The sequence below is a fragment of the Vigna umbellata genome, chromosome 5 (assembly GCF_029865625.1).
Source record: "Vigna umbellata cultivar VRB3 chromosome 5, Vumbellata_1.0, whole genome shotgun sequence".
NCBI lineage: Eukaryota > Viridiplantae > Streptophyta > Magnoliopsida > Fabales > Fabaceae > Vigna > Vigna umbellata.
Genome location: NC_142169.1, coordinates 34,348,767 through 34,461,390, shown reverse-complemented (window position 1 = coordinate 34,461,390; position 112,624 = coordinate 34,348,767). Strand labels below are relative to the sequence as shown.

The 112,624-nt window shown below is 30.6% G+C and overlaps 11 protein-coding genes across 13 annotated transcripts; 6 read left to right on the top strand and 5 right to left on the bottom strand.

The window, feature by feature from the left end:
• Positions 1-8,300: 8,300 nt before the first annotated feature.
• On the top strand, positions 8,301-10,991 carry LOC124840882 (uncharacterized). Its single transcript, XM_047317022.2, has 4 exons — positions 8,301-8,839; positions 9,004-9,278; positions 10,438-10,614; positions 10,725-10,991. The coding sequence occupies exons 1-3, from the start codon at positions 8,563-8,565 to the stop codon at positions 10,501-10,503; spliced, it is 618 nt and encodes a 205-aa protein (XP_047172978.2). The 5' UTR covers positions 8,301-8,562; the 3' UTR covers positions 10,504-10,614; positions 10,725-10,991.
• Positions 10,992-13,626: 2,635 nt separating this feature from the next.
• On the top strand, positions 13,627-19,043 carry MOS7 (nuclear pore complex protein-like protein). The gene is made up of 9 exons (XM_047317033.2): positions 13,627-14,026; positions 14,123-14,274; positions 14,723-14,845; positions 15,480-15,624; positions 15,743-15,804; positions 16,162-16,378; positions 16,507-17,415; positions 17,680-17,929; positions 18,404-19,043. The coding sequence occupies exons 1-9, from the start codon at positions 13,772-13,774 to the stop codon at positions 18,682-18,684; spliced, it is 2,394 nt and encodes a 797-aa protein (XP_047172989.1). The 5' UTR covers positions 13,627-13,771; the 3' UTR covers positions 18,685-19,043.
• Positions 19,044-21,545: 2,502 nt separating this feature from the next.
• On the bottom strand, positions 21,546-27,357 carry LOC124840912 (3beta,22alpha-dihydroxysteroid 3-dehydrogenase-like). The gene is made up of 8 exons (XM_047317054.2): positions 26,598-27,357; positions 25,178-25,327; positions 24,838-25,086; positions 22,595-22,681; positions 22,369-22,447; positions 22,162-22,268; positions 21,944-22,077; positions 21,546-21,852 (listed from the first exon to the last, which is right to left on the bottom strand). The coding sequence occupies exons 1-8, from the start codon at positions 27,108-27,110 to the stop codon at positions 21,750-21,752; spliced, it is 1,422 nt and encodes a 473-aa protein (XP_047173010.1). The 5' UTR covers positions 27,111-27,357; the 3' UTR covers positions 21,546-21,749.
• Positions 27,358-42,768: 15,411 nt separating this feature from the next.
• On the top strand, positions 42,769-44,488 carry LHCB4.3 (light harvesting complex photosystem II). Its single transcript, XM_047317064.2, has 2 exons — positions 42,769-43,364; positions 43,988-44,488. Exons 1-2 carry the CDS (start codon positions 42,849-42,851, stop codon positions 44,306-44,308), a joined length of 837 nt encoding a protein of 278 aa, XP_047173020.1. The 5' UTR covers positions 42,769-42,848; the 3' UTR covers positions 44,309-44,488.
• A 2,413-nt stretch (positions 44,489-46,901) lies between these two features.
• On the top strand, positions 46,902-49,992 carry LOC124840947 (Yippee family putative zinc-binding protein). 2 transcript variants are annotated; one of them, XM_088116606.1, is made up of 6 exons: positions 46,902-47,050; positions 47,129-47,228; positions 48,688-48,731; positions 49,037-49,145; positions 49,231-49,286; positions 49,368-49,638. In XM_088116606.1, the coding sequence occupies exons 2-6, from the start codon at positions 47,133-47,135 to the stop codon at positions 49,450-49,452; spliced, it is 390 nt and encodes a 129-aa protein (XP_087972732.1). In that variant the 5' UTR covers positions 46,902-47,050; positions 47,129-47,132; the 3' UTR covers positions 49,453-49,638. The 2 variants fall into 2 exon arrangements, with proteins under 2 accessions (XP_087972732.1, XP_087972733.1); XM_088116607.1 differs by lacking the exon at positions 46,902-47,050 and adding an exon at positions 49,662-49,992 and having other exon boundaries at positions 47,057-47,228; positions 49,368-49,472.
• A 2,381-nt stretch (positions 49,993-52,373) lies between these two features.
• Positions 52,374-57,197, bottom strand: LOC124840932 (arginine-tRNA protein transferase 1). The gene is made up of 6 exons (XM_047317075.2): positions 56,881-57,197; positions 56,137-56,175; positions 55,429-55,579; positions 53,861-54,979; positions 53,225-53,540; positions 52,374-52,729 (listed from the first exon to the last, which is right to left on the bottom strand). Exons 1-6 carry the CDS (start codon positions 56,990-56,992, stop codon positions 52,613-52,615), a joined length of 1,854 nt encoding a protein of 617 aa, XP_047173031.1. The 5' UTR covers positions 56,993-57,197; the 3' UTR covers positions 52,374-52,612.
• Positions 57,198-60,424: 3,227 nt separating this feature from the next.
• On the top strand, positions 60,425-67,721 carry LOC124840937 (flocculation FLO11-like protein). The gene is made up of 5 exons (XM_047317080.2): positions 60,425-61,122; positions 61,310-61,427; positions 65,110-65,224; positions 65,833-66,930; positions 67,119-67,721. Exons 1-5 carry the CDS (start codon positions 60,924-60,926, stop codon positions 67,374-67,376), a joined length of 1,788 nt encoding a protein of 595 aa, XP_047173036.1. The 5' UTR covers positions 60,425-60,923; the 3' UTR covers positions 67,377-67,721.
• A 1,482-nt stretch (positions 67,722-69,203) lies between these two features.
• On the bottom strand, positions 69,204-75,525 carry LOC124840793 (anthranilate synthase alpha subunit 1, chloroplastic-like). The gene is made up of 11 exons (XM_088091504.1): positions 75,318-75,525; positions 74,887-75,053; positions 74,627-74,816; positions 71,533-71,684; positions 71,218-71,333; positions 70,900-71,146; positions 70,761-70,817; positions 70,487-70,639; positions 69,913-69,993; positions 69,738-69,824; positions 69,204-69,663 (listed from the first exon to the last, which is right to left on the bottom strand). Exons 1-11 carry the CDS (start codon positions 75,496-75,498, stop codon positions 69,337-69,339), a joined length of 1,758 nt encoding a protein of 585 aa, XP_087947630.1. The 5' UTR covers positions 75,499-75,525; the 3' UTR covers positions 69,204-69,336.
• A 900-nt stretch (positions 75,526-76,425) lies between these two features.
• On the bottom strand, positions 76,426-80,735 carry LOC124840956 (anthranilate synthase alpha subunit 1, chloroplastic-like). Of its 2 annotated transcripts, none has more exons than XM_047317114.2 (9): positions 80,485-80,735; positions 79,517-79,701; positions 79,238-79,427; positions 78,301-78,452; positions 77,848-77,963; positions 77,520-77,766; positions 77,372-77,428; positions 77,096-77,248; positions 76,426-77,014 (listed from the first exon to the last, which is right to left on the bottom strand). In XM_047317114.2, the coding sequence occupies exons 1-9, from the start codon at positions 80,663-80,665 to the stop codon at positions 76,520-76,522; spliced, it is 1,776 nt and encodes a 591-aa protein (XP_047173070.1). In that variant the 5' UTR covers positions 80,666-80,735; the 3' UTR covers positions 76,426-76,519. The 2 variants fall into 2 exon arrangements, with proteins under 2 accessions (XP_047173070.1, XP_087970954.1); XM_088114828.1 differs by lacking the exon at positions 80,485-80,735 and adding an exon at positions 79,879-79,960.
• An 8,722-nt stretch (positions 80,736-89,457) lies between these two features.
• LOC148198178 (auxin transporter-like protein 1) lies at positions 89,458-93,442 on the bottom strand. Its single transcript, XM_088116356.1, has 9 exons — positions 92,642-93,442; positions 92,366-92,547; positions 91,907-92,092; positions 91,665-91,777; positions 91,286-91,469; positions 91,085-91,182; positions 90,272-90,479; positions 89,879-90,136; positions 89,458-89,792 (listed from the first exon to the last, which is right to left on the bottom strand). Exons 2-9 carry the CDS (start codon positions 92,534-92,536, stop codon positions 89,577-89,579), a joined length of 1,434 nt encoding a protein of 477 aa, XP_087972482.1. The 5' UTR covers positions 92,537-92,547; positions 92,642-93,442; the 3' UTR covers positions 89,458-89,576.
• A 9,816-nt stretch (positions 93,443-103,258) lies between these two features.
• LOC124829700 (Ribosomal protein L10 family protein) lies at positions 103,259-105,539 on the top strand. The gene is made up of 5 exons (XM_047303268.2): positions 103,259-103,686; positions 103,796-103,864; positions 104,518-104,616; positions 104,720-105,112; positions 105,271-105,539. Exons 1-5 carry the CDS (start codon positions 103,429-103,431, stop codon positions 105,409-105,411), a joined length of 960 nt encoding a protein of 319 aa, XP_047159224.1. The 5' UTR covers positions 103,259-103,428; the 3' UTR covers positions 105,412-105,539.
• The last annotated feature ends 7,085 nt before the right edge of the window (positions 105,540-112,624 follow it).

Here is a 112,624-nt window from a genome sequence, read left to right as displayed (position 1 = left end):
GTAAGATTCTTACCAGGTTAATTCTATGGTTATACTTTGATTTTTAGGAGTGTACTCTAAATGTTGTGTGAAAGCTTTTTTAGTTTTGGAAGTTATGTTTTCTTCAAGAATAAGTTACTTTAAGCAATGGAATGAATGCTGATAACAATCTTAGTCTAAACTGATGATTACGCTAATGATAAAAATTATATACCAATTAAATTGAACGTATTGTTCTCATTGATATTGTTTAAGATATCTTGAAATAAAAAATTAATATGTCTATGTAAATAATTGTGATAGGTTAATTTAGATAATGTATCACGGTGATTAAAACTAAGATAATAAGTTGAGATTGATGATTGTTTTAAAAGCTATGGTAGTATGTTTTCAAGGACTGTGTTTTATTGTGATATCTGTATATATTTGGGTTGGTTGTTTGAGTGACATTTAACTTGTAATATTAAATACATGAACATGACACTTTTGTTTAATTGTGTCATTGGTCACTGAATGATAATATATTTTTGAATGCTTAATACACATAAGACTTGCATTATTGGAAGATTTTTGGAAATAGTAGCGATTTAAAAAGCATTGCAACACAAAGGAGATATTTTATTCTCCAAACTTATCTTAAATGCAAAAATGACTAAGTCTTATGTCGTATCCCACACGTCCCTTTCTTCAAAAGAAACTCGTTTATTTTTAGCTTAATTTGTTGTAATTATTCAGATCCCTAACTTCTCCGTGTGATGTACGTGTTACGTGCATGATCTTCCTTGCAAAACACGATTTAAAAGGGCCACGCACACATGTTTCAATTTTGAGGAAGCAAATGTATACATTGTATTTTTGTTTATGAATCTTCGTTTGGGTTTGTGACAACACTGTCATTTGTTTTTTCTATTGGCTAAGCAATATTGTATTCGGAACGAGTGGATGTTTTTCTCCGATGAAAGATTTCCGTTAGCCCCAAAAACATATGAAAATCGTCCTTTTCAATTGCTTATGGAGTGGAACTATATATCGCTATGATCTCGATTTTTCTTCTTGCTGGCTTCCCTAGCTCAAGAACACGTAGTGTGGGGACATGCTGAAAAAGATTTTCAGGAAGAAAAAAAGAAAAAGAAAGGTGGTTTTTCTATATATAAAAAAAAAGTTAATGAACTTTAGAAAAACTAACAAAACCACGTGTCATTTCAGGCATAAAGTATATACAATCTTACGACTTTTTATGAGTAATTAATTAAAAATAAAAAATAAAATTATCCAATTAAAATATGATATCAAAATGCGTATTTCCTTTTATATATAATGATATAAATAGAAAAGTTTATAAAGTTAAACTGCTACTCCTCTTATTTTAATTTCCTCGATTTAAAAAATATGTTAGTTTAAATAAGGCTTATAGAAAGTCCTTCCTTCCTTCTATTTTTCTTGATATAGAAATTCCTTCCTTCTAATTTTCTTGATATTCTTACTCTAGTTATATACTCTTGTAATTTTTTCTGCGGAACTTTAAATTTTGTATCAAACAAGTGTTTTAGCAATTTGAGCCGAATTCTTCATGACTAACTCAATGTTTGGTAGAGTAAAGAAAATTAATGGATAGTTGAAATTGAATTTTTTTATTCCATTAGAAATATTCTTTTAAAAACAATAAAATAAATTCGTATGATCAATACAAGAAAATTCTTCATATATTCATACTAAAATAAATTATATATTACTTAAGTGACTTGTGAGTCCTTATTGAAAACAAAAACTATTTACCTGAGTAAGCATAAAAATAGTATATTCATATTAAAAATTAAAATAAATTAGTGGAAACACATTGTCCATTTTTTTAAACTATAAAATAATTTCTATTAAAAATTATTATAATAAAGTAATAATTTATATAATTTTTTATTATTAAGTAGCTTTATTATAAATAGTTATTTAAATAAAAAAGTATTAAAAAGATAAAATAGTAAATAATTATTGTTGTTGTTTGTTATCACTACTTTATTGTTTCATTGACTCTCTCCTTCTTCTCATCCTTCCTTTTATTTTTTTCTTTTTCTCACGCGACAAATATATAAATATAAGTAATTTATTTTAAGAGTGGTTTTAATTGTGGGTTAAACAATTAAAATATTTTTTCTGCAATCAATATATTTAAATATTGATGGTGTGAAAATATTTGATTTTGTCTGAAAATATTATGGAATGAACCTGTTTACGAGAATGATTTAAAATTGATTTAATATTTTTTAAAAGTAATTACATGCATATAAATATTAAAAAAATTAAAAATATGGTAACACAAATTTATAATATGTTTATTTATTTACTATTTATCTTTTTTAAAATCCAAATCTACAATTACTTTTTGAATGAAATACAAATTTACAACTTTTATAAATATTTAAGTTTTCTATGATTTAAGTCTCATTTATACAATCGAAATAAAATATTTAAAATTATCACTTTATTACATTAATTTTTATATGTTATTTCTTACTATTAAATCATTCACTAAAAAAAATTTAAATTATTTATTATAGTTAATATACGATGACTCTTTTCACACAAAATTATTTACTTATTTAATCTATTTCAAGCTTAACACATTATAATCATTATAAAAAATATATTTAATAATGATTTAAATTAATATATACACGAGATTTTGATAATTTATTATTATTTACTACTTTAATTATTATTATTTAAAACATAACATATAAAATTAATCAATTCTGTAAAACTTACTTTCATTATTAAACATTAAATATAATTAAAAAAATAGCCATGCATTATTTATGCTAAAAGAAGGTCATCGTAAAGACACTGAGGAATTGGATTTTATGATATCTTCAAGCTAATGTTTCAATTCAATCTGATCCCCACACTTTAACGTACGTCATCGACTCTCACTAAAGTTTTGTGTTTTGTGTTTTGTCATTTATGTTTTTCAACATAAAGCTCACAATATGTTATGTGCATTTGGTCATGAGAGTTGTAACAAAGTACAAAACACCAAAGTTGGTAACACAGAGTTTGGATAAGATCAAAGGAGGGAGAATCTGTTTGGTCAACCATGGATTCAATAACTTTTTATACAAAAAAAAAAAGTTATGTTTTCTGAGCAAGCTAAAAGATGTTTTAAAGGATTTTTTTTTTTGTTTTAATGACTTGTCACGTTATTATTATATTTTATTAATATGATGATATATATATATATATATATATATATATATATATATATATATATATATATATATATATATATATATATATTGACTACGGAAAGTTATAATAAAGGAAAATGAAAAATCTCTTAGAAACCTCTAAAAAGTAAGTTAGACATAACGCCCACACGTAGATCACGGTTATTCAAAACTTTCCACACAAGCTATGACTTTTCCTATTTTTCAAGCTGAAAACGTTTTGCATCCAGAAATTGCTTCTAGAAATTCTTACTTTTGACATTATCACTGTTAATATGATGTCGCCAATTTGAATTTAAACTGATGTGTTTTCTCAGTTTTAGTGAAAGTCAAACAATATTAAATCAACTTTCTAGTTGAACATTTATGTCAAAACTAAATCAAAGAATGAAGTTATGGTGAGAGGCGACATTGACAGTAAATTATATAAACGTTATATTGTTTACACGATATATTTTAATAAAAAATATATTATTTATCTCGTATCAGATAAATTAATAATTTTATTTCATCCAATCTGTAGTATAATTTCTTACTCGAAAATTCTACGATATAGTTTTTCATTGCAGAATTATCATCTTTATATATAGTCCAAAAACAATTATGTTTAAAACAGAAACTCAATGACTTCAACGAGTATTTATTTTATTTGTGACAACGCTTGCGTACGTGTATCTTTTAATTCAAAACTTAATGAATGTTACATCAAACTTAAAACTTTTGGACATACAGGTTTGCTTAAGATTTTGAATTTTGATATTAAAAATTTGTGTGTTTTTAAAAATAATGTTCTGAAAAAAATGGTTAATAAACTAAATTAATGAATTTAAAAAATATAAAAAATAACACTTAAGAAAAAATTACAATCAAGGAGATTTATCCAATGATTTAAGTCTCATGGCTCACATAGACAACCGAAGTTGTACACACCTAAGAGTAAAACAATCTTTGGAACGGTGATTTTGAAATTCATGACAAAGTTATTTAAGTCACATGAATAAGGTTACCTTTGACTGAGATGATTTTGAAACAGTGAGTGGGTCACCATTTGTCACATTATTAGTGTGTCCCACGTGTCCAATTTCAGAATTAAAGAAAACATTTTGCAAAATCTAAAAAAAAAGAAGAAGATATTTCTTAATTAGAAAATGAAAATATGAAATGTGCCCCTGTTTTTTAAGACCAAAAGCATAATTTTGTTATATAGTATATTTGTAACATTTAGAAAAAAGTTACAACGTTGTCTATTCTAGAGATTAAAAAACATTTTATAAAATTAAGGAATAAGTGTAACATTATCCCCGAAATGGAGAATTAATAATATATTAAATTCTTATCAATTTTTTAAAAGTTATATCAAATATATGTGACTAATCTTTATTATATCAAATGTATAATTTCATACACTAAAAAAAACATTTCCTAGAATTAGTAAAGTAACTTTTAAAAAAATTAAACTATAACAAATAATCTCCTAATTTAAAAGACAGAAAACATATTTAAAAATAGTTTTATTACATAACATATTTTTAAATACTTGTTCACGATAGCTAACATTTAAAAAAAAAAGTTAAATTACTTATATTAAGTAAACAAATGGATATAATACTAGTATTAAAAAAACATTTTTTTAAAATATAATTGAAATGACGGCTTAATGAACAAAATTTCTCTACTATTACCAGGAATAAAATGAACGTAAGTGTTATTTGAATATGTTTGTTTGTGATAAAAAAGAATTCTTACATTTAATTAGGTAGGATTATGTATAACATTTAGCTTTCTAAATTGAATATATATTTATTTTGGACCTTAAATATATTTTATTTATTAGTTAATTTAGAAAACTTATATTAATTTTTTTAAAATTTCTTGATTTATCATAGAACACATATTTAATTATTTTAATTTTTATATACAATTTATTTAATTATTAGTTGCTACTTTTGTTTAATATTTATATAATTAAAAAATAATATTTTATCTACTTGGACTTTTATTTTTATATAAAAGAATTGTGTAACTAATATTTGAAAAAGTAAAAAAAAAATGATTAAGAAAACGAGAATAAAACAAAAATTTCATATCCATTTAATATAAAAATATTTTTTTTACATAAAACATAATTAATAAACCATAACAATTATCCTCCTAACAAATACTATCGTAATAAAGTATTTAAAATTTTGTATTAAGTATTTGTTTGATTGAAGATAGTGTAACAATGTATCTAGAAGCATATGGAGGCTTTTGCGTGTCTTCGCGCGACTGCTGCACTCCCTCCTTTTTCATATTTGGCGCGCTTGACTAACTGCTCTCTACAGTTACTCTCTAACATTAATTTACTAACTACCTTCAACTCATTATTTCAATTACACTAAATTATTATGATTATTATTATTATTTTAACCATGGTAGAATTTTAAACATATAATACACAGCTTTTCTGTTCAAATTAAGGGACAAAACTGACTAATTTCTTATTTTAATAAATTGATATCCTCAATAGGTTAAATATTATTAATTAGTTATATTAAAATGTTGTTTCTTTAATTGGTATTCAATGATCCTTTCAAGATTTTGTCGTAAAATAAAAAATCTTATAAATCATTCTTTACTTCAATTATTGAAAGATATAAAACGTCAGTTTGAACGTATAATTTAAGATAGAGCTGGTCAGCAAGTTTAGGCCAAAATTGCTTTTGTCTAGCTCCTGTTAGTTATATACCTTTCACATGTAAGCAGTTTTCTTTATTGTCAAAATTAGACTACACCTATTTTTTTATTCGAGGGAGATAAAACATAGCATAGGGCGGAGGAAAACAAACAAAATTAAAGTAAGAATGAATTTATTAGTTAGATTAATTCGACCAGACGCTGAATATGAGAACAATTGACTTAATTTTTTAAATTGGTTTCTTAAAAATCAGCGTAAAATTATTTAAACAAAATTTAAATTGGGCAAATCACACATATCCAGTGAAATTGATTGTTAGTTATACTAATGATATTTAGTTTTTTAATTTTTTTTCATGGAATTTAAGTTTAGAAAGCATGTGTTATAGGTTTCATATACTTTATTCAAAATAACATTTTTAACAAATTATTCTTTTCAAAAAATAATTTCGTGTCAAGTTTCTAGTCAGAGATCATATTATGAAAGCGATAGGAATCTTTCTCGAGTTAAAAATATTAAATATCATATTATTTAATAAAAATATTTATACAAAATATTTTAATAACAAAAAATGCTACACCTTGATTTTTGTTTTAGAAAATATATAACTTTTAAATAATACTTTTTACCAATCAAACATATTTTAGTCACTTTTAAAATCTGCGATTCCCAGAGATCATAATAATCCCGTCTGAAAAAAAAACTTCCATAACCATATCCCTTAATTTAAAAAAAGAAGAAAACATTCAATTCAATTTATTAAATTAAAAATCGAAACTACAAATTTTTATGTGATTACAATGATTTAAAACAAATTATATTAAAATTATTTTATTATTATTAGTAGTAGTATCTGACTCCATTATAAATTCAAATAATGGATTGATGATTGAGCCCTTGTAACTCTTTGAAACCTAACTCTTTTCATTTGGTCCAGGCTGACATAAGACATAGAAGAAGCTAAAAAAATACATAATGTATTACCAAATTAAACTTTTTAAAATAAAAAAAGTGCGTCTATATAAAATTCGTCATAACAATTTTACTTATCTATTTTAGAAGGAATGTTTTAATAGAATACAATTGAGATATTTAAAAAAAAATCTGAATTATAATATATACCATAACGTAGGTAGATACACATTAATAAAACTGCGTTTTATCCGTCACTGTATATATTAGTGATGGTTTTCGGTTGGTCAAACAGATTCAAAATCTAAATTCATAACTGTAACAAAAAGAAAACATATATAAAAAAAGTGCACAAAGAGAATCCAATGCCAACAAATAACATGCTAAAATAATTGAGGGATGGCTCGAACAGCTGCATGAACAACACCACATAACAGACATTATCAGCAGTCTTAGAGTTTGTAATTGTTTAGGTTTTCTACTTTGAGTATGTTGATGTATATAGAGAACAAAACAAAATTCATTGTATGCATGTTTTTTAAAATAAAAATGTGTATGACTCGAAAAGACAAAATGCAGCATGTGATCACATGCTTACAATCTTTCGGTTCCACCATACCCGCTTGATTACCAGACCTATATTGTAATCACAAACTTTCTGACCACCAAATCAAAAACAAATTTGATGTCTTTCCATCTCACCTCTTCTATGTTTGGTTATAAATGGAGTACAACAAAAATACTCAAATATTAAGAAAGGATACAGGACTAAAATATTAAATGCTTATTATTTGTTTGAACACAAAATGACTTTTCTTCTTTCTGTTCAATTATTACAAACAATATTATAATGTTATCTTTTAAATAATTAATAATATCGTGGTAAGCAAAAGCAACCTATTAAAAATTTAATTTTCTTTCCATTTTCAAAAAAAGTAGAGAGAAATTTATATTTTTTCCTTTTTCTTTCAAAAAGATATTAAATAAAAAAACATTTTTTACATACTCATATTTTCGAGAAACAAAAGTTTCTCTTTTACTGAACTTTCATATATATTGGAAATAGTTCGGCGTCACATTGAACAACATTTGTATATGTAGATTTTGTGACATAATTTTTTTCTATCAGATATAGATACAGATTTTATTTTAATTTATTGTGTTTCTTTTCTTACCATTTAAAATGGAATAGGTTTATACTTCACCCTTCACACTCTCCCATTAGGGAGATTTTAATATGGAAAATATCAGAAAAATCTTTTTCAGAAGGATAAAGATTCATGCTTCATCCCAATTCCCAGCACAGACGTATGCATATGGGGTGACGTGGTACACCACCATCAACAAGCACCATACAGCAACAATCATGGGACACGTGTCAGAGACTTAGAAGTGAAATTGGTAGCTGGTGCATACACAGGGAATAACCCACACCAAATAAAAAAATAAAAAAAATAAAATAAAAAATAAAAAGAGAGATATAAAGTGGATTGTGGTTTAAGCTTTTAGGTATTGCCGTTGGTTTAGAGAGAGAAAGAGTATCACAAGGGTCCCTCTATATGTGCGTGTAAAGTCCCAACTAAGCATTTGTCATCACTCAAAGAGTGGACAAGTCCGGTCAAATTTGTTGCACCTTGGCCTGCACCTTCCTTCAACCTCCTCTTCCTCTAATTCTTCACCCTCTTAATTAAACCCTTCTCCCTCGTTCCCCTTGTCGTCACAACACAACAACATCACATACTCTTTCCTTTCTGCAACACAATCATAGGATCCACCATGGCTTTTTCCTCAAAAGAAGAGAAATCCAAGAGAATACTGAGGGGCTTCAAGACTCTCTTCTTCTTGATCACTATGGTTATATCGCTTCTTCTTTTCTCTGCCCCGGTTCTTCTTGTTATCGCCGATGCGCTTCTTCCTTCCGCTCTTCTCTCCACCATTTCCTCCTCTTCTCTCTCCTTGGAAAATCTCGCTTCCCATTTCCACGACTACGATTTCCGATACTCCCTCATTGATATACCCCTCATCTCCATAATACGATCCTTCATCATCTTCTGTAAGTACACACACTCCTATTCACACCACAAAAACTATAATTAGCCACCACTGATTGAAATCAATTTTTCTTTTGATTTTAATCAAGGTGAAGTTTTGTACTGATTTTCGAGGACCCTTTTGAAGGTTGTTTACTGGGTTGTTAACTTTTTTTAATTTTTGTAGGTGTTTATAGCTTGTGTGACGGACCCAGGCTTTCGCACGGACCTTATTTGGGGATTACGACCATGTGTTCTGTATTGTCTCTGATGTTTGTGTCGTTGAAGGCTGTTTACATCTTCAGTGTTCGGGGGATTGATCGAAGTGGGTATGTTGGAGGGACCGAAATAGCTCTGTTCGTATGCTCTTGTGCGTTGGCCGTGGGGCATGTTGTCGTGGCCTACAGAACAAGTTGCAGGGAAAGAAGAAAGCTTTTGGTCTACAAAATTGACATTGAAGCTGTAAGTGTCTCCTCCCCTTGCACACGCCATTTTCCTTTCCAGCAAAGCTAAATTAAACTTCAAAATTTAAATTATTGCGTGTGTTAGTGGAACAAGATAGTTTTGCATAACAGCGTACTTTTGGAAATTCGTATCTTTTTCTAGTAAAGTTTAAGCCAATTTCTCTTTTCTTAATCGTTTTCGGTGACGCGGGGTTTACACGGAGGGAAACTAATGGAATTTTTGTGGTAGGAAGGACCCACTAAGTAGCGTTTTTTATGATCAAGGAAACTTCAATAAGGCATTATTATTGACCTCAGTACAGTATAAAACTTTGTCTAGTAATTCTCTACCTACAATTATGGTGTTTTATTAGTGCATTAATTGATGGTTTAGGATAATCTTTTGTTCTACCACTTTTCTTGCACAGAAAACTGTTGTAGGGTTGGTTTTGAATGCACAAGAGCAAAATTCAAATTAAGTCGTACATTTTATTTTATTTTCAGCTTTGGCAACACAGCTCGTTGACTTTTCTAAACAGCCAAATTGAGCTGGTTGGAAATTGGCCACAAAGTGCGGTCATATGGGGATGTTGGACTCCTCAATAAATCGTCTATGTCAAATTATTCTTAAAAATTCTTGGATCCTAAAATTTGTTTATTAAAAACATTTTCTTTCTTATCTTTGATCGAAACAGGACTTGGTCTCCTACATATAAATCCTCTTTTGAAGTCTCTTCATCCTTGTGTTTGAACAATAGCCGCCCTTAATGGATGATAAAAGTCCATAATATAATATAATATATAGTTTACAAATATCTAGATATGCATTTGATCATGTGCGTATGCAGAGAGTTATGCTTAACCGTTAACTTATTTTGATGTTAAATACCACTATTATTTTTTTTCTTACCTAAGATCACAGCCTTCAATATTGCCATCCCTGTTGGCACCCTGCAAGTTGAGGGTTCCCACTAACAACTGTTATAGAAAAGGTTTCTCTCACCTAGTTAGTTACCCGACATAAACAAGTTATTCCCACGTGCTTACCTCATGCCATATATAATAATAATATATAATATTATTATTCCTATATTCTCATATTTTTTACATGTTTATCTGAATAAACAGATTCAAATTGATCAAGACATTAACCATGTGCTCTTTTGATGCCTACGCAGATTTCAGCTTGCAAAAATGGGTATCCCAGGTACCTCAAGATTCCTCAGGAAGAACGAATCAAATAAACTCACTGTGCCGCTCCAACATTAAAGTAAATATATCATCTATGGATTGTCGACTAACAACTTCAGCTATTCATATTACATATGTTTTTGCGTGCGTCAAGGCTCGCTACGGTAATTATCTTTAATCACGAAATACTTAACTTTTTTTGGTAAAATTAAACAGTGATTAGTGAAATTAAAAAAAATCTAAGTGTTTTCTTTTTATTTCTGTTATTTTTCAGGTTTATCCAAAGGATGCCGGCGACCTCGACACCTAACTTTCTAACCTCGGATACTGTCAGTTTACCTCTACCAGGATACATAAAATTGTTGAATGGTGTTTAGGTAATAATTATAATGAATATATGCAATAGAGCTTCGTATTTGGCGATTTACATGTATATGTATTTTGTTTTGGTATTTATGTTCTTCCTTTGCAATTATTTCGTGTATATCTTACTGTACATATATAAACAACTGAATGCATCGTCAGTGCTGGATTCTGATTACGATATGACCTTCATTTCAAATTGTTGCACTAATTCGGTCTTCTGATTTAGCTTTCAATAGGTTTACATTTTGTTTTTTAAATTGACGTTTTCTTTCGCTCATACCTTTCAAATTATTATTTTTTTAAATAGTTAAAACAATAATCATGTAACGATCATAAATAAATATTAAAAGGTTTGGCAATATAAATCATTAATTTTTCATCTGTATGTAACGTTTTTAGTACAAAGTAAATTATTGAGGAATTTGCATTGAATAAACGCTGTCAAACCAAACTAGCTTAGTGATCATAACGAGTTATTCTTTGATTTTATATTACTTTTAGTTTAAATTTTAAATAAGTTTTTTAATCAGTAATATATTTTTCAACTACATTAAGTTAAATACATTGATCTTGGAAACATATTTTTATTTTGTTAATTTATTGGCTTAAACCTTGCCAAAAATCATTGACTATGTCTTTGTTGCACCTAACTTGTTATTTGGTTCTCAATAATAAGAAAACTGGTCATTTACCTTCTTTTTAGAAACTATTGTATTAGATTAAAAGAGAAAAAGTTATTATTATTGATAACAAGACTAAATTGATCTAATAATTGGTTTAGTTAATAGTTAAGCGTTGGAGCTAAGTTACTACATATAGGGGTGGGCAAACTGCACTATTTGCACTGCACTATAAATCTATTACAATTAACTATAAAATAGTTTAAAAAAACTGAACTAAACTATTTTTTAGTTCAGTTAACTACAAAACAATTCAGTTAACTACAATGCACCTTTTTCTAATAAATAAATGTGGTTTTGCACTAGTACAACTGTCAATGGCTAATCATCGATAGAGTTAAAAGAATTAGTTCAATTTTTGATTTTTTTTTAATAATTACAAACAAATAAATTAATATTCAATAACATCACAACATTTAAAAAAATTAAATTATAAATCTATATAATTAGAATTAGTAAATAATTATAATAAAAAATTTAAAAAAATTAATGAAATATTATTGGTACTATTTTATCATATTATTAAAATTAAATTAATAACTATAATTATTTATCATTACTATTTATTATTAATTTAAAAATATAAAATGTCTAAAATTTGATTCTCATATTAAATATAGTTTAATTTAATAATATAAATTTGTTTATATATTATTTTATATAGATTAAAAACTTAATCTCTAAAAAATATTTCTGTTTATCTCTGTTTTGCATTATTTGAAATATTTTTATTTTGACAATTATCTAGTTTAATATAAAAACTCTCATCTTTCTTCTCTTCTCACCTTTTTTTGAATTCTCATATATATATATATATATATATATATATATATATATATATAATATTATATTTTATAATTATTTACATAAGTACTTTTATCTTTTTATTTTTACAATTATAGTTAATTTTATTAAGTTATAAAAATAATTACCAGTTTTTGAAATATAATTACAATATAATAAAATTTAGTTTTTTTTAAAATATATAATTATTTTAGTATTAATTTAATAATATCATTTTATTTTAATAATTATTATAATAATAGTTAACTTTTTAAGAGACTTGAAAAAGAACATTTATTTATTTATCTATATATATATATATATATATAAAAGTGACGTAAAAAAAATTGTCTCATAGAAAACAAAATTAATAAAATCTAAATTATATATATATATATATATATATATATATATATATATATATATACCTGTGCCTTTATTTCTTATGTTTGTGTTGCTGGAAATAGAAGAAGAGCAAAATAATTAAACAAGCAAAAGTAAAATAAAGTACATAGTTTGAAGGAGTTAACTAAACTGTTAATAAAAGAAGTTCAGATTTTTTGAACTGAGCTACAAATAAGTATAATTCAGTTTTTATAAAAAGTAGTTTAGTTTTTATAGTGCAAAATAGTATAGATAATCCATAATTTAGTATAATTTAGTTAATCATGTCCAGCCCTAACTACTTGTTTGTATTAAGCCTCGAACTGGTAATCAAATAATATATGGATTTGATTTAAAAACAAACCAAAATCTCGAGTGATAGTCTTTGTGGAAACAAATTTTTTTTTCTACTTTTCTTTCACTCGAGCAATAACTCAGTTCTTAAGAAAAATGTGTACAACAGTAACACTAACATTGCATATATCAATTTAAAAGAATTCAAATATCATTCTAACTATTACCTTACCTTATTTTGATCATTCAAATACAACAATTATGTGTTATGAATTTAAGCGTAAATTGAAAGTATCGCATTTGATGAGTTAACTAAATGAAAACAATATATACAAAGAGTGCTTCTTCCTGCACCTCTTCATTTCTTTTATGTCCTTTCATATTTAATGTGATAGTTAAAATTTTTAACTTTTTCTAACTTTCAACCACTTCATTAATCATTTTCACCACTGTATGAATGTACTCCTAGAGTAAGAGAGTTAAAAGTTAAGGTTTTAAGAAAAAGTTAAAAAAGTAAAGAGTAAAAGTAAATAAGAATATTTTTGGAATTAAAAAATATTAAGGAGGTGGAGAGAGTGTATGGTGGTGAAGGGAGTAAAGGGCTGATGTGGTCTTTTGGGGCTCGTCAATCCACAATCAACTCAGATAGGAGGACAAACAAAAAATGTTTCAAATTTTTCAAAAGCAAAGAGCGGGTACGACGTCGTTCTTACGCATCGAGGAACCACCCTGCCGGAAAGAAAAGCAGCAAGGGTTCGAACTGTGAAAGTAAAACTCTAAGGAGGAAAGAAGGAAGCACAAGACAGCAACAACGATGAGAATCGCGTTGGAGCCGAGCCCAAGCCGCTCCCAAACTCCCAAAGACGAAGTGGAGTGGGTCCCACTTGCCAAGCACCCTCTCTTCACCGCACACGGCGGCGCCACCGTTGGTGGTTACCGGAATCTCCTGGCCTGGGACGGAGCATCGCGCCTCTACTTCTGGGACACGAACAGCCGCATTCTTCACCGCCTATCTCTCCGACTTGGCGACCCCGATCCCTCTTCCGTCCTCGCCTCTTCTCCCTCGAAGGTATCTCTCTCTCTCTCTCTCTCTCTCTCTCTCTCTCTCTCTGTGCATTTAGAACGGAATCCAATGTATGGTAATTCGTTATGGAATTTGAAACAGGTGTTGCAAGCAGACGCCGAGCTCGATTTCGACGTCCACAAAATCTCCGTCAACAGGAACGGAACAGCGATACTTCTTTTCGGTTCCGAAACGCTCTCTGTTATGTATCTTTACGGACGCGCATCTAAGAAGGACGTGAACTTGATTTGCAGGTACAATTGCAAGTTGAATTTACTACTATAATATGCTTTTTCTCTGCTACCGGATAATCTCAGTTTTTTCTTAAATATTTATTGTTTTCGATTTATGTTTATCGGATTTTGTAATTTATTCTTGAGTTGCATTGCATAGGAAGAAGGTTATGGTTATAAGTTATAGGAAAATTGATCGAGGGACACGTATGTGCTGCTTGAGCTAGATACCCAGGGAGGGATAGAGATAGGCGGGAAAGAAAGGTAGATATGATACGATATGATGAAAAGGGAGATAGAGAGAAGGGAAGAGCGTCAATTAGATATATAAACTATTCAGGTTTCTCAACGTATCAATACTCTAAACTATAATGAGTGTGTGCAATTTTTTTTATGTTGCTGGAGTTGTGAGCTTTTCCTTACCATCGTAGAGTTTTTAACCCTTTTTTTTCTGGATATCTTGTTGAAGGACTATTACTGTTGGTTCTCAGACATATTCCACTGGTGGCAATGATATTCGGGTGTTACAAGCATTATGGCACCCTTACAGTGATACTCATTTGGGGATTCTTTCTTCTGACTCAGTTTTCAGGTAAGCTATTTTTATAACGAGGTAGAATATTGAATATTATTTACTATGGTGTGACATATAAAGCATGGATTTTGGATATTCAATGGGTCATCTTGGTTTATGCTAGACTGGAAAGATATTGCTGTTGGAATGGCTTCAAATGCAATGCTGAACTTTAGAAAATGAAAGGCTACAATTTTACAAGGGAATAAATATATCAGCTTGGTATTGTAATAGGTTAAAAAAATTTCATGGTAAATTGCGTAGTCTTTCTAATCCTATTGTCTACATTAGTATGAGAGTATAACAAGTCTAGCGGATATAGGCTCCCATCCCATTTGTCATAAGAAAATGAAAATTTTCATCCAGCTATTGGTTTTTAAGTCTTTGCTAATTTTGTTCATCCTCATATCTAATAGTTAAATTTTATCATTAGTTTTAAATTTCATTTTCTTGGAATTTGATTGGATTAGTTTCACGTGCACAATACGGTCCGTAGTCATAAAAATATAATAGGTGTGTACTTGTTTTAACATCAAAATTTCGTACTGATGCCTTTTGTTTTATTTTGTGTATGTCTGTTCTTTCTTGGTTGGATAAGACGTTATTTAACTGAGTTATGTGGTCGTGTTTCCCTCTAATTGCAAATTTGTAGACTTTTCAACCTTGCTGTGGATCCTTTGCAACCAGAGCAAGAATATTATTTACAGCCTGTCGAGCCTGGTAGATTTAGAAATGCCTCATCAGTTTGCCCAGTTGATTTTTTTTTTGGGGGTGACCATTTATGGGACAGGTTCAGTGTAAGTTCTGATATTATTTTTATTTAACTACTAAGTATTGTTTTTTTGGTCCATTTTACATTATCTACTGACGTTACATATTAGTTTTAAACATTTTATTTATTGTGCTACTCAACAGGTATTTGTTTTGTTCAGTAATGGGGCTATCTATGTACTTTGCCCAGTTGTGCCATTTGGAAGGTATTTTACTGCTCTTATTTTATCTCTCTGTCTTGTACTACAGAAATATCATCAGTACTTGCTGCATTATGGTTACGTTTGAAAAAAGCATATATAGCGACATAAGCATTTGTATGGATATCTGGGAGAGAATATGAAAATAATTAACCTTATTTCCTCTTCAACTATGGAATCAACTTGTATAAGAACTTATTCAATAATTGCCTACTTCAACGGTTTACCCAAATGAAACCTTAATGTCTTTTGGCCATTTTTTAATGGTTGTTGTTTCATGATAGATGAAGTTATTTATAGAAAATACTTGTAACCTACTCAGATATTTTCTAATCCGTGACTGTTTTCTCTGCTTCTCCACAGTCTCTTCAAATGTGAGTCTTTGGTAGAAATATACAATGATGCTCACACATTTGGAATAATATCAGCCAACCCTGTTGCTGCGAGTAATTCAAAGTTGGCAATTTCCTGGTTAGAAGCATCATTTCCTGAGTTACAGAACCAAGATACTGAAGGAGACAGCCTGTCCTTGCTAAGAGCTCATGCTTATTCTTTGTTTGATGCTTCTCTTGTCTTGCAGGTATACATATACTATGAACTAGACTTTTGTCGGCTGTGTTATCAATAGATGGGAAAGTGCCTGTCAGATTGTTCCATCAGTGGCAGTGTTACATAATATGATTGTATGTTATTTTTTTGAATTTGTAGGGACCTCTGCAAAGAGTAGGTCAGGATGGAAATGGAGATTCAGTAGGTTGTAGTACAGAATGTGAAGGTCGTGCAGTTAGTTTTCTCTACAATTTAGTCAGCAAAGACTCAATTTTGGTTACTGCCTGGAGTGGTGGGCAATTGCAAATAGATGCTCTTGCCGATGAGATCCAACCTGTCTGGTGTGTTGGTAGTCCGCCTCGTCTCCGTGTTGATTCCCATGACCAAATTCTTGGCCTTGCTATGATTTGTGAGTCAATTACCTGCAGCAGTTTGGGGAAGGTTGATCATAATGCCTGGTTGGGTAATCCACCCCCTTTGCTGAGACTGGCTATTGTTGATTTGGCTCTACCACGAAGAGCAGAAAGTGGTTATAATATTTCTTTGTTCATTGATATGCTTATGCCAGAAAGAATATTTTCCCTTCATGATGGAGGGATTGACTCGATAGTTTTACATTTTCTTCCTTTTACAAGTCAGTCGAATGGCAAGGATGATACAATGAAGACACCGTCTGTGCACCCTGTGTTAAATACTTGCCAGAGTGGATACACCTCAGAACCCTCATTTTGTGGCTTTGTGTCTTTATCGGATTCATTTGGATATTCATGGATTGTAGCTATTACACTTTCTCTTGAGTGTGTTGTGCTTGAGATGAAAAGTTGGAATCTCTTGCTTCCTGTAAGCATTGATATGGAGAAGAAACCCATTTCATCAGAGGGGGAATCAAAGGAGAGGGATATACCAACAATAATTAGCAAAGAACTACTTAGTGGACCGAAGGAGGTACTTGTTCCCCATGCCTCTCCAAGTTTGCGTTCTGTTGCAGCTGATTCAATTGAAGGTCGATCAACATTACATCAGTATTTCAAGCTGTTTCATGAAACTTATGTGGAGTATGGACATAAGGTAGGACTACCATAGTGTTCCAGGCTTTTCTTCTTGATTCTGATTCATCCAAGATACTACTACTTGAGCAATATATTTTCACTAGAAGATCGCTTTAGGAAAAAATAGACATTGCATGTTAATGTGTCAACCGAAGTAGTTCAATATAATTTAATTCATTAGTTTTGTATTCTATATCCTATGTACTCTATAGGGGATTTCTAAAATCAGCTATAATTTTTATAATAACTGTTGGATCTCTTCCATTGCATTTTGTCATAATAGGTGTACCTGGAGCTCAAGCATCACGCACCTCAGTTGAATAAAATCATTAATGACCAACATTCTCGCTTAGGCGAAGCACAGCAGAAACTTTTGAACGTTGAGAAGAAAGAGGCTATATTACAGAAAAGGTTAGGTCGTGCTATTCAAATGCACAATTCTTTGGAAGAGCGCTTGCAACAATTAAGGAACTTACCTTGTGCTCACAAAAAACCGCTGTCCAGAGCAGAGCGGCAGTTTAAATCGGAGCTTGGTAATGGATGTTTGATCCCTTGTCTTCAGTACTTACTGTTCATAAAATTTTGAATACATTTTCCAACAGATTCATACATAAATCCTGATCGGATAAAATTAATACTTATAGGAGAAAAAAATGAAGTTTTTCTAATAGATTAAAATCAGCTTATATATTGTAATTTCTAAAAAGGTTAGATGAAAGTTATGATACAAATTAATTGCATAAGTTGATAGTTTATAGATGTTTTATTCATTTTACTTTCTAATTTTATTTTTTTTACAAGTTTTTATGGAGAAGTATATACATAAACTTAATGGTTTGCAATAATAGTATGCTTTTACAAGAGCTCTTTCTGAATCTAGACATGTTTACTTTCTATCTCTTTTCCTTTGCCTGATGCATCATTCCCTATTCTGCATCATCTATTGTCATTTCTTTCTGTCTACTGAGAATTTTTTTCAAAAGCACTAAATCATCCTTGTTTTCCAGACCGCTTTAAGGAAGTTGAGTTGGATGCTTTGCATTCTTCTGTTGATGCGGTAAGTGCAAGGCTGAGAAGGCACTTGCAAGCTTCGAAAGCTAATCAGCAACAGAAAACAGCTGGGAAGAAAATTAATGCTGTAGACAGTCAGATATCCATGCTCAAATCGTCTCTTGAAAAACTCTCACTGGTAAATACTGAGAATTCAAAGAAAGTTAAACTTGTGGAGTCTACATTGAAAAACAAAGAAAGAAGTAGCGGCAGAGAATCAAGCCTGCCTTTGCCCTAAAACCGTCCTGTGGTATCTGCTTTCTTATCCGGACCGGTGAGGTTTCTATTATGATCCTGTTGCTGCACTCCACTAGTTTAGTCACCTCCAATTGTCTCCAAAATTTGGGAGTGAAGTTGACATATTTACATTAGAAAATACCTTCATGTCAACATCAATAGGAAAAAGAAGGTAGCAAAATCTGTCGTATACTTGTACCGAGCTCCCTTTTCATTGTCAGTGTTTGCAGAGAAGAAATGCTAGGAATCCATGGTATTTCCATTCTGATTACAATGGAACATACAAGAGACTGGCTTTTCAATTGCCTTCATGGAAATTAGAGTTATTCAAAAAATCATTTATTTGAATTTGTTCTGTTGTATGAGCTGTACGGGTCCTTAACATCCCTTGGTGAACAATCTCCGGCTATATATGAATGTAAAAATAAAATAAAAATAGCAATGAGTAAAATGGATGAATTAAACATAACTAAACTGAATTACGTAATTCGGACATATTGAATTTAACTGAATTATATAAATTGGTTGAACAATCTAAATTGTCGAAATACTTCAAACATAAATCTTATTTTGGAACCCCTTTTTTTTATATATATTTTTGAATTACACAAAGTACAAATAAGTTTAAACAGTTTAATTTAGAGAAAAATCAATTCTAAAATCTAAACAGGAGTAGTTTGGTTCAGACATTTTGAACCTGTTCAATTTTTTTAACGCAGATTAGTTTTGTTTTACAGAGTTTGGTTTAGTTTTATTCTTCTAGACAGTCTTTGTTTAGTTCTATTATTTTACAGTCTAATTGTAATTGAAATTGTTGACGAATATACCCGTTCTATTTATTTATGCGCCAACTGAAACATCTGTTAGCATGCTTTTAGAAGTTAAGTAATATCTTGAAAAATAAAACAACAAAAGCTTTTAGAAAATAATTTCCTGAAGAGAGATGCTGAAACAAACTCGAACAGTAAAACACACAGGCAATTCTAAGCAACAACAGATAGCGCCTGTACAGTCCTTTTGAATAAATAACGCAGAGTAGTTTTCAATGTTCAGCATAGATTAAATTATAAATGTTCCAACGTCGAGTGTAAAAGATAGGTCTGTTAGAATAAATTACTATATTCGAAAAAGAGACACTTCAAAAGATAAGATGTATATAAATTACTTTTAATCTCGATACTTATATTATGTGAGATTAATAGATACATAGGAATTAGGTTTCTAAATGAACAACGGTGACTCTTACTGCGACAATTAGAAACTTTGTTTTTATATATTTTTCAAACAATGAACAATGATGTTTTTATATCTTTTTAAACCGATTTTTGACTAAATAATTGGTGCATGAGCTAATTGTTAAAATTTACCTTTCTGAAACTTATATATAAAATTAGATTTCACTTTAAAAAATATGTTTTTCTTCTCAGAGAAGTATTTTTGTTTATTTTCTTTGGATTGGTCATGAAAGACGTCCAGGTCCAATACATTTCAATTAACAGGCCTACACCACCACATCCTTTTCACTCCAGGGTGTTGCTCCCTCCACCACCACAGCCTTCTCCCTTCACCTCCCCTTTACTATTTTGCCCCTCAGTAAAATTTTATTTTTAGAATTATTGTTTTTTAATTTTACTCATTTATAACATATTTCACTGATAACCTACGTAGTTCCTTGTATGAGTAAAATATTTTTCTGCAAAGCTCAGTGATCGTGAAAAAAATTATCAAGCAATCTTCCTCTTGCTTTCGGTGCAGTACGTGGTGCAGTGTGTTTGTGGTGTAATGTGCTTGTCGTGGTTCCTCTCCAGGTACGTAATCATAATCCTTCCAATAATCCTAAACCCTAAACCCTAAACCCTAAACCCTTCCAATAATCCTTCCAATAATCTTTCCAATAATCCTTTAACCCTAAAACGTAAAATGAAAACGAAGCTTAAACGGATGACATCCTTCAACGGATGTCATCCGCTTTGTTTTAATTTTATGTTTTTGTTATTATTTTATTAGATATTTTAATATTTTGATTTATTATTTTTGAATATCTTTTTAATATATTTTAATAATGTATATTTATATTAGTTTATGTTTAAATATTAAAATATTAAAATAATAAAATAATAAAAATAAAAAATTTTAACTTTAAGGATATAATTGGAATTAAAGATAATTGAGGAGGTGGAGGGAGAAGGCTGTGGAGGTGGAGGGAGCAACACCCTTCACTCCATGACTGCACCACACTCTTACCCCCACGTTTCATTTTGTGGAAACCTCAACGGAAATAGAAATATATATAAACATCCGCTGGAAAGGCTCAACGAAACTCTCATTTCTGTTGAGGCCTCCGCTAGTTTAATTTTATTTGAGGGATATTTGTGGAATATAATGGTATAAGAAGAAACATTTGGTGGCGTAGGGAGAAAACTCTAAGCATTGGAATTCATAAAACATAGGGGCCCATCACAGTTTATTTTTTATTTTATTTGTTGATTTTGTCCATGCAATAAATTAGCACGATAAGGCCCTTTTTTCTCTGTTTGGCCCAGTATGATCATTGTGCTTGAAAGCAATTGAAAGAATGAAAACTGTATCTAAATTTCAACTACAATTTTTTTTTATCTGTATAGTTTAAATAAACATTTTTTATTTTTAGTGTATTCTCAAAATAATCATTCAAAATTTTTACAAAAAAAAAACATTTATTATTTATCTTAACACGGAAAAAAAGTTCATGATATATATTATAAATCAAATATAGTTCCCTGTTTTACGAGCTCTCATACACATATTACATATTGATTAGTGATATTCGTAATATTTTTCTTTTTAATTTAATGCCTTAGGTATCGATAAAACCATTGCAGGTTATAATTAAAGCAAGTCGAAACTGTGCCAAATTTATTGCAAACTTTTTCGAAAAAGAACTAACTAAAATCATATATGAATTGCTAAACTGAAAAATAATTTAATTATTTATTCATATATGATGAAGATGAACTTATTAAATTGATCTACGCTGAGCTTCCTCTGTGTCTTCTCTACCTCTTACTGTCTTAATTTCTCATGTTGCTATACATGGTTTGCACTTCTACGCGTGACAATAATAGGGTACCTCTTCTGCGTCCTAGTTGTTGGGAAAAACACCAACTTATCTTCCTCAGCAGGAACCCAACTGCCATGAATTCAAAGCACGAAATTAGAAATAGATAAAAAAATTAAACTCTTAACACGTGCAGCATAATTAACATGCATAATGTTCGTACCTGAAGCGGGTGACAAAGCGGTGAAGGAAGACAGAAAGTACAACTCTGGCTAGCTCATAACCAGGGCACAACCGTGGCCCTCCACCAAAAGGTGTATAAACATTTGCAGGGTTTGCTGCTTCCGATGAGTTACTCTGATAAATTTTGATCACTGGTAAGTGACAAGAACAAAAATTTATTTGAGACCGAACTCAGATTAGTGATAAGGACTGAAGTACCTGCCATCTCCAGGGGTTGAAGGTTCGTGCATCTTTGTAATATTCAGGATTCAGATGTACAGCACGAAATGATGCAAAGACCTTCCATCCCTTAGGAATAGTATAACCTATTACAAGTACGGCATTCAAATTTTGTTGCAGTAGGTAAATTGCAATGTGCATTTTCTCATAGGCTAAATTCGACAACCTTTTTGTTGTGGGTTATACCTTTTATGTTGATGTCTGTAGTTGCTCTTCTAAATATCCCACCAATTATGTTTGCCACCCTCAAGGTCTCATTCACAACCTGTATTGCACAAATGATTAAAAAACAAGGAAAGGACATGATTTAAAACACCGACAAAATCAACAGTAGCTGTTGTTCGACATCCTTATACTGTTAATTTCTTTTTACATTCAGCATTGAGGTAATATGTATATACTGTATACTTACATGTTGGGTAAAAACCATTGACTTGTAATCTGTCCATTCCAGTGGAGCCCCGGGGTCACTCCTTGCTCTGATTTGGTCATGCTCTTCCTGTAAATAACACAATCAAAGTTTAAAAAAACAGTCCAGTGTCAAAGACAGAGACGGTTTTATTGTTAATTGTGTGTTATTAATTAACGGCCACATTAAAAATCTCGGTTATATGTTGTTTATAGAACATGCTGATACCAGATTAAATCCAAATGGATTTACTGCTATTGCAAATAGTTGAAAGAGTCAAGGTTATAGTCATCCTCCACGTGGGGTTTGAGACTAAGATGACACTGTCACCTTTCACTTAACTACGAACGTGTGATCATAAATATGCGTTGAAATTAGAGCCACACGAATTCCCAGACATGAGCATGGGACCGAGAGGTCCAAGGAGATAAGTCCACGGCAAAACAAGTTCTGCAAACACAAAAAGTACTTTCTGCAGAGTGCAGCAGATGATTCAGAAGCAGAAGCAGACGCACGGTGGCAAGGGCCTTTCCGTCTTTCCGCACCACACACGGCCGTGATCAGGTCAAAAAGACCAATACCAAGCGTGAGGTTTGAATGTAATAATTTTGCCTCTTGGTTCCACCATTGTCTCCTGTGACTTTTTTTTCTTGTCTACTTTTCTACTACGTTTTCACACCATCATTTATTTCCCCTGTTGAACCAAATCCTGGCTATAAAGATTTTTCTTTTCTAATAAAAGATTATCTCTCCACGTATATAAGAATCAAAGTGTTTGTAATATATTTAGAAGATCCAATTATTTGAAAGCACTTGTGTTGGGATTTTGTTGCGATGTCAAGTATAGTGTGATATGGATCATGACACAAAATGACAAAGGACTTGGACACGGGCGGTGAGTAAGAATCATTGATGGTGAAATGAAAATATGGAGTCAATGGTGAAATGACCTTGGATAGATCACCATCTCAATCTCACCACCAAAACCTCCCCATATTCACCGTCTCTTTCCTGTCTATGGTGAAAATTTGAAAGACCCAGGCTTTAACTACAGGGTTTCAATTCAGTATTTATGTTTTACGTGCACAAAACAACAAAAACCAGACATATAATCTTTTTCCTGTGTCTGCCAGTGTCCTAGGGAAAACAAAAAAGAAATCCTACATTAATTACAACTTCATAGACATACTTTTCCAAATTTGGATTATAGAACTGACCATTTCTTTTATAAACAACTTCACAAAATTTGGTTTTCCTAATGATTGTCATAATATAGTCAGAAATCACGATAAAGAATTTACTTCTTTATTTTGCATCTTTTATATTTGTAAGATTAGTTTGTAGAATAAAATGTTTATATACCATTTCTTAATTATCTTTCCTCTTTCCATCTAATACCATAAATGTACATTCAAAATATTTAAAATTAGAAGACACATAATAGTATAATATATATATTTTTAAAAATTCAACAGATAAAAAATAATTCCTTCCCATAATTATGACCGATGGAATGCAAGAGAGAGTAATAAAAATAAAACCATGATATTTAACAATAGAGAGTAATAACATACGATCATTTGAATATAAAAGAAAAAAACTCTCAGTTACTACTTCTATTCTAAAATTATTCTAAAATAACTGCAATTTTAGAAATAAAATAACTTTTCAAAATAATTGAGTCTTCCAATAAAGCATGTATTTTCCTTCTTAATACGTTCTCAAATCAGTTATTTCTTTTATTCATAAAAAGATAGAATTATTCCAAAAAATAAAAATAGCAGTAGTATATTTATGTAGGGGTAGAATAATCTTGAGGAGGTAGTAACCTTGTCTCAGCCATTTTAATTTTTAAGCAAAATACCTTTCCATAATTAATGTTTATAATGGGCGTTTATTAGAAGGAAAAGTCAATCGCGGTGGAGGTGGAGACAGAGTATGAAGGATCAGATAACGAAAACGAGGTTCCAACGGAAGCACACCACACACGGTGGAGTGGCGGTGGTCATGGACATAGACAGGGTGGTGGGGTTGCTTGCAGCCACAACCATTCGGTCAAGAAAACCCAAATCAAATCATCTCATCAAAATTCCAGAATTATAATAAAAACAAAATTGCTTAAAAATTAAGATATTTGTGGAATCATGTTTTACGTAAACAAAACATATAAAGACAGTAACGAATATTCTGATGATCATATAAATAAGGTAATAGTAGTATGGTGAGTGCTTAGGTTTGTCACGTACCTTGAGCTGTGCCAAAGCCAGAGGAGTCTCAGTGAGGAACTTGACTGCAAGAGTCATTATGGTAGAGGTGGTCTCGTAACCGGCGACGAGCAAAGCCAAAAGGAAATCCACTATTTGCTCGTCGGAAAAGTGGTCACCGGAGGCCAACAGTGCCCCTAGCATGTCACTCTTTTTCCCTTTCCCTTCGTTATACTCTTCTCGCCTCTGCCTCACTACCAACGTCAGAGCCTCTGCCACCTTTGTTCTTGCCTGCAAACTCAATTCATATTCACTAATCACATACTAAAAAGATTTAACATTGTGATTAACCCATGAAACGTTTTGAAAAGGATAAGGAAACCTTGATGGCTCTCCGGTATGTGGTGGAGAAGAGAGGTAAAGGGAGAGTGAAGAAGCCTTCAATGACAAGAACATACTCTTTCCTTAAACTTTCAGTCCATTGATCAGGGTCAAAGCTCATCAATTGCTTCACTGTTAGCTCAAACGTTATCTGGAAAAGTAGCCTTGTCAAAACAATTATCCATAATCATCATTTGCACAAACATTGTTACCAATTTGGGGAATTAAAAAACACGAGTAGTTGAAAAGGAATTACTAAAAGGCAACAACCCCTTCCCTTTCCACATGTCTTCTATCATTCATACAAACATCTCCATACATGTGCATGCTCACCCTACATGATGATGACCCAACGTTTAATATGCAGAGTGTGATTATTATCCTTTGTAGCCCAAGGAAACCTTTTTCGTTTAAATTAACGTCTGATACAAAGGCTCATGTGCAAGAAAATTGGACACATTGTACCCAACCATGGAATCTGAGTCACCACACCCATTTCCATCACGCACATCACTGTCACATGCTAACACACCCATATTACTTTTTTAATTAGAACCAACTTTCTCCAATTAAACCAAAATTAAATAAAACAAAACAAAAAGAAGAAGAAAAAGAAAAATACTCAATCAGAGACACGAGAGAGAAAGCTTTAAAACTTTCCAGTGCTGGTTAGACACATACACGAAAGTTGCAAATTAGCTTTCAACTAAAACAAGTAAACAAACAAAACTAGATTTAGATAATAAAATCAGAGGAATTGAGGTGCAATAAGGAGGATCTGGTCCACCACTTTTATCTCACTCACAGTCCCCATAAGGTACATTATGTGGTGAGTCAACCAGCCAAACTCGCCCGAGCCATCGCTGTGTTGACTCAGCAACACACATGTAATGTTTTTCCCTGGTAATGATTTGGGAAAGTTAAAACACTATTAATAACACCTTTTCTAATCAGAATTCAAAATTTCAAGTTCGTAATCCACAAAGTCATGAAAAAAACGTTACACAAACATAATATTCTTGAAATATCGGCGACTACTGCTACTGTTGTGATCATATCTTTTCTGCAAAACCAATAAATACAAAGAAACCGCGACCACAACCATATTTAAAACCTTGGACAAATCCATACTGTAGACTAAACGCAACATAACCGTGACCACGACAGAAATTTAAAACCTCGGTAATTCGTATATGAAAAAATTTAATTCAAAAATCGAAATAAAGCTTCCATTCTCACAAGGAAACCACAAAACACTAACACAGCTTAAGTGACGAACAACGTCAACAACTTAAAAAGGTGCAAACAAATACATAAGTTAAGTGACAAAAAAACTTGTACAAAACATAAAATATACATGTTGGTTTATGTAAAAAACTTAAATCATTTTATATTTTCATGTTCTGCTATAAGTATTTAACCTTTTTTGCCTGGTCCATGAGAGTAACACGATCGGACCAGGTATCGAGGTTGAGGCCGATGAGGCGGTCGATGTCGTGGAGAAGGTGATCCTTGAGGATGGAGGAGTTGGCGAAGCTCATGGTGAGCGAGTGCATTCTCTTGTGCAGAGCGCCTTTCATCAAGAGAAGAGAGTGTTTTCCGAGCAGGTTCGATATGGAACCGGGGTAACTGCAATCCAACAGCTTCCCTTCGTTCTGCAGAATGAACCGGTTCAGCTCCGGGTCCGCCGAGAACACCGTCGCCTCGCCGAATACGTGCGTCATGAAGATCGACCCGTAGCGCCTCACGCGCTCGTCCATGAACGGCTCCGGATTGGCACTCTTGTACGCAGATATCAGCTGCAGCGTCTCGCCGATGAACGGCAGGCCGTAGCTCCCAGGCGGCAGCCGAAGCTTCCGCCGGCTCAACGCGCGATGGAGGAAGATCGCGGCGGAGGCGGCGAACAATAGGAGGAGTGTTGGCAGAGAAACCATTGCTGCAACAGAAGAAGTAGAGAAAAGAAGAAGTGTTGTGGATATAAACCCAACCAAACCGTTTTGAATGGTTGGAGAGAGAGAGAGAGAGAGAGAGAGAGAGAGAGAGAGAGAGAGAGAGAGAGAGAGAGAGAGAGAGGTATTAATAGAAGAGCGGAGGAGCCCACGAGGGGGTGGGGGTACCTCTGTGTGTGAGTGCCCAGTGCTCAGAGTCTAGAAGATGAAGAAGAAAAGGATCTGTTCTGGCCAAACAAATTATCTCACATCACCTTTTTTTTTTCTTTTCAATTTTTACACTCGTTTTATTTTATGTTATAATTTGTAATTAAAAGCATTTATTATAATTAATTAATTGTTGAATTCACTCACAGCATTCATTTTTTTTTTCGAATCAGAGTGGATTGTATGAAATTAATGTGGGATTCATTATAGGATAAGACTCGGTAAAGAATTAAAAAGCTTTTTTTCTTTTTACCTTTTTTTTTCACTTTTTCATTGTAAAAAAAAAAGAAGCCATTGAAGAGTGGATGAGGTGAAAATAGCAGCGTGTATTGACTAGTTGTACCAATGTCTTAAGTTGAATATCCATATTGCCTGTGTACTTGTATAGTTCCTATGGTTGCTGTAGAAATATCTCTCAGTCGAAGTACACAAGTCTTAAATGGGATTAAATTCATAATTCCTATTTATTTAATTATACGTAATATTAAAAGTAATAAATACGCATGAAAAAAAGAACGTACTTTTAATATTTGTAGAATTAAACAATTAGTCAAACATCTTCATCAATAATAATAATAAGTAAGACGAGGTGACACAATAATAATTATAGAAAAAATTATTATATCGATTATTGAAATATGGTCACAATAAATAGTTAATTTGATACTCGACACATAGTATGTTTTTTATGGTTAACGGTTTTTTTTTTTGGCATTTCTATTCGGGTTCTCTTGGCTCATTTACATTATATTTCCTATTTCCATCTTCAAAAAAATGGTATTGAACAAATAATTACAATTAACACTAATAATAATTATAAATATTTGTTCTAAAGAGAAAATTGATAAAATAATATATAATTATCATGTTTTTTTATACGAATTAATTTTTAAATTATTTTAATTAATATTTGTACTGCATATATCTAACTCTCCCTTAATCATGACAATATACAAACTGTTTATGGATTGAATCAATATGTACCTGGCCTATATCTATTCTATCTAAACAATATCATATTAACTATCTAATAGTCATAATAACCCACGAGTTAAAGTCAAAATATCAATAATCATTTATAAAAATTCAATATTAATATGTTATTAGGTCACATGGTTCATATTCTGGGTCCATAAATATTAGTATAAATAAAACTTTATGAAATATGTTAAATATTGTATTTGTTATCCTACTAAGACACTTACCTAAATAGAAAAAAATAAATACTCTTAATAAAAACAAATACTCTTGCTCAGATTTTTACAAAATATATTTATTATGTATAAATGATATTAATTATAAATATTAATTAATAAACTTTAAAAGATAAATTAAGTAAGCATGATAATTTCAATATGAAACATTGTAATGTTTTTCTTTTACAAATATTTTTTAAAAATCTTTAATTTAATCACCACAATTTACGGGGAGAAGATTAATGAAAAAAATTGTATTCTTAGTAAGTTAAGTATAAAGGATAAATTTTAAGTGGTCCATAAAATTTAGCTTTGTAAAAAGATTTTACAGTTTTATGGAGAAGTCACTTTCCAGTTAGAGTAGTTAATATTTTATGTATAGAAAATGCTATAGCGTCTATTCAATTATATTTAAACACTTGTTAAAATATTATTTTTTTTAATTATTAATTATTTAATATTAATCTAGATATTGATCAAATTTGTCTATTCATTTATATTTAAACACTTGTTAAAATATTATTTTTTCTAATTATTGATTATTTAATATTAATCAAGATATTGATCAGTTTTGTTTTCATGCAATTTCAAATAATGATGACATGTTATTTTGTTTTCAAGTGTGAAAGATTGTAAGCCATTGGTCAACTTTAAGTTTATTTTTTATTTATGCAAGTATATTTTATCCAGGTATTTGAGAAACCTTAAATATTTTTAAAAATATTATTTAAAATGAGTTTTCACATATAATTAAATGTACCATGTTATAGTTAATTATTTTGAGCAACAATTAATTATATAAATTTTTGTTGATTTTGGTTGAATTGCATGTTTAGCATGTAATTAATTATAATAATAAATAGTTAATTGAATTATATTTTATTAAATTTGTATATTTAATTAAAAACTAAAACAACTGATTAAAACTAAATATACTTAATTAAATTAATGTACACAACTTTTTTTCAGCATAGTTGATAACATATGTTTATAATTCTATTATACTGTTAATGTATTTTTATATTTTATTTTCAGTTTTCAACCATTTTTTTAATATTAAAATTGAATTTAATTGTTTGTTTTAATTTTACATTTTGAACTTATTTGTTATTTGTTCACTGCTTTGGCTATAATTTTTTTTTATAAATGTTACTTTTAGCTTATTATAATTATATTGGATTTTATATTTTCATGATTTTAAAATTGAAAATATGGTTAACTGGATTTAGAGTTCTATACTATTTTATATGATTTTTTAAAAATGATTGTAGATATGCTAAAATTCCCAGATGGAGCCTTTGTTTATATTAGCTTGACTTTTTGTAATTTGGTTCATTAAGCTATTTAGAGAGGTTAGTTTATAAATTCAGACACCCTTTAATAAACTAAAAAGTATTATTACCTAAAATAATATTTATTTTTAATGAAAAAAGTATAATTAAAATGTGAAATAGAATTTAAATACTGTCTAACTTAATAAATGACTACTTATATTTTGTCTCTGAATTTATTTATTATTTAATGCTATTTTTACAAATATGTTTACTTTAAGTTCCAGAGTATGACATAAATGTTATTTAAATTGATAAACATAAATCATTTATTAAATTTTATAGTTTTATTTTTTATTTATTGATATTTTTTTTTACTCTTTTATCTTAATTTTTTTAATCAAAATCATATAAGTTGAGTTTTATATTGCTCAAAGTTTATTTTTTTCTCTAGTTTTGATTTTTTTTTTTTGGATTGAAAATCGTGTTTGAATTTAAAAATTAAATTAGAAATTGATTAAAACTTAATCTAATAATTAAATATGTAATTGGATAAATGATATTTTAAATTAATTTATATAATCATTTTAGTTGATTAATTAAATTGGTTTATTATTCATATTTAGGTATGATTCTTTCGATAATTGTGATGAGTGAAGCTCTTCCGATTTTTTATTATGTGTATCAAAATTTTTATACTTTTAAACCTCTAAATTTCATTTTTGAATAAAAATCTAAATGACAAAATATATTTAACCTTTAAAAAAATATTACAATTAAACCAAAACATATTTGAACTTTAAAAAATAATTACAGTTTACGTTTGTTGCACGAATGTTATAAATGGCGAAAATGTTAATTTACGTTTTTTTATCGATTAGTTTATATATAGAGATAACAATACCACATAGTAAATTTGTTTCTTGATATAACGTCTGAACTTCAACAAACATAAAAAAAGTCAAAAGTAACATATCCAATTGTTTTTTTTAACGAACATTATTTTAACAGTGTAAGAAATATTGTATACATTGAATTATTGTATTTGTCATTCATATTTATAAACTTATATTCAAAATAGTAAAACAACGTTAGATTATAGTTATTGACGGTAAATATAAATCTAAAAAATTAAAGTAGTCTAAAAAAATGTGTTAATTTTTCCTGTCATTTTTCTTATTTTGTGGGTATCGCGTTTCTTGTTGAGTTCCAATTTACTATAATTTGTATTCTGTAATTCTTAATCAAGTATTGCAATTGAGATTTTGTTAATCAAATACAAAACTTTAAATATCACTTTTGTAGAGATAATATGCAACGAAATTTTCTTTATATTTAGATACGTATTTTATAACCATTTAAATTTTAAACTTAATTAGAAACTTCATCCCATGAATTTTCAAAAAAATATTATAACTATAGTAATCAAAATATAACAGTTAAACAGAAAAAGAGGAAAAACACTTGAAGATGGCATGTATGACGTTTTTACATTAAAGTCGGACGCTTTTACTTCCTAGATGTTCTTATGCTTCGATTTTCAATTTATTTTATCCTTTAACTTATCTGATATAAAAGGTAATTGATTGTCTAAATTGTTCATGTTATTTGTAAAAAATATTCAGATATTTAAGTTAATAGTTATTTAAAACATGTTATATTTAATACAATAATGATAGAACTCAATTACTTTATTAGACCTTCTATTTATACTAATTATTATAATGAGTTCTGACTTAACATTGACTTAATTATAATCCAAATATATTTTATTATTATTATTTAGTTCATTTGAGGTTTTTTTTGCTAAATTACATTTAGACTTATTAATTACATTGCATAGTCCAACTTATCCTACTTATCCTATCGATCAAATGTCTTTATTTGGCTGATTAAACCACCTGAATAGTTTTAGGTTGATTATCTTTTCATGTTTGATTGAAAGGTTTCTATAAACTATCAAATTATGAAAAAAAAATCATATTTGAAAATAAAAAATTTGATTTAATGTAAAAAAATTGATGGAATAAATTTTGTTGATTTAAGAAATTAATCTTTTTTTTATTTTGTTTATTTTTATTTTTTATTGGTATTATTATTATTATTTTTTAGATAAATAATGTTTTTATTTAATAAATTAAAAAATAGAAATAGTTAGTTCTTATTTATAAAAATATTATGTAATAAACTTGTCTAGATTTAATAGATACAAGACTCAACAAAGTTAGAAAAACACATCTTTAAAACATATGAAACTAATTTTAAGAGAGATAGAACATAAATTCTTTCTGGAGGTTTGAGGCAATATTCATTATTCTTTTTTAATGTCGAAAATGTATATGAGTACTGACTCACTTATTTAAAAGATTAGATGTAATGTATCTTAATTTTTAATTTCTATTATTTCATGTATTTATTTTCCACTCCTTTTGGTCTTAATTTTATTTTTAAATGTATGATTATTGTCTGTATATTTGATATGTTTATTAATTGAAAAATAATTTAAAAATTTGATCGGATACGACATTTAATAAATTTCACGTGTTAACTGTAAATGTGAAACAACCAAGTATTATAATGTTAAACTTAATACAGACTATAATAAAAATTCTGACCACATTAGAAGTTGTTAGATATTGAATGTAACACGTTTAACTATGGAGTTCTTATGGGTTAAATTACCGAAAAGCAAATGTATTTTTGTTATATGAGTAGCCAAATCAATCCCTTTAAGCTATCCTTCAACTGTATAGTCTCATATCTATACGGTCTCGAGATCCCTCTCATTCCGGTGTATGTTCGACTCGTCCATGTGACCCTTCCACTGGAAGCCTGCCAGAAGCCTCTCCTTGTCTGTGCCCCTCGCACTTCATGTCTCTTGCACCGACGATCACTCCCCGCCCTCGTCAGTGTCCGGGTGTCACATTTAATCCTTAAGAAAGAATTAAAATAATATCTTTTGATATTTTTAGATAAAATCGGATCATGAAACTTATTTTTGGCAAAATATTTACTATATATTTAATTAACTCAATTTAATTACTTTTTTACAATTTTAAAATTATTTTATAACTTAAAAATCAATATTTTTTATTATTTCAAATTTTTCTTAACCTTAATTAATTAAATAAATATAATTTTTATGAATAACATGAGTTTATGTAAGAAACAATATTCAGACTTATTACTTGCACTATTTATTTCATTTACGTTTTTTTTTGTAAAAGACAGTTTAACATGTTCTCAAAATATTTAAAAAGTAAAAAAGAAAAAGTTTATTGGGGATAATGGTTTTTTCGAAGGAGCAAATGGGTTGGTGTCCCTTTAGAAGGGTCCATGCATTTGTTTTCTTTTATTATATAGGGAACATGTGGTTCAACACATCACCTCGTATCATTGCCAAAATGCACATCATTATACTCTTGTTTATCCTACTAATTAATTAATCATAATAATAATCTTCGATCTATAAAGTATTCCACCGGAACAACCAAAAGGACACGTCTACCTGATTTTCAACTCACTTCTTACAACTATATGCTTCATCGTATGCATTAATTTATATTTCAAAACATGATTTTTATTTTTTATTTTTCTTAAAACTTTATTGATTTTATAAGAAGAAAAAAAGGTGATACCCTACGTATTGTGATTTTATGAAAAAAGATTATTAAATTGCATGGTGGAATGTAGTAGTAGGTATGTTAGTGGTTTAGAGACAGATTAAGATCCAAATTTGCGGGATTTGGATGAAATCTCACTTTCTTAATTAGTTTCTTAGTTTAAACATGTGAAATAAAATCACAATTCGCAAAGTATCAATAAGGTATTATAATATCTGTATCAGTTTTTATATTTATGCGGATAATAAATTTATTTTTATCTACTAATATTTATATATTTGTATCGGTTATTTACATTATACTTAAGGCGAACAAATCAGTAATACTTTACATATTTCAACAAAATTTGTAAAACTAATACTTGACATGACATAATAATTAAAACAATTTCAATGAAATGGAATGGTAATGAAACTTAAAGTTAACTTTTTGCTAGCATATTGAACATTTTCTAGCGTTGTTCTTTTTATAATTTTTTTTTCTCTTCCTCTATGCCTATATATATGGAGAGAATACAATTAATATGAAAACAAAAGAGATATACGAAAATTACATAATAATTATTTTACTAATAATCTAATTCACCAAGTTAGTAAATTTAATTGTTAAGGGTATTTTAACGAGTTTATCTAAGGACGTGTTTTTGTGGTTTAATAAAAGTGTGAGAAATAAATATAAAAAATGATAATTAAAACTTATTCTATATCTAAGCTTTAATTTAATTAGTTATTTATTTAAGGCATGTATTGATGCACGTGGGTAAATGTAAATTTAAAAGTTTCAAGTTATGGGTGAGAATAGTAATTGTTGGTGATGTATGCAGTAAAATTATATAAGCTTTGACTTTTGGACTGGAAATAAGGAGAGTGAACTTTGTGAAAGAAGGGTACAAATAGAAGTAAGAAGACTTTATTGCTCTCTTATTAACTATTGCAGACTTTGCTTTCTTCTCAAATATTCCTTTTTCTCTTTTTGATTTCAGAGCCAGATTCTTTTATTCCTCTGTTACCCTTTGTCTTTTTTTAGATTACAGAGGGAGTAAAAAATAAAATAAAGGAAAAGAAAGACAGTAGAAAATGTAGTTATTTAAATTAAAAGACAAATAATAAAAGAATAAGGAAAAATTAATGAAAAGTTTGTACTTATTTTAGTTTTTTGATTTATTTTAGAAAATAAAATCTAACTTATTTTGTTTATTATCATTATATATATCATTCATTTAAATATTTGTTACTAAAATGGTTTATTTTAGCTAAATGTCTTAGATATTATCATATAAGTTATTATGTGAGTGTTACATCATTATTTCTAAATAGTATAACATGAAATGTTTCTAATGAAGTGATAGATCATACCATCACAACTATCATTATTATTAAATTGACATTAAAATGCGTATACGTTTAATATTTAGATAGTAAAATTTATTTATAAAATAACGAATTTAATAACATTACAATTAAAAGTTTAGTTAAAAGAAACGCAACAATTAGAATTTAGTGTTAAAATTTAGAAAAAAATGTAAAAATTATATAATTAAAAGAGCTGGAACTTACCTCATTTTAACGAAGTCATCAAATAAAAAATTTACAAAAATTTAAGATAGCATGAGACAATGATGATGTCACATAGTCAAAACAAAGATGGTCCCTGGTCAGCAAACACCCTCACGTGTCCGCTTCTGGTTTCCTTCTTCTCATGAATGCTTGTAGTACGTGTCAGTCCTCGCACGTGTACCCTAGTTTTCTTTTCAATCTTTATTTAAATAATTTTGATGGTACTTCTTATATATTTGACGAATAATAATAATCCACGTATAATGTCCGTATACCATATTCATCCATTATGTAGGCACATGCATGCAAATTTAGCTAGGCCCATTACTGCTACGTGTTGCTGTCACTAAATATCTATTCGATTTTCTTTATCTTTTCTTGTAGTGATCTTTTGTGTCACCGTTTCATTTTCTCTTTTACTCCATGGAATAATTTAATTTTTTCACATGTTTTCAACTTTTACAGAAAAAAATCATCTGTTTGTCCATCTCAGACATCTTTAACAAGAAACTTAACATGCAAATTGCTGTTTTAATCCATGTGATATATTTTGGTTTTGAGGAAAACTAAATACATCAAAATGTAATCTATCATTTTTTGAAAATTTTGCAAATTATAAGTATTAGTTGTATTAGAACTGAAATTATATATATATTTTTTTTACTTTGATTATCTTATAATTTAGGTCAAAAGGTGTATGAAATTTTTAAAATTTTCACTATTTCTTTTAATTATTTATCTAAGAGAAATGTCTATGAAATTTTTAAATTCTTACAAATTATTTTTAATGAGAGAAGAGATTTCAGTCTCATATATAAAAGTGCGTCAAAATTTTTAAAAATCTTATTTTTTATTTAAATATTTTATCTGAGAAAAGATATACGATCTCAGTTGTCAAAAAACCAAGAATCAAGGTCATATATGTTTATGGTCTTAGTTCCTCCGAGAACCGAAACTAAAAAGTTTAATAAAATTTCAAAATTATCATTCAATTTATATAAGTATTTTGTTTGAGAAGGAATATATGACTTCGGTTATCAAATAACCAGAGGCTATATACGTTTATGATTTTGGTTCCTCTAGAACTCAAGCCAAAAACTTGCAAAAAATTCAAAATTATTACTCTTTTATCTAATTTTTTTATGTGAGAAAATAGATATGATTTCAGTTTTGTGAATAACTAAGACCATATACTTTTATGGTTTCAGTTTCTCCAAAATTAGGACAAAAAAATTCATAAAATTTCAAGATTGCCACATAAAATAATATATATTTTTATTTTATTCAAAGACATTAGGTTTCAGTTTTTATTAAAGTAGAAGTTATAAAGGTGTTATTGCTTCAATTATAAATAATTGAAGCCAAAAGTCTGTCTAGAGTAAATTTATGCATAATTTTTATGAACTCATCATTGTTCTTTATCTTTGCAACATTTTTTGGGTGAATTTATTTTGTTTCTTTCATCCGTATTTGCAACTGTTGAGGCTGCTTCTTCCACACTCCGACCACTCTCCTTTTTCCTTTCTCTCTTTTCTTCTCTTTTTCGTTTCTGTTATCCATTTTCCATTTTCATTTTTTTCGTTGTTCCTTTTCTTTTCCACTTTTTTGTTCACTCTTTCCATTGTCCTATCTTTAATACGTCAATAAAGAGGATTTGGTTTCGATTATGAACAAAATTGAGACCAAATCCACATTTTTTTTAAATTTTTTTTATGGTTTATTGTTTCAATTCTTATTAAATCAAAGCAAAATACTAATCTAAATGTTTCCATTGATAATCAATACAAAAAAATTCACCCTACTTTTGTCTCATATTAATATGATTTAATTATAGAATCAAAATTTAATATCTAAAATAATAATTGTTGTATTTCTTATATTCACCAATGATAATTGTCTTGATAGAGGAATTTGTACTTGAGGTACTCTTATTAGCATAGCCCTATGTTCAATGTTTGAAAATTTTAGTATTATTATAAGTTTTCTCACTTTTCTAGTAACAATTTTAAACATCATATAACCACTAATGTCTCTTTTTTCACGCAGCTGCCTTTGTTTTATTTTTACTCATAAAAGGGAAGGTTAAATGCCCTGCAAAATAAGTTGACCTTGAAAGCAAAGAAATTGAGTTTGTGTAAAGCTAAAACAGAAAAAAGAGTGAACTAAAAACATGTTCCTAACCCTCTATTAATTTTTAGGTAGCAAAAGCATTGGAAGATATCTGATTGGACAAGGATATTGGAAAAATGTTAGCTTTTTGTAATCTTAAATGAACACCAATAATTATTGGAAGACTTTCTGATTAAAGCAGTGATAATTATATTACCTTGATGGACATTAATTACGGGCTAAATTACTGTTAATCTTTTTGTGTTGTGGTTACTTTTGTTTCCAACTACCATCTGTGCTCTTTTTCTTTTTCAAATCCTTCGATCCAACGTCGCAATTTGCAAGCATCGAAATTTTTTTCCTCTAATCATTCTTCATTCGACTGAGTGTTGTTGTGAAGCATAAACCAATCAAATTTGCCTATGATTAGTTCAAAATTCTTCTATAATTAATAATAATAATCATAAATATCAATAACAAAATAATACGTATTAAAATATTGTAAAAAAATGTTAATAAAAATATCATTATTCGATTATTCATGGCGTTAGAAAGAAAGTGATTAGAAGTTGCAAAGACCAAAGTACTTGGTTACAGTGTACTAGTGATGATCTTGTGACTTGCAAGGCAGCAGATATTACAAAAGTGTACTATCTATGGTCGGCATGCTGTTTCCTTTTCACCATTTTTCGAAAATTATGGCGTAGTCATAGTTGTAGTTTTATGTATCCTAATATGCCATTCACATCTTTGACTATCATATCTCTTTAATCACAGTGTCATGTCCTCTTCACATTTCTCGTGTGACTTTTTCCAACTCTACTTTTCCTTTTATTCTTTCAAACAAGAAATTTTTGCAAACAATTTTCTTAATAGATCCAATTTCGATTCATTTATACGACAAATATAGCAACAAGAAATCTCCTATAAAGACTGACTAATCAAAGGAATGACCTGATGAGCATGGTTAAAAAGGTAGGTAGAGATTAATGCAAATTAATTATAATTAAAGGATTCTAATTAGACTTGTGGTAAGTAAAATCTTATTATAAATAGAATGTGCAAGTGAGAGAATTGGATACATTATTGATTGTCATCGATTGAATTCTTAATCTTTTACAGGTATCTTTTAAGCAGTTTTAGATAAATGGAAAACTCAAAACCTCAAATGAGTCAAATGCAGACAAGAGAAAGGAAATGAAGAATAGTCATTAAAAAAAATCTAAAACTAAATATTTTAATTTTTCCAAGATAATAACAACACTTATAATACATAGAACGCCAATATTATAAAGCAAAACATGAAATTATGAGGCAATGAATACTTTAATTACATAGCTGGATTGAGTTGAGTTAATTATGTTTCTAACTACATATAAATTGGCCACTCAACCCAAAATTCCATATGAATATATTAAAAAATACTATTAAACTAAAATTTAATTAGATTGAGTTCAATTTTGCGTAATAATCGAAATTCAGTTACAATCGTGTGATGAAAAAGATTGAGAACAGAGAGATAATATAGTAACACTGTTCTTTAATTTATTTTTTTATATAATATTGATCACTTTGTTTTATGTTGTCTACCCCTTGTTATTTATTATGAGGTGTTAACAATACTATAAATATTTGAAATTTGTGTTAGTTCTATTAGTCAGGAAATGCAACCCACTTGGTAAATTTTATGTAATAGAAAAGATTACTGGTATTCATAATTTATAAACATAATTTATAAAAGGCTAATTAATGATGGGCAGCTAAGTAATGAATTAGTTCAGTGTGAAGTAAGCATTGTAGATGAGACGTGCAAATGAGAAAACACTAACATGGAGTTTGGAACTGACATTGGGAATGATTATTGTCGAGGACGATGGGATTTGACAATGGACTAAAATTATAGGTGAAATCATGATTATAACCAAAGAAACACACCTGCAAAATCATGGTGCTGAATGTGTAGCCATTGTGGGAGGTATTCATATTTCTAATTCCTGTTTTGACTTTTTTTTTTTCTTAATGCACAGATTATGGCCCCATCTACTCCACTTAGGCATGTCCTTGCAACCTTTGTGCCCATCACCATTCTTCACTTTCCAGTGACACTCTCCGACACCCAACACGTGTGTAATCATCACTCAACTTTTAAATATTTTATAACAATCTAATATTAAAAAACACAAATATGAATAGAGTTTGCTGTTCACTAATCAAAGTCAGTGTTTTATCTCTGTAGTACATGTGAATTCTGATAACAACAATCTCGGTAATCTAAAGCTGTTCAGAAAACGATAGTCCCGATTTGTTCTCACTGTCAGCATTATTCAGAATTTAGAAAGAGGTTTCCTTTTCTCACAACAGTTCCTGATCCATAGATCCACTGTTCATGCATGTGTGTTTGCTGGAGTTATAAGCCCATAAGAACGCATGGCATACGTTAGAGTGAGAATTAAGCTAAGGTAATGGCTTTACTTCATGTCAGTGAGTAAAATATGGGTTCATTATTGGCATGTCAAGAAAATAACATATATTTTTCTGTTTAACCGTTACTCTCAAGCTTATCAAACTCATTGTAAACTCAACTCATAAATTTTCAGATAAAAAAAATTATATAAATAATATGTTAATTCAAATAAATTTACAAAATTATATAACTTTATATAAATACAATTTATAGACATATTGTTCATAAAAAAATATTATAAAACAAATATTTGAATTGTTGTCATTAATTTTAATGCATTTCATTAAATATAATAAGAAAAGAATTGTGACACTGGTAAAGGACTTAGGTTTTATTGTCTAGAAAACAATTTCTTTTACCTATTACAAATCAAAATAGTGCTCAACTCACGACTTTGTTAAAAAAAACAACTTCACTCAATAGTGAGTGAAGCAGTAGGAAAGAGACGAGACTAGTATGCGTGGCGACGAACGTGACGGTAGACGTGATGGCAAGCGCAAAACAGACATGACGACGACCACGAACCGAGCGCAGATGGAGCGTGAACAAAGTGTGATCGAGTGCACGCGACGACGACCTGAAGGAGGCGAGACGATGACGATGGCCATGAAGAGAGACAGAGGGGCGCGAGAAATAATGACAATCAGATCATGAAACCCTAAACCCCAAACGACCTTATTTATCTTAATTTTTCTCCCTTTCAAGCTCGTAGAATTGCTCCAAACTCACGATTCTACACGATCCTATCAATTTCACAGTAGATTCTACCGAATTTACGCAGAATATGAATTTACTTTCAAGTTTACTCGAAAGCCATATCTAAGAACATAAACTCGTACGAGTTTACGAGTTAACTCGAGAGCATGTTTACTCTTCCTTTTGCCATGTTATCTTTTATAGTAAAAAGTTGAGCACGAAAATTTTTCTCACTCGCCCTTGGTGGCGATGGGCATGGAGTAGTGCATGGACTCTCAACTTCATGGGCTTCATTTTAAATTATGATATTTGGGCTTCATGGACCAGGTGACCAGAATTTGAATAATGGGTGTTGCTCCCTCCACCACCACATCTTTCTCCCTCCACCTTCCCTTTACTATTTTGTCCCTCAGTAAAATTTTATTTTTGGGGTTATTATTTTTTAATTTTACCCATTCACAACCTATTTCACTAATAACATATTCTAGTCCCATACATGAGTAAAATACTTTTCTTTCATTTTAACATTATATTTCTTCCTTTCTTTCTTTCGTCGTTGTGAGATACTACAAGTTGCAAAGGTTGGTGGTGGTGGATAGAATTATCAAGCAGTCTCGCTCTCGTGGTGCAGTGTCGCTCTCGTGGTGCAGTGCGTGGAGTGGTGCAGTGCGTGTCGTGCTTTCTCGTATTTGAATAAACCTTGAAATAAAACCCTAAAATAAAAAACGAAACCTTTAAACGGAGGTGACATCCTTCAACGGATGTTGACATATACAGGCGAGGCAAAAAGGGGTAACCTTTATGATCGCGGTTCTTGAACCGAGGTATATACAGGCAAGGCAAAAAGGGGTAACCTTTTTGCCTCGGTTCTGAACCGAGGCAATATGTGTGAGTTTTTTTGCCTCGGTTGGTTTCGAACCGAGGCGGTAGATGCTTTTTTTTTATTTTTTTTTCCAGAAAATGGGACTTTTGCTATTCAAAGTATTTTCTTGTTCTTTTTTATTTGGGACAACGGAGGCGGCGACGAAACAGCCAAAGGCGGCAACGAACGGCCAAAGGCGACGACAAACGACTGAAGGCGATGATGAACGACCGAAGACGGTGACGAACAGCCAGTGCCGACGACGTACAAACCAAAGGCGACAACAAACAACGTAGTTCGAGTGAGAGAAGTAAAGACAGTGGCGACGATCGGTGGTGGAGGCAGTGGCGACGATCAATGGTGGAGGCAGCGACAACGACCAACGGTGGAGGCAACAGTGACGACCAATGGTGGAGGCAACAACGACGACCGATGGTGGAGGCAGCGACGACGACTGATCGTGGAGGCAGCGGCGGCGGAGCGAGTTGAGGATGATGAGTCTGAGGTTAAGTTTGTTTGGTGGGAGTTGAGGATGATGGTGGTGAGAAGGTTGTGGAAGGGAGAATGAAAGGGGAGAATGAAAGGTCTGAAATTTAAAAATTGAAGAAGCTATTACCTCGGTTAAGTAGGCAACCGAGGTAATAAGACTCTAGTGCCTCGGTTCTAAAGACAACCGATGCCTAAACCTATCATAAAAAATTAAAAAAAAATTATAAATGGCAAAAAAAAAACTATAGACATCGGTTCGCGATTAAACCGAGGCATAAAGGTCTTATGACATCGGTTCAAATGGAACCGAGGCAGTAAAGGCTAACAAAATTGATTTGAAACGTTCAGATCCAGAGGATGTCAGCTTTTGACAGGACATACTGCCTCGGTTCTGCACAGAACCGAAACAGTAAGCCTATTTTGAAAAAGTTGGCAGGTGAAAAAGCTAATTTATAGAAGGAAAGCAGAGTTTTTTTGCCTCAGTTGGTCAGAGAACCGATACAGTAAGCTTATTTTGAAAAAGTTGGCAGGTGAAAAAGCTAATTTGCAAAAGGAAAGCAGAGTTTTTTGCCTCAGTTGGTCAGAGAACCGAGACAGTATACTCTTTAGACATCGGTTCCAATTAAACTGAGACATATAATTTCATAAAAATTACGAAATTGCCACTGATAGTTTAAAAAAATCTAAGCGTAATGTAAGAGTTAAAGATTTTTTTTTTACTGGTGCGAGTATTCATGCAAACATCTAATAATACTGCAAAAGTTAAAGTACTAGAAACTCACATCACACATGATGTCGAGTAATTTCTGTGAGGTATGTAAACGTGTCATACACAAACTCGGCTTTATTGTAGGTAAAAATTTAGTTGAAATCGTAGATACATGGTGATTTCAGATTTTTCACGTACGGATCATGCTAAAACAAGAATTGATTGTTTTTATTTGGCAAGTAAAAAATAAATAATAATTGGCAGGTATAAAAAAAAAATCAAGGGAAACCAACAAAATGTGAATGTAAAAAAAACGATGTTTTTCCACCAGGACCACAAAATAAATGTGAAGCAGCAATCAACCAACCATCTAAGAACACCCATGGCAGATAAGGCTGAGAGATAAGCCACATTTTATGCTCACACACTCACTCCTCACCCACACCCAAAAAACATACTTAACCATATTCGTATATAAACATCCTTTTCCCACACTTTTTCCACCCATAAACAACACCTCACTACTCTTCGAAACACCGATATGGCCTCCATCGCCGCCACCACATCATACTTCTTCGGCACCCGTCTCTACAGCCCAACAACCTTAAACACCGGAAGGTTCCACGCGCTCTTCAACTTCGGCACCAAGAAGGCGCCGCCGCCCCCGCCGAAGAAAAAGGAAGTCAAAGTGAAACCCTCCTCCGGCGACCGCCTGGTGTGGTTCCCGAATGCAGAGCCACCGGAGTGGCTCGACGGAAGCATGATCGGCGACCGAGGGTTCGATCCGTTCGGATTCTCAAAGCCCGCGGAGTACCTGCAGTTTGACCTGGACTCGCTGGATCAGAACCTCGCGAAGAACGTCGCCGGCGAAATCATCGGAACAAGGGTGGAGGTTGCAGAGGTCAAACCGACGCCGTTTCAGCCCTACACGGAGGTTTTCGGGATTCAGAGGTTCCGCGAGTGCGAAGTCATTCACGGAAGGTGGGCAATGCTGGGTGCTCTCGGTGCTTTGGCCGTTGAGGCTCTCACTGGAGTCGCATGGCAAGACGCCGGAAAGGTACCGTTTTAATGTCTCTTTCCTTAAACTGATTCTTCTTTTCGATACCCTTTTGCTTGGATTTCGCCATTCTTTAGAAACTGGGAGTTATTTTTTTGTCAGCCAAGATATCGAACATTTGATGGCCGTGAACTTTGATTACTCTTTTGCATGATTTTACATTTTGATTTGTTCGATTCTCCTTTGGTTAACGACACAGTGATAGGATATCTATCTGCGTGTGGAAACTTGGAATGTGAACTTTTTTGACAAGACCATAGAATTTGCATGGAGATGTTGATTTTCTTATTTTATTTTGTGGGATGATGGTGTTTTTGTTGTATTGTGCGTATGAGTTTCAGACAACGTAGCGTGTCCCCATGTCAGTGACAGCATAATACAGGAAAATACCTTAGACGTGTCTTATTGTAATCCACTGACATGCATAGTGCCACCAGATATTTTCAATAAATCATTATAATATTTTACAAATTTTAGATTTAATACAGAAAAATTGTAAAAGCAAACTTCACTCTGAATTTAAGACGGAAATTATATACTCTAAATAAAGTAATTTTGATGAGTTGATGATAAAAGAAGAAGGTAAAGAGAAGGGTTATGAAATTGTTGTTATTTGGTTTCAGGTAGAGCTGGTGGAAGGATCATCTTACCTGGGACTTCCACTTCCGTTTTCATTGACAACACTGATATGGATCGAGGTGATAGTGATAGGATACATTGAGTTTCAAAGAAACGCAGAACTTGACCCAGAGAAAAGGTTGTACCCAGGAGGCAAGTTCTTCGATCCTTTGGGTTTGGCCAACGACCCTGAAGAAAAAGCCAGACTTCAACTTGCAGAGATCAAGCATTCCCGCTTGGCCATGCTCGTCTTCCTCATCTTTGCCATTCAAGCTGCTGTCACTGGAAAAGGTCCTATCAGTTTTATTGCTACCTTCAACAAGTGACATACATATATTACATAATATAACTTTACTCCTCTAATTTTATTAATTCTTTTCGGGACACCCAAACTATGAAAACTGCTACCTGTAATAGCATGCCCAATGTTATGTACGTTTCTACCTGTTGTTCGATATTTTCTAGTAATTTGGTGAAACCTACGTTGCTTTGATTTTAAAACGAAACATGATCGATGTCTCTTATTATTTGTTCTTTACAATTATTCACCGCAATAGAACACGAGATAGAAACCAGTAGCACGATGTTATTAAGTTAATTTGAATTAATATTATACCTTATTTTTTATCATATAGAAGAAAAATATAAATTCTATGTTGATTGAGTTAATTATTCACAACTGTGAATGGATTATAGATCATACGTACCGAACAAAAAGAACTTGTGGGTGGTGATGAAACTATAATCAATGAAATAAGAAACTTGTAAAACGTTATACTAACTGGGAATTATATTTTGAGATTTAAAAAAAAAACCTTATTTAACCGCTAATATATTAATATTTTAATTATATATTTTTATTATAATAATTAGGGACACGTTAGTTTCTATATCTAATATCTTATCATTTTTCTGATTTCAATGTATAGATAGGATAAAGTCTAATTATCAGGTGTCATGTCTGATTAATTAGTAATTCGGCATTCACATCTGAGGGATTAAACTGTCCCATAATCAAATCAAATTGTGAGTTATATCTTTAATTTTTAGTATTCTAAGTTTTGAGTTTATTTTTTACTATTTTATAATTAGTCTCCAATTTTTTTTAAGAAGAATCTTCCTTATAAGACAACTCTAACCTAAAAAAAGACTTGAGTACTTTGATTTAAAATCACGTAAACTTTGGACCAAGACGCTTTATAATAATATTTTTATTATTATTTTTTTTTCTCCTGTCTAACAACTTTACAATTTTCTAATTTTCTTAAATGGATTTCACGGTTCACCCCAAATTTTTTATTTTATTATTCATTTTAAATTAGATTTAATGTATTTAAGTCAATCGTTAAATAATAAATAAGCATATAATAAAGTTGATTGCCTGAATTTTTCACTGAAAAACTCATATAAGCATACTCAATTTTTTAATTAATTTTTTGTGATACATGAAGAAATAATATACAACAATAATTTAAATTATTAGAATTAATTTTAAGTTAATAATTTTATTTAAGAATATGAAGGGAAAAAAGTAATGTTTTATTAAAATATAGTTTAAATGTTAATCACTTAATTGATATAAATAATGTTTTAATTATTTTTATTTATTAATATGTAAATTTAATTGGGTCCAATTAAGTAGTGTGAAGTGCGCTGCTTTCGTTGAAACGGTGCTTTCTTTGGGTTACTTATTAGCATCTATGTGTTTTTATATTGTTTGATTTTATCTTAAATATTACATTAATAAAATAATGTTATTATATTTTTAGTAAATAAAGTAACGTTTTTATTACTTATTAAAGTCTATTAAAATTCTTTAGAAAAATTATACCTAAAACATCATCATTTCGTAGCTGTTCAAAAAAGAAGACACATAAAAACATTTTCCTTCACCTTAAAAATTTGTTAGGTAAATTGAATTGCACGAACATAATATTGTATTAGTTTTTATGGTTTGGGTTTTTTAAACTCATAGTTGGATTTGAAAATAAAATTTAGATTTTTAAAATGGTAAAATTGAATTTGTATATTTGATTTGTGTAATGTGCTGGATTTTATTGTTTTCCTGTATAATTTCATTTTAGATTATTAGTGTTCAAGTGTTGATTTTATTACATAAAGAATATTATTTCTTGTTGATACTTTACAGTTTAAATGATTTATGTTAAGATAATTGTTTTTTATTTGGAATTCTTATTATCTAAACAATGGTTTCACATTTAGCTGAGAGAGTTAGTGTGGGCTATTTATTCATTACAGGTTTAGACACAATTAAATATTGATTGTTCACTTAAGTAATATAAAATCTATCATGTTTTCTTCATACATATTTTTATACTTGTGTTATAGTTGATGAAGTGAAATTTAACATATTGTAATGTTTGTTAAAAACAACTAAAATAGTATTACTCTGATAAACCATGTATATCTAATTGGAGATATACACTATTGAGAAGTTAATGTGCGATATAAGTATTATGTTAGTTAATATTTTAATGATATACTAAATCCTATAGATACAAGTATATTAATTCACATTTCATTAAGAAAGTTTTAATTAAGAATTTTTTAAATATACAATTTAATTTTCTAAAATCTAGAGTAGAATGACCTAACCTCTATTAACTTCCAAATTTATTATGTTTATGATTGATAATGATGACAAGTGAATGAATCATTTTATATTAGGATAATTATACTTTAATAACATTTTTTTTATAATATTTTAAATTATTTACGTGTTGTGTGATGGATCTAAAATTACTTAATAATTAATAATAATAATTATAAACCATTAAGATAGATCAATCAAATAATAATAATAATAATAATAATAATAAATAATGTTTTTAAAGGATCGTCACCCTTTGTATTATTTAACTGCAAGTAAGGTGTGTAAAGTAGCTAGGTATGTTCCTTACATGCATCATAAACGATTGAACAAAATAAATAAAATATAACAACCAACAAATGAACAACCTTACCAGTGTCCTATGCCTTATCGCCTTTCACAAAAATATGAAAATACAAATATTAAAAAACACATTGTAGCAATTGTCACAACACAGGTAAATAATCTTCAACAATTCTTCTCCTCTTGTTCTTGTTCCTTTTTCTCCTTTATCCCAATTGTCTTTACTGTGCAGACTAATGGGGAGATTGTTTGTGGTGAATCTGGAAGGGAAGATCTATAGCTGCAAACACTGTCATACCCATCTTGCTCTTTACGATGACATCTACTCAAAGGTTCCATCTTTATCCGTTCTCCTCTTTTCTCTCCTCTATATCTTTTCTGGGTATAACATTTTCAATCCCCTTCTTCTTCATTCATCTGTTGAAAATTCGAATGGATCGTCATGCTGTGTAATGCTTTTCTGTTTCCTTGATTGACTATTGCTTTACCAAATTTGATGTTTGACTTAACCAGAGTTGGTTTGTTAAAGAATAATCCACCCCTCAAGTTAACTAGCACCAGACATTTCAATAACTTCGTGATTCTGATAAGCCATAGCCATTTCTAAAACATGCATAACCATTAGTTGCAAACACAATTCGATAATTGTATAAAATTGTATTCATTTACCCTTAACTGCTTATGAGATAAAACTAATCATACTTACAGCTGTAGTTACGTGTTCGGGTGGAGATAAGGATTTTGTTACTCTTTGTTAAAGGAGATGTAGATTTTGTTCCTCTTTACCCAATTGTTTGGTTAAGGCGCTTAGCCTGTAACAACCTTTGAAATGGTTATTACTTCTCATGTCATGCTTTTGTTGGTTTTAGACTGTTTACTTAGCAACTAATGCCCCCCTGAAGCCATGGGGATCTCGATTATTATATGTTTGTTTGTCAATCGTTTTAGTAAATGGACCGAAGTGACTAGAGAGGTGTGGTATTTGTCCCTTATCTAATTCTGAACTATAATACATTGATACTTGCTGTGTTTTTCTGATATTTTTTTTTTTATGAAAATGGTGCAGAAGAAAGCAGATAAATTTCTGGATTTCTTTATACGGTGAAATGATGTATGTCCTTAAGATATTTTACCTTCTCCTGAGATGAGACATGGCTATTTCACAGGGAAACTGTAGAAAGCCATTTGGAATCCGATTTCTTTGAAATTTTGTTGCAAATAAATGTGATAGAGTTTTAGACATCCTTTCCCCTTTTCAAAGAGTGTTCCTACTTGTAACATTTCTCTTCTCTCCATTAGAATTTGCACTATATTTTGGTTAGAGAAAGCTGATGGCGTTTAGTAACTTGTGTAGCATTTTAATTAATCAAGTGTAGGTTGGTGTCCACTCAAGGTTCCTGTTTACTGACTAGAATGGAGGGAGACCTCAATCGGCTTTCACATCTTTAAATGTTGCAACTTGTTACCTCTAGTGTATTTAGTTATGTTTAGGCAGACTTTGGTTGCATTAGCATAGATGCATCTTCAATTGTTGCAATTTGTTACCTGCATTTATAAGTAATATCAGATATAAGTTTGCTTCTATCGGTTCACAAGGGCCACTTATCTGGGCACCTAATAGATTGTCATATGAAGTACATTACCTTTCAAATGCTGCTAGAGTTTAGTTTCTCCAAAACTTAATATTTTCATTTTTTATGTGATTTTATTGCTTGGACCCCAATTCTGAATTTAGTTTTTTTTCATAAGAACACATTATCTGACTATCATTTTTTCCTTTGTTATATTCAGACATTCCACTGCAGACATGGGAAAGCTTATCTCTTCAATAAGGTGTAAGTTATCCTTACTTTGCGCATCTTACCACTGGTAAATTCTCGTATGCGTTTAGTACACGTTAATCATATTGGAAATTATAAAATTGTGTGTGAATCACAAATGCGTGACAAAAACATTGCGTTACGGCTATCAGTTTTGTGAACTGTTTCAGTGATTGTGTGTAGCATGTGTAAGAAAACTGGCAACCATAACAGTTAAGTTATTCATGACTACTTGGCTCTTGAACCTTTAAAGCTGTCAAATTATAATATTGCAGTCGGTTCTTTTCTCGGGTACAGTTTAAACTTTTATTCTTTGTCAGTGTGAATGTTTCTATTGGAGAAATGGAGGACAGACAGATGATCACAGGGTTACATACCGTGGCTGACATTTTCTGTGTGGGTTGTGGATCGATTGTGGGTTGGCAATATGTAAGATTATGAAGCACTGCTTCAAACATGATGGTATTTTGCCTGTGTCTATGTAGTTCTTAGTTACTCAAATGATGCTTTTCAGGAAACTGCCTATGAAAAAAACCAGAAGTACAAGGAAGGAAAATCCGTGCTTGAACGGTTAGTAGAAATGTAGTGAGAAAACATTGATAATAATATAATAGAAATGTAGTGGTTTAGATAAGGTCTATTATTGAGCAGGTACAAAGTGTCAGGTCCGGATGGAAGCAATTATTGGATCAGTCATGAGGCACATGTTGGTGGAAGTGATGCAGATGATGCTTAGTCATCCTACCATTCACAATTGTACATTCCTCAACCCTGTGTTGTTCAATGAGTTTAGATTTATGGGGGAAATTTCACAAAAACAACACATTGTCAAATTCTGTTGTCAATAACATTATTTAAGTACATCTAATTCTTGGTTTAGTGCTTTATTTTAAAATAAAAAAACTGATTCAAACTTCTAATGTATCCTGTTTTTTTAATTTGTAGCACATATTTGGATGAAGAAAGTCTTTCAAGTGCCCTGATTATGACTCTCACTAAATTGAATGTTCTGAAATAAAAGACTGCTTCAAAAATGTATAACTAAAACTTTGTTGGCTGAACTCACTCTAGTTTCTTCTTGAATCAGATTTTCATCAATTCTGATGCCAAGTAGAATATGTTTGAATGTATAATGACCTAAACGGATGTGTCTTAGTCTTAGTGCATGAGTGGTTGTGTGCGATATACTGAAAGGAGAAAACTTGAATGTATTTAAGTTACTTGTGTATGGTTTTCAAAAATTGAAATTAGAATTTCATGTTAATTTGAGCTGACATTAAGATGTTATTTGGTAAAATTCTTTTAGCACCTCCTTGGTTTCTTCCTGTACCTCTATAGGTGTGAGGAAAATCCAAATTGTCCATAGATTGAAAATATTTTGGATTGCATAATCCATATTCTAAATTACTCTCAAATGGTATAATTTATAACGTATTTCGAAATTATGCAATTTTAAATATATTTTTAGATTTAAAAAAATGTATCATAAATTGTATATTCAAAAAATTCGAAATACATTTCCATAGAAAAATATTTTAGATTATACAATTTATAATATATATTTCTTGCATAACCTGAAAATTTGACTCATGATACACCGATGTTGTTGTAAGTTCTTGAAAGACAGCTAAACTTCTCTATTATTGGCCCAAATTGGCTTACTTGAAAGATCTTCATATTTATGTAACATATTTATTGTGCATATATATATATATATATATATATATATATATATATATATATATATATATATATATATATATATATATATATATATATATATATATATATATTGTATATAATTATCTATGTATGGTATAACAAGATACAAATATATCTTTAATAATCTCATAAGACTAATCTTTTTCAGGTGGGTCAATATGCTTAATAATCAAGAAGTGAAAAAAAATTACAAGCTTAATGTATTATGAAAATTTTAATACAATAATAATACTGACATTTATTAATATTTTAAAAGATATATCATATTTAAAAATAAAGTTGTTAATGAAATGTCACCTGGTATTTACATTAAATCAAACATCATGGACTTCAATTTACATTAAATCATACGTGATGAGAAGTTTTAAATCAATGATTAGAGTAACAAAGTTTAAAATGTTTTCTCAAGCAACAACACATCACCACGAATGCAAGATGAAGCAAAAGTCACTGTTACTTAAACATCCATTGACCCTGATGTTTCATCTCATGTATCTTTCCACAATTTTATTCATAAACGTTTTTTAAAAGAAAATAAATAAATAAAATAAACTTCTTTATAAATTAAATTCAGTTTATTTAGACATTATTTCATATAAATTACCTCACATTTTTCTATAGTGTATTATATAGAGTCAACTTCTTCGTCGATGCTGAAGAAAAAAAATATTTACACCAAATTTGAAAACTTTTAATTTATAAATTAAGAACGAGTTTGTTTTTTAATTGATTTAAATGTTAAAATGATTTTAACAGAAGGATAAATTTGTTAATAAGTACTTGTTTTAATGATCCATAGCTCATATTTTCTTAACATAATTATAACTGGTTTGACAAGTTCCAATATTTGCATATGAATCCAGTAGAGTAGGATTTAAAATGTTTAATTACAATTTGAAAGTCTTTTTAAATTTGGATCATATGACCTATCTATCTCTTGTTGACCAGATGAACATTTCTAAAAACGCTGAAAGATCTTTTAAGTCAATCAATTATTTTATTATTAAGTATTAATATTACAAATTCAACATATTTATGAATCTTTTTAGATCATGATTAAGCCTGATTAAAAATCCATATCAAAACTTATAAATATATAAAAAAAATGAAAAAAATAAAAGATTACATTTATTACAAATTTAAAATTAAAATTAACTTAATAACGAAATAAAAGATATAAGAGAACTGAAGAAGTATCGGTTATGATTCTCAGTTCCATACCCGAAACAAAATTCATCATTTAACAAAATTTTTAATATATAGTATTTTTCAAACTGAGTATAATTTAATTTTATTTCAAAAACAAAAAATATACACCACTAGACTCGCTATGTTATCTTTTTGGAGCATGGATATTACCCGTGCAGGTGGAAAGGATAAAATAGAGAAAAAAAATATAGAATACGTGTAATATGGAATGAAGAAATGATAGAGAAAGATAAATAAATAAAATAAGAGAAGGAGTAAAATGAATTGTTATTGATAGTAACCCCCACAGATCCTGCCAGCTAACAGGGGAAAAAGAAAAACAAGTGGTTCCAGAAACGGAATTCCGATATCCCATTTTGGATCATTGACTAACTCTCTCTAATGATATAGCCACTAAAAGAACAAATAAAGCATCCTAAATAAAAAAATTTCAACTTAAATCCACTGCTATCACTAATTGAATAAATTAATCATCTAACGATCATGGATGAATCCTATGCCTATGCTTTCATAATATACCAACACAGCAAGACATTCCTTCCTCATTACTACGTACTCATAAGAATATATTTTTCTCATAAACTAAATTTAGATTGTGCACAGATTAACGAGATTAACTTTTACACAAGAATTTATACAAAAATTAACATTTACTTATAAAAGAATTATTTTTTCTTCTTTTTTGTTATATACTAAGTATACATGAAAAAAAAAAGCCTTACCTAATGCACCGGAAAGTAAATACCATTGAACTCCATTTATGCAAACACAAGAGAAATTTGATTAAGCAAGATATAAAATGAAACAATCCATTAACCAAAAACTTCAGGGCTCACACAATTGCTATTGCCATTATCATTAGACTATCCCAGAGAAGAACGCGTGAATTATATTTGCAGTGGTTTCCTTCCTTCCCTAGGAGATTGGCAGTAGCTTCTTATTAAATTCAAGTACTGAGATTTATATTATCCAAGAGAATAGACCATTCGCTCAGATAGCACTGTACCCACAACCTTCCTGTATCTCCGCAATTGTGACTCCAAGTAACTTCGCTGCTCAGGATCCAAGGCAATCCGTAGATCCTTCAGAAATAAAAACGGCAGTATATGCAAAGAAAAAAAGTAGACAAAAGTAAAGTCAGACTGAAAAGGGACAAATCATACAGCAATTACCTGTTGTTAAACATAAAGGTCTGCCAAATCAATGAATAGTATCCCATGTAATCCTGTTCTGTTTGACAATGCATTATTTGTTTTCATTTCATGTTTTACAAATAATTACAGGAATGTTATGTTTTCACTTTCTTTTTTCAAATATTTGTACCCAAAATGATGAAAGAAGATTGTTATTTTCACCATTTCCTTCCTTTTTAACTTCTATCATATCTTCAAACGCCATTTCAAATAGCGTCTGAAAAAATGCTATAAATTAGTGAGATAAATTCGTTAATCAAGCACTTCCATTATGGCCAAGTCAAACATGTTAAAATGGAAAATGTTATATGCTCTTTAAGAACAATCAGGTGCTTAAAGTGCAGGAAGTAATAGAGGTTTTTATTCAACAACCATTAAGCATACCTTGTATTTCACATGCGATCCCTTTATCCCCAGCAAAACCTTGCTGACATCACCAATTTCTGGCTCATCATATGAAGTAGTTTCTAGGTCAGGTTCATCATCAGAGCATTCTGATTCGGAGTCAACTGTTTCTTCATCTTCAAGCATTGGAACATCATTTGCATCTTCTTGGCCACCGTCATCAAACTCCCTTCCCATTATGTCATCAGTGACTTGAGGTAGGGACGACTCTCCTTTTTGTGAAATGGAAGCATCTGATAATACAACATAAGGTCTTCTATCAAGCAGAGGCCTTGCAACATCAAATGGAACCCACCTGGAGGTCGTGCATTGCTGTCAGACTTGTATAATATGTATAGGGACAAGGGAGCAGAGAAAAAGTGATCAAAGTTCACGGGAAAACATAGTATGATCTGTGTACATATACCCGAAGAATACAAAGATACAACTATCATTTTACATTGTTTATTCCTCAAGCGATTACACCAAGATTTGTAGTCAAAGAGGAGGAGAATGGATATAATTGATAGCAAACCCAAGGGTTTTGGACAAACTAAATGCTCTATAAATTCTAGAATAAAGTGTAAGCATGGTGAAGAAGTGGTTTTATTAGCTCACTGAAATGGAATAACTTACTGATAGCGAAGAGGGCATAGAAGTTCTGAAGGGCGATATGCAGCTTTGTATCTCATCTTGCTGCAAGAGTGAATATAGTAGCCAAGATAATAGTATTGTAAACTAGGACAATTAACCTGGTTTTCTTTCACCCAACCTATTTCTTGAAACGCTGAGTACTTTCCCAGTGATAGAAAGGCAAAATCTGGATCCCAGAACAAATATTTACTTGACAAACATTTAGGAAGGATATCTATAACACCAACTGCCACTAACTGGCCATCTATTAGATATTGTTGATGGAAAGAGCCAAAACCACAAGGAGGAATCGTGCTATCACCATTAGGAAAAACTTGTAATAATGGAGAATCAACCAAAAACATGCGATATGCGTTCTCTGTGACATTTTGTGGTTTATCATTATGTACTTTGAGCTGATATCTTCTGTACAAAGCAAATTCTTCTGGATCAAAACTGGATCTGTTTAAACGGATCTCGAGCTTTCGCCTTTTTACTTGACAATTTTGAGAACCAATCAAACCATTTCCTCCAACATCATGCTCCATTCTAGACTTTTTTGAAATGGAAGCAATTTTACCACCTCCGGTCAGGGAAAAGTGCTTACTAGAAGCATAAAAATTAATATGTCCATTGCAAGCCCTGATCGAAAGACCATTCACTGTTGGATCTAAAGACGCCACTAGCTTTTCTGCAATAATTTTAGGAGACAATTCATTCTCCTTTTCACAAACTATTGATGGGTTGGAATCATTGCCAACCTTGTCACATGATTGTGCTCGTTTAATAGATGCTGCAATTTGGAAGGCTATATTGCTACTGTATAAGAGATCTTCAGATCCATTGGCTAGGGACTTTCTTTTTCCCTGTGAGACTATGTTTACTGAAGCTTTTGGTAATTGAATACCAGAAGGAAACTCCCCCTTCTCGATGAAGATGTGTATTACACTATCAATTTTGTTTGATAAATAGTGCAGAGATTTTTCAACTTCATCCTTGTCATCATTGCCAGCAGCTAGGGATTCTTCTGACATAGGTCTGGAGTGGTTTTCTGATTTGGTTGAAGTATTTGGGTCCTCCATAACCTCAACTCTTTTTACATCCAAGGCTCCATCTAAAAACCTAGGCAGATAGAATTGCTGATGAAAAATACAGTTTATGGATGGACAAAGAATATGTGCATGTTTATGGGTCACAAATGTCAAATAAAATGAATTTCCTGTGCTAGAAAAATACAATTCCAATGTATCCTACCTACTTGATAACTCCCACACAAATAAATGAAGGAAAGAAAGGAGAAGCAACTTCTTAAGCTAATATATATTGAAGCACTTCAAAACTCCAACCACCTATTCCCAATCCCAAAAGAAAATAGAATGAAGTCAGAAAAAAAGTTTTTCTTTTGTAAAATAATGTAATAATTGTTTCTCATATAATGTCTATAGAGATGCTTAAAAAACGTCTAAACTTAAAAAATAGTTAACAAAAATAACACTTTTTAATTTCAACATTTTCGATTTTAAAAAAAATGTGGCTCAAATCATCAAGAAAATCAGATCAAACATGCATACCTTTGCATTCGTCTAGATACACGAAGCTGTTCCTTAGAGGGAACATAGTCACTTGCTTTCAAGCGAATTGTATAAGAAGGGCAGCATGTCCTTTCCATCTCTGGTTTGTAAAGAAAAGATCCAGACCTTCTCCAGCCCCGATTAAGCAGATCTAGCAAAAGAAAATAAAGTGAAATTTAAATAGTCTGAACAAAATACCCACAAATTCATTCAAATCCAAGTTCTATTAACCAACAGCTAAGAGATAAAAGCTATACATCTCTTTGAAAACAGAAGTTTGGAACACAATGTAATGTGAAGGTCAAGAAAGAAGGAGAAAATTAAACCATGAAGCAAATATCATGATTTCAATTAGAAAGCAGTCACGATCATTAGAAACAAAATTTTTTAGGACAAATAATCATTTTTTTAAAAAGCTTACTTTGGAGGCCTTTTTTTAAAACTTCTTTAAACTCGCACATGAACACTTCAAAGAGGAAAATATTCAACACAAAAGCATCAATTTTGATTTGCAACAAAGAATATATGGTTCCAAAGCATGTCACGTAGCTATACTCCATGAACCAAAATGCAGACCTGTTAATCTAAGCCTCAAGAATTATCTTACTAGTAGTTGGAAACTAGACATTACATAATGCAAAAAAAAAAAATGACCAATCTAGAATTGAGTAGAGTGTCAAGCATGAGCAAAGAACAAACTGTACTGACCTTGGTAGTCATCCACTGTAAGGCTCTGTGCCCACATCCCTATGATAAGAGGGGGAAAACATAACTAATTAGACAACTGATTAATCACATTAGTGTAACAAGTCTGGAGAAGGCAAAAAAATAATAAAAACACGATATCTACTCTCATCTATCAATAAAATTGGAAATGCATTTTCCAAAAGGAAATTAAACACCCACAACCCGTCATAGGCATTAACAACTCGGTGGTCTCGCCAAGTTTAGCAGAAGTGTATGTCTGAATACAGATCATTTGTACCCTCATCCGTTTATAATTCGTATGCCATAACATAATGTTAATTCACAGTTAAAACATGTCTATCAACAATACAAGTTTTTATAATCTACTCAGAACAATCAAATTAACTGTTCGAGTCCATGACTCAGTTGTATAAGATTATTGAAGTACACAAAAATTGAAAAACACTGGACCTTTGAACAAAAAATGAAAGCAATTTTCTAAGCTCACATAATCATAGCAGGATTAAGTGATTAACTAACTATGCAAAGCTAATTAGAAGGATGAGTTTATGTTTTTAAATTAAAAAAGCTATCACTTTCCGCAGAAGATTATTAGTTTCTACCAACCAAACCAGCAACTTCGTCAAATTGACGGAGAAAACGAGAATCGCACCGAATCCAACAAAGAACCGAAAACACTGTTCATGCTAAAAAAGGACAATTCACAAAAGAATCTAATTAAAGAGAGAGAGAAAGAGAAGGGACCATGAGAGATGCTGTTGTGACGAGAGGATCTGCAATAGCCGCAAGAGGTTCGACGCCTTCCGCAATCCTCGACCACACTTTCCTTCGGCATGTTAGTGCTGCTACTCGCCATTTCTTCTTCGCTTTTGGTTCAGAGGTTTTGGGGTGAAACGAGGTCGTATTAATGGATATTCATTGATGCCAGGGCATTCTTAATAAACAGAGGGTTCTTTCTTTCAAACAGGTTTTCCAATTTTTGTTTGTTTAGAGATCTAAAGAATTACGCCAGTACACACAGAGGAAGGCGTCAACATCAAACCACAAACCACAACAACATACGCTTGGGTGTGATTAGAACTGTGATTCATAATTTGTTCTTACAAGAATATAATTCTTTATAATTGAATGAGATAGTAAAATTTTATTGTTATCAAAGGAAATTGAATTTAATGTGTAATTATATTTTTAATTTTGATAAATTTTATATTTTAATCAATTTTTTATTTAATATTTTGTAATCCAGTCTTCAAATAAATTTTCTATTAATTAAGTAATATAATAATTATTTTATTTCGACATCTTACTTATTACTTATTTGTCTTTCCAATTAAAAATTATAAGATTTTGTATGTAATATAAATAAATTTTTAATTAATTTTATTATTTTAATTAAAAATGTATTAGATAACATGTTTATAGACATTATCATTTTATATCAATCATAAAATCTTATCACTTTTAACACATACAAGTAAGTAAATGAGAAGACAAAAATTCATTTATATCACTCAACTACCATAAAAATAAATGATAGGATTTAGTTGAAAATTATAATAATGTTGAATATTCAATAAAGTAAAATAAATAGAAACTCAACTGAAAATATATAAATTTATAAAAAACTTAAAACTTAATTAACTATGAATTAACTTATATTTTCTATTTTATCTAAAACTATTATTATGTTATTATTATACTGATAACTAATTTAATATATAGGTGTAATTTTATATATATATATATATATATATATATATATATATATATATATATATATATATATTAACATTTATCCCAACAAAATTAGTTTGAAAAGATAATGTTAAAATTATACAAAGGTAAATTTAATGTGTTGTATTTGTTTTACTGAATATGAAAAAAAAAACTTTTTTATTAATTCACTGTTTATAATAATTCATTCAACGTGGATAAAATTTTCAAGATAACTGTATATATTAAGTAGTTAAGATTAATAATATAAATTTGTTGAATTAAAATTAAAATTAAAATTTTTGTTTTATTATATTAAAAATGAAATATATAAACATTTATTGTATTAAATCAATTATTTACTCTAATATAAATTATAATGTTTTATCAGGTATTGAAAAGAAAATACATAAATTATTTTAGTTCATTAAATAATTTATAAAAAATTTGTTGTTTATCTATATAGTTTTAGTAATGATAATTTTTTAACTTATTATTTTATACAACGGTAGAAAACAAAATACCCTCTTCAGTAAATTTTCACAGTAGATAACAACTTAGAGCCGTCAAAATGGGTTGAAACCCGTGAGCCAACTCGGCTCACCACGGGTTTGAGCCGGGTTGGGTTGAAAAAAAATGTCAAATTTTTTATGCGAGCCAATTTTGACGCGGCTCACTAAGAACCCGACTCACATGGGTTGAACCCGTGGTGGGTCAGGTTGGCTCACCAATCCACCTACTTTTTTTAATTAAATCAAATTAATCAAATTAATTATTTAAATTCTATTTTTTTATTAAAATTAAATTAATTATTCAAAATGTATAACTTTTACTTAGTAATATGTCTTTAATTATTTATTACTTTATGTTTCAATATTATTAGTTAACACTATTTTTTATATTATTAGATGGAGATAAATAAGAAGATGCTTCAAGAGAGCATAATCCTATGGATTTATAATAGATGTTTCATTTTCTTTTATATTAATTGATCATATTATTACTGTTTCAATTTCATGGATCAAAGTAACATGTTATAAGGGAGAGTGAAAAAAAACTTAATTAAGTGAGTCAATGAGCCAACCCGTTTAACCCACCAACCTGTGGTGGGTCGAGTCGGGTTCGAATTTTTTCGGCTCGCTAATAAATGAGCCGAGTTGGGTTGGCTCACTAAGTGACCAACCCGTGGTGGGTCGGGTTGGGTCGGGCCGGGTTATCCGTTTTGACAGTTTACTTATAATATATATCTATCATTACAATATATTTTTATTATTTTAATATATAGGTGAAAATGGTTATTTCAAAATATATATTATAAATGAACTGTTTAATATTTATTATTAAAACAATGAGGTGAAAAATAGTAATTTGATTTGTTGCATTTAGAAGTCAAAGTTTTGCTTCAAAATTGAACTGAAAATATTAATTTTTGAGTACAAAACAAAAAGAATGTTTAAGCTTAGCAAAGTAGACAACATTATAACAATCTCATAAGTTTCATTCTCTCTACCTTTTGAAATTAAAAAACATCTCTTATTCTTCATTCATTTTCCTATACTTTCAAAAATCTCTATCTCCCATTTGACGAGTTAAGTTTGCAACCTAACCAAAAAGTATTCCTTTATTAAAATATTTTTTATAGTATTAATTTGACTACTTTCTTATTGATGATTTTAGTTTTTTTCTCTTTATTTCAATTTTTCTATTTGAAAAAAAAATTGATTTGCATAAGTTTTATTTCATTTATTTTGACTAATTTAATATCAAGATGTGTACTCAAGATATTATCAAAATAATGACTTAAGCAAATAAAAGTTTAAAAAACATATAAAAAATTAAGAATTAGATCAAAGTTAAGTTTTTCTAAATGAGAAAATTATAACAACAAAAACTAATTAAATTTAAACTTTGATTTGTTATAGTTACCTGGAGTGTATTTTTAACAGAAGCCTTAAGCTAATGTTAAACTTTTCTTATATATGTCACTATACTAAACAAAGTAAAATTTCACGTGACATTGTTCATTAAAGTAAATAATATTTTTATGATAGAATTTATTAGTTCAAAATATAATTATCAAACTATTAAAATATTAAAGTTGAAGACATATGTGTGCACAAAAATGACTTAGTTTTGTACTAGGTTCTATTTTAGAATGAAAATAATAACAGCTTTTGGATGTTTCACTCCAGACATACTGAAAAATTAGTACACATGGAACTATATTTACTTTTATAAGTTAAAAAAATAATCTAATTGACTATTTTGATGGGACATTGCCGTTCATTTGTGCTGCTATGTTGCACAAAAGGAAAAAAAAATGTTTGAAACAGGAAAATCTGAAAAATATATTAATGCTAGAAAAATTAGGAAAATTTAATATAATTGGAGTATACCAAAAAGAGACCACTGTTTCCGATACGTTTTCCATTTAAAAAATAAATAATAATAATAATGTATATTTTTCTTTTGTGATATGATTAATTTAAGCAATAAATATGAACTCATTAAAATATTCAAATTGGGGACAGTGCATGGCTTCTGACCAAAGTCACCGTTGCTAAAATTCAAAATAGAAGTCCTAAGAGAGGGGCATTTTAGTGATTATCCACTGAACCATGAAACGTGGCATCAAACCAATAGGAACCAACATCTTTACTGTGTCCTATCTACAATATATTCCCAATTTTGCATCTCAACAGTTACTCATATTACCACTCACAGCCACTGTCTCTCCACCGTCAAACTCAACCTTCCCCCGTTTTCCGGTCTCTCTCTCCCACGCGCTTCATGCTCCTACCTTCTCCACGCGACGTTGGCGTTTTCTAGAGGGCGGTTCTTTTTTTTTTTTATCTCTTTATGACAATGTCGTTTAGTTCTAGAGACGAGCGATTTGTTTTTCTTGCCGAGATTTGAACTTTGTGAGAGATTCAGTCACTTTCTTTCTTTGTGGCTTTTTTAGAGTTCTCTGGGTAGGAAATCGTGGTTGTCTGTGTTTGTCTGTTAGGTGAGTGAGAAACTCTGTTAGGTTTTTCTGTTGGAAATTTAGGGTTCCAGTAGTTTGGATTGTGGGGATGAATCGGAGTTTCAGAACTCAGGAGTCGCAAATGCACTCTGCGCTGAAGCGGAGGGAGCAGCAATTTGGGGGTTTTAGAACTTCAGTGATGAAGGATAAGGAGGAGGAGCTAGCATTGTTTCTGGAGATGAAGAAACGGGAGAAGGAACGGAGTGATCTTCTTCTTAATGGCTCTGAGGAGTTCGATGCACCTCTCGGTATGCTCACAAGTTTCTTTAAGTGTTTTTGGTTTTGAGGTTTTAGAGGATTTGTTATTTGCAATGTTTTAGTGAACTGAGACGAGTATGTGAACTTGTGTCTGTTGGTCTAAGTGGATGAAGAACTAGAAAATGATTTTGTTGTTTTAGATTTCTGCTTGTTATGTTGCATGTTTCATGGTTGCAGGGTTGAATGCCAGCTCAAATCCCATATTTAACATTTCTTCGTCTACACCGGCTCCTGTGAGAAAGACTGGGGTTGATGATTTTCTCAATTCGGAGAATGATAAGAATGACTATGACTGGTAAGTTGTACCCTTCTAGTAGCATTTTGATTCCATGTGTATTTTTGTGCAATAATGAGTTTTTGTTGTATGACTATACGACATCCCAATATGGTGACCTTCTAGAGGGCACCATTAATAGGCACGACCCTAATCACACTAGCTCATGCACAAGAAAGGTTTGAGGTTTCACGAGTTCTTAACATCTTTATAACTCCTCACTCATTGTGTTTCTATAGCATTTCCTGCTCGTTGTTGGTTAATAGTACACATTTTTTTGTACCATATTTGATATAAGTATGAAATATATGCCCCTTTTCTTGTAATGGTCCTTGACTCTCTGTGGTTTTCCTTTTTAATTTAAACAACACCTTTTGATTTAAACAACACCGCAACTAGTATTTGATGAAAACTTTCAGAGAACTACACCATGAGAGCTAGCTTTTGTGGTTACAGAGGTCAACACCTTACCCCACACTAGAATCCTAGGCAATCTGTGAAATTCTGATTTCCTCATCACCTAAGTTCCAAGTTGCTTGATTGCATCTGTGAGAGATATGGATAGCTATTGATAATAAACTTAGCTTAGGTGAAACATACTTCTAGTGTGGGACTCAATTCTCTAATATATTTGATTGTAGCCTCTGATGATAGAAACTTCTCTAAACAAATTTGGTACCATGGGGCTGAGCTTGTTCTCCTATGTCCTCAGTAAAAGACAAAAAGAGAATGTAAGAAACATAGTATGGTTTGCTTCAATGCATAAACAAAATCCTCAAGACCTGGGTGCATGAACTAATGATGTAGTATTTTTTTACCTTGATATTATCAAATAAAAGAGAAGATCATGATGCAAAATATATTTGGATAATTTCAATATTTCAGTTGAATGTAATTATTTTTTTCTTATAATAACATTTCATTTAGTTTTACTTCTAGTACGTTTGCCTTAATATATAATGGTTGTTTGAAGAAGTTTCACAAAAACAGTTTGTAAAATGTAATCAATGACAGTTGCTACTAATGGATTGTATTAGGATGTAGAACTCCTAATATAAATCTGACCTAAATAGACACCCATATACAAAAGGTGCAAGAATCCCTTACAACATTTTGAAATTAATATATATATATATATATATATATATATATATATATATATATATATATATATATATATATATAATATTTTAAATTCTATTGCTTCTGTGTTTACTGATAATGATAATTTATTTATCTTTTAGTTCAATTGCTATTTATGTAACCAAATAGCATGTTCGATTTTTAAGAGTCAATGTGGATGAACTATAAGGAATTAATGAGATAAAAGAGTAAAATATCTCTCCTAAGTTGAAATTACTTGCACACCTGTAAATTTTTTGTAAGCTCCCTCATCTAATATTTCCACTAGTTGTGACCTGTTGAATATAGTGAAAAACTATATTTGGATTAATCTTCCTTGTGTAAAATACACATAGGGTTCTCTATTTATAATAGAAGAAATATGGGCTAAGCCCAAAATACAAATGAGAAATAATAACAAGCTAACTAAAAGATAAAAGATATAATATATCTAACACTCTCCCTCAAGTTGGAGCATACAAATTGTATGAACTAAGCTTGGAATAGATGAACTCAATGTTGAGTGTGAGGCAAATATATATGGACTAACAGTAGCTTGTGAAACTTCAACTTCAAAAGTGGATGAAGGAGAGCAGTGGTGGACAATGACAAACTGCAAGGACTGATTCCCAATCAATGATGGATGAGTGACGGGATCAACAGTGGTAGCTGAAAGCTAAGAGCTACAAAACTGCAGGGACTACACTAAATCCTCATCAATGATGGTTGGGTGACGGGATCAACAGTAGTAGCTGAAATCTACAAAACTGCAGGGACTACACCTATATATATGTGACTTGCAGTGTCTTGGAAACGTACTCCCCCTTAGTGTGAAGGGCGGAAATGTGGAATATCACAGTTGTTGGACCACTAAAACAAAACAAAATATTAAGCTACAATGCTGGAACAAAGGCATCAAAGATCCAAAGATATGTTGGAGGTCCAAAATTCTTTGTTGGACAACTCCCAAGTCGTGATACTTAGCAGTGTATCACAAGAAGATCGGGCTAAACTCTAGCCCAAGAAGAACTGACGCAGTTGGTCTGTCTGAGGCGGTAGTGACTGCAGCGGCGGTTGACTGCTATAAAACTGTAGGGACTAAATTGCCATCACTGACTGATGGGGCCTGGACATCAAATTTTGAGTCGATCTTGCTCAAGATCACATTCTCAAACCTAGACTTTTCATCTCTAGCCAAATCTTTCTCCGTAGCACCCACTGCTAGAATCAACATCCTTAGCAGTGAAACAGATTCCCAGTAGAAGAAGCCATTTTAAACTTAGAGAAGAAAAGGGACTTAAGGGTTCCAAAAACGTGAAGGAGAAAACCCTAGGTATGAGCCCAAGCCAACAAAACGGAGAAACAGGAACCAAAACACATTCAAGAAGCTCCGGCGAGACGATCTGCAGGGACGCGGTGAAACTCTGACACCGGGAAGGCGGCGCGTGCAGAACACGCGGCCGAGACTGGCCGAGAAGAAGCGGCGCGTGACAGCTGGTGCGGAGGCTTCGGAGGACGGGACCTAACCCTTGACTTCACCGGAGCAAACGACGTTCGACGGCGGCGGCGATGGCGGACTGGCCGGAAAGAAGCTCTGCGTGGCGGTGCGTGATTGAGAAGTGGCTCTCAAAACCGGCGTGGTTGGCCATCGCTCGAAGAGACGGTCCAGATCTGCAGGTCACCCGTCGAAACTGTGACGGTGGTCGGCGGTGGCACGGCGACGGCAGCGGCGGCGACGGTGGCCGGCCGCGGACAGAGGTTGGCGGCGGACAATGGCTGGCAATGGTCGACGGCAGAGGCGACTGGCTGCACTGGTGCTGACTGTGGCATAGATTTAAGAAGAAGAGAATGGACTGCCCACTGAAATTTTAGGGGCTGCCGGCGGCCATAGCGGCCGGCCGCCGGCAGACAGCAGAGACCCCAGAAGAAGATCAGAGAACCTGCTCTGATACCATGTTGAATATAGTGAAAAACTATATTTGGATTAATCTTGTGTAAAATACACACATAGGGTTCTCTATTTATAATAGAAGAAATATCGGCTAAGCCCAAAATACAAATGAGAAATAATAACAAGCTAACTAAAAGATAAAAGATATAATATATCTAACATGACCTAAAAGTTGATTTTATTTATGGAAGAAGTTTGATTCATTTTACCTCTTTAATTTCCCCCCATCTATTCAGTACTGCTTATTGAGGACTTTGTTCTAACTGTGACTCAAAATGCAAAGTAAAGCCAAATAAATTATTACTACCTCTGTTCTCATTTATAAGAAAAAAAGTCACAATTTTCTTGTTCTCAAATACAGGTAAATTTTAACTAGTATTTCATTTAGTGATATTTATCCTAAAGTATCTTAACTATAATTAATTTTTTGACTTTTGGTTATGCTACCATAATAAGTATTTTTTGTTTTACGATACCACCATTTTAGAAAGAAAAATATTAAGAGATTAGTAAAATTTAATGCATTAACTGATTTCCTCAATTTGTGGGAAGATAACTTCTTTTGCTTATATATGAGAACATATTATAGTGTTATTAAAATTGATGCTTAGTATGTTTAATTTGTTTCAGGCTTCTCACTCCTCCTGGTACTCCTCTTTTCCCTTCTTTGGAAATGGAAAGTCGGAAGACTGTTATGAGTCAGCTTGGTACTCCAACCACACGTCCTGTAGCATTAAAATCCAGGGTAAGCATTTCAGTGAAGCTTTCAGATTATGTGATTTATTTTATTCATAGTGGGTGAATGTCTTTTTATGTCTGGTTTGAAAATGGAGTGCTACTTTTTCCTTGTAATTTTTGGTCTCAGAAATTTTATCATTATTATTATGCTGTATACATGATGAATGTGGTCTGGACTTTCAGCAAAAGTAGTTGATATGCTTAACACGTGATCAATATTTTGGGTTAGTGATGACTTACTAGATATGATTTGTTATCATTTTCTGCCTCTCGTAAAAATAACGCCCTTGGCCTATATGAAAATAGTTTTTCGTCATATTACATTGTTTACATATTTTCCACAACATGCTTTGGTTGGGGTCTGTTGAAATATAATGTCTTTATTATTACTCTTCAAGTGGGTCTAACTTCTAAGATTCACATTGCGTTGAATATGTATCAAGACTTTTAGATTCAGGTAAATTGTCCATTATTTTTATTAAACTTTATATGATGATAAAAATGATAACACTCTTTGATTGTTGTTGTCACTGATCTCTCTCTCAGTGAGAATTGGCTTGGCTGTTGTTAGTGTCAGGATTTCAATATATTTTTATTCCTTCCTTGTGGTTATAGTTAGCAAATCATCAGTCAGAGCCTGCTGGGAGGACTAATTTTGTATCTAAACAACCTGCTTCTTCTCCTGGGTTGAGCTCTTCAAGTGGGGGAACCAGGAGGCCTTCATCATCAGGGGGTCCGGGATCACGACCTGGAACTCCTTCTGGGCGCCCTACACTAACTGCATCTTCAAAATCATCAAGACCTTCAACACCTACACGGTCCACCTTACCTTCAACTAGGTCCATGGCAGCTGCATCCAAGAACACAGTTTCCACAACCAAGCCTGCAGTTTCTACCTCAAAGCCTTTGAGTTCTGCCGCTAAGACTCCAGTCCCAGCCGCTAAATCCACAATTCCTTCAAGATCCTCTACGCCCATGTCAAGATCTGCTGCAAGATCTTCTACGCCTACTAGCAGACCCACTTTACCTCCATCCAGGTCCACATCAAGAGCATCTACCCCAACCCGGCGACCCTCATTACCATCAAATGAACCCATCATATCTGCTTCTTCAGTTAAAGCTTCTTTGAGCCCCAAGCCAAGTACTGTGACGTCAAGGCAGCCAACTCCTCTGACAACAAGAAAGCCAGTTCCTGTGAACTCAAGGCAGCCAGCAGTACCATCCCGTGGCAGTTCACCAACAGTGAGATCAAGACCATGGAAGCCGTCTGACATGCCAGGCTTTTCACTTGATGCCCCACCTAATTTGAGAACAACATTACCTGATAGGCCTCTGTCAGCAACTAGGGGCAGACCTGGCGCACCAACTTCTCGGTCTTCATCTGTTGAGCCTTCTTCTAGTGGAAGACCCAGGCGACAGTCATGCTCTCCTTCAAGAGGACGGACTTCCAATGGTGGTGTTCATATCAGTGGAAACTCTATGCCGGCAGTTAGTCGTGGGCGCTCCAAAGTAAATGACAATGTCAGTCCCGTTGTAATGGGCAACAAAATGGTTGAGAGGGTAATAAATATGCGAAAACTAGCACCGCCAATGATTGATGACAAAAACTCTCCGCGTAGTAATCTGTCCGGCAAGTCAACCTCATCTCCAGATAGCTCAGGTTTTGGAAGAACACTTTCAAAGAAGTCGTTGGATATGGCGATTAGGCATATGGTGAACATCCTCTCTGCATCCTATTTATTGTCTTTCCTGATGAAAATAACTTACCATGCCATACGTGCATATAAATAATTTTTTATGATTGCTAATCATCTGTTCTTGATGCGTGCTGTAATTCAATTTTCTTATTTAGTGCCTTCACCGGACAGCAAATGATTTTAATTGTTTTATCTGTTGAATAGGATATAAGGAGAACCATTCCAGGCAATTTACGGCCATTGATGACAAATATTCCTGCATCTTCTTTGTATAGCGTGAGGTCTGGATCTCATCATGGCCGAACAATCAGTGTTTCAGGCTCTCCACATGCCACAAGCAGTAATGCTAGTTCTGAACTGAGCGTGAACCAGAATGGAATTTGTTTAGATAGCAGTGAAGTAGATGACGATATTGGCAGTGAGAGATGTGGTCAATCCCCTGCTAGTGTTCGGGGAAGGTAAACCTTTTGCACTTCGGGGAATTCTGCGTATTTAAATAGCACCAGTTTTCTTATCCTAGTTTCAGCCGTAGCGGATTTGCGTTGTAGATCAGCTAACCACGCTTGTACTAATTAATGTAAAGCTTCTTGGAAGCGATGTAACCTCGTGTAATGGGAGGTACTCTGATTTTAAGTTAGATGATGGGTTATCTGTTGTAGCGGTAATGCTCATTTTTTGAAACAAACCGAGGTTTCTCCTCCATTTATGAAAATTGAGCTTAGTATCTGGAAACGGTAAGCCAGATCATATCCTATGTCATTTCAATGTAAATGATTCACAAATTCGCATTAGGCTTCACTTTCTTTCTTTCCTTTTTTTTTTAATTGACAGCTTTATAAGCATAAGAATGCAATGGATGAAAAATAAGAATTTGCCAAACAACATTTCTTAAAAGTTAACTATTGAGGCTTGTTCATATGTGTTGACTATCATTAAACGAGTTGTACTCATTAAAATAAATTAAAGTGGATATTGTAATTACTTCATATAATATTCAGAACTAAATAAAAAAGACAGATAAAGAAAATTAAATCGTAATACAAGGACGAAAAACAACCAACCGAGTTAAATGAAAATTTATTTTAGATACAAAAAAACTAAGCAAAAGTTCTTTAAGAGATAAAATCAAAATATGATTGTATTTTAAGAACTGAAAATACATTTTAGATAAAATGTTTGAAAAAGTAAAAATCAAAGTCGTATGTACAAAATTCGTCTCTGGTTTTAAAACAAAAAATATATAAAGAACATGCAACTTTAACGAAAAACATATATATTGTTACCAAATTATTTTTGTATTAAATATATAAATGATTTAATATTTGTTTTTAAATGCTATTAATTAATAGGAAATATTTATTGTCATCCGGATGAGTTATAGAACTGAGCAATCACTATTTTTCTTTAAGGAATGATAAACATACACCTCCATGTGGATATATCTATTCTGCACTTTTACAAGTTAAAAATTATTATAATTATTTTTTAATTTCATATATGAACCAATGTGTAAATTGTAACAAATCCAAGCATTACATAAGACCTTCTAAAATCTTTATAATCATCATCAACCTTGAGATAATGAAAAATCAATTATTTTCTGATTATGATGGAGAGATATGGTGTCGTAATTTTTTTTTTCAACACCATAACATTTTAGTTAAATCAGTGTAATGTTTTGATTAAATTAATATAATTGTAAATTAAATATAAATAAGTAGTGTCAATTCGATGTATACGTGAGATACATCTATCACAACTCTTTTACCTTTTTTTCATGAGCTGTAATATAGATAATTAAGTAGAAAAATGATTCATGGATGAAAAAAAATATTTCAAGACTTAATATAAACATGAGAGTAAAAATATAGATTTATAGGTTATATAATGTGACAAGAGAAAGATAAAAAGAAAAATTAAATGTATATAAATATGTATGTATATCATTATTTAATGAGTATAAAAAGTAATACTTTCACACACAATTTTTTACATTAATTTAATATTATATTTTTTATTTTTTTAAAAGTATATAAATGTTCTCTTTTATTATTATTTTATCTTTATATCATGTTTGAAATAAATAAAGATAAATGTGTGTCTTCCTCCTATTATTCATTAAATAATCTACTCTACAAAAGTACCTGAATTCTATTTTGCGGAAAACAAAAGCTTCAGGTATACATCATGGCATAAAATTCATACCACAACGTGAAAATTAAAAAAGATAGCCATGATGTTGTAACGATTGAATGTTGGCGTGCAAGAGTGTGATGCGTATAGATTCGAACAAGAAACTGATTTCATTCCACAAATGAAAATTGAATTTAAAGAAAACACAGCTATCTGAATGAAGTTTAAATTTGGAGGTTTATGAGGTTTGTAATCAGGAAGTTGACGTAAGAATTTGCTTATGAGTATATTATTGAGGAGATGTTTGAATTCCATGATGAACAAAAGCTGACTCAGCCAAGTCAATAGCACGAGCAAGAGCAGCAGCTTTGTTCTGACACTCTTGGTACTCATCAGCAGGAACACTATCAGCAACAATACCAGCGCCAGCTTGAAGATAAGCAACCCACTCCTGACGTTGGTGGAGATTTCGGTCATACGTTCTTGTCGGAATTACCATTGTCCTTAGAGCAAGGGCAATGTCCATCTCCCCAAAGAAAGATATGTATCCAAATCCTCCACCGTAAGGCCCTCTCCTTGTCACCTCCATCTTATCGATCAACTCCATCGCCTTCACCTGCATCGATCCACCATCCATTGCATTAGATAATCTTCCTATCTCAACCAAAATCACCTCAAACTTACACTAACCTTTGGTGCTCCACTCACGGTTCCAACCGGCAATGCAGAACGCAGCACATCCCAGCAACTCAAATGTTCTTGCATCTCTCCCGTTATCTGCAGTAAATAATCAAACTTTTATGCTGAAATATGAACACTCAATTCAATACTCACTTAGTTCAATACCAACAAGCACTTTACTTACCGTTGAGCTTATGTGCATAACATGGGAATATCGTTCGATATTCATAAGTTGCTCCACTTTCACAGAACCAGATTTTGCAACCTACAAAAAGTCATCATTTTTTTCAGAAGGTTTAATGTCTCGGTAGGTCCCTATTTTCGGCGTGAATCTCAAATAGGTCCCTTTTCTTTTCGGCGTCTCAATTGGGTCCCCATTTTTGTAAAATTGTAACAATTAGGGGTCTGCCGTCAAATTGGACAAACGGCCGTTTAATTGTTTCTTACGTGGCATGAACAGTGTTTTCAGTAATGACACGTGGCATGATTCCCATCTGACACGTAAGAAACAATTAAACGGCCGTTTGTCTAATTTGACGGCAGACCCCTAATTGTTACAATTTTACAAAAATGGGGACCCAATTGAGACGCCGAAAAGAAAAGGGACCTATTTGAGATTCACGCCAAAAATAGGGACCTACCGAGACATTAAACCTTTTCAGAACTATCACAAGTACCAGATAAAACATCTTTTCAGAATGTCGGAGTAAATTACTTTCTAACAGCATTATCCACTAAAATGACTATGTATAACAAACCTTTCCAACATCATTGCGTCCCAAATCAACCAACATTACATGCTCTGCTCGTTGCTTTTCGTCTTTCAGCAACATTTCTTCTAACCTCGCGTCTTCTTCAGGTGTATTGCCCCTTCTGGTTGTCCCAGCCAAAGGACGATTCACAATCTTATTCTGTTCATGAAAAAAATTCTTAATACCCCAATTGTATTAAAAAAAATCAGATTAATCTAGCAAACCTAATATGATTTTGTTTAATTTATTTTATAGATCAAATAGATGTGCATAATTCTACCTTCTTTATACGAGTAAGAATCTCTGGACTTGAAGCAACCAGAATACACCCCCTAGCCTGTTTAGGAAATACATAATCATCAGAAGAGGAAAAATAAAAACAAAAAACTTTCTTGAATGAAGGATGCACAGAAATAAACCTGCAAATAGGCCATATATGGACTTGGGTTCACAACTCTCAGTGCTCTGTAAATTTCAAATGGATCAGCAAATGTTCTTCGTTCAAATCTCTGACTTAACACAATCTGGAAAATATCCCCTGCATTAATGTGTTCTTTGGCCCGAAGGACTGCTTCCTTGTATGCTTCAGTTGTCATGCTCGACTTCTTCAAAGGTGGACCAAAATGGTGAGTGTGTAAATCCACAAAGCCTGGCTCCAGCCTTCGACTGAGAAATACCCATTTTAATCATAACATGAACATCTTCAAAGAGAGAAACGACAGACACAAATGACTTACGCTTTAACATCTTGTAATTTGGCAGCTAATTTTTCTAATTTTTCCATTCCATCATTGTAAGCACTCTCAACCGTGGAGTAGCGATCAATCCTCACCCATTGAATCAAATATGCTTTCTGTTATCAGTTATGAATTAGTCCTAAATACAACCAACCCATATCAATGCAATTACATGATGCAATCCTAACATTTTGTAGAAGTGCGTGAATCGAGTTTTTGTTGAAATGATAAGAGGATATACTGCAAATTTCGACATCAGAAATGGAAGAATTACCAAGGTAGATACCAACATTGAGACAGCATTTTTAAAGGTACCTTTTCGACATGGTCAAACACAATGACACTCTCGTAGAGGCCCAGATGCATGTCCCAAAAGTTCTTATCATTCGATGGAGCATTTAAAAATGATAGTTTTTTCTTTTCCACATAACGAACTGTATCGTATGAGAAAAAACCTGCCCAACCACCTAGAACAGTAGCTTCAATAGTTAATGTACAATGGATCAATTACAAAACCAAAATCTCTTAATCGTCTTAAACCAAACAAATCAAAATCAGAAAATACAAATCTTAAGGATTTTTTTTTTGTTTTCAATAAACTGTTTGTGTCTGATAATTTGGTACACTTCGATTAAATTAAATTATTTTAAGTGGTCGTTAAAATTTTATAGTATTTTATTTTAACGGTTAGAAAAAATAAATATTTTACGTATTAGTCTTGATGTTATTTCTATGTAGATGGTGTAATGGATTTTCTGTAAAATACTTGTAATTTAATGTTGATTTATTTTATTTTATCGATGAGGCTTGGATAAAGAGTGAAACTTTGATATGCAAATGGGTAATTTAATTATCTAAGTTTGATCATTATAGGGTACGTAAATAACTATTTTAGCTCTTTTTGAAAGATATTTCATTGATTTTAAAGTGACTAAAATAATTTAAATTTTAAAAAAAAATGGATTTGATGATAGAACATGTTTCTATAGATTGGATTTTATAGAAAAGGGTTAATTTGGTTATGTTGTATGCATAGTATGAATTAAAAGGTGTTTTAATTCATTTTATAATATGGATAATTAAGAAGTAATTTAAATTATGGTATGGTGTATTTCCATTGTAGAAAAAAAATCAGTAATTTATTTTCAGTCCAAATGAGAATAAAATAATACACGAGTGTCGTTGTTTGAGTGTGAATGGTTAATTAGTGCATGTTACTTCATATTATTGTTGCATGTTACTTTGTTATAGTAAAAATATTATGAAAATAGAATTTATAGTGATTACGGTTACTGTATTAAACATTGAATGGAAAAAAACTCAAGGCAATTAAAAACACAAACAATGGATGATAACAAAATATCACATAAATAAAGTTTAACAACAAATCATTTACTAGTTTTTTCTAGCATTATAAATTGACTTAAATTAATAAATTATAAGTTTCGACCATTTTCTATATGATTTGAGAAGATGCTAAACAATGCAACACTAATAGATTAAACTCTATAATTAAGTTTTACATGATTTTAAGAAAGTTATATGTTTAACAAATTTAATATCTCTTAAAGGGCATTGTATAACTTAAAAAATGCATATGTTGATATGGTGAAATAAATTATGAGTATTAAATAAAGTTACTTATGCAGGATTAATATAATTAGATTTTTAAAATACTAGTATATTTGGATATATTTCCATGATTACATTAACAAGAAGGATTATAAAGGTGTAGTACGATTTATACAAATATAGATAGAGTTTCAATCTTATGAGTTAATCTATCTCAATTCAAGTTGGGGCTTAGAAAAAATTAAAATTTTTTAAATATAAATTAAATTGACTTAACTCACATATTAAATTGGTTAAGCTAGAAAGGATGAGTTGAATTGTAACTCACCACCAATAATTTTATTATTATTTTTATTATAATTATTTATTATTTTTAATTATGTAAGTTGATAATTCGATTTTTTTTATTGTAATGTTATTAAATCATATTTGATTAGTTTTGGTGTTTAATTTATTTGTTTGCATACAAATTGATATTTTAATTTTTAAATATTATTTTTATAATAATATTTGATAAAATAGATAAATACTTTGATTGTATTACTATAAAAAAGTAAATTTGAATGTACAAATATATAAAAGAAATTAAAATAACAAACCATTCTTAAATGAGTCAATAGACTAAACCACATGTTAGGTTGAATCGAGCTGACTTAATTTTTGTTTAATTTGTAATGAGTTAATAAGGTGTGTTGGATTGGCTGATTTCAAAATCTTATCTTAAGAATTTTTTTTTCTGATTTACTATATAAATATTGTATTAAATTTTACTAATTTAGATATAACTCATATAGTTTGCTACATAAATAAAATTTTATGTATTATACGAAGAAAGAAGACTCCAAGAAATTATTATATATACTTACTTTAATCTTTTGAAATATGTTTGTGATTGTTATATATTTTGTTATTTATTATATTTCAAATGATTAAATTCTTTATTTTATTAATTAGATTATTTTGAGAGGTGGTTATAAACATATTTTAGTAACTTATCTTCTAAGATGTTTTAAGAAATCATTTTTATTATGGTATAAGACAAAATCTTTGTTAATAAAGTTAATTTTCGCAACTCTTCTACTTGCTAATTTGGGATTATAGCAAAAACGCTTTAGTTTTATTATTCCATTTTTATTGGAATAAAATAGGAATGATATAGAATGGATTTCATAAGTTTGAAACTGAATTTAGTAGATAGATCATTTTCTAATTAAAATTAAAATAAAAATCGTTTTTTTTTATTGAAGTGTTTGGAAGATACACATGTGAAAAAAATATAATAATTTCAATCATCAACCCTTGTAATTAAATTTTCAGTTATTGTTTGTAATGAAATAACAATATTTCAGTTTATTCAATTAAATACATTAATGAATTAAAAATTTCAAATTATTTACATAACAAAGTAAATTTTTAATTAAATGTTTATAATTACAAAGTAATGATATATTGACAGTAATAGATTTAGACAAAGTATTGGTTCTCCAACTTTTTTTATAATTACAAAATTTTACTTTGCTTTTTAATAATTACATCACCATTAAATCCGATGGTAGAATTGTTCTATAGAAGTTTCCAAATCAGTGTACTATTATATTTATAATCAAAACATGTAATAATATTATAATATAATATGGGTAAATGGAATCATCAATATATCTTTCTTTCTTAAGAAGTTTGTATAATAATATTATAATATAATATGGGTAAATGGAGTTATCAATATATCTTTCTTTAGAAAGTTTGTATGTAAAACAAAAGTGAAAGATGATATGCTATGACAAAGCCAACATTAATGCATGATTATAAAAAAGATGATAAAGTCAGAGAATTTTACCACAAAATGCATCAGGAAGTTCATCTATTAGATAGGGTTTCCAACCCTCTGAGATTTCTCTCGGAATCATGATAGGATCATCAACCGTTTTATCAGATAAAGTTCCAGCTACATGATCAATAATCACAACCTTGTTTTCTTTTGCCAGAACCTCCATTGCAGGATGAGCTCCAACAACACTATAGCGCCCCTACAATCAAGAAATTCAAGCAAAACATATCACAAATTCAAAATCATCAAACTGCTAAAAGCTTACTCACCACATCACAACTTAATTCATCAGACTCAAAGAGAAAGCTTGGAGCCTCCCTATCATCGTCTTCAAGCAAAATCTGGTGAGCAACGACCGGAGTAAGGTGGTCGGAGAAAATGCACTGATAGAGAGGAATCAAATTCGCCTTCTTTGCAGCCTCTTCAAACTTTGTTCCTTACCAAATGCAAAATAAAAAAAAGTAAATTATCCATCATACATGTTTAGTCCAAAAGATTATGACTTGATGATCAGTCTACTAACCCATTTGTCATGTTTTCCTTAAGAGTGAAAGCACCACAAAATACCCATTCAGACGTAGTAGAATGTATTCAAACATGGAACAATAGTAAATCTTTATAAAAGATAGTCACCTTTTGTCATTCTTCCTACAATTTAACGTGGGAATCTGGGATCAAGATTACCAAAAAAAACACTTACGATGGGAAGAATTTTTTAGGGAAGAGCACCTCAACGTGAAAGGAGCGCGTGAGAAGGATATGCCAGTGAGTGAAACCGGAGAAAAACGGCTTCCGGGGGGAACCACGCGCCGGGAGAAAGATAGAGGGGCATTTGCAGGAGTGGCGGAAGTAAGAGACATTGGAATTGTAGCAGAAAACATCTTTGTAAACTCTGTTACTTTAACAACTTCTGCTTCTAATTTTAGCGTGTTCACAATGAATATTTTCCTCCCTAATTTTTAGGATAATCATGTTGAACTTTTCTTTTTTGCGAAAGGTCGGAAATAATTTTCAATATGTTTTGTCCACTATTATATTTATATTTAATGTTTATTATTATAAACATTGTTTGTATTTTAATTCTAATGTGAGAAAATACTAATTTTCCATGTTTAGCTTATCATTCTTTCTCTAACAATCATAGTGAACAAAAATCTTATTCACAACCCAGTAGTATTTTTAGATGCGTTTCAAAATTTGGGCAACAAGCTTACTTGTTATTATTTATTTATTTTATTTCTAAGAATAAAATTATACCAACATATTCCTTGCAATTTTTACTAAAGCTATTAATATATTTTTGTATTAACTAAATCCAGACCCTTCAAAAAGAGATATAAATCCTTAGTCTAAGTCACCGTACGAAAAATACATTACTAAAAAGTTCAAACTATCTTTTCAAAATATTCTTTTTATTAACAATGTAAACATAAAAGTTATTATAAAACTATAGACTAATGATTTATATATCTCCTCTGAAGGATCTTAATTTATAGTTAATAAAAACATACTGATAACTTTAGACATTACATTGCATTGAATATGAAACTATTATTAATAATACTAATAAACCTCTATAATCAATAATAAAAAATTATATCCTCCATCAAAATAAATAAATTCGTAAAGCTTTCTGTTTTGAATTTTCATTATTTTCTATTTATGGCTTTTATATTTAACTTCATTATTTTAAGTTTTTCATTTTGAAAGAAAAAAAAACGTTTATTTACACAGTGGAGAAAGGTGCAAAATTGGGAAAGTTGAAAGGCAAAATATGCAAAAGCAAAATAAAATGGAATGACAAGATGTGTCTAAGAAAATAAGTTAAAATGCATAATTTAATTTTTGCGACAGAGTAGTGTATTGGTAAGGTCCATAAGTTTGTATGCAAAGAAGCAGTGATTAATTATTATCAACAAATGAGGACTCAGCCAAGTCAATGGCACGAGCAAGAGCAGCAGCTTTGTTTTGACACTCTTGGTGTTCATCTTCAGGAACACTGTCAGCAACTATACCAGCACCAGCTTGAAGGTAAGCAATCCACTCGCGCCGCTGGTTGAGATCTTTGTATGAGTACATTGTGTCATACCTTGTTCCTGTCGGAAATACCATTGTCCTCAGAGCAAGAGCCACATCCATCTCGCCGGAGAAACATATGTATCCAAATCCTCCGCTGTAAGGCCCTCTTCTTGTCACCTCCAACTCATCAATCAACTCCATCGCCTTCACCTTTGGTGCTCCACTCACAGTTCCCACTGGCAATGCACTACGCAGGGCATCCCAGCTACTCAAATGCTCTTGCAACTCTCCACTTACCGTTGAGCTTATGTGCATCACATGGGAGTATCGTTCGATATTCATAAGTTGCTCCACTTTCACAGAACCACTTTTCGCAACCTACCAAAGGCAATTCTTGTTTTCAAAACCAAAACTTTGTTACCCATAAAGTTTTTATTAAAATGAATATGTAAGACAAACCTTTCCAACATCATTGCGTCCCAAATCGACCAACATGACATGCTCAGCACATTGTTTTTCATCTTTCAGAAGTAATGATTCTAACTTTGCATCTTCTTCCGGTGTTTTTCCCCTTCTAGCTGTCCCAGCCAATGGACGGTTCACAATCTTATTCTGTTTCAGAAAAAAATAATAATAATAATAATAAAAAAAAAAATAACTATCTGCTAGTAATTTAATATAACCAAGAGAGTAGTATAATTTAATTGAAAAATTTATAACATATAAGGAACATACCTTCTTTATACGCGTAAGAATTTCTGGACTTGAAGCAACTAAAATACATCCCCTGGCCTGTTTAGCAAACAGATTGTCATCAAAAGATGATAGGAGTTGAGCCCACAAAACCTTCTTAAGCAATTTAAGATGTTACACAATGATAAACCTGCAAATAGGCCATATATGGACTTGGGTTCACCACTCTCAATGCTCTATAAACTTCAAATGGATCGGCAAATGTTCTTCGCTCAAATCTCTGACTTAACACAATCTGGAAAATATCCCCTGCTTTAATATGCTCTTTTGCCTGAAGTACTGCCTCCTTGTATGCTTCTTTAGTCATGCTTGACCTCTTTAATTCTGGACCAAAATGGTGAGTCTGTAAATCCACAGAGCCTGGAGCCAATCTTGGACTAGGAAAACCACACTTTAAATTAATTTTGTCTCAATCATAACATGTATATCATTAGAGAGAAAAGTAATAGATTACTTACGGTTGGCCATGTTGTAATTTGGCCACCAATTTTTCTAATTGTTCAGTTCCATCCTTATAGGCCCTCTCAACTGAGGAGTACCTATCAGTTCTTACCCAAAGAATCACATATGCTTTCTGTTACATATAATACGAGTATCAAATCAAAATTGAAGTCATAATTAGTCTTAAATGTAATCCATATCAATGCAGTTAAATAACACTGAAATAATTGGAGAGTCATTTTACAGTATTTACCCTTTAAATATATCTCCAAAGATGTAAAAGTCATGTTTGTGAACACTAAAAAGTGATTCAATGAAAAAAATTCAATCAAACAATAAAATAAAAAGAATATAACATTTTGTTTATGAAGCATCTGAATTGACTTTTTCTCTAAATGATTAAGAAACTGTCTTGTGAGAAATACCAAACTAGATGGAATATACATTATTTGTGAAGAGAAAAAAAGTACCTTTTCCACATGGTCAAATACAATCACACTCTCATATAAACCAAGATGCATGTCAGCAAGGTTTCTATCATCCTTTGGAGCATTTGAGAATGGTAACTTTTTCTTTTCCACATAACGAACTGTGTCATAAGAGAAATAGCCAGCCCAGCCACCTAGACAAGCAGTTGAAACAATATTTAGATAAAAGAAAAAATGCTTCATAGTTAGAATCCTCTGCCTCAAACACAAGTCCATGTGTGTGCATGCACATACATCGTGCAAACAAATATGGGAAATAATTCACCTAACTACAGATAAGTCAAGATTCCAATAACAGAATCTTCGTCATCTAAAACCTCTAGAATTCAGAAGAAGAAACTATATAAAAGAATAATACAAGGCAATTTAATGTGCATGCACACATACATGTGCATGCAAACAAACACATGTATATGCCTAACATGAACAAGTCAATATTCTAATAACAGAATCTTAATCATGTAAAATCTCTAGATTTCAGAAGCAGATACTATATAAAAGCATAAACTACAAGGCAATTTAATGTGCATCATGCAAACAAACACATGTACATGCCTAACCACGAACAAGTCAGGTTCTAATAACAGAATCTTAATCGTGTAAAATGTCTAGATTTCAGAAGCAGATACCATATAAAAGCATAAACAACAAAGGCGATTTAATGTGCATGCAAATTCGGTCACCTAAATTCGGATAAGTCAAGATTCTAATAACTGAAACTTAATCATCTAAAACCTGTAGATTTTAGAAGCAGATACTATAGCACAAAGGACAAGTCGATTTAATGTTTTCTTCTATCTTAAGATCTTTTGTCATTGTAAATACCCCACGTATATGTCAATGCTATTGTATTCATAAATAAATTATAACACAAAATAAAATACCTTTCAACCTTATAATTTCATATCAACACTCTTACCACAGAATGCATCCGGAAGTTTATCAATGAGACAGGGTTTCCAGCCCTCTGAGATTTTTTTCGGAACCATTATAGGATCATCAACATTTTTCTCTATTAAATTTCCAGATTCATGGTCAATTATGGTAACCTTATTTTCTTTGGCCACAACTTCCATGGTTGGGTTAGCTCCCACAACACTATAGCGTCCCTGCAATCAACCAATCCAGTCTAGAATATTAATAAAGACACATTCAACTCAACAATTTTATATCATAAAACCACCAAAAGCACACTCACAACACTTGAAGCATGATAGCTAGGCTCTGCAGACTCAAAAAGAAAACTTGGACCCTCTCGATCATCTTCCTTGACTAAAATTCGGTAAGCAAGAACAGGAGTAAGCTGGTCAGAGAATATACACTGACAGAGTGGAATCAAGTTCCCATTCTTTGAAGCTTCTATAAACTTTGTTTCTTCTTCAACTGAAAAAAGTAGTATCCATGCCACACGTTTAGCCCGACATTATAAAAAAAGTTACAATCAATAATAACAAGAACAGTTAACCAAATGCTCATGAATGGCAGCCTCAAAGTTATCCAAAGATTCTTTCATTCATCTAAAATTAATCAAACATAATTATATTTCATAAGATACTCTACCCATCTATGATTTAGCACAGTATATCAAAAGTTTATTCAAACATAGAGAAAAGATTTAAGTCTCCATTGACAAAATCAAAAGTTTGCTAGCACCCTTACAGTGGATGGAGATAAAGAAAATCAGAAAGGATGATAGTGGTTTGTTTGAGCTGAGTTGGAAGGATTGGTGAAGAAAGTTTTGTGGACTCCATTGACTATTGAGAAAGATGAGGAAAGTCTCAGTCTGTTTGTGTTGATGTGAGAGAAAAAACCATTACTGATATGTCTTTTCACCTTCTTTCATTGTAAATAACAAATAATTAAAAATAATAAATAAAACTATTAATATCAACGGTTTCTTCATCAATCCTTTTCTTTCTTCCTTGTGTCCTTCTTCTTCAACAAACAGTCCATAAAACTTTTCATTTAAGATATTAGCTCAATTATCCTTTTTTTCCAACAGATAAGTAAAGATAAAAAAATATATTTTCAAATCACCATTTTTTATTGAGAATGAAAGATTGAACCTTTAAGAACAAGATAGCAACCCTTCTGTCATTCTGCCTGTAATTTCATGTGGGGAACTCAAAACAAGACTACCCAAAGAAAAAAAAAAAAAACACTCACCAGCATAAGAGCTTGGAAATGAAGAACACCTCCACTTGAGAGGAGCGCGTGAAGATGAAGCGCCCGTGAATGTTACCGGATAAAGAACCTTACCGGAAGGAACAATGTGTTGGGAGAAGGCTAGGGGGGCCTTTGCAGGCATGACTGCTGTAGGAGACATTGAAAATGTAACAGAGAGCATGCTTCGAATTCAGGTACTGCCACCACTTCTAGTTCTAATTCTAATGCTCAAAAAATTTGTGTATTCTCTGAATAAATTAAAAACTTAGTGGTATATATATAAATAAACAAACAAATATATATATATACATGTATATATATATATATATATATATATATATATATATTTGTTTGTTTATTTTTTTATGTTACAAGTTCCAATGTTATTTAAGACTTGCTTCAGTTACAGAGCATTTAATTTTATTTAATATGCAATTGAACCTTTCCATTTGTTTTCCTTTATAATGATAGCACAAGTACATGCAGTGCAATGGTAGTGCAGGTGATTCAATTATCCTATATTATATCTATTATTTATTATTATATTTATATATATCATAAATGCGAAGAACAAATAATATATTTATGAATGTATTAAGTTTATAAGAATTGAGTTTAATATTAGATATGAATGCATTAACATCTTTTCTTTTGATATATAAAGAATACAAAGTAACCGATTTGTTTGTTTGGACATATGGTGTGTATAAAGTAATTGATTGGTTTGGGATTTACATTTGTTTTGAATTTAATTATTATTCTATTCTTATTTGTAAAATTTTAAATTAAATGTTAATTACTTTAGTTTAATATCATTTATATAGTTAATATGATTTAATTCTTTTTTCTTTACCTTTATCCGAGAGGACATGCCTATTAATATCGGAAGAAAATTTTCATAAATAAAATAAGTTCTTTTGCTAATAACATTATTATAAAAAGAAGGAAATTAGAAAGAAACTCTAAATAATCTCATATAATTAATGATTATTCTAAAAGAAAAGAATAGGGATGAACACAAACTTTTTCTTCTTTTTCTTCTGGCACTTTCCTTTTCTTTTATTCACACGTGCCCTTTAATTCCTTTGAAAATACTCTTACAAAACTTTCTCCACTCTTCTATATACGTGGTTCTCTTATGTAACATTTCTTTTTATCTCCATTTTCCATAATCGTATCTAAGTATGGGTTTATCTATATCATATAAATTTTCTCATGTAGTGACTTCCATTTTGGTAAATTATAGGAACATGTCATGCAAGTTTTTTCACCCATTACACATCATCATACATGCATGTATCTTGTTCTCTAGTGAGGAACATATGGTATGGATTTCTTTTTCTCATATCTTTTATATATTTTCCGTGCATACTTATATCCCTTGGAGAACAAAAGAATGGTTTCCTCCATTTTCTCCTACACCCTTAATACTTTATATACTTATTTTTGTCTTTTGTAATTTATATACTTTATAATAAAAAAAAGGTTAATTATTAATATTTTTTATAGTAAAAAACATTTAACCTACAATATGATAGTTAAATCTAAGTTTCTTTATTTTCTTTTCTAACTTTACCATTAATAATTTTAATAAGTTCCAATAAATACCTTTAATAAATTAATAAATGCAGCAAATGATTTAACCTAAATGAGTAATGAAATCATCTGACCTTAAATTAAAACTAATAAAAAATTAATGAAATTTCAAAATTCAACCATTAAAAGTGTAACATTCTCGTTTAATACAGGAATCTAGTAAACAAAACAGAATTGATAATATTAGAAAAAAAATATGTAATTTATCGTTACAGTTATTCTAAGCATAACTATATCAAAATAAATATATTTACAAAACTTATTAATAAAAACATATTTACAAAACTTTCTATACATATAATATTTCAAAAAAAGGTAAATTGTTATACAAAACATCTATATATATATATATACTAAACTTCGAATATCACAACTAAAAGAAATATAATAAAACTCTGACTAAAATAATTGATTAATAGACGGGTTAATGAATTATTCTAGAGGGATTTCAAGATAAAAAAGAATTTTAACTGAGATAATCAATTATCAAGAAGGATAATTCATTATCCGAGAAAGTCTTGAAGAGAAAACAAGTTGTCGACTAAAATAATCGATTATCTAGTCTGATAATCGATTAATTATAAGTTTTTGACAACAAATGTAAAATTTTGATCTAGATGCAATTTCAACCCATTCAAAAGACCAAATTGGTATCCTTAGCAATGTATTTGATTAATAAACTTGTTTATAACTTAAATTTAGACACAAATTGCTCAATTTAATGTGAATTCAATGCATTTAAACCAAGTCATTTGCCCAAAAGCTCACACAATAGTTCCTACTTTATGAAAGACCATATTTTAGCAAAGAGGTCAATTAAGTCCTAAATGATCCAAAAACAGTTCTCAAAGCTTCACAATTTTCCCAAGACCATAACTTTAAAATTTAACTTGTCAAAACCTTCATTTTATGCCCCAAAACTCATATTTCTTCTAACTTACTAACAACCAAAGTTCTCTAACAATTTATACTCAAAATAACTCAATCTACCTCCTCAGTTTCATCAAACACAATTGTCACAACAGCAAAACAATCACACGCCATCATCCATCACATTTTCAATTCACCGCACAATTTTTACAAGCAACTCAACATACCAAAATTCTAATTTCAATCAAAGTTCACAAATCAATCATCACATTATCAAACAAACATCAATTACAACCTGTATACCAATCAAAATCAATTGAATTATAACTTCCCTTAACTAGATGACGCTCTGACGGTTTTAACAACTCTAAAATTTAAGATCTTTATTCGCTCCTACAACTCAAAACAGTTGATCAGAACATACCTGTAATACCAGTAATCAACAAAGAGTCTTAGAGAAGACTCATTCCTCTAAGAATGGAGAAAATGGTAGAAATCAACTTGCTATTTAACTGAAATCAACCGGATAGGAAGGAAGATCTCCCCTCAAGATCCCCCAAGCGGTCTCTTATCTTCATATAGATGAGTAAAGTATCAGAATCTCTAAAGAGATAGTAGAGGAAACTTAAGGAATTGAGTTCTAGAGAGATAAAAAAATTTAGATAATGAAACTTCTTATTATAAAATTCTAATTATACTTTTGATGTTTTTAAAATTAAGTAATGAAGTATCATTATTCAAAATACTTTACCACCTCTAATACTTGATTTTTTTAGAATCTTACAAAAGAGAAATCTTAATTTTAGATAAACTAATTTAGAAAATAAAACATATTACTCATTCTAAAAGTGAAAAACTATTCAAAATTATACAATTCAATATATATTTCAAAATTGTACATTTCAAAGTGAAAAAAAAAAAATTCAACAATAAATTTTTGAATTACATAATATGAAAATAACTATCTATCATTTATTTCCAAATTCCACAATACATAATATATATATATATATATATATATATATATATATATATTATGTAATAAAAAATATAATACCTAATATATCATCATAATTTATTATTATTATTCAATTAACAATCTTTCATATAAAATCACATGAAGGAATATTTTGTGTACTTGTAAGAAAAACATGGAGGTAAAAGAAACAATGGCATTTTCTTCACACACTTTGCATTTTATTTTCTGAAACACACTAAATCAATTTTAAAAACCTTTTTCAGAAGACACTCACCTTTTCTGTTCTGGAAAAGTATTTTCCAAATTGATTTAGTACATAGAAATAAAATTGCATGAAGAAACTGTCCAAAACAATACCCTTAAAAGTTTAAACTGAGTGGCCTTTGAATTTAAGCCCACAAGTATATTGAACAATTAACACAAAAAAAAACTTTCAAATTGTTATAAAAGTACTCTGTAAGAACTGGAAATAGAGCAAAAGGGTGCCTTAAGTTAGTAGGACCAGACCTTTAATTAGACTTTTAAAACACTCTGGTCCATTAGCTCAACACATTGCTCTCTCTTTCTCTACAAACTCAGTTTCAGATTTCCTCTACCTTCTCTCTACAACATCTCCTCCTTCTCTCTTCCATTTCTTCCATTTAAGCCACTGGATTTCTGTGTAGGTGGTGCTAAAACGTTCGCAGCATAGAGAGCTTCGGAACTATCCGATTAGTTTCGGATTCTAAGCTGGTAAGTTCCTCCATGCAACCTCTTCTTTACTGTTCTTGAATGGAGACGTACATTCTTGTTGGTTGCATGTGCTTTCTTGTTTTCCCTTCTTCCATTTCTACTCAGTTCTAGCTCTAAGAGTTGTTTTCATCATCATTTCGGTGGTTGTAGGGCATTGTTCGGGTTCTTGTTGTGAGAGGTACCGTTAGGGCATTTTAGTGGGCTGTGCGGTTTTACTCCAAGGTAAGGGGAGCTAGAATACTCTTTAAATTGGTGGTATGATATATATATATATATATATATGCTGAAATTTGACTTGGTGTGCTGTTTTAGAGTGGTATTTTGGGTCTTACGTATATGGTGTGGTTTATGCTGAAAATGAAATCCATTAATCTGTGTTGTGATGTTTGGAACTATTTTGTATGAGTTGAACCGCTATAATTGATTGATTGGAGGTGATTGAAGTGTGGAATCTGTTATAACTTTGGTTGGATAAAAAATGGTTTAATCCTTTCGAACATCCCTATTTCTGTAGGATCATCTCAAGTAGGTCCTCGTATTGTAAATGTTCTCGATTAGGTCCCTTATTATGAAAAATTGAATCAATTTAGGTCTTACCGTTAGTTCCATACTAACACCGTTAAAGGGGGTGACACGTGTCAGTTCGTGGTTTTTTTGAATTTTTTAATTATATTTTTATTATTTTTATTTTTATTTTTATTTTTATTTTTTATTTTTTTAAAAGTAAATTTTAAAAATGTAACGTGTCAAACTGATAGTGTGCCACGTGGCAATGGCAGTGTGACATGGCACTGACAGTGCCACATGTCATTGTCAAGCCACGTGTCATTGCATTAGTCTCAATTTGATCCCTGTATTTTTATTATGTTGCAATTTGATCCCTGTATTTTTATTTTGTCTCAATTTAGTCTTAATTTTAAAAATTAAACAATTTTTCCCTCCTCAAATTCAAACAAAGTTAAAATTGTATATAAATCTTAACAAATTTTGTTTAAATATATACAAAAGATATATATTTAAATATATACAAATTAAAAAAGAGAGTTTAATTTAAATATATATAATTTAAAAAAAAGAGTTAAAATTGAGGAGGGAAAATTTAAATATATACAATTTAAAAAAAGAGTTTAAAAATACGGTGTTATGTTATGTTATGTTATGCTATAAGGGTTTAAAAAAAAGAGTGACATAACATGGTGGTGTTATGTTATGTTATTTAAATATATACAATTTAAATTTTGTTTGAATTTGAGGAGGGAAAAAATTGTTTAATTTTTAAAATTAAGATTAAATTGAGACAAAACAAAAATACAGGGATCAAATTGCATCATAATAAAAATACAGGGACCAAGAGACAAATGCAATGACACGTGGCCTGACAATGACATGTGGCACTGTTAGTGCCATGTCACACTGCCATGTCACACTGTCATTGCCACGTGGCACACTATCAGTTTGACACGTGGCATTTTTAAATTTTACTTTTAAAAAAATAAAAAATAAAAAATAAAAATAAAAATAATAAAAATATAATTAAAAAATTCAAAAAAACGATGAAGTGACACGTGTCACCCCCTTTAACGATGTTAGTACGAAACTAACGGTAAGACCTAAATTGATTCAATTTTTCATAATAAGGGACCTAATCGAGAACATTTACAATACTAGGACCTACTTGAGACGATCCTACAGAAATAGGGATGTTCGAAAGGATTAAACCATAAAAAATTTGGAGTTTTAGTAGTTTTTAGGTCATTTTGAGAGGAAGTGAGGTAGTGAATTTGAGAGTTAGGGGTTCTGGGTATAATGGGCTGTTGGGGCAGTCTTAGCAAGTGGATTATGACTTCTTTGAGTCAATAAATTGATCAAAATAGGTGCAAAGCGGTGGGATTGGATTATGGGTCCCTAAGTTGGGGAAAATTGGTGTTTCAGAGTTGAAATTGGCTTTTAATCACGTTAGAATAGTAGTAGGAATGTTTAGAATCATTTAGATAAGTTTAATCAAGTATAAAACAAGAATTAAGGGTGTTAGAAGTTAGTAAAAATGGTTAGAAATGGTTATGTTAGGTGTTGTTCATAATTCTGCAGAAACAGTTTCGTCGAACGTGAACTGATAAGCGTTCGATCTTAGTGGGTGGTCTTGGTCGCGTTCGGTCTTAGTGGGTGGTCTTAAGTAGCGTTTGGTCTTAGTGGGTGGTCTTAAGTAGCGTTCGATCTTAGTGGGTGGTCTTAAGTAGCGTTCGGTCTTAGTGGGTGATCTTAAGTAGCGTTCGGTCTTAGTGGGTGCTCTTAAGTAGCGTTCGGTCTTAGTGGGTGCTCTTAAGTAGCGTTCGGTCTTAGTGGGTGGTCTTGGTAGGGTTTGGTCTTAGTGGGTGGTCTTAAGTAGCATTCGGTCTTAGTGGGTAGTCTTGGTAGCGTTCGGTCTTAGTGGATGGTCTTAAGTAGCGTTCGATCTTAGTGGGTGGTCTTAAGTAGCGTTCGGTCTTAGTCGGTGGTCTTGGTAGCGTTCGGTCTTAGTGGATGGTCTTAAGTAGCGTTCGGTCTTAGTGGGCGGTCTTAAGTAGCGTTCGGTCTTACTGGGTGGTCTTGGTATCGTTCGGTCTTAGTGGATGGTCTTAAGTAGCGTTCGGTCTTAGTGGGCGGTCTTGGTAGCGTTCGGTCTTAGTGGATGGTCTTAAGTAGTGTTCAGCCACTTCTTCAGTCTTACCTTTATGGACCGTTCGGTCCTGTCTTTGGGAAGAGAGATATCGTTTGGTCTCCATCATTCATAGGGTGTTCGATCTTGCTCATTATGTGTTGATGTTTTCTGTTCGGCCTATATTCCTATTTATTCCAGTATACTATTTTAATTAATTGTTCCAGTTGCTTTAAGGGCTTATGTGTGCATTATCATGTTGGTGTTAAAGTGAAAAGTATCAGTATTGGACGTAATTCCATGATCCTCAAGGGGGATACATGGTGGTGCCCTTTCAGTGTATTTAGAATGATTTGCATGGTAGCTCAGTCTTAGGGGTTTTCCTGACGCTCCAATGATCTTTCATTCTCAAGTAGAGAGGATTGATCCATGTGGTGAGGAGTAGCAGGTGGTCCTAGTCTTGGGTGCTTCCAGTATGGCCCAAGGTGAGTGATAAAGGACTAACCTCGTGAGTGTGGTAGGGTGAAACCCATTGGCAATGGCTTTGCAAAGCAGTAGAGGTTACCACGAGTGCATAACCCGTCATAGCTCGACAATCATTCTAAGTCCGGACGAGTCAAGTTTAAGTGCAACAAGTCATGTGTGTGTAGTGTAATGTATCGGTCTTTACTTGCATGTTGCATGTGACTGCTATAACATGATTTTTATATCTAGCTCACCCTTGCTTGTGTGTTTGTGTTTGCTTGGGTATGCTTTTCTTTTGCAATGATCATCCACTTGGATGTGAGCAGAGGCGGATGAGATGTCTCTGGAGCAGGCTTTGGAGGAAAACGATGTCGCTGCTTAGTCTACTTAGAATTCTCTTAGTATTCCTTGTATTTTGAATTACTATTTAGTACTTAAAGTTTTAAATTATGGCTATGTTTGGGATGATTGTAATATATTGTATGCTTCTATATAATTGGGATGTTAGATAATCCAAAATATATAATCCAAAATATACATGAAATTAGTGTTTTAAAACTCATGATCTTCCTAATGGGAACACAAACAACTCTCTTTATAAGTTTCCAATGTTAAAAAAACTTACATTATTATATTTTACTATAAACTTATATATTATTTTATAATAGTTTTATTTATAAATAATTAAATTTTAAAAAATAACCATTTTTTATTTTATTATTATTTAAAATATTTACTGGTGCAATAAAAAATACAATTAAATTTGTATTTTATTTAAAACAAGGAGATTTTGAAATTTGTGATGAACCATCCAATCATGTATTTCGTGTTTCCTTTGTGAAATATGGTTTTTGCTATGTTTTTTTTATTATCATGTTTTTCTCTGCATTTCTTGATGTTGAGTACATCGTTTTCTTTTACCTTGATGTTGAGTACATCATTTTCTTTTATTTTCTTGTAATATTAAATCATGCATATTATACTATATGTGCAAATATAAAATTTTACATAACTCAATCAGTTATGTATACAGAATATCATAAAGCATGGAGTATTAATTAACTTTTTTATTGAATAAAATTTGTAGACATTATTAATTTTAATAGAATTGTTTAGTTGATAAAGTTCAGACTTGTTCAAAAAATTGTTGGAGATGTCATTTTCGTAAATGGTTGTATAAAAGAATAGCTTTATCTTAGTTAATAAACATAGACATTCAACTTTTAGTTCATGGTTCTATGCCAAACAAATCTGTCATGAATTAAAATTTGTAATGTTTAATAGTTTCTTTATAAAATATATTAAAATTTGTAAAGAAAAATATTTGTTTCAAGCATATAGAAATACAAAATAATTTCCTCCTGCACTAAAATTTACTCATAACATAACCTGATGGGAATTAATATAAGTCACTTTTCAACTATTTCATTGACTTTTGTTTATAATAGTGTATTTTAATGCGATTAAATATTGAGCAGAGTAATCAGAATCCAGCTGGTTACAGTCTCATCGATTGAAGGTTTGGAGAAACATGTTTTATTAAAAATGGAAGCTGTAATAGGGACTTGTGCAGGTTTTACTAGCTGTTCCTTCATGGCTACCATCTATCCCTAAGCTAGCCGTATTGATGTTTATGACGAGGTCAAACAATTAAGAAAATAAATATTAAAAAAAATTAGAGAAAAAAAAGTTAATATGTAAAAAGTATTCTAAGAAATTATTGTATAATATCATATATGTTCAAAAGCATTAAAAGTAATATGACGAGAAGATTAAACAGGAGAATACAACAACATGAAAAAAAAAACATAGTTTTTATGAGTGATGGAGGGTATGGTTGGTGAGTTTGGGCGGGCACTGGTAGCACTTGGCAAATAGTCCGAATGTGTCAACCTGTTTGATGAAATTTACCATGCTAGCCCATCCTCCAAACCCAAAGCCCACCACCAGAACCCACACCACAACCAATGCATTCACCACGTACATCAATGTCCAGTTTGGAATGAAAAAGGGCAATTTCTCCGCAGCATTCTGTTTAAAATACCAAAATAAACAAGTCATAATCAGATTATGGTCTTCATAGACAAACATCATTAGTAATTTGATGATAGAGGTACCTGTCTTGCCGTGGCAGATCTGAAGGTGAGCATATGGGCCGAAGCGGGAATGATGTAAACGGTGAAGCTCACCAAAAGAGCCCCCACAGCTGAATTAATGGGCCCAAAGAAAGGGAAAATAATAGCCAAAAACCATATCGGTATGACCACAGGCAACCTTGCTAGAGCCCTCAAGCATATGCTCTTTGTGTCATGCATCCCTATCACTTTTTCCCACACAAAATACAATGGCGTACAAGCAAAGCCAAATGTGATAATCTGCAACTCACGTACAAAAAGACGGACTATCAGCATCTAAGTAAGAACATCGCTAAGATATAGAGTAATCTCAACTTAACACTGACACGTGATGGTTCTGAATTATGTAGTAATTTAGAGAAAGTATATAAGGACCTGGTGAATGAGCATTAGGATGACACCAGCGTCACGCCAGCCAGTACGCGGGAGAAGTGAGAAGGCATTGGAGTGATTCAAAAGTTGATCCCCGAATGCCCAGTACACGGAAACGGCAGAGGGGATAGTGAGGGTGAACACATAAAATGTTGCATACAGATATATATATTTGAACTTCTGAGGCTTCCACATTGCATGCATGATTTCCCTGAAATATATATTTGTATCACATGCCACCAGTTAATTTCCAAGATAATGTTAGTGTCAAAAGGTAAACACAAGCATTTGGCACCAGTTAGCTAGTTGAACAATCAAACAATTCACGGTGGACAATGCCAGAAAGACAAACAAACATAATTAATGTGTGTATTTATGTTCCACAGTGAAATACATGACAAGGGCGTACCACAGTGTAAAATGTCGCGACCTTGTTATTTTACATACTACAAAATTATACACGGAGTCTTCCGGGTGAAGCAAAATCTGAACGCTATAAATCTAGTTTGAAACGAAGTAAGAAAAAAAAAAAGTTGAAGTGGGGTCTGAACATTTTTTACTGGTAATGACAGAGTATAACCGTGAGCCAAGACACCATCGTAATAGCTATTCAAAAGTGCTGCATAGAATATTTGTCCTATTTCCGAGGGTCATTAGAAATGAATGCAGGATGATAAAGGTGCAGTTGAAGAAAGGGGACCGTGCAGTGAAATTTTCAAATTATCTTTATTTGGTGTCTGCCTCAGACAAGATAAAAAAAACAATATCATGATTGTTTGGTCCAACTTAATAAGCAAAATATTTAAAGGTACATACACTGTGACGGCGTGCCCGCCGAAAGTGTAGAGTATGTTGGTGGCGCCTGTGAAATACAAAACCAACTTTTTTGGGCCCGAATGTGTCACATTTTCAACCTATCAAATGAAAAACAGTTTTCAAACCAAGTTTAGTGGAGACAATTTCAAAGAGTAGAAACCTCACCGGAGAAAAACGTTTAAGGTTGTTGGTTTTGCTTACCTGGCCATGAACAAGCGATGCGATGGTCAAATACCAAGCAGTGTACGTGGTCATGCCAAGACCAAGGAAGGACCATATCCTGTAGTTGTGAAATGATGGAATGAACACTGTGGTGGCACAACAAGCTCCGAATATGTAGGTCCAAGTCCTCTTGTCCAAGTGATCATTGATGTAGTATATATTACTGCATATAAAGAAAAGAGTTTATGTAACCTTAAAGAAGTTAAACCTTTTGGATAGGATGATACATATCTAGTTCAATCAACTCACACTCGTATGTTAGGCTAGTGTTGCACATTCTAACCCGGTATAATAGATGGAAAGATATTACTGATCCATAAAACAAGTAGATACAATTAAGTAATGAGGAAATTAAAACCTGGCACAAGCTATGAGCTGGATAACAGATCCAAAGAGGAGAAAAGTGCAATTGAAGGCCAATCCTATGGCTTTCCAGTATGGACCCAGTAAGCCTTCCAACACTTCAAACCACTGCAAAGAAATTGAAGGGAAACTTGTTTCATATATTAAGAGTAAAAACAAAAATGCCACTGTGTAGGGTGGAAAAGGGGGTAAAAAGTCTTTCAATTGTTTGTTATATAGGTTCTTTGGATATCTAACCTGGATGACATGGTTTTTGAAGCTGACATTCTCTTTCTCTTTCCGGCTTCTGTACTCAATGTACAGAGTACTAATTAAATAAGCAGTATAACTCCCCAGCAAGCCATAGAACACTTGGAATACAACGCCTGAAACCACCCCCAGCTGTGCGAAAGAGTAAGGCAGAGTCAACAGAACCTGGGCAACCTGCACATCACAAAACCAGAAAAAAAAAAAAAACATTTTTTTTACATTTTCCGTTTCAGACTAACCAAAACTGTGTTCAACCGCAGAATCTCATCTCTTATCTTGAGACAAGAAATCCTTTACTCCTTTCTTTGGGAGAACAACCACAGCTAATTTGTAAATATTGAGATTTATTGAAAAAAAAATGACCTTTCAAGCAAATGATATTATATACAGGAAAACCTGAGAATAGTTATCTGCAAATCGTATCACATTCTCCTGACTCATGTTTACCTGATTTGAGGCACAGCTGAACCAAGCATCATAGGCAGAACCACCATGCCAGAAAGCATTTTTTAAGGTAAAATGTGACGTCTCCCCTTTGACTTCCTCTCCCTCCTCACGCTCGACAGTTTGGTTGAGACTCGACATCATGGCTTCTTCTCCTTGCTTCTGGCGCGACATCTTTTTCCAATCTGTCAAAACACATACACACAAGTACTTAGGATCTAAACTAAAATACTCTGAAACCTGACAAGAGAAGAGACTTTGGTGTGTGAAAGATAGTACCAAAAATTCAAGAACACAACTAAAGCAAGAAAGTTGGACAATGTTGAAAGGGTTTGTTTCTCTTGCTGATTTATAACTGAGAACTTGGAAGGTAGCCCTTTAAGGTGCAGCAAATCAGGGAAGGTTCCTTGTAACTCTTTCCAAACCAGCGTGCTTATCTCATTTCCTTACTATGGGCAGTTCTTGCGGCTTTACCACTCACTCTGGTAAAGTTTCATAATTACAATAACTGAAACTCCTATCTCCACTTTATTACTCCTACCCTCAACCACCTTTTGAGTTCAGGGTGTTAAATGCGGAGAAATTGGCAGAAGAAGCAGCTAGTGTAGTAGCAATTTCAATGCATGTAGATAGCGGAAACCCAGTGAGCAAGAAACAGTTCCTGTTTATTAAATAATGGGAAATGAAAAAGTTGAGGTCAGGAAAGTTGAGCTGAACTCTTGGAGTTGGAGAATGGAGATCTGACAGAAAGGTACAGAAGAGAAACCATAGGCAATAGGCAAAACAAGAAAAAAGTGTTTGAGTTTCAACTGTGGTTACATTTGTCACAGTCTTTGGTTTGGCTTGGCCTTCTCTTTATAGTGTGATCTTTTTTTTTTCTGCATTCTCTCTCTCCTGCTATTATTTGTCTCTGCTGTGAGATCCTTTTGGTTTGGCTGTCACTCAAGACTTTTTTAAAATGGCTGGTGAGAAATGAGAATGTGACAGTAGAATAGTAATTTTCAGGCATTTGTGTGACAGTGACGCTACTCATTCCTCCATTTTTATTACCGTGTATCCACAAATGAAGATTTGAGTAGAAGTAATAATTCATGAAAAGAGAAGCAGCATTAAAATATAAGTACTTTTTCATCTTCTGTATAGGATGATCATAAATAAGCTTAACTAATTATATTATATATTATGAAAAAATTGGATACTTCTAAAATTTATTCAATTCTTTTATTTGTTGAATATTTTATATTTTATATTTTATATTTTATAGTTATTATGTTGAAAAATATGAAATTTTATAATTAATATGAAATTTTATAATTAATATGAAATTATATTATGTCTAATATTATTTTAGTTAAAATGTATTATATAACTATATATTAGTAGCGTTGATTGAAAATCTATTTGATTATTGTACATAAAAATATGAAAGTCATAGAAAACTATGTAGTACAGTTTTAGTAAAAATAGTCAAAATTTATTATTATTTTACATTAATTCTAATATCATTTCATTTTATATTAAAAGTATATTTTGGTATTTATTAATACAATAGAGTAATCAATCAAGATTAAAGTCAACCCTTCTAATTCACTCCAAATGCTAAAACATAAGATTCAATTAAAAATTATAAAATTTAAACATTTAATTAATGAAAATAATTAATAAATATTCATTAGAATTGTTCAAATTTATTCCAAATTTAAAACGTAATTAACTCTAATAAATAAATAAACAAATAAATGAAGATACAAAATCAAAACGTACAGAATCGTCTCGTGAATGATTTAAAAACATCCCAACATTAAATGCATTAAATGTGTGTTTAATGTTGCAAGCGTTAGAACAAACCCGTTAAATTTCTTTTACTACTAAATTTTCCTTAATAGTTGAGACCTTATATTTTTAAGTATAATCTTAGCCTTTGTTAAGATTAACGTTTGGAATTGATTAGAGAAATTTTACACACACAAAATTCTTCTATTAATATTAAAGTTTTAAATGGTGAGAAAATATTGATAAAAAATAAAAAAAATTGAACGAACAAAAATTTAAAAAAAAATATAGTATAAGTTACTTAAAAGTGATATCAGATCATATGACTCATTTAAACTACAATAAAATTCTTACCAGCTTTTATAAGACTTTCTTATTTCAAAATCAAACACGCAAATATCATAATAATAATAATAAAACTTACATAAATAAAGTACACAAATGTATAATACTAAAGAAAAACATTTATGGGTGTTACTTTACGAAATTTATAAATACACAATGTATACACTTGTTTTCATATTAAAACTGGGAAATTTAAAATTTATAGAAATTATATTGTAATTAAAAATTATAATAACTAAATACTTATTTTAAAATATATAAATAATATTTTGAAATTATGATAAATAATACATTATAATTCAAATATTTTTTAATTATTCATTTGAAAAAATTGAATAAATGAAAAAATTAATTATTGATAATTTAAAAATTACATTAATTGTTTTTTGAAGAAGTGATTAAGAAAATTGGTTGTTAAAAGAATAATCATTTTGACTTTTGTAATTGTTAAGAAATTTGTAAATTTCAAATTTTATTACTTTAATTACTTGAAGTACACTAATAATAATGATATGAATATAACTATTTTATAAAGAGAGAAGCAACATGAATATATAAGTATTTTTCATTGTCTCTATGATAGAATAACATTAGCATTGAAGATAAATAAGAATAATTAATTAAGTATTAATTTTTTAATAAATTTTAAATCTTTTAATCGTGTTTTTATTGATTTATTTTTATAACTACTTAAAACTTTTATAATTATTAAATTGAGTTATACAGTTTATACAGCTTAATTGTGATATTAAAGTTTTTTTTCAATTATTTGTTTATTTATTTTCATATTTGTTAATAAATGTAAAATTTTATAGTTAATATAAAATAATAGTGCACTTTATGTAAGATAACTAGGAATTTGTATTGTTTTAGCTATAAATATGTTAAATAACAAAATCATATTAAAGTAGTGATGAAAACAATGTTTAATGTTTTTCGTATCATTACTTATAACGACCCTTATCGTCTATCATTGTTAATTAAATAATTTTTATCATTCAAGGCATATCAATAAAATATCTTATAATTTTACAATGCAATATTATTTTATATTAATTATATAATTTTATATTTCTTAATAGGTGAAAATAAATAAGCAAAATATCTTTCAAGATAATAATTATTCGGTATCAAATGATTAAATGTTATTGATTATAGTGAAAAGTGTAAATATCTTAAATACTAAATTAATGAAAAGTATTTAATAAAGACTTAATTTAAAATATACAAATTTATTATATATTTAAAACTTAATTAAATCTAATAAATAAGATCAAACCATTTTAAAATATATATTTAATGAATTACTTTATAAATGATTTAAGAATATTTAATGGCACAATAAATAAGTATTAAATTTTGATAATGACTCATGTGTGACAATAAATGTGCGTTTAATGTTGCAAGAGTTAAAACAAAACTCCCTTACATTTATTAATTGACAACTAAGATTGGCAGATTCAATTGGATTAACCTTTCAAATTGGTTAGAGAAATTTTACATAAGAAGATTCTTAAATTTTTTTTCAATAATGTATTATAATTCTATTAATATTAATGCTTAAATAGTGAGAAACTAAAATTATGGATAAAAAAAAATATAATGACTTACTTAAAAGGCTATACAAGATTATATGACTCGTTTACAGTACATCCTTACCAGTCTTTAATAAGAATTTTTTAATTTTAAATCAAATTTGCAAATATAATAATAGTGAAAAAATTAATATAATTTAAACTTATATAATTGTTATTCTGTACAGATATTACATATAATAAAAGAAAAACATATATATAATCAAAGTAATATATATATATATATATATATAATACTAAAGAAAAACTTTCATGTACTACTTTACAAAATTTGTAAATGTACATTCAATTTTCTCTACTTAAAATATTTAATATTGTCATTTTTACTTCATGGTTGTAAAGGTGCACCAACTTTTACATACTTTTTAGAAATAAACTTTTATTTGTTTTCATATTTAAAGAGATAAATGACTAAGTTTTAAATTTATTATAATGATTACATGTTTATTTTCCTCATTTTCATGGATTAATATAGTTATTTAAGTATCTTAATATTATTACCAACCTGCATATAAATTAAAAAACTAATTTATAAAAATATTATTTGACAAGTCAACTTAGTCTCACTGTAACTCGGTCATAGACTGATTGAAAATTATTAACTTTATTGCTTTTAATTTTGTATATATTAATTTAATTTTGATAATTCAGTTGTTGACTCACACTTATAAAATAATGAATTCATTTTTAGTGATTATTAGATTAATTTATTAAAAAAAATCATTCTTCTATGACAAGTCAAAAAAAGAAGGACAAATGTGAAGTTTAAAGAATTGATCTAAGAGAAGAAAAATTATAAATGCCATTTGTATATTTTATTATTTCATAGTCAAAGTCATTAGTAGAAATTTATGAGTTTATTGAAAAACTTATAATTTAAAAAATATTATTTGACAAGTCAACTTAGTTAATTCATATACTAATTAATTAAGGTAACTGAAAAATCTATAACTTGTTATATTGGAGAGGACTCTTTTTATTATTTTTAATATAAATTTTTTTTTATTAATTTCAATAAATGTAATTGATTGACTCAATTTATCGTTTGTGAATTAATGTATTTATTTTTGTGAAATAGTGCATTTACTTATACTAATTGCTAGCTTAATTTATTAGAAAAATGCATTATTTTATTATAAGAGAGAGAAGAAATGAAGGGACAAACGTGAGGTCTTAAAAAGTTGATTTAAGAGTAGAAAATGAAATTTTATATATTACAATAAGATATTTTATTAGACTCAATTTATCGTTTGTGAATTAATGTATTCATTTTTGTGAAATAGTGCATTTACTTATACTAATTGCTAGCTTAATTTATTAGAAAAAAAATACATTGTTCTACTATAATTGAGAGAAAAATGAAGGACAAATGTGAGGACTTACAAAGCTGATTTAAGAGTAGGAAATGAAATTTTATAAATTATACTAAGCCTTGTTCACTTCAATGGATCTGGGGGAGAGTGATTGAGAGGATTTGAGAGGATTTGAAAGTAAATTTTTTTGTTGTTTATTGGAGTGGATTTGGAGATAAGTGAGAGTGAATTTGGAAGTAAAGTTTATGAGAATTAGTGTAGGATTTGATTGACGTGACAAATTAAAAAAATTTACTTCCAAATCCACTCAAATAAATAAGAACAAAATTTATCTTCAAATCCTCTCAAATCCCCTCACTCGTTCTCTCCCAAATTCATTCAAATGAACAAAACCTAAGATATTTTATTATTTAAAAGTCAAATCAATAAGTATAAGTTGATTTTATTGAAAAAAAAATTAAATAATATTATTTGATAAATAAACTAAGTGAATTCTCATGATAATTAACTATATAAATGAAAAATCTCTTATACACCATAAATCAGAAAAGATTAACTTGATTATTTTTAATTTAATACATATATTAAGTCAATTTCAATAAATTTATATGATTCACTCACTGTAAGTTTTTGTGAAATAGTGCATTTATTTATACTAATTACTACACTAATTTGTTAAAAAAATGCATTATTCTATTATAAGAGAAAAAAAAACGAGTAACATGTGTGAAGTCTTATAAAAGTATTGAAGAGTAAAAAAAATTATAAATAACACTTATATATTTTATTATTTAAAAGTGAAGCTTATAAATACAAGTTTATGAATTTATTAAAAAAAGTTATAATTTACAAAATATTATTTGACAAATCAATTTATATGCTAATTAATTAGGATAACCTAAAAATTCATAACTCATCATAAATTGGAGGGAATTAAATTTATTATTTTTAATTTAATATATATTAAATATTCTATAATTGAGGTAAGGAATATATATTGTATTTTAAGTATTTTAAGATTTTGTGTGTTTGTTGGCTGAAACTAATTAAACTCGATGAAATTAATGAAAATGTTTGATATGTGTTTGTTGTGGACTAAGCTGGTTGTAAATAAATGGGTAACAAGTAGTGAATTTAGTTTACATGATTGTGCAAATGGGTTATATTAATGTGTTATGAAATTGTGTTATGTGAGTGATCAATTTGGTTTAATGATTTTATCTCAAATGTTTTAAAACCAAAAAACACTTGTTGAAGCAACTTAGAAAAAACATAGTATTCAAATAGGTAATTGATCAATTAAAAACTCAAAATTTATAGGATTTTATATCTATTATCGCATTAAGAAAGTTTGTGGATAAAAGACGTTGATTTTCACTTAGTGCTTACTAAGAAAGGTATTTCCTTTCTAATGTTGATAAGATTCGAAAAGAAAGTATTATTTAAAAAATAAATTTAATTACTGACATTTTAAAATAATTTTATTACATATATTTTATGTTAAAATGCAAGATATGATAATTAAATATTTATAAATATATTTTACTATTATAGTAAAATAAGTAATAAAAAAATAATAAAATGTACTTATTTGATTTGATAATTTATTTTAACATATTTCTATGGTGAAATATAATTTTTTTATTTATTAAATTTTGATAATAATATTATATATTAATTTAAATCTGTTTTAACTTTAATTTAATATTTTGAAAGTTTATCTTTTACATTAAATTTTAAAAAGTATTTTATAAAGTATTTTTTAAATATATCAATATATAGCTAAATTTATTCTATTATATTAGTTAAATTTATTATAATTTTAATTTTCACTTTTCATTTTCTTTCTTTCCATGTAAACAACTTTAGTTTTTCCTTTTACTCTTCATTTCCTCTATTTTCTACTACCTTAAATCTATTAATTAATCCACACGGGGTACGATTAATTTATCACTTTGTGATTAAATTAAAAATATTTTCTCCAATTTACATTACTTTCTTCTCTCTCTTTTATGCGTGTAATTAGTAACAATTACTCAGTCCTCCATAAGTATTAAACAATTTTCGTAACTATTTTGAGTAGTATAAATATTTTTATTGTGTAATAGAAATATGGACGCACCACAAACCTTTATTTTTATTATCATATACACAGAGAAAACTAACATTACATTAAATAATCGTTATTATTATATTTTTTATTACAAAAAATAAATACAAAATAAAAAAAAATATTAAATAATGAAAAAATAAACTAAAAAATTTTTCCAACATCGTGGATGAAAAAAATATTGAAATAAAAAATTTACTAAAGAAAATGATTTAATTTTATTATAAAAAATAACTATGAAGAAAGTGAATAAATATTTTATACTAATAATATGTTATAAAAATAATAATTTTGGGGACACATGTATATTTAGATGGTATTAGAAAGAAGAAAGAAAAGCATTGGTTGGAAAAAGAAAGTTGGGATTGATCTCTATCAAGAAGATCTCCATTAGATTTTCTTATTTATGAAGAAAATAAATTAGCATGGTTAGTGGTTGGGGAACCTCTCTTTCTCATTCATTTCCCACTTTTCCATAATTTCTTCCTTATCTCTTTTTTCCTCTTTTCTGCTAAGTCTGTCAAATTCAACAATTTCTAAAACCTCTTATCACAACTATACAAAGTAACAAGTCTGTGGTGGATACGAATTATGAAAAATTCAGGTCATTTGATGTCATCCTATTTTTCAATTCATGAATATTAAATAATACATTTTTTTACATAATATACATGTCAATTTTTTTATTGAATTTAAAATATAATTATCACAATAACAAAAAAAATAATAAATTGATATACTTTTTAGTCAGTCAAATAATGTAAATATTGTCTATTCTCAATCAAGTTCTTAAATATTTATTTTTTATACCACTTTAAAAGATATCTTTTAAAAATATTTTATATGTATATAAATTCATGTCCAGTTGTTTTATTCTCTCTTTATAATTTATTATGATTAGAAATAACATTTTATTTATTGTTGAATAGTCTTTGAACCCTGGTATTAAATTTATTTAAATGGTGAATGATACGTATGATTGAAAAGAAAATGCATAGAGTTTTGGTGACATTGTAGTATGGCTAAAGTTGAAACTTAAAATGTGATATAATGATGTGTGTGGGAGGAAGAATGATGAATTCCTAAGTCCCATAGGCTTGTATAGAAGTACTCGATTCTCATTTTGTTAGTTATGATTAGAGGAAAGATGAGTGGAAGTATATATATGAATGGTTTTGAGCACACAAACTTCAAAGTGACAAAATGACTTGGCCTTCATATTTTATAATTCATCTATGTGTAACTTTATCTCTTTCATCATGTTTCTCAATGGCTATCATTTTTCTTGCAGTAGCATGGCTCCCAAGTAATCACTCCTTTACTCATTTCGATTCCTTCTTTCTTTTCAACCTACTTATTTCAACTCCATTCACAACATTTTTCGGATTTCGATCCATTTATCATCTCCATAATTCCATTAATTATAACATTTCTCACCTACAATATATCACACAATTACATTATACATACATGTAGTACTACTTCTCGTACCTTTTTCAAAGTAGTCAAAGAATTATATATGCCAAAAGTTACTATCAATTATATGGTTTTTCGACATGAGTATTTCAAGTTATTCTTGTAATTCAAATCTTGTAAGTTATAAAAAAAAATAAAATCCGAGTGTTATCACGTATTAGAATTATATTAGAAATAAAATACTGAGAGTAGTACATGTGATGTTTACATTTGAATTTCAGTGTAACATGGTAAAAAACTAGTAGGAAGTAATGAATCCCTATTACAAATTATTAAACTACACAAAGTTCCTTTTTTATTTATTAAATTTAAACATACTTACACACAGTAATTTATCTTCCTCACCATTCTTTTAAAGAAAAAGGACATTTTTATTGGTTTAATAATAAATTTAAAGACTTAAATTATGTTTTCATTCATATATTTTTACGATTGTGTAATTTTGTTCCACACAACTTTTTAATTGAATATTTGATCTTTTATTTTTTATTTTTAATACATCATTACTGGGTGATCTAATTATTAATAAAAATGTTAATATATTGGTCAAGGTAACAAATGTTAAAGTTTCTTGCTTAACTTTGTTATGAATACCTTATTGAATAAGTAATTAACATTATTGTCATTTATAAATATGGAATTTTTTCATAAAAAATTAATTTGAATAAGTAATTGACAACTTTACTCGTATATTTGATTAAAAAGAATATATAATTTAATGATGTAGTAACACGCGTGTTGTTGTATTTTATATAATGTCAACAGGTAGATACAGAGAAACGAATTAAAATATTTTTATTGAAATAAAAAATGTGTTTTCAGTAATTAAAATCTTTAATTTTAGGACAATATCTTTTCTATAATGTGAAAAATGTTATCTAGAGCACCCTATGATACCCCTAAAATGCTTTAGGCATGTAGGTTGTAGCTCTCATTGCATGTGGGGTGACCCTACCCAATCCCAACAATCGCATTTTATTTCCATTGGAAATTGAGTCATAAGCTATGCCTAAATACAATGGATTTACATTTAATAATACCTAAATATAAAATGACTTTATTAACTTCTTCATTTTATTTAATTTTAATATATGTGAAAATTTTTAATCAAGCGTCTTAGTTTTTCTTTTTTCTTTCTTTATAACTATTAAAGCCATCTCTTTCTTAATAAAAAGACAAATATTTAAAAAATTATTAATTACTTGTTAAGAACATTATTAAAAAGTTTTAATCATTCAATTATATAAAACAAGACAAATACAAAATATATTATTGATTCATAAAAGAATAATCATCTATCACAATACTGCGACACGTTATTATATTATGAATTAGTAGTGTAAAAAAGATATTTTAAGTCATTAGCGGTGCATAACATTCGAATCCAAACACAATAACCCCAACATGATTTAGTTACTATAAAAAGGGCGTAAAATTCACGTTCTTCTTTATGCATAATATATTCATGTTTAACTTACACAACGTGGCTATCTCAGACAACACAAACAACTAAGAAAAATTGTCCCAATTTCATTTCCAGTTAATACTATCACCATGCTATAATTTTATAAGTTTTTCCGAGCATTTTTGGAACTGAAGGGAATGGTTACGTGGACAGAAAAAAGGAAATGCTTTTTTTGTTATTTTTTAATGGTGAAAGGAACATATTTTTGGACTTGAAAGAAATTCTGAAAACAATTATACTTTGAACTTGTACAATTGGTTTTAAAGTGAAGATTCTTGGTCCAGTCCTACTGCAACAATTTACTGATGTAACATATATCAATGCAAAACGAAGAATTGAAGATCGTCATTTCCTTTTCTTCTTTCCAACCACTTATGTACTTTATTTATCCTTTAATTCCTCTGTTTCGTACCACTCTTCCCGTTCCCATACATCCCATCTACTATTGGAATCATCCATTTAGTTACGTACAGAAAAAGTCAAGCGAGATGCATTTTGTTTGACTTTCCATTTGGGCCGAAATCATATTGGCAATGTAAATTGGACTTGGCCCATTACCAATATTCTAACTCATGCGTAACAATGTGTAGATATTTTTTAGATTTGGTGTTTTATTTAATTGAATGTCATCTATTTTAGAGACGTGATTAATAATTAATAACAATAATAATAATAATAATAAGAATGCAGTTAAGAATTAATTTGTTTTTCTGTTAGTGATTTAGTCAAACATAATTGTAGGTCCAGTATAACCGTGGGATATTTTAGTAATGCTATTTTAGTAACCAAATGGAGTTGAGGTTAGAGTGTGTATTCACAGATAGTTGCAGTTCATTTCTAACAATTTTGTTGTTTGTCTTAGATAGATCTCCACCGTAGAGGAGGTTAAAGAGACGGCGGCGTTTAGCTGTCCACCTTGACTGAGCCATAGCTAGGTAACTTTGTCTTGGTCCTCTTTGGAAGTAGAAGAATTATAAGCTGCATTATCAATGGCGGTGAAACTGACAAAAGCGCAGAAGAAGATAGCCTACGATGCCAAACTGTGTCGGCTTCTGGATAACTACACCCAAATTCTGGTGGTGGCTGCGGACAACGTTGGATCCAACCAGCTTCAGAACATCCGACAGGGTCTACGTGGCGACTCCGTGGTGCTCATGGGAAAGAACACCATGATGAAACGCTCTGTCAAACTCCACGCTGAGAGCACCGGCAACAAGGCCTTCCTCAACCTTGTGCCTCTTCTAGTGGTCAGTGCATGCTTTAATATTCTCACAATATGCGTACACTGATTAATGCTTTAACACTATTCTAACCATTTCAAGACAAAGTTAATAAGTATATTGTTGGCCGAATTAGGGAAATGTTGGGTTGATTTTCACCAAAGGTGACGTGAAGGAGGTTAGCGAAGTGGTTGCCAAGTACAAGGTACACTCATTGTCGTTGATCCTGTTTTTACCCTTTTCTTTTTTTTGTTGAAAGATGTAAAGGTACATTCATCCTTCCAATGCATGCATGGTTTGATTGATTTTTTACTGTTCCTTGGACTTGTGGAATTACATTTCAAAAATTGTCCACTGCCACCAGTGAATTCTGTTCTTCTTCTTGTCTTGCTCCAGTTATGCTGATTGCGCTTCATTAATTCTTCATGTCAATGGTTGTAGTTCGCATTACACGTTTCAGCTGCAACGTTTTTTTTTTGTGATCGATTTTGATATTATATAATCCTATGTGTTGATTTTTATTAAAATGATAGATTTAAATACAATTATTTTTCCAAAGATCCCATTTTTTGTCAAGTTAATCCCTGCTATTTACTTGTAGTTTTCAATCATTCCTGAGCTTAACATCACGGTTTTAACTATATCATGTTAAATTATAGATCAACGTTTTCCAATTAAAATCGAGGGATATAAATTCAGGTAAAAATCTAAAGATGAAATTACAAAGTTGAAAAAGTAAGTGCTTCAAAAGAGAGAGAAAAAATATATGTAATTCAGTATATTGTTGAAAATTTGGTTTATGATTGCTCGAAGAAGTTTAGCTTTAATTGGCGTTTGAAAACACGCGTGTTTTTACAGGTGGGAGCTCCTGCTCGTGTTGGGTTGATTGCACCTATTGATGTTGTAGTTCCTCCGGGCAACACAGGGTTGGATCCCTCTCAGACTTCCTTTTTCCAGGTTTCTGCGATCTTCTTCTCCAAAGAACCTGAATGACACTGTTGGTAGTATACTTAGTATGGTGTTCTTTTACATGAATTTGATAGAAATATACAAATTTCAGGTACTGAATATTCCTACAAAAATTAACAAGGGTACTGTGGAAATTATCACTCCTGTGGAACTGATTAGGAAGGGTGAGAAGGTTGGGTCTTCTGAAGCTGCATTGCTTTCGAAGCTTGCGATAAGGCCATTCTCGTATGGGCTTGTTGTGGTTTCTGTTTATGACAACGGTTCGGTGTTTAGTCCTGCGGTTCTTGACCTCACTGACGATGACCTCCTTAATATGTTTGCTGATGGTGTTTCCATGCTATCTTCACTGTCGTTGGCTATCTCCTACCCTACAATTGCAGCTGCACCACACATGTTCGTTAATTCCTATAAGAACGTCCTCGCTGTTGCAGTGGCCACAGAATATTCGTTCCCCCAGGCTAACGAGGTGAAGGAGTACCTGAAGGTATGTGTTGCTCTATATTTCTGTGTTCAATGTCATTCAACATTAGCTTAGACAGAAAACTTTGTCAGTAGCCATTGAAAAAGAGTATGTTGCTGATTCTTGAGATATATTGCTTTGACTTTTAAACTTTCTCATAACCACTGACATGATGATTGCAGGATCCTAGTAAATTTGCAGTAGCTGCTGCTGTTGCCGCACCTGCTACTGGTTCTGCTCCAGCTGCTGCCTCCAAGGAGGAGGAAAAGAAGGAAGAACCAGAAGAATCTGATGACGACATGGGCTTCAGTTTGTTTGATTAAGTTGTCAGTGGTTATATTGAGTCTAGTTTAAATATTTCTGTCCGGTTTGGTAAAATAGATTTTTTCTTATATATTTTCTGTTTTTGATCATTCCTATTTTATTTATAATAAATTTTAGTGCTAGCACACACTCTAATACCTTTGACACTTGAAAATTATTAGAAGCTCACATAACTTACTAGTGTGTTGAAACTTGAATTATCTTCCCTTGGACTATACTATTCATGGTTAAAGGTTAATTCATTGGAAAATGAAAAAGGCTCATGGAATTAGTGTTTTTACTACTCCTTTGTCACACACCTTCTTTGTCCACCACCTCAATTTCTGTATAAGTATAAGGATCTTGTTCACATGTTAACAATTTTTCATAAAAATTTTGGACAACAGTGTCATTATTTTATTAATCCATTTAAATTTATTTTCAAAAAAACGAACCAATCACATGTGATTAATAATTAAAAAAAAAATTATTAAAAAAATATTTTCCTCTGTATAATGTTAACAAGTTAAAATCCACCAACAACATAGAAAGTAATTTGTTTTTTGGCATGGTTTGGTGGTATCAATGAATTAACGGCCATTTTGCGAAGGTTTGGCTTGGAAACAAAATGTACCTACCAGCCCTAAGAAATTAGGTAATTTGATGGTTGTATAAAGTGACATAGCTCAAACACGTAGTTGTTTTCTACGTATTACTTGTCAAGTTAATTCTAAATTGTTGTAAACAACATAAATTAGAACTGGATATTATCGAATAAAAACTATAGTTTATACTTTTATTTGTCATTATATCACGATTATATATGGGCATGAAAGTATTTGAATTTGATATCACGATTATAAGAACATAAAACTACTCGTAGGTCTTTGAGTTTGAAAAACATATAAATAAATTAAAATTATCGGTTATTACTATTTTGTAATCTAACAAGGAATGTTGTGAAACTTGTGATTGCTATACATACCCCAGTTTGATTACATGAAAAAATTTAAAAACTTTTATGAACATTTTTAAGAGAATTGATTCTTGACATGTTCTTGAATATTACAGTTAAAAAGTAAAGATCTAAATTTTTACCACCTTCACTATATATTGAGAATAATAGTTTATTTTTTATATTTATTTACCATATGATCTTGTAACTTTTACCTTTTTATATTACTGATTTTAAAGACAAAATTCAATATTTGACTTAGAAATGACAATATTCTTCACAAATATAGTATTGCTTGAATGGAGTAAAATTACTATAAATGATACAACTGTTTTTAGAATATTTGAAAAATAAATCTGATAGTACTAGTTGAATTAAAAAACAAATCTATATTATTGATGTTACTGTAGGAGTGTCATATTTTCTTCCTTCCGGCCGACATGTTTTCCTAAAATAGGAAGTGATGAGTAAATGGGCCTTGATGGTTTGGTACAAATACATGGAACAGGAAAGTTTGGTACTACAAGAAGAAAATGTGGGGCGCAAGAAGAAAGGCCCCAGATACATCAGCAGACGAAGAGAAAAGAGGTCAAAAATTCATTATTCTTTAATTTAAATGTATTTAATGTAAAGAATTACTTTAATCCACTCAATACATTTTATTTTCTTTTCACCATGTTGGAATTAGAATCAATTCTCGTTTATCTATCTGGGGGTAGAAAATTTATTTTGTACAGGATTTTTTTTTTACTGAAATATCTGTATAGTTCCAATGAACCAACATTAAATCTTATATATAAGATTTCTTGTTGCTTTTTCGTCAAATCACCAATTTTTCTATGAAAGATTACCGTTGAATGAATCTCTTAAAAATTATGAACTTTTTGTTTATATTTTTAAATTTATTTTTTCAATATAATGAGCCATTTATGTTTTTTTAATATGAATGAATATTTTTAAAATTATTCAGGTTAAAAATATTTATTTTAAAATAATTTCTGAGTGATTATATTATTATTGGATGAAACGAAACTATGGATTCTAATTCCAAGCTTATCTGTACCTACTATTCGTCCCAGGTGTAAACAATTATTTGTGGATATTGATATAAAAAAAGTGTATATATCACTATAAAAAGAAACAACAGGTGAAGTACATCATAACACAGATTTATAAAATTTGAATTTGAATATATTTTAATTTTTTGAAAAAAATTTATAAAGAAAGTCGTCCATGTATATCTGTTAGTAAAAGTAGAGGATAAGTTGTAATAGGAGACGTGAAACTTAAAAGACACGTGGACGTAGAATGAAAACATATGTGGCTGTCACCCAACAGCCAACTGGGAAAGAAAGGGACTGAAAATGAGATGGCAATGGTTCCAAAAGTCATTCACCAAATGATTCTTATGCTTCCCTTCATTTGAATTTTGAAGCCAAATCACATGAACAACTTACACATGGACAATTTAGCACAAGTCACACAATCAACTTACATATATCTCTCAAAATTTTCATCCCTTCAATCACGGCATTTCTTAGATCCTATGTTTAATTTTTGTTTGATCTATGTTCTATTTATACTTAGAGAGTATGAGTTTCATGTTCTTGTTTTGTTTTGAGGTTAAAGTGAGGTTTCTTCGAGAAGAATCCTAGGGAGATTTAAGTTGAGTGCAAGATAACTCAAAGCTGCGTTGGGTCAATTTCATAAATTTTACTTTTTTATATATTTTAATAATTCTTTTTACTTATAATAATCATCTTAAATATAATTGGATAATATTTCTTAATGAACACGGTAAAACGATGAGATGACATTTTTTGACGCAGTACATGGCGGCTACCATATAGTATTGGTTCATTGATTGATTCTAATTCTGGCATGTAGTCTGCCACAAAAGATGCATGTTTGTCACAAAGTTGCCAAATTCCTACCATCATTTACACGCTTTCAATGTCAACCAACTCAAACTACCATACATCTCCTTTGCTTTATCCTTATCAAAATCACAATAAACAAAATAATAATATTCAATTATACACACACATGCTTTTTTAACAGAAAAACCCTTAAAACCACTCATTACTTTGTACGCAAATAGATTTTATATATATTGTCTTTCATATCATCACGATCGAATCAAATTCTTTTGTATCAATTTTACGAAACTGTTGGTGTTTATCACTTTTGATTAACAGTGGCAAAATATCTGCAGCTCTACTTTACTCACAGACAATAACAATCCGGTGACACGTGGAAACATCATGTAGCGCAGTTGTCAACCGCCAGACCAACCTGATGTGTCTACCTTTGGCCGACAGCGTGAGTGCACTGCTACGTTATTCTTAAACGGTCAAACCCGTGGATACACAATATATAAGGTAATTCAAAATTAGGCATAGGTCACATTCCATTAATTTTGTGACTAGATTCTATTTTTTTTATATTTCTGACAACTTTATTTTAGGAATATTGAAAATTTCGATTTATTTTAAAATATAAAAAATAAAATACATGTCATATAAATTAAATTAGTTTTAATATTAAGTATAAAAGTTGATATATAAATAAGTAAACAGTATAATATATGTAACTATTAAACAAAATATATATTTTGATGAAACATAGCAAATAAATAAAAAAACATGTAAATTATATAAAAAAAAAACATATTTACAAAAATTTCTTAAACACAAAGCATGTCAAAACAGTTAAACTGATATACAAGATATCTACGTATCTACATTCATATATTTATGTATCTACATTCATATGTTTATATACTAAACTTCACGTATCACTCAATGGTATCTTCATGCTCCATATCAAAGACAAATTATCACCTACAACATCATATGCTCACACCAAATAATGATTGATGCTATAAACAAAATTACACAGAAAAACAAAAAAACCAAACAAGTAGAAGTAAGCTAGTGTCACATCATAACTTAAATCGACAACTTATAAAATTCAATAAACATAGAATCATACAACAAATGACCTCTATACTTAAATATTCAGATACGATACTGACATAGACTTCATTAAAGGTGTGCACCCATGGTAGTTTTTGACAGCTTACCTAAAATTGGATCTAAATGGAATCAAGACCTATTCAAATGGCCAATTTGATATTCTTAATACTACAATTGATTTGTAAACATGTTTATTAGCTCAATCTAACCACCCAAAGATGCACATGATAGTTTTCACTATATGCAAACCAGACTTTTACAAAATTAGAAGCCAACCAAGTCTTAAATCACCTAAAAATAGTCCATAAACTTCAAACTTACTTTAATAACCACTATTCTAGAATTTCACTTGTTTTCATACTTATAAATGAGCTCAAAATTGTGATTATTCATGTGTTTCCTCATTGAAAAGTTATAATAGGAAGTAGAAAAATGTGTAAAAATTTGTACAGAAAATTCTACATTATTTGGAGTGTTGATCGAACTGTCTTGCTAAGCGCACTGCCATCAGTCGCTCAACCAAAATGAAGATTTTTGCCTAGCGCACCAGCACTATGCTGCTGAGCGAATGACGGAAGTTTGAGGTTTGCAGTTGAGGTTGTTCGCTCATGTATAGCTATGAGCTGAGCGAATTAATTAAATGAAGTTGATTTTAAAAGTCGAGACAAAAGCAAAGAAGATATTTTCTGACAAAACATAACACAAAAAATATTGGAGAATTTCAGGAGATGATTAGGAGACAACTCCAAGGCATCAAGACTTCACTTTCTGCAAGGAATTGCTACGTTATTCTTAAACGGTCAAACCCGTGGATACACAATATATAAGGTAATTCAAAATTAGGCATAGGTCACATTCCATTAATTTTGTGACTAGATTCTAATTTTTTTATATTTCTGACAACTTTATTTTAGGAATATTGAAAATTTCGATTTATTTTAAAATATAAAAAATAAAATACATGTCATATAAATTAAATTAGTTTTAATATTAAGTATAAAAGTTGATATATAAATAAGTAAAAAGTATAATATATGCAACTATTAAAAAAATATAAATTTTGATGAAACATAGCAAATAAATAAAAAAAACATGTAAATTATATAAAAAAAAAAGCATATTTACAAAAATTTCTTAAACACAAAGCATGCCAAAACAGTTAAACTGATATACAAGATATTTACGTATCTACATCCATATATTTATATATCTATATCCATATATTTATATATTTACAACCATATATTTATATACTAAACTTCACGTATCACTCAATGGTATCTTCATGCTTCATATCAAAGACAAATTATCACCTACAACATCATATGCTCACACCAAATAATGATTAATGCTATAAACAAAATTACACAGAAAAACAAAAAAACCAAACAAGTAGAGTAAGCTAGTATACAAAAAAAGTAACACATCATAACTTAAATCAACAATTTATAAAATTCAATAAACATAGAATCATACAACAAATGACCTCTATACTTAAATATTCAGATACGATGTTGTCATAGACTTCATTAAAGGTGTGCACCCATGATAGTTTTTGACAGTTACCTAAAATTGGATCTAAATGGAATCAAGACCTATTCAAATGACCAATTTGATATTCTTAATACTACAATTGATTTGTAAACATGTTTATTAGCTCAATCTATAAACCCCAAGATGCACATGATAGTTTTCACTCTATGCAAACCACACGTTTACAAAATTAGAAGCCAACCAAGTCTTAAATCACCTAAAAATAGTCCATAAACTTCAAACTTACTTTAATAACCACTATTCTAGAATTTCACTTGTTTTCATACTTATAAATGAGCTCAAAATTGTGATTATTCATGTGTTTCCTCATTGAAGAGTTGTAATAGGAAGTAAAAAAATGTGTAAAAATTTGTACAGAAAATTCTACATTATTTGGAGTGTTGAACGAACTGTCTTGCTAAGCGCACGCCATTAGTCGCTCAACCAAAATTAAGATTTTTGCCTAGCGCCCCAGCACTATGCGCGGAGCGAATGGCGGCAGTTTGAGGTTTGCAATTGAGGTTTTTCGCTCATGTATAGCTGTGAGCTGAGCAAATTAATTAAATGAAGTTGGTTTTAAAAGTCGAGACAAAAGCAAAGAAGGTATCTTCTGAGAAAACATAGCACAAAAAATATTGGAGAATTTCAGGAGAAGATTAGGAGACAACTCCAAGGCATCAAGACTTCACTTTCTGCAAGGAATTGCTATAAAGAGTATGTTCTAGATGACTAGGAGTGACTAATTTTTTTGTTCATTGGAATTGGTTGTAATGACTCTTTATTAATGTAATTTTTTTGTGCAATCTATGTCTATGTTCATGTGCTTCTCTTTACTTGCTTATGATTATACGGAAGTATAGTTGAATTTGAACGTTCTTTTGTACTGGAAAGTATTTTTAGAACATAAACGTAAGAAAAGAATCCAAAAGTAACGATGCTAGGAATAGTTTTTGATCTTCTGGTCAGTCTTAACATAAGATTTTAATGCAAAGTATTTGTTAAATTATTTAAGGAATTAATAATTTAATAGATAACTTTATAACTTGCTTTAAGGAATTAAATCAAGATACGTTGATGTGAATGCTTGAATATAGAACGTATATTGTTCAAGACGTTACTATAATGTTAGTCTAGCACCAATTCCAATGACGTTTCATTTAATTTTACAATCTAAAATTTTTACTGTTCATTCATCTTATGCAAATTTCCACTTGTGAATTCATATGCTATCATACTAAATTGATTTTGATAAACAACCCGATTAGATAACATAACTCAAATTCCCTTGAGAGACGAGATATTGATACTTATTCACTTTATTACTTGGAACGATTTAGTATACTTGTCAAAGAAGCTATCGAAAATGCACCATTTTTCTAACCTATGATAAGATAAAGGCTTCGACAACTATCTACCAAAATAACATAGTCAATCTAACGTTCACAAATTCATTAAGATCAAATACAATATTCAAATTTCATCTACAAGGATTAATGACATTCAACTCGACATATCAAACTCCAACCAGCAACTAAACATACCAAATCTCACTAATCGATTTAATTGCACAAATCAACTACCAAACAATAATACACACATGAAATAAAACTTGCCTATCAATTAAAATCAAAGAAAACTAGCTTACCTGGATGATACTTTATCGGTTCCATGAACTGTAGAATTCTGTTAGGACTCCAAGATCTATATTTGCTCCTACAATTCACAACAATTTGATCAGAGTATACCCTCAATAACACTGTTCAACAG

What these genes read in the sequence shown, in the direction of transcription:
- LOC124840882 (XM_047317022.2), top strand. Translation starts at nt 8,563, where the DNA reads ATGGCTTTTTCCTCAAAAGAAGAGAAATCCAAGAGAATACTGAGGGGC. An exon ending in ACGATCCTTCATCATCTTCT is followed by an intron (nt 8,840 to 9,003) that starts GTAAGTACACAC and finishes TAATTTTTGTAG; the next exon opens with GTGTTTATAGCTTGTGTGAC. An exon ending in ACAAAATTGACATTGAAGCT is followed by an intron (nt 9,279 to 10,437) that starts GTAAGTGTCTCC and finishes ATGCCTACGCAG; the next exon opens with ATTTCAGCTTGCAAAAATGG.
- MOS7 (XM_047317033.2), top strand. Translation starts at nt 13,772, where the DNA reads ATGAGAATCGCGTTGGAGCCGAGCCCAAGCCGCTCCCAAACTCCCAAA. An exon ending in ATTTATGGGACAGGTTCAGT is followed by an intron (nt 15,625 to 15,742) that starts GTAAGTTCTGAT and finishes GCTACTCAACAG; the next exon opens with GTATTTGTTTTGTTCAGTAA. An exon ending in CCAGTTGTGCCATTTGGAAG is followed by an intron (nt 15,805 to 16,161) that starts GTATTTTACTGC and finishes GCTTCTCCACAG; the next exon opens with TCTCTTCAAATGTGAGTCTT.
- LOC124840912 (XM_047317054.2), bottom strand. Translation starts at nt 27,110, where the DNA reads ATGGTTTCTCTGCCAACACTCCTCCTATTGTTCGCCGCCTCCGCCGCG. An exon ending in CAATGGTTTTTACCCAACAT is followed by an intron (nt 22,448 to 22,594) that starts GTAAGTATACAG and finishes TGTGCAATACAG; the next exon opens with GTTGTGAATGAGACCTTGAG. An exon ending in TCAACCCCTGGAGATGGCAG is followed by an intron (nt 22,078 to 22,161) that starts GTACTTCAGTCC and finishes AAAATTTATCAG; the next exon opens with AGTAACTCATCGGAAGCAGC.
- LHCB4.3 (XM_047317064.2), top strand. Translation starts at nt 42,849, where the DNA reads ATGGCCTCCATCGCCGCCACCACATCATACTTCTTCGGCACCCGTCTC. An exon ending in CATGGCAAGACGCCGGAAAG is followed by an intron (nt 43,365 to 43,987) that starts GTACCGTTTTAA and finishes ATTTGGTTTCAG; the next exon opens with GTAGAGCTGGTGGAAGGATC.
- LOC124840947 (XM_088116607.1), top strand. Translation starts at nt 47,133, where the DNA reads ATGGGGAGATTGTTTGTGGTGAATCTGGAAGGGAAGATCTATAGCTGC. An exon ending in GCTTATCTCTTCAATAAGGT is followed by an intron (nt 48,732 to 49,036) that starts GTAAGTTATCCT and finishes ATTCTTTGTCAG; the next exon opens with TGTGAATGTTTCTATTGGAG. An exon ending in CGATTGTGGGTTGGCAATAT is followed by an intron (nt 49,146 to 49,230) that starts GTAAGATTATGA and finishes GATGCTTTTCAG; the next exon opens with GAAACTGCCTATGAAAAAAA.
- LOC124840932 (XM_047317075.2), bottom strand. Translation starts at nt 56,992, where the DNA reads ATGGCGAGTAGCAGCACTAACATGCCGAAGGAAAGTGTGGTCGAGGAT. An exon ending in TCACAACAGCATCTCTCATG is followed by an intron (nt 56,176 to 56,880) that starts GTCCCTTCTCTT and finishes CTCTTATCATAG; the next exon opens with GGATGTGGGCACAGAGCCTT. An exon ending in CTATGCCCTCTTCGCTATCA is followed by an intron (nt 53,541 to 53,860) that starts GTAAGTTATTCC and finishes CACGACCTCCAG; the next exon opens with GTGGGTTCCATTTGATGTTG.
- LOC124840937 (XM_047317080.2), top strand. Translation starts at nt 60,924, where the DNA reads ATGAATCGGAGTTTCAGAACTCAGGAGTCGCAAATGCACTCTGCGCTG. An exon ending in GGAGTTCGATGCACCTCTCG is followed by an intron (nt 61,123 to 61,309) that starts GTATGCTCACAA and finishes TCATGGTTGCAG; the next exon opens with GGTTGAATGCCAGCTCAAAT. An exon ending in CTGTAGCATTAAAATCCAGG is followed by an intron (nt 65,225 to 65,832) that starts GTAAGCATTTCA and finishes TTGTGGTTATAG; the next exon opens with TTAGCAAATCATCAGTCAGA.
- LOC124840793 (XM_088091504.1), bottom strand. Translation starts at nt 75,498, where the DNA reads ATGTTTTCTGCTACAATTCCAATGTCTCTTACTTCCGCCACTCCTGCA. An exon ending in CATATATGGCCTATTTGCAG is followed by an intron (nt 70,818 to 70,899) that starts GTTTATTTCTGT and finishes TTTCCTAAACAG; the next exon opens with GCTAGGGGGTGTATTCTGGT. An exon ending in TTATGCACATAAGCTCAACG is followed by an intron (nt 69,825 to 69,912) that starts GTAAGTAAAGTG and finishes TATTTACTGCAG; the next exon opens with ATAACGGGAGAGATGCAAGA.
- LOC124840956 (XM_047317114.2), bottom strand. Translation starts at nt 80,665, where the DNA reads ATGCTCTCTGTTACATTTTCAATGTCTCCTACAGCAGTCATGCCTGCA. An exon ending in ATTTCCAAGCTCTTATGCTG is followed by an intron (nt 79,702 to 80,484) that starts GTGAGTGTTTTT and finishes TACTTTTTTCAG; the next exon opens with TTGAAGAAGAAACAAAGTTT. An exon ending in CATATATGGCCTATTTGCAG is followed by an intron (nt 77,429 to 77,519) that starts GTTTATCATTGT and finishes TTTGCTAAACAG; the next exon opens with GCCAGGGGATGTATTTTAGT.
- LOC148198178 (XM_088116356.1), bottom strand. Translation starts at nt 92,536, where the DNA reads ATGTCGCGCCAGAAGCAAGGAGAAGAAGCCATGATGTCGAGTCTCAAC. An exon ending in GGCGGGCACGCCGTCACAGT is followed by an intron (nt 90,480 to 91,084) that starts GTATGTACCTTT and finishes TATATATTTCAG; the next exon opens with GGAAATCATGCATGCAATGT. An exon ending in GATCTGCCACGGCAAGACAG is followed by an intron (nt 89,793 to 89,878) that starts GTACCTCTATCA and finishes TATTTTAAACAG; the next exon opens with AATGCTGCGGAGAAATTGCC.
- LOC124829700 (XM_047303268.2), top strand. Translation starts at nt 103,429, where the DNA reads ATGGCGGTGAAACTGACAAAAGCGCAGAAGAAGATAGCCTACGATGCC. An exon ending in ACCTTGTGCCTCTTCTAGTG is followed by an intron (nt 103,687 to 103,795) that starts GTCAGTGCATGC and finishes TGGCCGAATTAG; the next exon opens with GGAAATGTTGGGTTGATTTT. An exon ending in CTCAGACTTCCTTTTTCCAG is followed by an intron (nt 104,617 to 104,719) that starts GTTTCTGCGATC and finishes TACAAATTTCAG; the next exon opens with GTACTGAATATTCCTACAAA.